This window comes from Engystomops pustulosus, chromosome 5 (genome assembly GCF_040894005.1).
Source record: "Engystomops pustulosus chromosome 5, aEngPut4.maternal, whole genome shotgun sequence".
Taxonomy (NCBI): domain Eukaryota; kingdom Metazoa; phylum Chordata; class Amphibia; order Anura; family Leptodactylidae; genus Engystomops; species Engystomops pustulosus.
Window position 1 is genome coordinate 189582600 of NC_092415.1, and position 121896 is coordinate 189704495.

The 121896-nt window shown below is 42.3% G+C and overlaps 4 protein-coding genes across 7 annotated transcripts; 2 read left to right on the forward strand and 2 right to left on the reverse strand.

The window, feature by feature from the left end:
- Positions 1-17817: 17817 nt before the first annotated feature.
- On the forward strand, positions 17818-25545 carry LOC140134278 (patched domain-containing protein 3-like). The gene is made up of 4 exons (XM_072154861.1): positions 17818-18584; positions 19170-19291; positions 20935-21080; positions 23538-25545. Exons 1-4 carry the CDS (start codon positions 17841-17843, stop codon positions 25370-25372), a joined length of 2847 nt encoding a protein of 948 aa, XP_072010962.1. The 5' UTR covers positions 17818-17840; the 3' UTR covers positions 25373-25545.
- An 8506-nt stretch (positions 25546-34051) lies between these two features.
- YME1L1 (YME1 like 1 ATPase) lies at positions 34052-63721 on the reverse strand. The gene is made up of 19 exons (XM_072154098.1): positions 63560-63721; positions 55388-55519; positions 48241-48409; positions 47736-47828; positions 47532-47641; positions 46366-46516; positions 45960-46043; positions 44761-44843; positions 43798-43888; positions 42637-42789; positions 42107-42239; positions 40894-40956; positions 39780-39892; positions 39523-39678; positions 38067-38218; positions 37807-37933; positions 37482-37555; positions 36453-36539; positions 34052-35701 (listed from the first exon to the last, which is right to left on the reverse strand). The coding sequence occupies exons 1-19, from the start codon at positions 63590-63592 to the stop codon at positions 35558-35560; spliced, it is 2148 nt and encodes a 715-aa protein (XP_072010199.1). The 5' UTR covers positions 63593-63721; the 3' UTR covers positions 34052-35557.
- A 2643-nt stretch (positions 63722-66364) lies between these two features.
- On the forward strand, positions 66365-88081 carry MASTL (microtubule associated serine/threonine kinase like). Its single transcript, XM_072154099.1, has 12 exons — positions 66365-66657; positions 70646-70783; positions 71690-71829; positions 74152-74240; positions 74848-74954; positions 75606-75747; positions 76857-77029; positions 77704-78900; positions 84780-84906; positions 86798-86911; positions 87014-87115; positions 87780-88081. Exons 1-12 carry the CDS (start codon positions 66469-66471, stop codon positions 87935-87937), a joined length of 2676 nt encoding a protein of 891 aa, XP_072010200.1. The 5' UTR covers positions 66365-66468; the 3' UTR covers positions 87938-88081.
- A 1722-nt stretch (positions 88082-89803) lies between these two features.
- On the reverse strand, positions 89804-121665 carry ACBD5 (acyl-CoA binding domain containing 5). Of its 4 annotated transcripts, none has more exons than XM_072154102.1 (14): positions 121528-121665; positions 116177-116299; positions 113886-114006; positions 112474-112546; positions 110160-110274; positions 110030-110062; positions 104594-104749; positions 104012-104224; positions 95779-95876; positions 94372-94546; positions 93145-93344; positions 92014-92061; positions 91163-91272; positions 89804-90226 (listed from the first exon to the last, which is right to left on the reverse strand). In XM_072154102.1, the coding sequence occupies exons 2-14, from the start codon at positions 116250-116252 to the stop codon at positions 90214-90216; spliced, it is 1431 nt and encodes a 476-aa protein (XP_072010203.1). In that variant the 5' UTR covers positions 116253-116299; positions 121528-121665; the 3' UTR covers positions 89804-90213. The 4 variants fall into 4 exon arrangements, with proteins under 4 accessions (XP_072010203.1, XP_072010201.1, XP_072010202.1 ...); XM_072154100.1 differs by having other exon boundaries at positions 95779-95879; XM_072154101.1 differs by lacking the exon at positions 121528-121665 and adding an exon at positions 121307-121513 and having other exon boundaries at positions 95779-95879.
- Between the last annotated feature and the right edge of the window lie 231 nt (positions 121666-121896).

Here is a 121896-nt window from a genome sequence, read left to right on the forward strand (position 1 = left end):
TTTATATGTGCATTTATATATACCTGTGTGAGGGCTTATTTTTTGCATAACATATTTTACTTCTCATTTATTATTCCATGTCGTGTACTGGGAAGCTGGATTTTAATACTTTCGCTGTGCGCTCCAAATCATTTGTGTCCTTTATTCTTTGGTTCGGTCCTATCGCAGTGATACCAGATTTGTAGGTTTTGTTGTGTTTTAATGCTTTTTCTATAATTAAAACAGTGTACGAAAAAGAAAATAGTTTCGCCATCTTGTGACGCTAATAACTTTAGTGCACGGAGCTGGGGAGATTTGGGTTTTTTTGCTTAATGAGCCGTTGTTTTCATTGCTACCATTTTGAGGTCTGCGTAACCTTTTGATAACTTTTTATTACTCTTTTATGTGATGTAAAATGGTGTAAAAGAGGCGTTTCAGTGTGTATAGGACTGCTGGAATCTGAGCTCAGACAGTCCTGTGTAAATTGATTCTAAACTAAACCGTCAGTTTTCTGGTTAAATAGCCGTACTGGCACTTTGCGGTAAGTAATAAGGTTTTGGGTTGCAGTTTGGGCACTCGGTCTCTAAAAGGTTCGCCATCACTGGTCTAGAGTATATAAAGCCCTATTAAACAATCATGAGACACTCCCAGCTAAAGGAGGATTCGACGAATGGAAAAAAGTAATCCCTGATCTAACCACGGAAGCATGGGTAGATGCACTAAAAATGAATTTAAAAAACACAAGAAATTTGTCTCACATTATCACCCAAATATTTATTTTCCATAAAGCTCACTATACCCCAAAAAGAGTGAATAGATTTAGGAACACAAGAGTTGAAAAATGTCCAAAATGCAATTTGGTGGATGCAGATCTAATACACATGTTGTGGCGATGTCCTAAACTTCACTTATATTGGCATCATGTATTGGAAAGATCAGCATCGCTATTTAGCTGCATAATTCCAGATGAGGAGGCGGTGTGCATCTTGGGTTCTAAAATTGGAGTGATAGGGTCCCCTGGTAGTGTGCTTTATGTGATGAAGGGTATGCTATTGGCAAGAAAATTAATCCTATTCAACTGGAAGAAAAACAATACCCCAAGCGTGCAAGATTGGGAAGAGAGAATGGATGTTTTATTGCATGCAGAGCAGCTGGAAAAAATCGGTAAAGGTATGGAAGTGGAAAAATTAAGGGCAAAGTGGTTTACAAGAGCTCACATGAATTAAAAGCAATTAATAAAAAAAAAAATACCTGGATGATATTTGGGAGCATTGAACAATTTTTACTTGTTGCAGACATTTAAAGAAATAGATACAAGAGGTCGTCCATCACCAAGGGTGGGGAGAGGAGGGAATATATAGATAATTAAAATGGAAACTGTAAATTGTTATATATTTATTAATGTAAGCAAGAACTGTTGATAATCATTCTCATTTTTAAATTGTTGTACTTTTTGCATATTGAAAATAAAAAAAAAATAAAAAAAACAGGACCAAATTCACCAAATCTTCCTGCAGACCCAGGCAATTTAAGAGATGCTGCAATCAGCGCGCTTTTAAATCGACACTTCATTGGGTATTTGGAACTGCGGTAAAAGTGAGAACGTGTTGATAGAACTGCAGTATCTTTGTAGGTCATCCTACTGGACCCTACATTCCTATTGTATAGAGAGACCCTGGTGAGAAGCTACAACGATAGTCTGAATGTGCCCTCCTTCTTGCAACTGTATTAGTGGCCTCAAGGTGGTACGACTGATAGATGTTAAAGAGCAGGTAGCTCTTAAGGTACTGCTTAAAATGCAATCATGGCACTTTGTGGTAAATAAGTGGATTTTGGTTATAGTTTGGGCACTTGGTCTCTTAAAGGTTCGCCATCACTGAAATATATGAATGGCAAACATAATATTGTGCGAATGTCAGCAAATGCTTTGCTCACATGACTGCTGGTCATGTGACTGCCGCACAGACGCTACCTCCGATTTGTTAATGGGACGCTCAGGAACACATGCGCCTGGTAATACCAGGCTATTATCATCATCTTATATACTTGTTTTTTTTGACTATACTCATTGGTTGCTGCTGGTATATAGTACCTTAGCCCTTAAACACTACACATTCACCTTGATAAAGGCAGGGGCACTGAAACGTGGGAAGAGACTGCTCTTGCTGATAAATATGGGTATGCATTGACTTCTTGTATCCGGCACTGGACACTTTATCACCTGGAGAGCAGACCTGAGGAGGCCTGCCTCTTCTGTCGGGCTGTGTTTTGGTGTGGGTGAGTTCGCTCCCAGATGGACTTAAGATCTTGCACCACTTCTTCCACAGCGGGCACATCAGAAGGCATGACAAGAGGGAGAGGCAGGTGTGGATGTTGTCCATACACAATAAAGAAGGAAGCAGCACCGGCAGATTAAGAGTCCAGAGAGTTATCTGAGAATTCCACCCAAGGTAAAGGGGTAGACCAAAAGGCACAAAGTGGAACATCTTGTAGAACCGGTCTGTTAACCACAAGATGACGATATTACCAGTGATAAAGTCCACGTGAGTCCACATGCAACTGGGTATCGGTAATGGCAGAGGAGACCAGCTGGTTTGAGACTAGATGGCTTGTTATGGGCACAGGAAGTCCTTTACCAGATCTGGCCCCCAGTAGAAATGGGAAATGAGTGTGACAGAGCATTGCATCCCAGGGTGCCCAGCCACACGTGAGCAATGTCCCCAAGTCAGTATTCTCTTCCGAAGAGCGGGTCGGACATAGGTCTTGCCAGGAGTAAGCTGCCGCAGATCCACAGGAGCAGCAACAACCAGGCACTCAGGTGGAACAATAAGTCGAGGAGCAAGATCTTCACCAATGACATCTGATGCATGAGAGAGGGCATTGGCCTTAACATTCTTCTCTGCAGGATGGAAATGTATCAGGAAATTGAGTTGGGAAAAGCCTGTCATGGATTGAGACGCTGAGCATTCTGGAGCTACAGGAGATCAATAAAGATACTGACTGGATGACGAGCTCCCTTCAGAAGATAATGCCACTCTTCAATGGCAAATTTTATGGCCAAAAGCTCCCGATTACCAATAAAAGCTTCTCTGCGGCTGCAAAGGTCTTAGAGAAGAAGCCGCATGTGAGGGTTTGACCTTTGGGCCCTTTCTGGGTAAGTACGGCTCCAGCTCCAACCGAAGAGGCATCAACCTCGAGCAGAAATGTTTTCTCAGTATCAGGCTGGGTGAGAACAGGAGCAGAGGTAAAGGCAGACTTCAGCTTGGACAAAGCTTCTTCAGCCGCCAAAGCTTTTTCTTTGTCAGTGCCACAATGGGAGACATGAGGGAGAAGAAATGTGGAATGAACTGCCGGCAGTAATTAACAAAGTCCAGGAATCTTTGGATAGCACGAAGTACTGCTGGGCGAGGCCACTGAAGTACCCCAGACAACTTAGCAGGATCCATCTGTAGTCCCTTGTCAGAGATAATGGGGCAGATTTATCAAGTGTCTGAAAGTCAGAATATTTCCAGTTGCCCATGACAACCAATCACAGCTCAGCTTTCATCTTACCAGTGCTCATGAATATTTTAAAGGGGAGCTGTGATTGGTTGCCATGGGCAACTAGAAATATTCTGACTTTCAGACAGCTTGATAAATCTGCCCCATTGTATTCGAGGAACAGTAGACTCTTAGGCTGGAACTGGCACTTCTCGAGTTTGGCATGTAGACGAGTAGCCCTTAGGTGTCTGTGAACTTGTCGCACGTGGACCTGATGAGACTCTAGGTCTGAAGAGAACACTAGGATATTGTCCAAGTAGACAACGACACAAGTGTAAAGCAAGTCTCTAATGATGTCGTTGACAAATTCTTGAAATACTGCAGGCGCATTGCACAGTCCAAAGGGCATGACCAGATACTCAAAGTGGCCATCCCAAGTGTTAGGCGGTCTTCCAATCATCACCCTCAGAGATACGGATAAGATTCTGTGCACCCCAAAGGTCCAATTTAGTGAAGATCTTGGCGGTCAAAGAGTTCCATGATCAGGTGTTGCGGGTACCAGTTGTTCAATGTGACTTTAATAAGACAGCATATTCTATGCAGGGGAGGAGAGAACCGTCTTTCGTGGCCAAAAAGAAGAAACCAGCACCGGCAGGAGAAGTAGACTTGCAAATTCTCCTTGATGTAAGCCAACATGGCTGCAGTTTCTGGCACGAAGAGTGGGTAAACGCAGCCCCGCGGGAGTGATGTGCCCAGAAGTAGCTCTATAGGGCAATCGTAGGGACGATGCGAAGGGAGGATCTCTGCTTGCTTCTCCGAGAAGACATGAGCATAGTCCATATAGGCAGTGGGAAGACCCACCAGAGGCTTGGATGACAATCAGGAGACTGGGTGGAGAGGCGTAAGGCACTGAGACTGACACCCGAAACCCTAGCGAAGAACTTCCCTAGTTTGCCAGTTGCGAACAGGTGTGTGTTGCTGCAACAATGGCAGGCCCACTAATACAGAGGAAGTGGAATGGGGAAGCACAAAGAAGGACAGTTTCTCTTTACATAATCCCCCAATTTGCAGGCAGAGGGGCTTGGTGCACTGGATCGCTGAGGATCTGCCCACTGATGGAAGGGATAACCAGCGGCTTCTCAAGACAGACCACAGGAAGGTTATGCTGGGTGATCAAGCCGGAACCAAGAAAGGCAAAGGCTTGAAACTGGCTATGTGTCCTAGAGCTGAGTAGAACAGGTATGTTTAAGCGTGGGGAAGCTTTTCTCTCACCTTGGGACGCTTCTCCCAAGAACCCTAGGTGCGTGCGTTTCCCGGACAAGTTTGGAGAAAGTTTTCCGGGCTGGCACAATAGATGCAGAGGTTCTCCTGTCTTCGTCTGGAGCGCTTCTGGGGTGTTAGACGGGTTTTATCCACCTGCATGGTTTCCTCGGTAACAGACACAGAGGAAGGCAGAGAGGCTCAGAATGGTTCAGCATGGAGAAAAAAAAGCTGCTTGAATCAATATGTTGGAGCTTTGCAATATGTTGTGTTGCAGTTTGGGCACTGCCCTAGGTCTTGTATAGGTCACTAGCAACCAATTATTTCACAGGAATAGTATTCTTTTAAAATTTAGGATCGAGAAAATTTTCCTGGAACATTGTCATGTCAGATTATACTCCAATGACACAAACAAGATCCTTTATTGATCTCGAAACAACTATTCAATCTATTGATCATCATATGACCAGAGCCCACCATCAGGGTTCAGGCCTATTTATATCATAGGTCTTCTGCCGTGGGAACCCATTTCAAGTCAATGATATGAGCCAGAATCCACTTTGGCTCTATTCCCATGAACCAATGTTACGCCTTGGCCCTGCTGGAGAGGTGGAAAGTAAGTACAGGAAAATATAGAGCATGCTCAATCGTTTTTATGTCGAAGGTATGGTATGGTGGGCAACACGTCCATTCATATGGATGACTGTATTGCCCATTGAATTGAATGTGGCTAAAAATGGTACGGCACAGCACAAAAACTTCTGTTTGTGTGCACGGGGGCTTATATTGTTCTTCCATGAACCTGAATGACTCAACAACAATGCCTATTAAAGCATAAGTTGTCCCGAGGGAGTACAGAAAGTCCATGTAGTAAAGCTATATCCCTGATACAGGAGGCCAGCACAATAGCAGGATTATTTTTAATTATGATTACAGAAGTGGGCGTCTAATCTTTTTAGAACATATAAAAGTTACATTTTAATGGATGATAGACGTCCAATATTGCATAGAATAGATTATTGTTGAATACTAACTGAAACCTGTGACACGTCTTCATTTTATGGCCTTTTATGTTGACACTCTATCGTGTCTCTGGGAGAGGCACAGTTATTACAAACAGAGAACATCCTTGGATTAACTATATACTGGGCAATTTTTTTCTGGGCAACTGAATTATTATATGCTGCATACAATTAACCACTTCATTCCGAAGCCTCTGTGACCAAGCCTTTTCATATTAAGAGCTCTTTTTCTATGGCAATGTTGTTGTTCGTGGGGTTGTTTTTTTTGGGGGTTGGACAGATCAAAGTGATTTATTTTTGGGTACAAAGAACTTACTTATAAAATGTTATTAATTCTTCCTAAGAGCAGAAAAAAACAACGGGCCCTAAGGCAAAACACAACTAGACATGACAACCACCACAAAGCAAGCACCCCTTTAAATGTGGCAAAATGTTTAATCACATGCACCACAAAGGAGAGGGGGGAGGAAACGGGAAGAGGTTAGAAGGGTTTGAATGGGGGAGAGAGAACCACGTCCCTTACTGCAAGTAGGCATGGTATTCCAGAGATTGTTGAAACGCAATCCAATGGAACTACGTTTTTTGGAATTTTTCCTGATGACCCAGAAAAGAAATCGAAAGATCTTCCATTATCATCATCTCATTAACTTTACCCCGCCAAAGAGCCACCATCGGGCTGCGGATTTGTTCCAAAGCAGTGGTATCCAATCACAGGCCGTGTTAATCAAATGTTACGTGATGGACCATCCAGACAGTCTTGGGTGTCTATGTCGGTTTTGATGTCCCCGATTTGATGGGCTACAACATGATGTCATCAATTACATCACTGCGCCGCCACATCAGAGGGAAGAGACCTGGCCATCTCCCAATAACTTCTATTTGCTGACAGATGACATTGCTTTTTCTGAAACACAAAATTGGCAACAAAATTTCAAGTAGTTGTAACGTCCACTTATAGAGAAACCATCTTGGCCAATAAAAAATTTGCACATATCTTCTTGTCACCTCTAGCTTGAGGACACATAGAGAAAGCTTGTAGCGGAATATCAGATGCTGACATTTTGCGACAAATAGTGATCATAGAGACCTTTTGGCAAGGGTTTAATAATAACATTACCAATTCTTAACTGGGTAATGGCCTTGGAAGAACCATATCACCATATACTTAAAAAAATTGCATTTTAAAATGATATAATTTGGAAATGTGACCATATTTTTTTCTTCAGAGAGGAACTAACATTGCCCCCTTCACTATTTATCACCGTGCTACAACAGGGGTATAGTCCAGAAGCACATGGCTCCATGTCCCAGTAGTGGTTGTAAGCTGTAACTACAACCAGTTGTCACGGGTGCTCCCGCGATCCCTGTCTCGGATCGCGGGTGCATCCGTGCCTCTCCAGGGTCCGGTGGCCAGCTTCACTCACCTTCCCCGGCTCCAGCGGCGTCCTCCACAGTCTCCTAGGGCGCACGCCGGCTCACTAAGACTTAAAGGGCCAGCGCGCCATTAATTGGCGCTGGCCATTTCACTAATTCTATATATGCCTGCCTCTTCCTGCAAGCCCTTGCCAGATCTTTGTGCCTCACAGCCTGAGAGAAAGCTTTTCTGCGATTTGTCTACGATTCCTGTGTTTCCTGCGTTCCTGTGTTTCTTGCGTTCCTGTGTCTCCTGCGTTCCTGAGCCCCTCCGTGTTCCAGTGTTACCTGAGTCCCTCCGTGTTCCAGTGTTACCTGATCTCCGTGTTCCCGTGTACCAGTGTTCCTCCGTGCTGCTGTCCTGTGTGCTGTGTTCCCATACCCTTCTGCTTGGACCTCCTGTTGCTGACCCCGGATTGTACCCTGACGTTGCTTCTCTGCCGCCTGCCCTGACCTTGTGTCTAGACTTCGACCACGAGATTGTCTGCCGTCTCTGTACTTCGACCTTGGCCACCACTGCAGACAAGTCACGCCTGAGGAACGACCTGGTGGTACCACGCCGCAGCTTGTCTAACCCGCCTTGCGGCAGGCTCTGGTGAAAACTCCGGTCCCAGGTAGTGGCTTGTGTCATCGTCTGCAGTGGTCCAGAGGATCCACACCCGCTAGCCTGACACCAGTGCTCCCATTTCGTTACTACAAGGACATTGAGCTAATCTCGGCAGCTCTACATCCCAATGCTATCCTGCAGGGCAATGCAGGAAATGGGTATCAGCTCCCGCAAACAACTATTTGAAGAATGGACCATCAATATATATTTTTAAGGCAAAATTGTCATTATTCATTGAATTCTGCCTTAAATTATATTGACAATACAAGAAGATCCAGTCACAGATCAATAATATATTTGAGCTTACGTATTGTTTAACTGCCATCAAATATGGAAAAAAAACCTGGATAAAAAAAGTCTGGATGAATATTCAACATTTTTTTCAAGTACAAACTACCAATAAAATGTCTGCAATGTACGAAACACTGATAGACTTAATGGCTTTAGAAATTACTTTATGACCAGTAAATTTCCCCTGAATTACAACTAACTTAAAATTACTTGAAAACTGTTGGGTAATCATATCTGATTGTACGTAGATTGATTATTGTCCTACAGCGTCTGTTTAAATTTTATGGCTTTTTTTTACGTCCACGCCCTATCATATCTGATCTGTTCAGGGCTACTAGGAAAAATTACACCGCACACAGGATTGGTAAATACTATATATACTCAAGCATAAGCCTAGTTTTCAAACTCGGCTTATACTCAAGTAAAAAAATATATATCAAAACTCACCTTTCCAACTTCCCTCGCTGATGGTTATATACTGGGGCAGGGGGCTGGCTATATACTGGGGGATATGGACTGGCAGGCTATATACTGGGGGGCAGGTGCTGGCTATATACTATTGGTCAGGGTCCGGCAGGCTATACACTGGGGAGGCCAATGCATTTCCCACCCTCGGCTTATACTCGAGTCAATAGATTTCCCCAGGTTTTTGTGGTAAAATTAAGGGCCTTGGCTTATACTTGGTTCGGCTTATACTCGAGTATATACGGTAGTTTGTGTTTTTTTTTCCTGGTCCATTGGATTATTAGCAATCATTACATTTATATGAAATCTGACTATTTATTTCTTGTGGATTTCTCACTTGCATTTGCCCTTTAGACTCATACTAAATATTATATTAAATATTATACAAGAAAAAAATTCTAAAGTGTCCAAGCTGTGAATTGAGTATGTTGCTCTTACTATAATAATGCAAAACTAGTCCAGATATAACCCCTTGCCGCAATGTCCCATTTATTATTTATATTTCAGTCCCCCCCCCCCCCTTGTTTCAAAAGCCATAACTTTTTCATTTTTCCATCTAGTGAGATGTATGAGGGCTTGTTTTCTACATAACAAATTTGTATTTCCTAGTGACAGTATTTTATATTCCTTTCCGTGTACTGGGAAGCTGGAAAAAATTTCAAAAGAGGTAACAAACACCGCCACATACATTGTTATGCAGAAAACAAGCCCCTATAAAGATCTGTACACGGAAATATATAAAAGTTATGGAATTTTAAAAGTGGGAAGTGAATAAAGAAAACACAAAAAAACGAGAAAGGGCTGTCTCCTTGAAGGAAACCTACCATCAGAAATCTACCTATTAAAGGAAACCGACCGCAAAAACCTATTAATAATCATTATTTCTTTCTTTTTTTTTTTTCTAGGTGATCCCGGCATGTCAAGATTAGCAACGGACAGCGCCAGGATCAAGGTGAAGAGGAGCGGAGGTGAATATTAATAGGTTTTTTATGTTTTTTAGGTGGTTGGTTTTCTTTTAGGTAGATCTGATGGTTGGTGGCTAGTAACATGCTAAACTTTAATCTAGTTCTATCCAATCCTAAAATACTTTCTAAACTACACCTAATCTGCGGTTAATAACTTTCATTCTCTGGTATACGAATCTGTGCAAGGAGTGCTGTTTTGCAGGATGAGCTGATGATTTTTTTGCTATCATATTGGGGACCTATTGTTCACTTTTTATTCAATGTTTATGTATTGCAAAATTGCGTAAAAGTGGAGATTCGGACATTTGGACGTTATTTTCTATAATGGAGTTCACTGTCGTTTTTATATTTTCCTAAAATGGACATTTAGAGATGCAAGGATTTATAACATATGTATGCATATTTATTGCTTTTTATTTGCGTTTTAGGGAAAGGAGGTGATTTAAATTGATCCCTTCAAGTCTGAGCGATGGGCTGCAACTGTATTGCTGTGTATGATGAAGTTACTTTTCATCTATATCAGTTTACCAGAGACAGATCCTGGAAAATGAAACTTTCAATATGCCCGAGCCACTGACAGCTTTGCCCGAAACAGGTAAACTGCTAACACCAGTGATCGATGCCGATCGTGGGTGACTGCAATTACGGGTGATGCTAAAAACATTTAATATATGTGAAGAGGGCTCAGCTCAGTATCCCTCCTCATATATCCCTATGACGTTCTATTCTGTCACATGTTGTTAAGGAGGGCGGCTCAGTGGTTAGCATTACAGCCTTGCAGCGCTGGGGTACTGGGTTCAAGTGCCATCCAGGTCAATTTCTGCAAAGAGTTTGTATGTTCTCTCCTGGTGTCCTCCGACACACCAAAACATACTTGTAGGTTGATTAGATTGTGAGCCCCATGGGGACAGAGACCTATGGGCGCTACATAAATAAAGGAATTATTATTATAAAATTTAGAGCACAGAAAATGAGTCCTTTCTGCTCAGTTTTTGGTATTCAAATGGTCTTCCAGGTGTCACATCCCATCCACCTCATATTAAAGGGCACCTACCACCACAAATCTACCTATAAAGGTAGATTGGGTGGTAGGTGGATCATTGGGACGTGAGGATAGCCCTTTTAAGGGCTAATCCTCACGTCCCTGCACTTTTTTGATAACTTTTATTAGATATTTATTCAAATTTACTTATGCGGCTACTGGGGCGTGGAGTAGCCGCATATGAGATTACACGGGGCGGCTACTCCACGCCCCGGTAGCCACTTTACCCCTCCTACTCACCCATCTTCGGCACGCAGCTCCGCGTAGCTGCGCGCCCTCGTCCGGCGATCCTGCCGTCTGCGCGGTCACTGCTCCGAAACAGGCGCGGGCCTGCTCTTCTGCGCATGCGCAGACGGCAGGATCGCCGGACGAGGGCGCGCAGCTACGCGGAGCTGCGCGCCGAAGATGGGTGAGTAGGAGGGGTAAAGTGGCTACCGGGGCGTGGAGTAGCCGCCTCATGTAATCTCATATGCGGCTACTCCACGCCCCGGTAGCCGCATAAGTAAATTTGAATATATATCTAATAAAAGTTATCAAAAAAGTGCAGGGACGTGAGGATTAGCCCTTAAAAGGGCTATCCTCACGTCCCATTGATCCACCTACCACCCAATCTACCTTTATAGGTAGATTTGTGGTGGTAGGTTCCCTTTAATGATCTATCCTGTAGAAAGGTTATTATTTTAACTTACTGCAACTGTATTTTAAGGTTTGACGTTTTGCAGCACCAAGTCAAGTGTAAGGGGAGACTAAAAGCCTAAATTTACAGAATATCCCATAACAAATTTAGCTAAAATGGGGGGGAAAGCATGGCTAAGATACATAGATGTCTGCTATGGGCCCCGGCCTTTCCTAGTCACACCCCCGGTTACTAGGATGTCAATAAATCTGAGTTATTACATTATGGGTCATAATTTTTATTGCTCACACTGACTAGTTATCAATTTTATGTTATGACTTTACAGTTTCTCAAGAACTGAGTTGTTACGTTGTTGGAAGATAATGGCAAAATATGACATAGAGGGAGACGGGTCGCTCATTAGACCAGTGCAGAGGAGAACTAGTCCAGTCTTGTGCTGCGCCAGAAGTCGGGAAACTGACTAAAAATGGACTAAAGCCCTAAATAAATATTCAAGTATTCTGGCATTAACAGATTGATATCTCTCTACCATAGACTCTATGTAGAGACCTCTCTAATGCCTTCAGTGAGCTTGAAAAGCAGGAGGTGAGGGACCTCTGCTGGTTCCTACCCATTCCTATTGTCCTATCTTCAGATTTTTAACACAGAAACATGAATAACATAGAAGGTCCAGCTAAAAATTAGAAACACTTTGTGCAGATAGATTCTCAATTTTCCTCACATGGTCTGTACACCTATATACAGCGTCATTGCTCTTGCTTAATTTCAGAGTGTCTGATATGGTTTTAAATATTAGGCCCAGTTCACACTGCCTACAGACTTCTGTCGCTAAAACAGTGATCAGTGATCAGTCCTGTATCAGTGGCGCTGAGCGATTCAGCCATATGTCATCCATCTGCAAACTGCACTGTAGCTTAGAGGGCGAGGGATAGAGATGAGCGGATCCAATCATCCTGTTTGACCCCTGCTGAACAGCCAATCCGGCAAATTAATACCCCTTGCTACTAGCCATGGCTGGAATTGGCCAAGGGGAGCCAATCTGGCAATATGTCAGGGTTGCACAGGGTGTATCCAAACCCTGAACCGAATGGGAGGTTCGGATCTGCTCATCTCTAGTCAGGGTCGGGAAGTAAGAGTTCTCCTTATGGAAACTGCCAAGTAAGGCCACCATGTAGGTGTGTGGAGTCTTATAGCCATGTATGCTCCACTAGTGGGATCACTGGGAAAATATGCTAAGTTTTCCAGGATGGGATAAGGAAAACCACGCCTCTTTTAGCATTCTTATAAGGGGGCATCTCTAGTCAGGGACACATATATAAATAGAGACTTATGGCTAGTTAGTAGGAGAATAAGGTGGAGATTTCAGGGCATTTCAGGCTAAAACTTGCAGTTTATTGGGTTGTTTTCCTCTGCATTATCATTGTTCCCCACCTGCCAGCCTCAGAGCGGCCCAGAACAGCAGCAGGGGAGAGGAGAGTTGTTGTAGGGGATCTGTGAGTATCTGGTGTTTATCATGTTTTTATTAAGCAGCAACAAGGAAAGGAGGAGTTGAAAGATCACAATATGAGGGGGAGCTGCTTGGGGCCCACAATATGATGGGGAGCTGCTGAATGGACCACAATATAAGGGGGGGACTGCTGGGGGCCACAATATGAGGGGGAGTTGCTAGGTGACCACAATATGAGGGGAGCTTCTGGGGGGCCACAATATGATGGGGAGCTGCTGGGGGGCCACAATATATGGGGAGCTTCTGGTGGGCAAAAATATGAGGGGAGCTTCTGGGGGGCCACAATATGGTGGGGAGCTGCTGGGGGGCCACAATATGAGAGGGACCTGCTGGCAGGGCATGGTATAAGGGAAAGCTGCTGGTGGGCATAATATTAACAGGAACTAGTTGGGGATAATATGAGGGGGGACTACTGGGAGGCATAATATGAGGGGGGGGGCACAATGAGAGATGAAGTAGAGCTGGGGGCACAATATAAGGTGTGCCAGAATATGAGGGGGAGCTGACGGTAGCTTTTAGGGGAAAAGTAATACCAGCTAGGTAATCAGAGCAGCTGAGCGCCAGCCATCACCTCTCTAAAGGAAGCAGAAATGTACTAAATTTGGACCCAAACGAAACACAGGGGCTAATTTCTTAAGACTACCACCTTGTGCACTGGTCTTAATAAAAATATTTAAAAAGTCAAGATTTTCATTGTGTGCAAACTAAATTATAACTTTTTTCAATGTCTTGTACATTATGATGATTAACACGTGAACATGATAATTAATCTCCATTATGACAGAATACGACCAAGACGTGACAGTGTAACACCACCATACCATGGCTGGATAGCGCTACCGCCACATTGTGCACTGTCCACGATTCCGTAGAAGATGTCAATAAACCTTCTGAAATCTGGTTTATTGTAGTAATAACCCTACATTATACTGCTCATATGTAATCAATGGTATTTTATCACTTTATGGTTATTTTCTCTTGAACAGTGCTGTTGTCTTAACCCTTTAATGCTGTAGCCCATTTTTACTTCTCTTTCATTTTTGTAAAACATTAGTTACCATCATTTCAACCCACTATGGTATTTGATCCTTAGGGGATTTGATGATCCAATATTGTAGAATACGACTATAAACGTGTTTTGATGCCTTAGAGGTTCTACCAAAGCAACCGAACGCTGCCCCTTGATGGGCGAGAGGTGCCGATTCCGCCACAACTCTCACACTGCCATTTAAAGGGGTTTTCCCACAAATCAAAATTTGGCCTTATCCAATGGAAAGGGCTTAACTTGCTGATCGGTGGGGGTCTGATGGGGTCACAGTTACCTCAGTCAGACTCCTCGTCGCTCCTGGAGAGTAATGGAGCAGATGACAATTCATGACCATTCTGCACCATTCTGTTAAACAGGTTTCATCTTCAACATTAAATTCATGTCATCAGTTCATGTCTTTCACCCGTTAAATAAGAAACTGCACCTAAAACCAACTGATTATGATGCAGTTTTTACTCTAGGGAAGGGATAAAATGTATATACAATAAGGCAATGGGGGGGCAATGTGTATATAACACACAGACAGAGAATACGCTGTATATGAAGTAATCTATTGGGGGGCACGGTATGTACAATACTCTATTGGAAGGCACTATAAAAGAATTGATTGGATGTATATATTATATTTATTATACAAGGTATACTCACTGCTGGTATATATTTATGTGTTCATTATATTCAGTGCTGGTATGTTGTGGTATGTTCACTGCTTGTATGTATTTTTTATATTGACTGAATTGGGAATGATCCAATAGCAGTTGACTGACTCTTTCAGTTAGAGGTCCCTGAATCAGCCTTTTCTAAAACCTCAAAAAGAATCCAAGTATAAAGGGCAGGAACAATAATGCAATTTTCAATTAATATGTTTTTTGTTTTTTTTTTATAATCGCATTATTGACACATGAATATCCTCACTATCCTCACCTCCCTTACATCCACCTACCACCCGTTCTACCTTTATAGGTAGAATCGGGTGGTAGGTTCCCTTTAAAGAGTTTATAGACATGGGCGCCTTCATGCAATTTTGATTCAAACTGAAGCATTTTATAACAAAATACCTAAAATTTGACATTGATGGCAAAAAATGTTCTCCAAACAGAAAATATTTACCTTCACATCTCCTAAATGTCATAGATGGACATTTGTAGAGTTCACAAATGTCTTTTATTGATATGTTCACATAAATATATCATCATAATATCACTAAAACTGTAATAACTAGATATCTGCTTTTCAGCTACAAATTTTAAGACAGTCACATCCTGCAAAATATAGCAATAAAATAGATTCAAAAGTAAAGGCGCCATAAAACCTATAGAATTTTGAAAGCAGACAACCAGACGATGCATTTGGCAATTAACAAAATTTCCTCTAAAAAATTTACAAATCCAGAATATCTATATAAAGAAAATATACTTTCCTAAAACAGTAAGATGTGAGGAGATCAGACAGACCCCACATGTTTATTCACCAAAATATGCAGCAAAGGCACGTTAAATACACAGAGGCACCAGGCAATTTTTGCAGAAAATTGCACTGAGCGTCACACAGATCTATCACTGTCTGCTCCCTTACATAATGGTAACCCAAATAAATAACTAAATATCTAAACCAAGCAAATGAGATAATAAAAGTCACGTCTAGATGTGCGCCAATGTATTATCCGCACAATAAGGATAACCCTCTGTGAACCTTCACTAAATAAAAGAGAGAAAGTTTGTTCTTAGATAGTTTTGCATAGAGAAGGGTTAAAAACATGAATATTAGTTGATATTATCCCTTCTCAAAATGTAGTAACATATAAAGTGATTATTTCCATTATCTGTGAGGTGCAGCAGCTCCTGTGTGCAGCAAATGCTCCCTGCAGCCTGATGGCTAAGAATCTGGAGGAGGGGGACACTTCAGGGGGCTGTATCTCTGGCTCTGTGACACATAGAACCTCACTTTTTTTTTCCTCTGAAAGAAGAGAGTCTCCTCTTTTATATGTATCTAAATTTTTTCTAATTGTCAGGAAAACGGAGATATTAACTGTTAAACTGCCGTTGGGAGTGATTTTTATATATAAAAATGGCACCTGATATTCTCACTTTAAACCTGAATATCTCTGGATCCATAGCACCTAGAAACAAAATTCAAGATTCATTTGAAAGAAGAGATTCTCCCCTTTCCCCAATTGCCTACCCATAGCGCCGGCCCTCCATTTAACTATAACCATCCTGGTCGAGTGGTGAAGGGCGAGTAATACAATTAAAATAAAAGTAGCAACTAGGATTAGGCAACACTGTACTCAGCCGTCTTACACCTGTAAATTGAAAAATCCCCCTTGTCAACCATATGCAGGGGGATACAGGTCGGGCGCCCGTCCCTCAGTCACAGTTATATTGTACCAAGTTATTAGAACCATAGTACACTCATTAAAAAGGGTAAGAGACTCTCTGAGACTACGGATATTAAATAGGGTATCTGGGGAAGAGCACCAGGAGCCCCACACTCTCCGCAAATTATCAGGGCAGCCGCGGTGTTTGTACACTATAGTCTCATCTGATAGAATCAAATTAACTAATTTCTTCCACTGAGAGACAGTAGGGGAGTGATCAGCCATCCAACGTATAGCAATGGCCTTATGGGCCAGAAACAGAGCTTCCTTCAGAAAAATAGTTTCATAATGGGACCAGTCATCCTCCCTGGCAATTCCCAATAGGCATAGGGCCAGCGAGGCAAGAATCAGTTTGTTCAGGATATCAGACAGCAGAGAAAGTACTTCTCCCCAGAATCCTGCTATGTAATCTCAAGCCCATATTAGCTCGGTCCACCTGACATCTAGAGTTCGGCAGTGTATGCATACGGAACAATCTGACCGGAGTTATATAGCATTGATGGATGATAAACAACTGAATCCATTTATTATTGTCTGTCGGTGATATTGAGGTGTGAGACTTCTGGGCCGCCCCCAGTCCCCATCAGATAGTGAGGGAATGAGAGCCTCCCAACAAGCTCTGACTGGGAGAATGGGCCCATCCAACAGCTCAGAAAGGAGATGGGTATAGATAACGAACACCAGACCCCTAGGACCCTGAGAGCACAGAACCCCAATAAGAGGGAAAGAAGAGAAAAGTGGCTCTACCAGAGGCAACTGAGCTAGAAAGGTGTGCCGTAGCTGCAGGCAACAATAGACTTCCCTATCTGGAATGTCACAAGAGGATCTTATTTTCTCTACAGAGAGAGCCTTTTCATCCTCCCCAAGAACTTGAGAAATGTTCACTAGGCCCTTGGCAGTCCCTTACTTACCATTTTAGAAAGTTACTGCAAATAGGTGAGCAGGACATAAATTGTGAGATGTGGACCTGAGATGGGGTAAAGAGCCAAACCTCTTTCATGGGTTGGTTTGACCACCTTTGCCCTATTCACTACTGTTGAGGTCCATAAAGAGGCTCAGACACATAGAATACAGATCACTAATGTACCCCTGGTGCTTATTCTCCGCTGTCCACAGAGAATCAGAATATATTATATAATAGAGTTTATACAGTTATCCTGGGTATTTATCGTGCTTTATTTTAACCCACAAAACAGAAATCTCCGCAAAAGTGTGTACGATTTAAAAAAATAAAATAAAATATATATATATGAATAAAAGGCGGAATTTTGGTATAGTTTATATGTTCCAGATATTCCAATATTAAAAATATTCCATAATTAAAAAAAAAAAAATCTTCTCATAGAAAGTATTCCAAATTTAGCTAATACATCCTCTTCGAAAATTGTAATTGGTTTTAATTGAATCTAAAAATCTACCAAATAAAATAAAAGCTCTCGGTAATTGACAAGAACACATGCTAAGAGATAGTGACATACTTAGATATATTTGCATTGGGTAGGTGGTAAATTGGAAGCTTTCCCGCGGTCATTTGTATCAAACCACAACATGAAAGTAAACATGGAAATGTCAAAAATAATGAATAATTCTGGTTATTAATTTTGCTGTACCATCTGGCTCATTATCTATCATTAGGAGAGGTGTTTTGGGGGGTAGTCAAAGAAGACTATAAATTGGAGCCATGTTAATGTTGGTACTGTATTACCTTGAGGGACTGAAGAACATTGCCAGTCCCTAAACTCTTGCCATGTGCACAGACCAACAGAACATGAGTGGGTGCTATGCAGACTGCTTGGAAAGGCCACTGTCTAGGGGGTTTCGTACTCTGGGTAAACTTATTGCCCGGAATCCTTGGTGTTTTGTTATTATTCCAATTATTCTGTCAGTTGGGTTTGGAGTTGGGTTTTGTTTCCTGGAACGAAGAGAATTCAACAAGTTGGAGGAGCTTTTCACTCCAGAAGGGGGTATAGCAAAGGGTCAGAAGGATTTTATGAAAAAACATTTCCCAATAAATGACTCTGGTCAGTTCTCAGTACAGCGACTGTATACGACGGGCATATTTGCTTCCCTCATCATCGTAAGCACATCCCAGAACATCCTCAATGGAAGCAACTTTGAGGAACTTCGAAGGTTGGATGAGACAGTGAAAAACCTGACCTCAAAGTCTCATCAAAGATTCAGTCAACTATGTGCCCAAGTGGATGGACCCTCCTGCCTCCCGGCTAACCCTTTACTCAACACCATAACCAATAGCACAGAGGATATCCTACTAACATACCCCTTGCTATACAATGGGGAGTATGTTGGACTGTACATTGGAGGTGTGACCCTTGGTCCTGGTCGGCACGTGCTGAAAGCCCAAGCACTCCGGTTCTTATATTTCCTGAAAGATGATAATGAAAAAATCCAAAATTTCAGCTTGGAATGGCTGGAGAACTTCATGGACGATCTTCCACAAGAGATTGAAAAATTACATCTAAAATCATTGAAGGTAAGTCAAGGTATTGTGGTATTAAGTCAAGGAATTAAAAATGATATCAGATGTGGTAAACTACTCCTTTATAATGGTGGGATGTGTACATGGCTTTCTAAAGAAATATGTCCCATATTTCCATATCACACCCATGTAGGTTTATTTTTATAGTCCTAAACAACCCCTTTTAAGAGACCTCTACCACCAGGATGAAGGATTGTAAACCAAGCACACTAACATACTGGTGTGTGCTCTCTATGGCCAGATCAGCTCTTCTCTTATGGCTTTGTTTTTACAAAAAAAAAAGAAGCTTTTATAATGATGCAAATGAGCCTCAGGGGCTCCAGGCTCTATAGGTGTTAATGAAGCCTGGATCTCATTTGCATAATTTTGAAAGCCTTTAAAAAAAAACAAAAAACAGGGCATAAGAAGCTAGGAGAAGAGCAGATCCTGCCAGAGGGGACACACACCAGTATGTCAGTGTGCTTGGTTTACAATCCTTTATCCTGGTGGTAGATGTGCTTTAAGGTTTTCTGTAAATTATAAATAGAAAATATAAATGATTGCAAATGATAAAATATATCCTCTATCCACCACATGCAGGTTTATCACTGGACATCTATATCCCTACAAAAGGAATATGATGAAAGCCCAAGACGGGCCATCCCTTTGTTCTCCATCACCTATGCTGTGACCATATTGTTCTCGATCCTTTCTTGTGTCAGGTAAGTATCTTCCAGAGACACTCTGGCTATTACTGGTATTGTAGTAGTATAGCATCATTTTCTTTTTTACAGAAGTTTTTTTTCTGTACTTTTTCTTAGTACTGGAGTTTGTATGAAGTAAGTCTGATACAATTTATGTTAAAGAGGATTTAAAGTGCCATTTACATGTAGCAGAGCAAATCCCTGTGAATTGTAGGATATACAGTGAATACCGGAATCATTACCCTGACCCTTTTTATACAAATAAACCCTTTTCTAGTGAAAATGTTTTTTTTTGTTTGTTTTTTTTAACTTTCCATCTTCCAAACTCCATAACTTTTTTATTTCTTTGTTCACAGACCTGTAGGAAAATATAAGACCCAAATAGCACCATTTAAGGGATCCTGTCACCAGATTTTACCCCACTAAATTACCAAACCTCTCAGTTAGGGGAGGAAATGTCCTTTCTAGAATTCCCATTTACCTGTTTACCTATAACAAATCAAGGCAAATATGACTCTTCTCACCCCATTTTCACATAACGAAGAATAACACTTTGTGCACTTTTCGAAAAGTTTGTTTTACGCTGCAGCATTTACGGAATTAGTCAAATATTTTTTTATTTTAATTATTTTTTACGCATTTTCAGACAGTGGGATGCCTAAAATATATCCTTTGTATATTTCGATTTATTGTATATTATATTTTTATGTATTGCTATCTGTGTTCTAAGAAATAATCTGAATATTTACGCTTTATTTTTCAAAAACTTTTACAAAAAGTTTCTCTTTTTTGAATAAGGTTTTTTGATTGTTTTTTTTTTAATGAGGATCTATAAGGGAAATTGTTTTTAGCTTATACGGCACGCAAGGCAAAATACATAAGAAAAAGAAGGTGCAAATAGCATTTAACCCTTTGAGGACCAGGAAATTTTAGGTTTTTATTTGCACTTCCATTTTTCAATGCCCATCTTTAAAAATCCATAACTTTTTTTTTTCCGTTTTTAGAGCCGTATGAGGACTTGTTTTCTGCCTCACAAATTGTACTTCCTAGTGACGGCATTTTCTATTCCATGCCGGTTACTGGGAAGCTGGAAAAAAAACACATTTGAGACTTTTTCTTGTGGACACAGTTTTTACAGTTTTCACAAATGACCCCTTTTCTTTATTCTTTGTGTCGGGATGATTGCAGGAATATTTATATGGGTTTTTTAGAATTTATATTGGTTTTTATAATTTAAAAAAAAAATTTGAACCATTTGTACAAAAAAATGTCTTCATTTTATCATATACTGATGCCAATAACTTTTTCCTACCTGTCATCTGGCTTTACAGGCTGTTACATTGTCTCACTGCCCAAGTGTTGATGAAGCAGGGGGAAGGGTAACACAGTGTAACAGCCTGTAAGGCCAGATCACCCCCCAGGTCCATTAACATAAGTCTAAAAGTTGATATTAGAAGGAAGGAGGCAATGGATAACAAATATAAGGAGATTACCACAGTCACGATGCCTGGGTCTATGAGTAATGTCCCTGGTTTATCAGGATGGATTTTGGTGGTAGATTTCCTTTAAACAATGGTCAACTAATGATGATATTGAAACAAGCATAAAAAAAAATCACAAATATAAATATATATATATTTTTTGCTTTTGTTTTACTTTAGTCTGGACAATGTAAGAAATAAAATCTGGTTGACTACACTTGGTGTGATATCACCTGGATTAGCCATATTGACCAGCTTCGGGTTACTTTTGCTATGTGGAGTACCATTTTCAAGAACAGTAGCAAATGCACCTTTTCTTATTCTTGGTAAGAAAATTGTTTGTATTTGTACAAATCTATGTTTACAGCAAAATATTTGAAAGGGATTGTCCACAGGGATATAACTACAGGGGTTGCAGCCATAGCAGGGCTATGGGACCCACAGTGTCAGGGGGCCCCGGCATCCCGCCTGACTCAAGAATGGAGGATGTGCACCATAATATATACTTAACATAAATGTGATGTATATATGCTGTATCTGTGATGTGTATATGCTGTATGGTGTTTATGGTGTCTGTGTATATTGTATGTGAGTATATATGCTGTATGTTTGTATATGGCACTGTATGTGTGTGTGTATATGCTCTATATGTGTTGCGCATTAGTGTATACATGTTTGATTGTAACTTGCATGTGTTTGTATACAAATATATATATTTTATAACAGGAAAGGAGGGGCCCCGTAAAGAAGCCTGCTATGGGCCCTTCCTCTCCTAGTTAAAGGGGTATTCTCGTCTGGGCACTCACATTCAGTTTCACTAATCTGCCATATATAAACATTTCTTCAATTGGATGTTATTAAAAAAAATGTTCCTGTGTGAAGATAATTTCTCATAAATGTAGTGATTTGGTCCCTTAGAAACCAAATGGCTTCCTCGGATACGACCACGTCACACTCTGGCAGAGGTGGCCAGACTTACGCTATAGAGTGCTGCCGGACCACCAGGATTCAGCGTTCGTTACCACAGGACGGCTGTGGGACATGCAGTTACTCCCGGACATTTTATATACAAAACCTTTTTGTTTATTTGTGCAATCCCTCCAGCAGAGGTGGCCGTATCCGAGGAAGCCATCTCGTTTCTAAGGGACCAAATCACTACATTTATGAGAAATTATCTTCACACAGGAACATTTTTTTTAATAACATCTAATTGAAGAAATGTTTATATATGGCAGATTTATCAAACTGAATGTGAATGCCCAGATGAGAATACCCCTTTAAGCCACTGATTGTCCAATTTTTAAAAATGTTCTCTTTATTAATAGTGGCAAGCGGCCTCTTTCCGGCAGCCTCACTTACCTAGCCGCGCTCCAGCGACAGTCTCCTCTCTTCAGTGTGTGCGTTCCCAGCTCCTAGGGCGCGCGTGCGCCGGCCATCTGAAATTTGAAGGGGCAGGGCACCACTTATCTTTGTACTTCTATGCCTAAGAGAAACTGTATTCCAAGCCCCTTGTGGTTATCCTTATTTCCCGTTGGAACCGTGATTACATTCCTCACTCCGATCCCGTGCTGCATGTCCTGACCTACCGCTACGTCCCCCAACTCTGATCCTGTGCTGCCTGTCTTGACCTCCTGCAAGTCCCCGACCACCCTGTGGTTGGGGACAGGCAGGAGGCAGGCACCGTGGACTACTCCTTGGCCGCCACTGTGGAAAAAGTCGGCACCTGTGGAACGACCTGGTGGTACCACACCGTTGCAAGTCCACTTAGACTCCGGTCCAAGTTGTCGGCTTACGTCATCGTCCGTGGTGGTGCAGCAGAGGTTCTTTACTCCTCTACAGTTTCCAGTGGGGGGAAGAAAAAAGACAGATAGGTGGGGAAAGAAGCATTTTAGCAAAGTTTCCAATAATTGCTTTGCACATTGGTTTGTGCAAAAGTCGTAAAGAATTTGATAACCAAATGAGCTTCATAAGGATTTATACTAATGACAAATTATAAAACTTTTTGGACACCATGCAGAGCTGGGAAATAATTACTTTTATATCAGCACCTGGTCCCATAGTTCGCTTTTTACATGTCTACTTTTCAGACACCCCATCTATGGACAATAAACATAAATATGCATTGTAGTTTCTTTGTAAGTTCATAAAATGTTATTGTATAATTTGCTGAGGGAAATTATAAGGATCTAGTAATACCCTAATTTGTTCAGCCCAAGACTTCTCAAAATGATCCCAAATAATCTTAATTAGTATCTAAAGTCAAAGGGAATTTATCACAGGCTGACGCTTCCTATCGGCTTGGTTCTCCCCTGCCCCTTTGGTCCTTTCGGATATATCTTGATAGCCTCGTCATACATCAGATGCTCAGACGCTCAACCCCACTTCTGGCAATTCTATGCCAGGTCCATCCTGGTTTAGAATTGAGCTATAACGTGTAACCTGTGCCAGGAACTAGCTATAGCTTGTGCGCAGGCACAGGACAGGAACACCCTGTACTGGCCCACTCTGCAACTTGGGACAGCCTCCTTTATGCCTCTCCCGCCCACTTGGTTCTGTAAGTGGGGAAATAGTTATAATTCCTGGCCGTTTGCCAGGAATTATAACTTTATCAAGGCTTCAATGCCAGTACAAGCCTTGATAAATGGCTTGTAAATGGCGTGTATAAACCTTTGGATATTGAAGGTATGACATATATTTATTAGATACACAATACAAGTTTTCTTGTTTTGGTTAATAATGGATTAAATAATGCAGAAGTTGCTTTCAATTCTTTCTTGTCATAGGAGTCGGGATGGACAACATGTTCATCATCATCTCCTGCTGGCAGCAAACGAAGGTGACCAGTACACTTGAAGAACGTATGGCGGACACCTACCAAGAGGCAGCGGTTTCCATTACCATCACTACTCTCACTGATGTCCTCGCGTTCTACATTGGTATAATGAACCACTACCCCTCCGTGCAGTCATTCTGCATCTACACTGGAACTGCCCTGGTCTTCTGCTATATCTACTGCATAACTTTCTTTGGAGCGATATTGGCTTTGAATGGGATACATGAAAATAATAAGAGACATTGGTTAATTTGTATGAAAGTGAATGACAAAAAGGATGATAGAAGGAGTGTCTTGTATAATATCTGTTGCGTTGGTGGCTCATACGACCCAAAACGGGAGACTGAAACTGAACATCCAATTACGGTATTCTTTTATAAATATTATGGCCCATTTCTTACAAAACCATTGACAAAGGTGCTAGTGTTACTCATGTATCTGGGATATTTATCTGCCAGCATTTACGGATGTTTTCACATACAAGATGGAATTGATATTCGAGATTTGACTGATGCCAATTCCCCATTGACCAAATTTTATGATGCAGAAGCTTTATATTTTTCTAAGTATGGTCCAACAATAATGGTGGTTGTGACTAATGATGCAAATTACTGGGATATACAGACTAGGGAGATCATTGAGGCTTGTATCCAGGAGTTAGAGAAGAACCATCATATAGCCAAGGAATACACAGTGTCTTGGTTGAGGACGTTCGAGAGAATAGCTAGGGAGGAAAATCTGAACATAACCACTAGGGAGAATTTCATGAAACACTTAAATCGAATCTATGTAAATTTTCCAGAATTTAGACAGGACATCAAAACTGATGGCCATGCCATTAAGACATCCAGGTTCTTCATCCAGGCTGTTAATATAGTCACCGTGGATGATGGTAAAAGTATGCTATCCCACTTACGTGATGTCACGGACAATTGCAATGTTGAAGTATTTGTCTATCACCCCTTGTTCATTTACTTGGACCAGTATGTTATGATCATCCAAAACACAATCCAAAATATCTTAGTGGCCACAGTGGTCATGGTGGTCATATCAGTCCTGTTCATACCAGACCCATTGTGCTCCTTGTGGGTGGCTTTTGTAATTGCATCAGTTATAGTTGGTGTGACCGGCTTCATGTTCTTCTGGAAAGTCAACCTGGATTCTATCTCCATGATAAATCTTGTGATCTGTATTGGGTTTTCAGTAGACTTTTCAGCTCATATCATATATGCGAGTGTCTCTAACCGGAAGCTGAATGCAAATGAGAGAGTGATTGATGCCCTACATGTCCTGGGCTACCCTATTGTTCAAGGGGCTCTTTCGACAATTTTAGGAATTGCTGCACTTTCTGCAGCACAAAGCTACATATTTAGAAGCTTTTTCAAGATCATGTTCCTGGTCATGACATTCGGGGCACTTCATGGGTTGTTGTTTATTCCTGTGTTTTTGATGACAGTAGGAGCGTGTAGAAAAACAGGGAATGGCAAAGTAGATCTTAAACATAAGGAAACAGAAGATACAGATAAGAATCCAAAAGATTTGTCACCTGCCGTTATTTACAAAGTTCATCCTTTAGCGTCAGATATCCAAATGAGAAGACCAGAGATGAGTTTGCCAGGATATGCCATTTCGACATCCAATGTGAAGGACTACAGTAGTCTCGATGGGAATTGCTACTGTATGAATTGGCAGGGAAGTTTTTACTCTGTTCTTCATCCAGATGTCAAACCAAAATGTGATGATAATGCAAACAAATTTGTAGAATATAGAAGGAGAATGCTTTAAGTTTACCTGGAACCTGGATACAACGAGGACTGCAAATAAGGCTTAAAAAACCCAAAAGCAAATCTGATGCATCCAACTTGCATTATGTTGAGTTCAGTTCCGAGTGTTCGGGCCGGACATGCCAGTGAGCACACTATGCAAGTTGGTTGCATCAGACTTGCTTGTTGGTTTTTGGTCTAAGAGTCATTGAGGGATACCAAAATGTACACAGTAGCTTCTTAAGCCAAAAACTACACAAATTTGTACAATTGTGTTAATGTTTTCTAAGATTTGGGTACGAACATAGTTCATAGCTGGCATTAGTTTGGTTAGATTTTATGGCTGGCTTGATGGCCCCACCCGATGGTGCACCATACACTATAATCCCATCGCAAATAGTAGGAGACATTGGCGTAAATTATCCAAATAAAATGCTTAATGTTCAAAGAGGAAACAAAGGACTTATTTTGAATCACACTACATAACAGTAAAAAAAAGGAACTAACCTAAATTTCTAAATCAAAAGTAGAAGTTCATTCTTTCTCCACTTAGCAGGCTCTTTTCCAACTCCCCATATACACACAGATATTGAACTCTTGTATTTAGTGCTTTATTCAGACGGGTCTGTTTTCCCACGGGCAGCACATTAATGTGTCTCAGAGAGAGTGAGATCTGGAGCATTAAAGGTGTTTTCCTAGAAAACAAGTTGCTGATCGGTGGGGGTCTCAGTGATGAGACCCCCCACAGATCACGAGAATTTTTCGGACCCCTCGTCGTTCCCTGAGATGAGCGGAGAAGATGCCCGCACATGTCCATTCTGCTCCATTCATCTCTATAGAGCTGACGCAGATTGAAGTCTGCTCCGTTCATCTCGAGGAGCGAAGAGGGGTCAGATGCAGGTACCCGTACCCCACATTCTCGTAATCTGTGGGGGTCTCATCACTGAGACCCCCACCGGATCAGCAAGTTAGCCCCCATGCTTTGGATCTGGCCTACTTTGTTTGGTGGGAAAAGCCCTTTAAAGATTATCTCAACTTCCTTTGTGCAGTGCATGGTAAAAGCTTGTCTCCACTCATCTGCTCAGAGATGACTCAGAATTAGAATAATTTTGTTTTTATTTAAATGTTGAAATGGCCAATGATTTGATGTCACTTTTTATGTCTATTGTGTATTCTATGGAATTAAATCTGTGATAATGTCACTGTTATGTTTGCCAGGGTTAAAAATGGTAGAAATAAACATGTTATATTGGCAACTGGTCTCCATTGCTATTCACTTTTTCTCCTGACCTAAAATATTCCCTAGTTTATCATCCCAAACAGCCCCCTATGGATTTATTAGATACAGCCCCATCACCCCCCATGGATTCTTTATGTACAGCCGGCCCTGTCAGCAAGTAATACACATATTAACCTTTACTTTCATACTGTGAATAATGTATTAATATTCCAGGATTGTATCTGGACTTTTCACACTGGGGATAACTTAAGTGTGAGATCTCACAGCACATCACCTCTTCTCTGCTGTGTGTCTCTGCTTTAGCTGGCTTCCGGTTAGATATTAAGTGGAGGGGCTGGGGAGCAGTTTGAATGCAGAGATCAAAGACCCCGACAGTGTGAGGACACTCCCCCAGTTCTCAAAGTCCAGCTACAATCCTGGAATATAAATCAATCTTTAGTTTTCTCCCTGTTGTTACCAGGGCAGCACTCCAATCCTGCAGGGGTGATGCCTTAGTTGTATACAGCGTGTGATCAATGGGGTCAGTCGTTGATATGTATACAGAGGCATAATCACACATATAATTTAGGATACTGTATATATGTATATAGGGATTAGGAATTGGTCCTGGTGCTGTATTTCTGTATGAAGCTCGGTTCTAGTACTGTACTTATGTATTGAAATCTATACTGGTGCTGTATTTATGTACTAAGCTTTGTGCTGGTGAAGTATATATGTACTTTTATATTCTTTTATAAATATTCTTGACAGGCACAATATTATAATTTGAAGGACACCGTACATTTTAATTAAAGGGAGGACACTGTATATGTAAGAATACACAGTGCCGGATACACTATAATCCATACATAAATGCATGTCTCATTTTTATTTCTAAAATTGGGTTGCATTGTATATATTTTAATCACCCAGGGGGGGATGGATTTTGTGAGATTCACCCTGTACAACAGTTTACCTAAAAACTGCCCAACCCCCCCCCACCTTTGTAAAATTATTATGCAACCACTGAATGATTTTAAAGGGCATCTACCACCAGGATGAACGTCAGTATGCAAATATGCCTGAGGGGCTCCAGGCTCCATAGGTGTTAATGGAGCTTGGAGCCCTTCAGGCTCATTTGCATACAGTCTTTCATCTTTGTGGTAGATTTAAGGGTGTCCACCGTCCATTACCATAGAATTCAAAGGAGAAAGTCTGTGATGTGCTGATTAGTTGAAGATCAGGAATATGGATGATTATGGGTGATGACATTTATTCAGCAGACGGTGATAACACACTGTATAATTAATGATCAATAACTCCTCATTAATTTCTTCTATGTCACCTCTACCATTTAATAAGTAAAAGATTTATAAAATAATTTGCTCATGACAAATACAATTATTATTTTTTTTTTATCCATCAAAGATTTTTGTTAAAATAAACAACTGAGCCGTGAAATGCGCTGAGCGGAAGATGGGAAAGTCAACAGGTTAATGATGGCGACAGATTTATGTAGTGTGATAATAGATTACCGTCATCATAAAACTTTACACACCGTGATAAGAGGTTTCATTTCACATCATGATGTCATCAACATTTATTACAAATGAAAAAAAAAAAAATTCTAATTTACCACATACCATATATACACGAGTATAAGCCGACCCGAGTATAAGCCGAGGATGGGAAATGTATAGGTCAAGTTCTCCCCAGTAGTATATAGCCAGCTCCCTGTTGTATACAGCCTGCCAGCCCCCTGTAGTATATAGCCTGCCACCCCGCTGAGGTATATAACTGGTCCCCTGTAGTATATAGCCTGCCAGCCCCCTGTAGTATATAGCCTGCCAACCCCCGCCCCCAATATAATGCCTGTACAAAAAAATCAGACAGTGTACTCACCTTCTGACGCCCCATCGGCAGATCCTCTTCTATTCAGCGATGATGGTTTTTCAGCTGTGAGATTTACAACGTCGCATCCCCACAACGTTGTAAGGACGCATCGGGGGGATTCCGATGTAACCCAATGTTTGCTTATACAGTGGGGTACATCACCTAGCAACCCCACTAGGGAAAGGGCAGGACTCTCTAAGCAGACATTTCACGATCCCTCTAGCGAGAGGAGATGCTGTACTGACAATGTGCTTAGATTTTCAGGGTACAGGGTTTATCTACACTTTTATTTAGCTTCTAAACATTCTACTAGTATCTGACACATAGAAGGAGGAGATGAGACAGATCAGAGATGAGATCCATTAGATGCCTATTACGCACAATGTCAGCTTTCCTACATCTCTGATATTCCACAACACACTAGATCTCCTGTATCTTCCTGCTGTGCCTCCCCAGATAAAGAACTTATCCGTCTGTAGCTTGTAGTTCTCCTCATGCTGCTGCCAGCAGAACTCAGATTCAGTATATCAGTGAGTGAGCTCCGTCCTGGACTGCAGGCTACAGTGCAGGGAGCAGAGACAGAGAGACAAGCTCAGTGATGGCTGACAACCTTAAAGTCACAGGGTCGTGTCTAGGGGCAACTAAAATTGTGTACAGCAGGACTGAAAGAGACAGGTTGAACTTATATCTGTGAAATGCTGTATTTTTGTTAATAAAAGTGACTTAGAGAATGTATTATTTTGTTATCCTTAGTACATATAAGAAACTTGTCTTAGTGGGAGGAATACCCCTTTAAGAATCAGGCACTCAAATTGTCACAATCCATTTGTATGGGGCAGCAAGAATCCATGTTGCAGCCAAATGGAAGCTTCTTGGTAGCGCAAGTCATAGCCAGGGTCAATAAGATGACAACCTTTGAAAAGATTTTAGCAATAAAAATGAGAAAATGGAGGCCTTTCACAAAACATGGCAACCAAGAATTGACTACCTACACACCAACCTTTTGTGCTTGGTGTGTCAAAATTCGCCAAAAAACCGAGCATAACTTGGGTGCTGTGTCACCTTTAGAAAAAAAACTAATTTTGTAATAACATGTCCAGCAGCAGCCTCCCTTTACTACTAAAATACCCCTAGCCGCCTCCCTTTACTACTAAAATACCCCTAGCCGCCTCCCTTTACTACTAAAATACCCCTAGCCGCCTCCCTTTACTACTAAAATACCCCTAGCCGCCTCCCTTTACTACTAAAATACCCCTAGCCGCCTCCCTTTACTACTAAAATACCCCTAGCGGCCTCCCTTTACTACTAAAATACCCCTAGCGGCCTCCCTTTACTACTAAAATACCCCTAGCGGCCTCCCTTTACTACTAAAATACCCCTAGCGGCCTCCCTTTACTACTAAAATACCCCTAGCGGCCTCCCTTTACTACTAAAATACCCCTAGCGGCCTCCCTTTACTACTAAAATACCCCTAGCGGCCTCCCTTTACTACTAAAATACCCCTAGCGGCCTCCCTTTACTACTAAAATACCCCTAGCGGCCTCCCTTTACTACTAAAATACCCCTAGCGGCCTCCCTTTACTACTAAAATACCCCTAGCGGCCTCCCTTTACTACTAAAATACCCCTAGCGGCCTCCCTTTACTACTAAAATACCCCTAGCGGCCTCCCTTTACTACTAAAATACCCCTAGCGGCCTCCCTTTACTACTAAAATACCCCTAGCGGCCTCCTTTTACTACTAAAATACCCCTAGCCGCCTCCCTTTACTACTAAAATACCCCTAGCACCCTCCCTTTACTACTAAAATACCCCTAGCACCCTCCCTTTACTACTAAAATACCCCTAGCCGCCTGCCTTTAAATATAATATAATAAACTTATATACTTACCCAGTGATGTCTTCTTCCCTGTAGCTTTACTGGCAGGTCCTTTTGCCCCTTAATATTAGCAAACTATACCTCATGTATGTATCTGATCAAGGGAAGTCACAACAGCCTCCATGGACTTCTACTCCTCCCCATTCTACACAGAGATTTCATGAGATCATACGCAAGCATAGGGTACAGTTTTCAAATGTTGGGGGAGGGAGGGGGTAAAAGGACCTTAGATAATCTCATGTGATGAGGGTGATCTTAAGAGCTGAATGCTGAGAAGACATGGGGAGGACCTGCTAATTCATCAGGAAGGCTGCACCCCCTGCTTACTTAGCATGCATTCAGGGTGAGTCGATTACAAAGTTGATTTTATGGGGATGTTAGAGAAACCATTTTTTTTTTAAATGGCATATAGTGAATAAGGTTCTAAGGGAACCTGTTACTAGCTGCATTTGAGAAATATGGTAACCGTTATGAAATTAGAAAAAAATACATCCAAACAATTAAAATAAATGGAGTGGCAAAATCTACAGTTTGGTACATGCGGAGAAAGAAAGCGCTGGAGAAGTCATCAATGCAAAAAGACCTGGATGCGCACAGCGATTGATGAATAAGAATAATTTCCATGATGAAGGGAAAGCCTTTCACAACAGTGAATCACATTCTCCAGGATGTAGACAACGGGGCTCATTTACTAAGGGCCCCGCGGACCGTACTTTCATCGGACATCCCGACGATTTCCGTTTTGCGCCGCTGGGATGCACACGCAATCGTGCCGGGAGGGGTGGGTCATCAGACGTTCGGCCAAAACGCAGGATTTAAGTTTCAAATTGTGTCGCAACCCATGCACTTACATGCACCGGGAAGAAGGTGAACTCCAGTGGACCTGAGCGGGGAAGAGACACATGCAGGATATCCTGCGCATGATCTTCATGAATCACAGCAGAGTTCATCCTCGTTGGACAGTCCTGATCTGGGGGTCGCGCAGGGACCGGGTAAGTAAATGTGCCACAATGTATACATTTAGACTGCATGAAAGTGAATCCAGAGGGTTCCTAGAACAGCACAAGCCCATCATAAGCCTCAAGATGATAAAGGCTAGGATTGGCTAATAAAGATCTGAAAGTTGAAAGTCTGAACTTCAACGGCATCCGATTTGTTTTGTTCAAAATTCATTGTGGGAATGTACAGAACCAAAACTAGAAAAAAAGTCACAAATTTATGAGCAACCAATTCTTATCCTTTTCTTCAGCAGCAGGAAAAGAAAAATATGAAAACTAAAAAAGCTTAGTTCTATTAAAAAAAAACAAAAAAAAAAAAAAACACATACTGTGGCTGTAGAAATACGTTAGTCACAGAAATTCAAGGCAGAAAAAAGAGGGATGGGGGGGGGGGGGTAATGTACGGACTTGAATAGTGTAAGAGACAGGTGAGTGCCCACCGCCAACTCGACACCCGACCATTCTCATGGCCACTTCCTGCTCTGATACATTGTGTTCTATGCAAAGAACCCCGGATAACATTTAGATGAAGAATAGATGAGAAAAGTCCCAAATTTGCCACAAACGTCCCAAATTTTTAGCAACAATAATGGAAAGTTCAGCCTGCCCCAAAAGGGGTGGGGTCTGAAAGGAATTTAAAGGGGTTGTAACAACTTCGATAGACCTTCCCCCTCCTGTGGATAGGGAATATCCAATTGCTAATCAAGAGAAGGTACCCCCCCCCCCCAATTCACAAGAATAGGGGACCCATTCTCACTAATTGAATACTACGGGAGTGCCAGAAATCTCTGAGCGGAGCATCTGGTATCTCTGGTGCTTCCATTCACTATGAGAGTTTCAGATAAGACGTGTTTGACAATTTCTGATACTCCCTTTGTATTAAAATGGAGCGTCCTTTGAATTACTGGGGGTTCGTTTTTATAACAGTCCCCAACTACCCAGATTGGATTGTTATTCCTTACCCTGTGGATGCAAGATATCAAAGTTAGTACAAAACTTTACTTACCTTAAAGAAAATCTACCATTTGCTTTTATGCATTATGAACCAAACATACCTTGAGTATGCTGTAGCTACACTCATGCAGATCTTCTATTATAAAATGACACCAATGAGGCTTTGGCGCTACCCTCACCCCAATTGTGCACTGCTCCAGCCTTGTCCTGCCCAGTTGAAGCCTAGAACGCTGTATTTACTATGCTGTCCCTGACAGGCAGAAGTAATCAATTGCTGCACCATCCCCCCAGCTGCTGTGTATGAGTCACTCAGCTCAGGATGATTTGTCCTGTCTGGCTAGTTCAGGCAGCTCTTTTATGTACAGCACCCAGCTTTCCCAAGGTCCTGAATTTTAATAGTTTTTTTGAGCAAAATCAGTTGGTTCAGGAATTAAAGATCTGTTTCAGCATTCTCAAGGTATGTTTGGATCACAATTCATAAAAACAAAATGGTAGATTTCCTTTAACCCCTTCCCGACGAGCCCTCTTAGCCGGTAAGGCTTTGCTGCATATTGCAGCAAAGGCATACCGGTAACATCCGCGATCGGTGCTAGCATGGGTGCCGCCATCTTGCCGCAGATCGTCGCTCCCCGATGACGTCACGGGGAGCGGCGATCCGTCGCCATGGTAGCCTCGGGTGTTCCAAATACCCGAGGCTACTTCGTTTTAACCAATTCATTACAATGTGCTAATTGCACATTGTAATGCATGGGCAGTAAAATACACATATACTGCCATATTGCAGTATGGCAGTATATGGTAGGATCGATCAGACAACCTAGGGTTAAAGTACCCTAGGGAGTCTGAAAAATAGTAAAAGTAAAAAAAAAAGTTTAAAAAAATAAATTATAATAAAAAACCCTAAAAATTCAAATCACCCCCCATTCCCTAGAACCGATATAAATAAACAGTAAAAATCATAAACACATTAGGTATCGCCGCGTCCGAAAATGTCCATTCTATCAAAATATAATACCGTTTTTTCACTGCGTTTAACCCCGTAACGGAAAATAGCGTCCAAAGTCAAAAATGGCATTTTTTTGCCATTTTGAAAAATATTTTTTTAAAAAAGTGATCAAAAGGTCGTACAGTCCCAAAAATTATAGCAATGAAAACGGCATCAAAATTCGCAAAAAAATGACACCACCCACAGCTCCGTACACCAAAGTATGAAAAAGTTATTGGTGCCAGAAGATGGCAAAATCCAAGAAAAAAATTTTGTACAGGAGGTTTTAATTTTTTTTAAATGTAAGAAAAAAATTATAAAACCTATACAAATTTGGTATCCACGTGATCGTACCGACCCAAAGAATAAAGTAGACATGTCATTTGGGGCGCTCAATGAAAGACGTAATATCCAAGCCCACAAGAAAACATTGCAAATGAGTTTTTTCACCATTTTCACTGCATTTGGATTTTTTTTCCCGCTTCCCAGTACACTCCATGGAATATTAAATACAGTCACTACGAAGTGCAATTTGTTACGCAGAAAATAAGCCCTCCCACCGCTCTGTACATGGAAAAATAAAAAAAGTTATAGATTTTTGAAGGTGGTGAGTGAAAAATGGAAGTGAAAAAACTAAAAAAGGCCAAGTCGTTAAGGGGTTAAAATTGCCCAAAACAAAGTTGGTACATGTGCATTAAAAAAATCACCCTTTATTTATAACATAATATTTTCAAATATTTCTAAAATGTGAAAAAAAAAAAAAAAAAGACACAACTTTGAACATAAGAACTCAGATTTATTTACATTTTAAATAGGCTTCTTACACCTCAATTTACACAGGTAGGAATATATGTTACATTCCACTTCTGACAGAGTAGTAAGCAGACATCCAGGAGATCCGCCTTACATCAGGGTCACGGGCAGCAGCCGTACGAGAGCACCGCATACAGTAATAACCACACAAGAAATATATCATAGCCCTAAAATGTCACCAGCACTCATGATAAAATGCAACCGCGCCACTTCTCACATTGTTACCTAAAATAGTTTCATGCTCTGAGCTGTATGTACAGTGGAGCATTGGCAGGAAGTCAAAGGGGGGAAACCTCCCTTTTTTTTTTTACTTGTTTTTTTGGGGGGGAAGGAACAGAAATCAGACAGCGCCGTTTCCTTTTTAGTGGCAGAGCAGAGAAATTGCAAATGAGATTTCCAAATAGAAACTAATCTGCAGAACGTGGTCAATATTAACAGTCCTTAACTCAAAGATTCTCAAGAGCCACACACAGAAAGGGCCCATATGTAGGTCACGTAAAGGAAAGCCTTCAATCAATGTGACTTTTCAAAAAAAAAAGGACTATTTTATTATCAAATAATCCATTTCCAACTGAACACAAGTGGATACGATTGTCATCAAGGTCGTATTGTCTCCAGACGCAATTTTTACGGCGGGTCTATCATTAATGGGTTATTCCGGCTTCTGTAAATAATAGAGGTTACTCATTTCGGACAATCCCTGGATCCTTTGAAGAAAGGTTGGTAAAATTTTCTACGTCTGGGACCCCAAGAGATCAGATCAGCTGTGAGCAAACATGAATTTTAGTGTTCTATTCCCCTGCAGCGCCCCTACAGGAGAAACTGTGCTTTACACGGCATCTACTTAAATTCACATAATGCAGGACAACACAGGTCCTCCGGGGCGAGAGGCATTCTCTGGATCCTGAACAGATAAATCGCTGAATTCCTTATCAGTGTATTAAAAACATGAGTTCTGATCTAGTTGATCTTTGTATAATTAAGGTAAAAAAATTAACACAATATTAAATTATCCAGACCCATGTCACCTGGTACATTCACCTTGAGGATCTCTCGGCCGCTCTTCTGGTTTGAGACCTTCAAGTCCTTGCAGGTTATAAGCAGTGCAGCCGGTGAATAGTACAATACACATATATCAGCAGCAGCGACTCAAGCACCAAGAGGCTATGACATGTGAACGGTGGAAGGACCTGTACAGAGGTGAGAAATGGCGCCAGATACTGCATGACATATATACACATGAGGTCCCATCCACTTCTGCCGGACACCCACCTCTATATTCAATGTGCTGCCTATTTCAATAAAAGGTGAAACTGCATACGCAAGAGAAAAAAAAATTGATTTTTTTTTATATATTCAGCAAATATTTTGGCATTTCTTAAATAAAAAGTAGTATGTAAATATAAAGGAAGAATTATGCAGAGACGATAAAACAAGGAGGCGCTCACAGTCCGTCACACTAGAGATATCATCTGGCGTCCAGTTTCTTGCCCTCCAATACCATCTGAATTTCTTTGGCGTCCAACGTTTCGTACATCAGTAAAGCCTCGGCCAGACTTTTGTGCTCCTTTGCGTGTGTTTTCAGAATGTTTTTTGCTCGTTCATAAGAATCCTGAAACAATATAAATAAGAGTTTTTTTTTTTTTTTTAAATTATACATCTTTATTCAGTCTTCTTATAAAAATACATTTATAAAAAAAAAAACTTTCCACAAAATAAATAAGGGTTAGTAACGCTTTAAGGCTACATTCACACGATGTGTGCCCGCCGTACCGTAGCACAGGGGGCCCACGGCAGCGCACAGGAGAGGAGGAGGGGGTAAGCGCCACCCACCCCCACCCTTCACCATAGCGATGTATGGTGCACGGCGCCGTATTCCGGGGAAAGATGGGACATGTCCCATCTCTCTCCCAGCTACGGAACATTACGGTGCCGCACGTGTGCTGCATTGTACTGCTCCCGTACGACTCGGTGTTCCCATTGCTGTCTATGGGGGCATACATACGCCGTATATACATCGGCCCTATATACGTCCCCCATACGGCTGTGTGAATGTAGCCTAAGATGGACAAGGCACAGTTGAGCAGTAGCAATTCAATGTACATTATCTGAATTGACTAAATTCTTTCACATACTCACTACAAGAGAAAGAAGAAGAAAAAAGCCACAGAGAAGCTGTTATTCTTAATGAAGTATATTACAAAGTTTACTATGCTTTCCTCATATCTCAAATGAATAAAATAATAACTTCCAAGGTTTAGTTATATAAGGATAAACCTATTTAGTAGCAGTACAATCCATGAACAGTCGAAGCCAATGACTATCCTGGATACACTTTGACGCCATAACAAGCACAATCTCACCTTTAACAGCGTTCGGACTTCTTGCTCAATGGCAGCTTGCGTTTCCGGACTCAGTTTCCCAGTGTCTGAATAAGTCATTACCCCCAACTGCAATACATTAGACATCATGATAAATGTATAAATATGTATGAATGCATAAAGTCTACATTTTTAAATGTACAAGGCCTGTATAGAAAAGTGATGGTGTAATGTTGCCTTTACCCTTAGGTGGCGCTGCAGGACAAATGACTGCTCACTGCAAGTTTCCTCCTCATACTACAGATATTAGTTGGGGCATCCATCGGTTTTAATTGGAAATTGCCATAATGTTGTGAACCTAGACTAGACCATGTAATAACACGCCAGATATATAATCCAGCATTAGCCACAGTCATAAATCTGGTACATTTTAAACGACATCTGCTACCAGGATAAGGGATCCCTGGTTTAAAAAATAAATATACAAAAGATTTTATAATTATGCAAATGAGGTTTTAATGGAGCCCAGAGTCCCTCAGGCTCATTTGCATAATTTGAAATGCATTGTATTCTTAAAGAAAACCGGATCTTGCCAGAGAGGGCACACACCAGTAGTATGTCAGCGTGCTTGGTTTACAATCCTTCATCCTGGTGGTAGATTTCCTTTAAAATTATTTAGTCAATGTTTGCAAATTCTGGTTTTGTTAATCTACAGAATGTTCTGTAATGTTGGAAATATCACCACAGGATCAAAAGATACAATCTGGTCTGTTACCATGGAAAATATTTGCAAAGATGCAAAACATTAGATTATTATTTATTGCAGAATTTTTTTTCATTGTATATATTGTATATGCCCAAATAGTGATTTTGCTTGGCAACATATGAATAGACAGCTTGAACGTCCCAAACAGCTCTGCTCCATCCCTTTCACCATAACAATGGAAGTATTGGAGACCATTCAATTAGTTACTCCTTATAAGTCTACTAGCAGGAGAATTTCATGTATGGCAAATACTTTGCTTTCCTTTTGTGTTTACTTATGTATTTACAAAAGATGTAGTTCTGTACCTTGTCACTCATTCCGAATCTTGTCACCATCAGCTTTGCTATCTTTGTTGCACTGTCAAAGTCACTAGAAGCACCTATGGACAAAAGCAGTGATATCAGGTTTGTACAACTGGGGGTGGTGTCATAGCTAGACTTAAAGGGACGCTCCAGTTACAGCCGATTCATTGGATTATACCTTGTGCAGAGCCTGAAGGGAGGAGCAGGACTCCGGGTTCTAGGAATACAATGACAATGAGTCCTGCTCCTCCCCCCCAGGTCCCTGCACCATGTATTATTCAATGAATTAGCTGTGACTGGCGTCCCTTTGACTTCCATAGGAAATTACCTGTAGTTATGTTTTCTGGCCCGAAAATGATTTCCTCAGCTACTCTGCCTCCCATGCTCACGTCCATCTGTGCGAGGAGCTGGGATCTGGTCTCACTCCATCGATCGTTCTCCGGCAACAGAGAGACCTGAAGAAAAAACAAAGTAAAAGTATAATAAACACTTACATGCACATATATATTAGATATTGAGGACAGTGACACAGTGATGTCACAGGAGCCGACTGATCACTTTCCGAGCTGCATATTGTGCAGGACTTACATGACCGAGCGTTGGCCCCCGGGGCATGATGGTGGCTTTGTTAATAGGCATGGCGTCTTTGGTGAAATAGGCAATGATAGCATGCCCTGACTCGTGGTAGGCAGTAATAGTTTTATTCTTATCATCTATTTCCACACTCCTCCTTTCAGGCCCTTCAAAAATAAAAAAGAAAAACACAGATGGTTATGAGACATCTGAAACACAATAGGATTGATCAATTATTGGTTAAAAAGACAAAAAAAAAAATAAAAATCTTACTTTGGTTAATAAAAATCTTATATACCACAGTATGCAAGACCTGCATCAAAATTCTATTTATGGATTCACGATGAGCCTACAAATACTGTGTACATGCTCTTCATGTGACTTGTGATTCTAATTTTCTTGCAGCATTTAAAGGGGTCGCGCAATTTCAGAAAATAAATAAATGTTAATTGTTTGTGTAGTGAGAAGTTGCACAATTTTCCAACATGGTTTCTGTATCAATTCCTCACAATTTTCTAGATCTCTGCTTGCTGTCATTCTATAGGAAGCTTCATTGTTTACTTCCTTGGAATTAAAACCGGTCCCTGGTCATGTGATGTCACACATGTGCACAGCTCGTTATATAACCGGTAATGTGATGTCACGCATGTGCACAGCTCGTTCCATCCCTGGTCATGTGATGTCACACAGGTGCACAGCTTGTTAAATCCTCGGTCATGTGATGGCACACAGGTGCCTAGCTCGTCCTATCCCTGGTCAGGTGATGTCACACAAGTGCACGTCTCGTTAAATGTCCCTGGTCATGTGAGATAACACAGGTGCACAGCTGGTTATATAACCGGTCATGTGATGTCACCCATGTGCACAGCTCGTTCCATCCCTGGTCATGTGATGTCACACAGGTGCACGACTCGTTATATCCCGGTCATGTGATGTCACACGGGTGCACAACTCGTTATATCCCGGTCATGTGATGTCACACGGGTGCACATCTTGTTAGTATAAAATATATTCATCAGTTATGTGTTGTAACGAACCGTGCAGTTGCCTGACCTTGAAGAGTACATATAAAAGTTTCTTAAAAATGACAGCAAGCAGAGATCTAGAAAACCACAAGGAATTCATACAGAAAGTATATTGGAAAATTGTATAACTTTTCATTATACAAACAATATTAACTATTTGCTGAAATGGGAACACCCCTTTATGTTGCATTCTTGGCCAAGCTGCTCACTGCTCCCCTCTCCATAGACTTCTATGTACTGACACATCAGTAAGCTTCTGTCAGTAGAAAGCAGGAAGGATGAGTAAGAAAGTGAGAAATTAAGTAAGTGAAAGGGGAAACATGTACTTGACTACGATAATATATATTGCAGAGTTCAGTGGGGATTGTGTGTGAGCAGGGATTACACCACTGGACGTTCATATATAAAGGTACAAAAAGTAATGCAAGTAAAAGCGCACTACACACCCATGAGTATCTTATCCTTGGCGAACTCCAGCTCCCTCATGGTAACCATCTCTTTCCCATCCACAGCAGCTTTCAGCGCCGCCTGGTTCACAAGATTCTCCAGCTCCGCTCCAGAAAATCCCACGGTGCCCCGAGCAATGATTTCAGCATCCACCGCTAGGACCGCAAGAGAACAGTTATATGATGACAATTTTACTTGTAAAGGTTTATTACTTCAAGTGTATGGAAAAGCTCATGAACCTGACGGGAGAACTTACAGTGGTCATACTTGATTTTGCTGAGATACCATTTCAGGATTTCTGTGCGTCCCTTTACGTCAGGCCGGGGGACGGTCACCTGCATGTCAAAACGACCGGGACGTATTAAGGCACTACACAAAAAGAGATAAACAGGGACAATTGTAAAAAGAGGAGAGAAAGCACTTGTATGAACGCTTATCATCGAGTCATAATGCTGGTAAACATAGTATAACTAATGGCAAGTATGCAGACCCCCAAATAGATCTTTAGAATGAGCATTTAACATGCAGTTTTAGGCAGGTTTTTATGATCATTTTAGCAGGATCAGGGAAATAAACTTCCCTCTTCTAGAAACCGCACCACTCCTGTGCACAGGTTATACACGGTATTGCAGCTCAGCCTCATTCACTTCAACAACAGTACAGGCAGTCCTCAGGTTACATACAAGATAGGTTCTGTAGGTTTGTTCTTAAGTTGAATTTGTATGTAAGTCGAAACTGTATATTTTATCATTGTAATCCCAGCCAGAACTTTTTTGGTCTCTGTGACAACTGGATTTTAAAATTGTTGGATTGTTATAAGAATCAATATTAAGCATAAAGCTTCATTACAGACACCTGTGATAACTGTTACAGCTGATTGTAGCCTAGGAATAAAGTGCAGTAAATTACCAATATCCAGAGGTCCGTCTGTAACTAGGGGTCGTATGTAAGTCGAGTGTTGCAATACTACATGGACAACCCATGGACCCGGTGCAATGTAATTTTCGGAAAAGAACAAGCATAATATACTAATCCTAAACACCTTTTAAAAGCTACATAACCCAAAACACAATATATGATAAGGGAACAGTGCTTAAACAGGACACAAACCTCCATATTAAAAAGACATGTGTGAATCAAGGTAAGAACATTGCCAAGTAATTTTCCACTGTCCTCAAAGAGAATGGACAGAGAGATCATGGAGCCTCCACCAAAGAGGTGAAATGCGGTAACAGGAGGTGATGGGGTCACTGTGCTCAAATCATCACATTTACTCCGATTTTAAGAATAAATCAGGGTGGCAGCATTCAGGACACACAACATAACTAACCAGCATTACAACCCGCCATTACTAAGGACGCAGCACGTACTTATCCAGGGCTTCCGGAAAGTTTGTTGCACCAATGATTATGACTCCTTCATTGGGTTTAAAGCTGAAAACAAAAGACAAAAAGGATCATCACTAAAGAATTAACGTCATCAGACAAACACTGGTAAGTTCTGAGGAAAGAAAGGGTCATCTATGTTCTCTATGTAAGCGCCCAATATATCCTTGTGTATAGACATAAAGAGATCTTTGAGTACGGATCAGTAGATAACTTTGCCCTTCCTCCTGGCTACTCCATGTGTTCCTCCTTGTGTATAGGGAGGACATGTCAATCAAGACATGATGCCCAAATAGACTCCTACTCATAGGAACTAAAGTTGTGGTTTCATTTGTGCCAAGAAGCAGTCCTTCACATCACTTGTGAGCCGGAAGGGCTCATTACCAGAGCCCCTCCTTGCTGTAGATTCACAGGTTGTTACACTGTGCAGGAGCACTTACCCCCTCCCCTTCCACTGTGCAAGATTACAGCAGGCACAGGAAGGGGAGACAGAGTAACAGACTGTGAATCTAATGTACAATAGGGCTCTGGAAACACCCCCACTGCTATTCTGATTCATTAGCATAAATTTTAAAAGTAGATTTTTAGAAGAAATTAGGCCATGGATAACAAATACAAGATAGATAGATCCAGGCACCGTGACTGTAGTTATGAGAAGTGCACTTAGTTTACCATGATGGATTTTGATAAAAGATTTCCTATAGGGTGTTCCTTAATAAGGATATCCCAAGGCTGATCGTTTTATATTATTTATAGATAACGTTTGGAGGTCCCAATTACTGGGCCATGTGAATATAGTCATTGCTAGTCTTTGTGTACAAGTCTCTTTCCTGCTTTGTCCATACATAAGACAGGATGGCCTGTCATTTTTACATCTTATGACCGGTCAAAGTAAATGGTTATAAATTATAGGTTCTATACTTTAAAGATTGTTGCAGTATTAGTCTAGATGCCACATTGTACATCCACATGTTGTGTTGTAGTCAAGTAGCTGCTGAAGAATACCCCTTTAAAATAGGATGCCAGAAAACTAAATCTATCCATACATTTTAGGCTCAACAGGGCAGCATGAATCTCTGTATGGATGTACACGAAGCATTATATGAAGGAATTTTTTTTCTTTTTCTAACAAATAATCAATGAACACTTATAATGCAGTAAACTGCTATTTTACCTATTCTTATACTCAGACACCTACCCGTCCATTTCTGCAAGGAGCTGGTTGATGGTCTGTCTGGAGTACGGGTGCATAGGGGATTCGATTCTTTTACCACCTACGGAATCCAACTCATCGATGAATATGACACATGGTGCGTTTGCCTTGGCTTCCCCTTTAAAGAAGGAAAGAAAGTGAACGTCAAATCAATAACAGAGCTGTAAATGGCAAATAAGCAAAGAACGTAATTTAGTTTTTTTGCCAGTGTGTAGAGACTACACAGAGATGAGGTTTAATGGAAACATTTCCTCCTGTTCTCTGTGTGTTCATCCACTCATGGTTCCGACTCCTAATAAAAATTAAAATCACCCAGATGAAATCTGCTCCTAAAAGCACCAATTACAATGTAACAATATACTGACAGCTCTTTGGGAGCAGGACCCTCACTCATAATATTCATATGACTGTTATTACTCTGTTAGGTCTTATTTGTTTGTATATGATCTGTACAGCGCTGCGTAATATGAATGCACTATAGAAATAAAAATGGATTATTATAACAATGCACGTACTGAATAGATTTCTAATGCGACTTGCTCCGACGCCGACAAACATCTCATCAAATTCAGAACCAGAAGCGTAATAAAAGGGAACGTCCGCTTCCCCCGCCACAGCTCGGGCCAGGAGAGTCTTCCCAGTTCCAGGTGGACCAACCAGAAGAATGCCTATAAGAGAAGGGGAAACATTTAAACAATAAGGCTAGATTTACACTGCTAAAACACACAGCTTTACAACAGAGGGTTACAATGTATCATACTGCATCCTCTGAGTGGGATACGTCATCCTGTCCCCTTCCCCCGGAAAGCAGAAGGAGTGAACATAACGCCCAGGCCAAAAGCCAAACTTATCTCTCAAGATGTATTAAGTGATGTATTCAGAATTATATAAGAAGTAGGAGAGAGAATGAGCCGGTTATAAAATTCAGGAGACAGATGTCGTATTTAGCATATAGAGGCCTTTCAAATTCATGGGTCGTTTAGAATCTCTGCTTTCGGTCACTTAATTTCATTAAAGGAATTGATTTTTTTATTTTTTTATTTTTACCTCCTGCAATGAGCCTCAGGTTTTTATGTGATCACCACCAAAGATGGATATATAAATGACATCCACTAGACTGTGTCTCACGATGCATATATATCTATCGTGAGACACACCGTCTAGTGCAGTGATGGCGAACCTTTCAGAGACCGAGTGCCCAAATTACAACCAAGACCCACTTATTTATTGCAAAGTGCCAACACAGAAATTGAATTTGTGATTTATACTCTCTGTCACAGCTTTCATTGATACCAGCACCTGAGGGCACCAATACAGTAGTAAATAGAAGAAATTTGGATGATCATTGTAGCTTCCCTTAGGGTCCTGTAAACAGGAAGAATTGTCAGGGCCAGAACAGGAGCTACAATGATAATCCAGATCTGTCCACACCTTCCCACTCCTACAGTGGTCCCAAGTAGCTCTGTCACTTTAAAATAGCTCTGTGCACAGCAAGTCCTGGGCTGTCTGAGACTGCAGAAAGATACCTGAAGTCATCTCTGGTGATGGCCTGAGTGCCCACAGAAAGGGCTCCGAGTGCCACCTCTGGCACCAGTGCCATAGGTTCGCCACCACTGGTCTAGTGGATGTCATTTATAAAACCGAAAATGCTTCCCATTCATAAAACATTTACCTACCTTTGGGAAGTTTTCCTCCCAAGACTGTAAATTTCTGTGGATTTTTCAAGAACTCCACCACTTCTTGAAGCTCTTGTTTCGCTTCTTCAACCTGTGAACCCCCAAGTCAATAAAATGATGTCAGTCTAGAATCAGATTCACGATTTCTGAATACATATGAAAGAATCTAATTCTCCTGAGAATGGCGTAATACTAGCTATACAACTAGCAAAAGGATCCCCCAGAACGTGGGTGAGAAATGCATAAAAGCAAGAATTTCTCATACTGCTTGGCAATGGGCAACAAATTATAATCTTTACTGCCCGGTCACTGGTAATATGGGGGTTTTGTGTAAAGCCAGCTTAGTCACAAATATCAGCAAAAACACATACTTGTTTGAAGACTGGGGGTCCTATAGAAACTTCAAGAACATGGGGTTGTCCCAAGTATTTATGTTACTTCCCACCAGCAGGAAAGGGGACAACTAAATGAGTGCAACTCCTGGATCCCCCCCTATATTCACAACAGGAGCCCAAGCAATACAAGCTTACCACTCCATTCAACTGTATGGGAATGACGGAACTAGCTGAGCACAGCACTTGTGTATCTCCAACCACTCCCTCATGCAGTGAGTAGGGCGGGATACCTGTTTCTTGTAAATGGTAGGGTGCCAGAAGTAGGACCATCACCGATCAGCTATGTATATAGTTAGTATAACTTATATACCTTGGAACAACCCCCAAGTAGCAGAAGCACAGGAACAGCTGTAGGATTCCTCTGAAGGCAAGACCGATCATTACCCTGGGATTATCTCATGGATTAGATATAACCAATGATATAACCATATAATAGTTATTTGACCAGTGGATATAGTCACTGAAAACATCACAGCACAGAGGGGAACCAGATGTCTTGTCCCAACGTTACATTCACAAGGGTCCAGAAATCTAACACAAAGTTCATTGTTTTTTTTTCAGTACTCACCCCCTTTACATGTTCAAAGGTGACATTTTTCATCTGAATTGGATCTACAGCTGCATCGAGGCCAGATGTCGCTCTAAAACGAACTATAAAAAATAATAATAATAAAATTTATAAATTGAGTTTATAAACAAGTTTTCCTTTTAATCTGCAAAGAAATATACAAAAATATTCTATGAAAAACAGAATATCAATGTCACAGGGAATATGACAAATCCACTAATATGACAAATGCTACATTCACATCTCGTTTTATGGATACGTTCAGCATATATGTCAGTAAAACTTCCTGCGTATCCACTGAACATATCCAAAGACATTTACCGACAGACGAGCGCCTGCTTTTTGCCTCCATCTCCACAATATATGTCAGACCCTGGAAGAAGCATAGGATGGAAAGGAGGGCTACAATGCGGTGTGAATGCAGCATACCCCAGTGCCATCCAGCAGGCAGGTTATGTGGTCTTAGCCTATAATCACAAAGCAATGGTTGGTTTGTGAATCACAGACTGAGCCCCGTGCGGAGGAGGGAACTACAAGCATCAGTGATAGTGATATATGGTGCAAGGAGTTCCTGCTTCTCTAATTAACAGCAGCAACGCTGTAATAGTAATTACAGTTCGGCTCTGCAGTTATACGGGGACTCCTTACATCATATAGCACTATAGTGCTCGTATTTCCATCCTCAGACCACGAAATACGGCCAGTGGTCGTATATACCGTATATACTCGTGTATAAGGCGAGTGCTGAAAAACCTCACTTCAGCTTGTACATGAGTCAATAAAAAAAAACAAAAAACACTTATATACTCACCCTCCGGCGGCTCCCGATGTCGGCGCAGCTCCTCTTCTGTCTTCTGTAACAGCCGGCAGGGTGCGGCCATGTTATCTCCCAACCGGTGCATACTATGACGTCAGCAGAGGCCGCGTCTTATACTCGAGTATATACAGTATTATTTAATATTATATTTATTAATATTTAACAAGTGTTAGTATTCTCCTTGAACCAAGAGACTGGACAGGTGACTCTATAAGATCTGACATAGACAAGGGGGATGGGAACTCCTAGTTGTCACAATTCCGCAGAGAAGAATAGTGAAATGGTACAAGACAGAGGTCTAAGATTAGGTGCAACTACAAACAATGTAAACTGAAATTTAGACAAAACAGGTTTAAAACAGAAGCAAAACCCTGCGCCTTACCGGACAGGAACGGAGTCTTAGATAAGCCGTAGATGCCAAGTAACAACACAGCCAATAAGATGTAGCGAGTTCTTTTCAGAGATTCTAAGAAGAGAAAAATATTAACAAATATATTGATTTGAGGATTCTTGCTGTATGTATCTTGGGGATAACAAATAGCTCAGAAAACCTAGACAGCCTATACTCCCCAAAACCAGTCTGGGTCCACTCTGCACCTAACACAGCGAGAATTGGCCAGGAATTTCTATACATTAAAGGAGGCAGGTCACCCTTACAACCACAGGCCGAGCAAACAAGGAGGTGATAGATTATTTGATATTAAGGGCCAGAGTGACCAAGCAGGACCCAGAAGTAGCAAAAAAATAAATAAAAAAAATAATGATAATAATTCTGCCTGTGACTTTACCAGTGGTCCTCTGAGTGAGCGCTTGGGCTTTCAGGAACCCTTCAGCAAATCCTGTCTTAAAAGCGTCTTGGTGTCCTTCAGGAACGTTTTTATTTTTAACAATCTTGTCCAAGTTTTCTACATCTGGAACACGATCTCTCATCAAGAAACCCTAAAAGAAGATCAGATGAAGTTTATAATCTGTCATTTCTAACACAAGAAAGCACAGAGGAGAAGTGTCTGATTGTTATCTACCATCAAAATCCATGGATAGACCAGGGACATTACTCATAGATCCAGGCACTGGGACTGTGGCGATCTTCTTATAGCTGTTATCCATGGCCTTCTGCCTTCAAAAATTAATTACAAATATGCTAATGAGACTGAAGGGCACTAGGGGGTGGTGTTAACAAAGTCCCTCCATCTTGCAAATTCAAGGCTGTTACACTATCACAACCTACCCCTCAGCACTAACCCCCTGCCTGCTGTAATGTTATCGCAGCACATGAAGTTTCATCATACAGTGGAGGGAGAAGTGTTCCTGCACAGTGTAACAGTCTGTGAGGCTGCAGCACAGAGGGGTTCTGGCAATTACCTACCCAGTGCCCTTCTGGCTCATTAGCATAATTTTATAGGTAGATTTTAGAAGGAAGGAGGCCATGGATAGCAAATATAAGAAGATTACCACAGCCTGGGTCTACGAGTAAGTGTCCCCGGTTTATCAGGATCGATTTTGACTGTAGATTTCTTTCAAACCTTTCGTGTCCAAGGGTCATTGGGCCTTGAATGTCCTGGTCATATTTTGCAGTCCTGTTCTACTTTTGATATTAACTACACATTTTTTTTTGTTTATAGCATAAGCAGACAAATTCACTCATTTGCATAATTTTTAAGCCTTAAAAAAAAAAAAACACCTCAAACAGGGCATAAGAAGCTAAAAGAAGATGAGATCCTGCCAGAGGGGGCACACACCAGCATGTAAGTGTTCTTGGTTTACATCCTGGTGGCACCCAACTGTATACTGGTCACCCTTGGCAGTACACCCTCAGAGCCTAGTGGTAAATACAGTCCTCGCTATCTGCAATTAGGATGTATATAGCTATATGCCAGTCGTGTAAGCAATAAAAAAAAAAAAAAAAAACAGCTGTCAAAGTCTATTGTGTTCTCACCATCATTCCATTACATACCTTCATGAATGAAGGGGCGGTATTCTCTGCTGCTGCAATCCGCTCGGAAGTGGACTGAAGTCGCCGTTCTCTTGTTTTCAAAGTCTTGAATCCCCGAGACTGTATGTAACCTAAGAAAGTTTTCAAGGAAGTCAGAATCATGGCAGTAAGTATCACATGACCCCCTAGTAGTGGGTGATCATCTCATCTTACAGGTGGTCTTACCTGGCCAGTGCTGGAGATCTGTGCTGACTTGTTTCAGTGGACTGGGCTGCTGGATGGAGACTGGCCGCAAGGACCTGAACGTACTGGGATATCCTGGAAAGGAGAAGGTGGGGTTAAATCAAATGTACAATTTCATCTTTATGGTGGATAAAGAGATGTAATTTTTTTACCTCTAAAGAGGCGTTCGCTACTTTTTTTCTGATTAATTTCACAAACAAATTTGAACACCGCCATTTTAACGTTGCCCACTCAACTTTTTGAAAGTGGGCGAGGAACAGATTCAAAAGTGACTTCTTAAAAAGTCACAGAATTTGTTAAAGTCAATTTTTTACGTCTTGGATGACATAAAAATGCAGTAACAGAAGTGTGAAGACTCAAAGATTCACTAAACATCATGATTCAAGTGCAAGTCATGGAGACTACAACAAAGTTGACTTTTTAAAAAAAAAAAATCCCTGATGATGAATCTGCCCCTTATTATTTTTGGAGTCCAGGCAGCACTCACCATTTTTGTTTTCAAAGAAAGACTCTGCAGACACATATGACGTGTGCCAGGAGGAGGACGAGGTTTTCTTCTTGTCGGAGAAGAAGCCGGGAAGAATCCTGTTCACAAGTGAATCAAGGTCTGTGGTTCTCAGCTCGGACAAGCCCAGGTCCCTGAGATTTAAAAGGGGCTGAAACACAAAAAAAAACAAGACATTTTTATTTATCAGAATGAGAGATGCCAGTTGATCACTAATATATCTGTGTATATAAAAGAATAACAAAAATATCACAAAAAAATGAGGAGTAAATGACACTCCCTCTATTTTTAAGATAAATCTCCAATAAGATGTTAAGGGGGTATAAAAAGGGACAATTTTACTGGATTTTGCCCCCATTAAACTACCAGCCCCTTCAGTTAGGGGATGAAAGGTTCTTTCTAGAATTCTCTCTTTATTTACCTGTTTACCTATAAAAAATCTCCTTCAAAGTCATGGGAACATTCTTTTGGTGCCATATTAAAGCATAATCTCCAGATTGCATCAAACGTGTGGTTCTGTGATCTACAGAACTAAAAGCAGACAGTTAAGGAAATAGGTAGGAACCAGATCTTTATCTTTAAAGGGAACCTGTCACCAGGGACCTCACTTTCACTAAAGACAGGTTGCAGGAGCCCATCACAGCTGCACTGCAAATATGTCTTTTTGCATTCTCTAAGCATTTGCATTACAATATAATTGTGTGTTATAACTTACCTTGCACCCTGACAGACTCCGCGGTGTAGTCCCAGGGCTTGGGCTTTGGTTTGGATGCATTTCACAAAACAAGATGTGACTTGTCTGTGCTGCAGACTCCTTAGCTCTCAGCCCCCACCCTTGTGCTCCTGTACAGCTCCTCCCTCCCCTACTGATGGTGCAGCAGGTATAAAGGTATCCAGGCACTTCAGAGAACAATCGAGTAGAACAGTGGCATATTAAAATGATAGTATTGCCTTTTAAATTTGCAGAATTCTTGCTGGTGCACACTGGATTTTAGAAAAAGCATCCTCTATTTTTATGAGCTCTGTGAAGGAGCAGGAGGTAGGAGCCAACAGGAGCACAAAGGTGGGGGGCGGAGAGCTGAGGAGTCTGAAGCAGAGACAAGTCACATCTTGTTTTGTGAAATGCATCCAAACCAAAGCCCAACCCCTGGGATTACACAGCAAATTCTGTAAAATTCTAAAAAAAAATTATATTGTAATGCAAATGCTTAGAGAAAGCAAAAATGGGAATTATTCTCACCGTTAATTCGGTTTCCATTAGTCCACCATGACGGCCCACCTGGAGGTTGACCCCTTGACCTCTGTAGGGACAGGAAGCAGAGAGGTTAAATTCCCCCCCCTTGCACTCACATACCAGTGTCTTCCAAATAATAACACCGGCAGTGGATGCAACCCCTTTATTGCATGTTAATTTCACATACACTATATACAGTAATATATCATTATAGCATAACAATATATATATACATATATTTCTAGGGGTGGGAAAAAATACATGGGCCGTCATGGTGGACTAATGGAAACCGAATTAACGGTGAGAATAATTCCCATTTTCCATATCGTCCCCCATGACGGCCCACCTGGAGATTTATCAAATAATTCCTTAGGGAGGGACTACAGTTTGCAAGACTTTTCTACCAAAGGCTAATTCTTTGGTATTCTGGATATTCAGTCTGTAATGTTTGGCAAAGGTCAATTGGTTCGACCAGGTGGCAGCCCTGCATATTTCCTCGATGGAAGCGCCCCTCTTTTCTGCCCATGTGGTAGCCATAGCTCTGGTTGAATGGGCTCTGACTCGCTCAGGAATAGTCAGATTCTGGGATTCATATGCTCCTTTGATGATCAGCTGAATCCATCTGGCTATAGAGGCTTTAGATGCTTTCTTCCCTTTGTTCTTGTTGCCGAACTGAAGGAGAATATTGGAATCTTGGCGCCATGATTCCGTGTTTTTTATATAATGCAGCAAGATTCTTCTGACATCCAAGGAATGCCAAGTAGCTTCTTTTGGAGATTTTGGATCCTGAAAAAACGATGGAAGGAAAATTTCTTGATTTCGATGAAACTCTGAAGAAACTTTAGGAACAAAGGTTTTATCAAGCCTTAAAGTAACTCTATCCTCAGAGATTCTCAAGTATGGCTCTCTAATCGACAATGCCTGAATCTCCCCTAACCTTCTAGCGGATGTTATAGCTATTAGGAAGGTCAATTTTTGGGTCAAGTCCTTTATGTTAGCATCTTCCATAGGCTCGAATGGTGGCCCAGTAAGGTAATTCAGAACTAAAGAAAGGTCCCATGATGGGATTTTCTGTATATAATTTGGTCTCAGTCTGGATGTGGCTTTTACAAACCTGCTGATCCATCTGTTATCGGCCAAGGGATGATCAAAGAAAGCGCTTAGAGCTGAAATCTGGACTTTGAGGGTACTGGTCTTCAACCCTTTGTCAAATCCGGACTGCAGGAAGTCTAGGATCTGAGAAATATTCGGAGATGTTTGGTTAGGTTGACTTGAACCACAAAATGACATAAACTTTTTCCATATTTTATTATAAATAGCAAAGGTGACTGGTTTACGACTTGCTTTCATGGTGGTTATTACCTTGTCTGAAAGACCTCTGGACTTTAGTAATGACCTTTCAGGATCCAGGCCGAGAGACTGAGAGACCGTGGGTTTGGGTGATAGATGGGACCTTGGGACAGGAGATCTTCTCTGACAGGCAGAATTATCGGTTCCGCTAGAGCCATTTCTTTTAGGGCTGGGAACCAGTTCTTTTTCGGCCAGTATGGCACTATTAGGATTACAGTGGCCTTGTCCGCCCGAATCTTTTGTATGACTCTGGAAATCAGTGGAATAGGAGGAAAAGCATACATAAGAGGAGCGTCCCAAACCTGATTGAATGCGTCCATCTGAAGGCCTGACCCGGTGCTGTCCAGCGAGTAGAAATTTCCTACTCTGGAATTGGTCTTGGTAGCAAATAAATCTATCGTCGGATGACCCCAAACCTTGGTTATCTCTTGGAATACATTGTCGTTCAGACACCACTCGTTTTGATCTAGGTGATTCCGGCTTAAGAAATCCGCCACCTTGTTGTTTTCTCCTCTTAGATGGATCGCTTTCAACGAGAGGATATATTTTTCTGCCCAGCAAAAAATCTTTTCCGATAACTCCAGGAGATCTTTGCTCCTTGTGCCCCCTTGGTGCTTCAAGTAAGCCACTGTTGTTATATTGTCTGAGTAGACTTTCACATGATGTCCTTTGAGTTCTGAGGCACTGTTTTTCAAGGTCTCCCATACCGCTCTTAGTTCTCGGTAATTTGAGGACCGATTTTGAATGGAGACAGTCCACCGACCCTGAAGAAGTTTGTCTCCTAGATTTGCACCCCAACCTGACCGACTGGCATCTGTTTGGATTACTTTGATTGGCCATGGATGCCAAGGTATTCCTTTCATTAAATGTGACATGTCTGTCCACCAATTCAGGAACATTTTGACTCTTGGAGGTAGTTGGATACTCTGGTCTAGATGGTGGGAGTTCTTGTCCCAAACCTCTAAAATCCAGCACTGGAATCTTCGAGTATGACTTTGACTCCATTGAACAGATTGTATGCAAGCCGTCATCTGCCCCAACATTCTCATGGCTTCTCTTATTGTGCAACAGTCTTGTTGTTGGAAGTGGTGTATCTTCTGAATGAGTCTGTCCCTTTTTTCGGGAGGAAGAAATGACATCTGTAAGGATGTGTTTAGAAGTGTGCCTAGGAATATTGTGTTTTTGCTGGGTGTCAGTTTTGATTTCTCCCAGTTTATGCACCAGCCTAGTTGTTGCAGGGTAGTAATCGTCAGATTCCTGTGCTGTATAAGTTCCCGTTCTGTCTGACCAATTATCAGTAGGTCGTCCAGGTATGGAATCACCACCACTTTCTTGGATCTCAAAAATGCCACTACTTCTATCATGATTTTTGAAAAGGTCCTTGGGGCGGACGAGATCCCGAACGGGAGAGCTTTGTACTGAAAACAAGCTGTGTTTCCCTTCGGAGTGACTACTGCAAATCTGAGGAATTTCTGAGATGGTGGATAGATCGGCACATGGTAGTATGCGTCTTTTAGGTCGATGGTACATAAGAACGCATTTGGCGGAATTAATGGGGTGGCTGAGCATATAGTTTCCATCTTGAATCTCCTGTAAAGAATATGCTTGTTCAGATTTTTGAGATTGAAGATTAGACGGAATGTTCCATTTGGCTTTGTTATGAGGAATAAAGGAGAATAATGACCTTTCCCTTGTGATTGTTTGGGTACTGGAGATATCACATCCATGGTCTTTAGCTTCAGGACCTCCTGCCATAAGCTGGAGGTTAGTGATTGCGACGGCTGTTTTGTTACTATGAAGTTGTTGGGAGGAAGAGAAGTCAGTTCTAACTTGTACCCGTCTAGTAGAATCCCTAAGACCCATGGGTTTGAGGTTATTTGGGTCCAATGGTGACGGAAATGGAGCAGTCTTCCTCCCACTCTGGCGTCATTGCTTTCTAAAGTTAGATGATGAGTTACTGGAGCTGAGTAGGAATCCTCTTCCACCTTTGGAATAACTCCATCTACCTTGTTTGCCTTTACCTCTGTATGGAAACTTCTTCTCCTTTGGGTCACGAAAGGATTGTTTCCTTTGACCTGTTCTTGTTTCAGGAAACCCTTTTTTACGATCCGCCGCTCTCTCCAGAATGGCGTCTAATTCTGCCCCAAATACATATTCACCCTGGAAGGGAAGACTACATAGTTTGGCTTTTGATCTGCAATCACCACTCCACTGTCTTAACCAAATGGCACGTCTTACTGAATTTGACAAGGCACTTTCTTTTGCGCTGAACCTTACTCCCTCTGCCGAGGCATCCGCAATAAAGGCTGTAGCAGACTTTAACATAGGAATAGTATCCAGCAGCATTTCTCTTGAGGTGCCAGTTTTTATGTGGTTCTCTAATTCAGATAGCCAGAAAAAGAGAGTACGGGAAACAGAAGTCGTAGCTATATTCACCTTTAAATTAAGCATGGCGGCTTCCCATGCTTTTTTCAATAAACTATCAGCTTTTCTATCCATCGGGTCTCTAAGCTGAATGGCGTCTTCAAATGGAAGATCAGTCTTCTTTGTGATTTTAGTCACCTGGACATCTACTTTGGGTGTAGCATTCCAGTTCTTTACTTCCTCTTCATCAAATATCAGACGATTTTTGAAATCTTTAGAGACAGAAATTCTATTTTCAGGCTCTCTCCATTCCTCCAATATCAATTCCTTAAGTGTATTGTTTATTGGAAACACTCTTTTCTTTTTCGCTTTAAGTATGCCAAATAGTTCATCCTGTACAGATTTTGCCTCCTCAATGTCTTCAATTTTTAACGTATCTCTGACCGCTTTAAGCAATGCATCAAGATTTTCTGATGCGAATAGGTATTTCGACTCCATTTTGGTAGCCGCTATAGATTGAGAAACATCCATATCTAAGGAAAAAGATGTACTAGCTTCCTCTGATTCAGCTTCAGACTCAGAATAGGACTCCATCACCCTGGGCCTTTTAGGTGGTACTATCTGGGGAATAATGGAAGCCACAGAAGCCGCCACAGATGTCTGGACTTCTCCCTTAATGAATGATCTCATCTCTTCCATAAAGGAGTATTTCTCTTCTTTGAGTAGACTGTCTAAACATTCTTTGCATACAGGTTTCTTGTAGTTACTTAAGAGCTTATTGAAACACATATTGCATCTGCGTGATTGTGCCTTCTTTTTCTCTAGCTCTTTTGTTTTCTCCTTCTCTTTAGATTCCTACCAAAAAGAAGGAGAACAAAACCAGATTTTGTAGACAGGCTACATGTAATGTGGAATTAAGAAATCCCAAACATACTAGACACCCCGAAACCACTCACAGGAGTTATAGGCGGGGGGTCTGATACAATGATGTCCATTGCTGAGGACTCGGAGCTGCCAATTGTAATCTATGCATAAACATAACAAACGTTAGAATGTGCAATTACATAGCCGCAATATCATATAGATATATATGTGCTCACAATGGCTGACCTTAATAGCGTATATAAACGTGAAGGCTCAGCTAGAAATCCAGGCACCAGCTCTATATTCTAAAAAGACAATGTTTCTCCATTAGTTTTACTGAAAGAAAGCATACTCAATTCTTAAGGTAATGTACCTGTTCCACGTAGCGTGCACGGCTGATGGCGACAGAAGTATAGACCTCAGATCAACGTGAGAGCCCGCTTGATATTTCAAACATACTCACGCCGGCTTCTCGTGTCCGCGATACGTCACTTCCGGTGCGACACACTTTGGCCGGAAGTCGCCATCTTGGAACACCCGGAAGTGTTCCATTTTCCCTGCACGCGCCCGGGTGATGTTGGCTTCGCGGAGCCGTCAACAGAGCCGGTCGAAGGTCCCCTTCCAGGCAGGGGAAGGATGCGCTATGCACCGCTCGCGGCCCGGGACCAGGTAGGATGTAGGGACATGTCCCGCACCTATACTCCCCCCTGACTGTCCCCCTGGAGGAGACGGGGAGAGTTCTCTCCACTCCCTGCCCTGTGTAGGGACAGGAAGACACTGGTATGTGAGTGCAAGGGGGGGGAATTTAACCTCTCTGCTTCCTGTCCCTACAGAGGTCAAGGGGTCAACCTCCAGGTGGGCCGTCATGGGGGACGATATGGAAAAGACAGATGTGCAATGCAGCTGTAATGGGCTTCTGTAACTTGTTTTTAGTGAAAATTAGGTCCCTGATGACAGGTTGCCTTCAAATAGGTAAACAGGTGAGCTTTCAGCTAGAAGAGGGAATTCTAGAAAGGACATTACATACCCTACCAGGGGGCGCTGGGCCGGCTAATTACCCAGATCTGTAGAGGTTCTGCTCTCTGATAGAACATCTGTAGCTAATCACTGGCCTCAGTGTTCTTAAAACTAACCTGCTGAGGCCAGTGATCATCTGCAACAGGTGTATAGGTATCCAGGCACTTCAGAGAACAATCGAGTAGAACAATGGCATATTAAAATGAGAGTATTGTCTTTTTTACTTGAAGAATTCTTTCTTCAGCTTTTGGCAACTTGAAGCTAAATGTTTAAGTAATGATGGGTTAAAGAAAAACCTACCTCAGCGCTATAGGTTTCATGGTCAGTGGTCGCTTCTCGCTGCAGAACCTGAAAGGAGGAGGAGCTGGGGAAATATGCTGCAGTTTTGGGAGAGTGGAAGGCAGTGATGAGGTGGCTTAGTGGTACTGTAACCTAAGGAGGAGAAAGACACGGAGATATTAGAGAGGGTCCAATACAGAATGGTAACATCTATACACTGTGCATGTGCTTAATAGGATTGTCCCATCACATAAAGTTATAGAAGTACATCAGACAGGACACTGGCTCTGACCAGAAGCCTTGAAAAGCGGATCTCCCTTGAAGATCGGGTATGAAAAAAATCCAACATGGCTCATCTGTTTGAAAAATAAACATAAGACTATAGTGATCCTGACACAGTCAATAGGTTGGAAGACTCATGAATGGGGATCTTAAAGGGGTTGTCTGCTTTCAACAAATAATCGATATAGTTTCCCAATATACTTTCTGTATAAATTCCTTGAGGTTTTCTAGATCTCTGCTGTCATTCTTCAGAAAGCTTTATTGCTTACTTCCTGTGGATAAATGCCGGGCCCCTGGTCATGTGATGTCACACAGGTGCACGGCTCATTATATATCCCTGGTCAAGTGATGTCACACAGGTGCACGGGTCGTTATATCACAAATCTGATTACTCCCTGCAATATAATGAGCTGTGTGTCTGTGTGACTTCACATGACCAGGTATATAACAAGCTGTGCACCTGTATGACATCACATGATCAGGCATCGGTGTTTGGCAAAGGAGCTAAACAATGAAGCTTCCTATATAATGACCGAGTAAGTAGAGTACTAGAAAACAAAGAAGAAAATCCTACAGAAAGTACATTAGAAAATTGCATAACTTTTCATTACACATACAGTGTCAGCTATTTGCTGAAAGTGGACAGCCCCTTTAAGAAAACACATCAATGAATGGATAATGAATTGATTATACACGCAAGTATTTCACTATGCAAAATAATAGATACCATGTGTGCTTAAAGGAGACCTACCATGTGATTTGATGCAGTATGAAGCAAACATACCTTGAGACTGCTGTAGCTACACGGATGCAGGGTCAGATCTTGGTTAATCCCTGAGCTAAGTGGTTTTGCTGATGAAACAATTATACCATTATGATAATGAGGCTCTGTCACTTCTATGGCTCTTTCAGCACTTCTCCTAGCACATAAGTTATTCACTGCAGGAGAGGATGACTTAATCCCTGGGTTGTGCCTGAAGGCAGAATAATCAATTGCTGCACCATCCCCCAGCTTCTGCTTATGAGTGATTCAGCTCAGGTTGATTATTCATGTCTTGACTAAGCTCCGTGTGTAATATGTTTATGTAGGCAGCCAGCCTCACCCAGCTTTCCCAAGGTCCTGAATGTTATAATTGTTTTTTCAGCAAAATAACTCAGCTCAGGGATTAACCAAGATATGACCCTGCATCGGTGTAGCTGCAGCATTCTCATAGTATGTTTGCTTCATAATGCACCAAATCAAATGGTAGGTTTCCTTTAAAATACCTTTCACTATAACAGGGTTCACTATGGATTCTGCATGAAGGCTTATAACACAACCTCGAATATAAATGTGAGCTTAGCCTTAGACCATCACGTGGGCGTTTGTTACACAAGATAACTGAACTCTGACACAGAAATAGAGCAGGGAAACGCATGTAACACAAGAGGCGGCTGAGGTCAGAGTGACACTGCGCTGTCACATCATCCCTACAGACACCACATACAGAAACCTCACTTTCTACAATAGAGATTAGCAGAGTCCACATACACAGGACATTACTACAAACCTGCGCCACAATCCAATACAGACAGTCCGGACATACACAACCACTAGAAACCGGAAATCCTCAAATCAGAATGTCAAATCTAATTCTAAGCTGAATCCGTTTATGGGAAAGCTGGGTGTCAAGCAGAACGGTCATCAATAAGATGTCCGCAGAGATTGGAGATCTGTGTAATCATATATTGTTTAAGCTGTTAGTAGCAGGACTGTGGGGATAAAAAATGGATGCACGTTCTAAAATTGTAGCTTCCCCCAGTATCCTCACACTGCTGTGCTGGGAGATCTGTGCATTGAGCTGCTTTCTAGGTGACAGATTTGAATTATTGAACTACAAGTCTGGTATGGCTTTTACTCAGAGCAGAGGGGAGGGACTGTGGAGCAGCTCAATTCAGAGATCTTACATCAAAGCAGTGTGAGGACTTGTCCAAGTCCAGCTACAATCCTAGAATATAAATCCACTTTTAAAAGCACTGCCGCGGCTAACAGCACAGCAATATCTCCACTGATGCTACAAAACATAGTCATAACATGTTGTGGCCAATGTCCCAATGAACTGTAGAGATCACTATGATGTAACTATAGGATAAACAATACATTTTTTTACCAGTACACACAAAGAATGGGCCCTAACTGATAGACACACTCTGGGTCCAAATCAGTCACCACCATTTATTGTGGCACCTTTCAAAATTCAGTTTAATTTTAAGGGAATCTGTCATCAGCAATTGGCAATATTCTGGTATTGGGTTATTAAGCCAAACTGCAGAACACCTTCTAGTTTATGTTTCTTTCATGATCCAGTGTGGTGACATCACGCAGAAAAGTCAAGGAGGCGGAGAGTTTAACATTGAAGTCAAGGAGGGGAGCTCTGAGCGCCTCCTCCTCTGCGATTGACATCATGTATTGGACTTCAGGAGATCTGATTAGTAATATCTCTGGATGCAGGACCATCAACTGCAGTGAAAGAGCTTTCTGAGGAAGAGAGAGCTTGACTTCAGTAAAGTTAAAATCTCCGCCTTATTGACTTTATACAACCAATTTAACTCTCTCACTTCAAAGTAGATTCTGGATGATGTCACCACACTGGGTCACACAAGAAACACGATTCGGAAGGTGTGAATCTTCTTGACAGCATATTGGTAGTGGTTTATTAGGTGATTTTCTGGTGACAGGTTCCCTTTAAGAATAGCAAACAATTGGTTATAGCTCAGCAAAAAAATACCAGTTTAAGGAATATTCTGGTGAAGAAACTTCCTGTGAATAAGGAACTCCTTACTTGTACAAAGCGCAGAATTATGTCTACAAATCTGTTCCTGGTCTTACGTTTTGGAAAGTTTTTTTTCTGCTTCAATAATTGAGAATTTAAACAGATTCCTGGTGAGGTCAATAGGGTGCAGCGACTCCACAGTAAATACATCTTGCACCCACAGTCCGTCAGTAATGCCAAGAATGTCTCCAAAGTGACAAGCAAATAATGTGACCTGACTATAGGGATCGGCCCCTTTTGTGGGGCTCCTCATTTCTTATGGTCTTTTCCAGTTACCGGAGGATTTTGTTTTTCATTAATGGATAAGAGAAGGACAAAAGATGCGGCACTCACCCAAAAGATCTTCTTTATTAAGTGTCAATCATAGGACAGGGAGGCACAAGGCATTACCGTTGGTGACGGACTGTTTTGCTCACTCCTGTGCTTCGCCTAGAAGATTTTTTGGGAGAGTTCCGCATCTTTTGTCCTTCTCTAATCCATTGGTGTGCCTGTTTTCCTGGCTGAGCACCACCTGGATATGTGTGTAGGTGCCCTTGCCATCATCTATTATATACAAGTCTGGCAGTGCTGACATTTTCTTAGGACCGATGCACGCACCATCCTTGAACTTTTCTTATTCTCATTTGTTTTTTATTAGTTTCCTTTATCGGAACGAGCATCTCCACCCTCCAAGATTCAAAAACTTTTGTTTTTCTGAAGACATAATGATTAGTATTTTTTTTTTCCCCGATAGTGGGGGAAAAAAAAAAAAAAAACGCACTGTAAGTGGAATGGAAATGGCAGACAAAAACGAATTGATTACTAGTTTCTGGATTGTGGATTCCATTAGCGATACCAAATCCGGTTTCGCGATTTTTTCCGGTTTGCGCTGAATTGCCACAGGTTTTTGGCGCACACGATCGGATTGTGTCGCATCGGCGCCGGCTTCAGGATTTGAAACTTAAAAAACTATAAGCTCTAAAAACAAAAATAATAATTTAAGGATTTTTTTTGGGAGGGGAAGGGTTCTGATGACATGAGAGCTTATTTTTTGAGGTGTGTGCTGTGATTTTAATAGTAAGCACTAAGGAGTTAATAATTATCTTTTCCGGCAAAAAGAATCTTTATTTTTACGCCATTCTTTTAAACTAAATCCACTATCAAGAGTCTATTTAGTAGATCCTGACGGATGTTTCCCCAAATCTAACTAATCCCTAATTACCTTTTATCATTTTAGAAAGCCTAATCTATATGTTTTTATACTTTAATTTTCATGCAAATTATCTGTAGAGGGTCTTCAAAGGTGCATTGGCTCCCGAAACCACCAGGGGATTTAGAGCTTCTGCGCCTGTACAAAGCTCCCATCTGGCCAGCGAATAACCAGAAGCCACTGCACCTGTGTTGGCCGTGCCACTTTGTACACAGGCAGCATGGACATACTTGGTGGGTTGGGGGTTTTTGTCCGGTTTTTCCAATTATCTTAATTAAAAAACGGACAAAAATGGATGCGTTTTAAAAAAAGAACTGAAACGGACTGAAAACGCATGCTTAAAAACGGACTAAAAACGGGTTCAAAACGCCACATGTGCCACCACCCCTACTCTCCGATACTAACGAGCGGCGCACCTGTGTCAACATGGTCAGATTTCTGTCCACTGGAAGTAACATAGAAGATTTCTACAGAATGACAGCAAGCAGAGATCTAGAAAACCGGGAGGAATTGATACGGAGAGTATATTGGAAAATTGTATAACTTTTTAATCAGGAAAAACAATAACATTAATTTGCTGAAATGGGAAAACCCCTTTAAGCTTTAGAAAATGATAAAAGGTGCAAAGGGATTCCCTAGATTTGGTGGTCGTTTTCCTTTAAATATAATATTGAACACTTTCCTTGAATATGGAATCCCACTCCAAACACATCATGCATGTCACCAAGACTGTGCATTATACATGTCTTGGAAAATATTTTATTGCGAGACAGAAAATGCTTTAACTATTTAAGATCACAGATCTACGGTAGAAATTATCTGGAGAATGTGAGGTGGAATCTGAGCAACTTCTCCGATATTTATCTCTACTTCTTTAGATTGGGGCTCTGGACTTAGGTCGAATCGTGACTGAGTAATGTCTGTAAATGTACATGTAGCAGACACATGACTGCAGGGCACTGCCACAAGATGCTCACATCAAATCTGCTGAATTTATTGATTAGTTTACGTAAATAACCAATTTTGAGCAGGAGGTTAAAAGACCATAAATAATGTGTTCCCTTTTCTATTATTTTCAAGACCAATGTGAGTGACCAATCCTGCAGACATCCAGTAGTTATGACCTTACACAACTAATGCTGCTCACGGATGACAGTCTGATACTATTGTATCCAGTCTCACAATTTCTGAACTTGCTACATTTTAATTTTAGAAAGTTTTAGAAACAAAGCCAAAAACAAAACGACCTCTAATACAGTGATGGCTAACCTATGGCACTGGTGCCAGAGGTGGCACTCGGAGCCCTTTCTGTGGGCACCCAGGCCATCACCAGAGATGACTCCAGGAATCTTCCTGCAGTCCCAGACAGCCCAGGACTTGCTGTGCACAGAGCTATTATAAAGTGACAGCTCAACCTGGGACTATTTTCTGCTTTATTGGTGTCCTCAGGTGCTGGTATCAATGAAAACTGTGACAGAGAAGGGAGTATAAATCACAAATTACATTTCCATGTTGGCACTTTGCGATAAATAAGCGGGTCTTTGTTGTAGTTTGGGCACTCGGCCTCTAAAAGGTTTGCCATCACTGCTCTAATAGGTTCCCACCTGCTTTTATTACCATTCTATTACTAGGAGTATAAGGCTTTCTTCTTAGAAGTATTTCATGAGGGTTTAAGGGTCTTTTTTTTAATTATTCCTTCGTCCACTCCTCAGGGGTTTCCCATTGCAACTGGAAATCTACTTTAGGCACCAAAGCCTCCAAATAACTGATGCGCACAGAAGCTCCAGCACCGGAGGATGAAGTCCGAGACAAATAGATATGGGGGCAAGTACAGTACAACGTCTCCTAGATAAAACAACGCCTCATGCAGACAGAATGTACGCCTGCTGAAATAGAACAGAGCACACACTAAAATAAAAATTTAATGTGAAGGAAATGCATCATCAACATGGAGCATGATAAAACCAAAGGAATAGCAATTCAAAGGGTGACAGGTTCTCTTTAAGTACGGAAAACGGGGTGTAACAATATGTTATATAAGGCAACATTCACATGAACGTATGGGGGACGTGCGGTACCGTACCGCTCCATACACTGGGAACAGATAAGACATGTCCTAACTTTCCCAGTGTGCAGGTCCCTATGCTGTGCATTTCTATGGAGAGGGGAGGGGTCATCCGTCCTCTCCATCGTGGCACACGAGCGGGCATACGGTCTAAATGCAGCCTAAACAGACGTCATTTAACACTATATACTGCTAGGAGTTATTTATTTGTATTGCTGAAAATTTCATTCTCAGGCTACATTCACACTGCCGTTGCCCGCCGTCCCGTAGCACGACGGGCGCAAGAGCTGCTCACCCCCGCCCCTCTCCATAGGAATATATGGTGCATGGCACCGTATTCTGGAGAAAGATAGGACATCTTTCTACGGGGTACGGAGCGGCACCATACCGCTCTCGTTGGGCGCCATGAGGCCATTGCAATGTATGGGGAATGTATATCGGCCGTATACAAGTCCCCCATACGTTCGTGTGAATGTAGTCTTACACGTGCATACCACCATGGGCTGGAGAGGAGTCGGCCCCTCTCTCTAAAGAGTACACCAGCGCGTGGCCACACGCTCGGAAAAAGCTAGAGCATTCTCTATCTTTTTGCGGTGTATCTCGCGGATCTCTGCCACACAAGTGTGGCACCGTACCACCGCCAGGCCCCCATTGCCCTCTATGGGGACGTATAGGCGGCCGCAATTTGTGGCCGATTTATGTCCCCCCAGACAGGCGTGTGAATGAGACCTTACCCTTCTGGAGAAAATGTTAGCGTGACCTCAGGTTACCAAATTTACGGTGACTGGATCTACGAGTAGGTGTCCCTGGTTCATCATGATAGATTTTAATGGGAGAATTCCTTAAAGTATTCAGAATCTCAGCGCTAGAGACAGAAACCACAGCTCAAAAGTCACAGCTGTAGATTTTGGTTTACTCCTTTGCATCAGAAATCAACAGGCCACAAGAAAAGTTTGGGTTCTCCTCTCCATATATTGGAGAGGATACTAGAAGTCTCTAGTACAGGGCAGTCGCCAATCCCAGGCTCCCACAAGTCTGACCCCACTGCAATCAGACATTTATCAACAATATTGGCTGACGAAAAAAATCAAAAACAGAAAACTTAGCAGATGGCTCCAAAAATAAAAGATTCATAAAACTTCCTGTAATGCCGCTCACCAAACAAAAATTGCCTTTAACAATAATAACAGTCCACACTTCATTGGAAACCTATTCATACAAAAGATTTAAAGAAAAAAAAAATAAATAAAATAAAATGTAACAGAAATTAAACTAAGAAAAATAAAACACCTTTACCTGTAGACCAACTAAAATCAGATAAATGACCTAATATTGGAGCACTGAAGTGTTGTACAATAAAATGTGACATTTATAGAAATTTTAAAAAAAAAATAGTAAAAAAAAAACCCCCTTTGAATAAAATTACACTAATAATTTACTTGCTCACAAACTGCACTAAAACGTCGTTTATTTGCGAATTTCCTTCAAGCAAAAAGACCAATAACATTTCCTCAGAAGTTTCGAGAACTTTTAATGGGTTTATGTAACTTTTATCTACTGCGACCTCTGACCCTCCCCGTGACGGAGCTACAACCCGCATCACGTCCCGCCCGCAGCATGCTGGGAGTTGTAGTCTCCAGGTAGAGGAGTAGTAGGTGAGTTATATAAGGATGAGCTATCAGCAGGAGCCGGCGCCTCACACCTGCCGTCACTGTTATGGTCACATCTGTCACCGGTGAGACTACAAGTCTCAGCATGACCTATGACGCCGCCACAACACTGCTACGTCACTGTCATCAGACGGCAACTACGAGAACATGGCGCCACGGCGTGACGTCACTCACCTGCGGCTGCACCGTGCTGCTGAGCGAGAACATGGTGTCCGCACACCCGGGAGTAACAGCCCGGCTCACTGGCTCTCCGGCAACTTGTCTCCAACCCGGCGTGATGTAACAAAGGTGACCCGGATAACCCGACAAGCAGGAACTTCCGGGTCACTTACATCACTTCCGGATCTAGGGATAAAGCTATGGTTGTTATGGTGATAAGTGTTCTAAGTACTAGATAAAAAATAAAGCTTTAAAAAAAAAAAAAGTCCCTGCCCCTGATGTTTCCTACTTCTACCTCCTTGTATTGTCTAAGTTCTTAGTGTAGTGCTGATATGTTCCCATGGGAGGGATTAGTTTTTTTTAGTTTTGTTGTAAGCTGCTGTAAAGAAGGGGTTTATGTCACTATTTCCATAAAATTGTTACTCTAAACCTTTACTTCTCACGGCTGAGTTCAGATAAGATGTCTAAAAGGGCTCGTCCACTTTCAGCAAATAATTGATATTGTTTGAGTGATAAAAAAACATACAATTTTCCAATATACTTTCAATATGTATATGTATCAATTCCTTGTGGTTTTCTAGATAAAAAAGGTGGATAAAAAAAGGGTCCCTGGTCATGTGATGTCACACAGGTGCACGGCTCGTTAGAGCCCTGGTCATGTGATGTCACACAGGTGCGCGGCTCGTTAGAGCCCTGGTCATGTGATGTCACACAGGTGCACGGCTCATTACAGCCCTGGTCATGTGATGTCACACAGCTCTGATATAATCTCTGTGATATAATGAGCCGTGCACCTGTGCAACATCACATGACCAGGGCTATAACGAGCCATGCACCTGTGCAACATCACATGACCAGGGATATAATGAGCCGTGCACCTGTGTGGCTACACATGACCATGAATATATAATGAGCTCTGCACCTGTCTGATATCAGATGACCTGGGATATGACAAGCCATGCACCTGTGTGACATCACATGACCTGGGATATAAGGAGCCGGCCTCCTTTGTGACATCACATGACCATGGAAATAATGAGCCGTGCACCTGTGTGACATCAGATGACCTGGGATATAATGAGCTGTGCTCCTGTGCAACATCATATGATCAGGGATATAACGAGCCATGCTCCTGTGCGACATCACATGATCAGGGATATAACGAGCAGTGCAACTGTGTGACATCACATGACCAGGGATATAGCAGCTGTGCACCTGTGAGACATCACATGACCAGGGATTGGTCTTTATCTACTGGTAGGAAACAATGAAGCTTCCTATAGAATGACAGCAAGCAGGGATCTAGAAAATAATGAGGAATTGCTACAGAAAGTATATTGGAAAAATTTAGAACTTTCATTACACAAACAATATCAATTATTGGATGAAAGTGGACAACCCCTTTAAAGCAGTTGTATGAGATATATTTTCCAAAAGGGGTCTACAACTTCCAAATTTACCCACAAATAAATATAGAAATGTGTAAAGGATTTTGTAGGCTTTAGAGAACTAATCAATCAAAATTAGCCCCACGGTGCCCCAGTGACAGGACCATGGCTGATAATGCGCTTGCTTTCTTTCTGTTCATCCCAGAAAACATATGCCGTGTTTACGTCCCCCATACACGGCAATGGGCTCCCGACGTCCTTTGGGAGCGGTACGGTGCACACGTTCGTGTGAATATAGCCTTAGTCAGTGAAAGACTGACATCACCCTATACCCTGATTGCACCCCCCTGATCAGACTCTGATATGATCTGCAACTTTATCTTTGCAATGTGGTAAATAAAAAAATACTCATGTATGTGAATGTATGTGGAAAAGACTCATGACTCTGATCTATCTTTTATTATTGCAATTGGTCAGTGAAAAATGCATTGCACTTGCATGTGTTTCAGAGTGCAATATGTTGCTGATGTGTCTCCATAGAATTGTACGGAAAGTAGCACATGCTGAGATAAAAGCGTTTGTGTGTATATGTTAAAAAATGCAAGTGTAAAAAAAGCCACTGAATACTATTGGTCAGAATGCAATGTAAGGCTACATTCACACTACCGTATGGGGGGCGTATATACGGCAGACGTATATACGGCCGATATACGTCCCCCATAGATGGCAATGGGCGCACACGTGCGGCACCGTACCGCTCCGTATCCGGGAAAAATATAGGACCTGTCCTATCTTTACCCGTAATACGGCGCCGTGCGCCATGTATCCCTATGGAGAGGGGCGGGCGTGAGGTGCGCTCACCTCTTCCTCCTCTCCCCGTGCACTGCCGTTGCCCGCTATGGTACGGTACGGGCGGGCAACGGCAGTGTAAATGTAGCCTTAGTTCTGCATGTCAAAAACACGTGCAGAACACGCATGTTTAAAACGTATGTGCGATAGGGGCTTGGGCTGTTCTTTTCCTCAGTTGTGAGGCTATGTAGGAATATTTCCCACTGTAGCGTTACACCAGAGGGTATGTCCCATGTTGACATGTTCTAATGTTATGGAATTGGATAATTGGGAATTAGGGAACAAAATATATTACTATTAAGAAATAGTTACATAAGTAATATTATTACAAAGGGCCATTATACTACGGAGAAGCCATTCTGAGAAGCAGATTAATTCTTGTATATTTGTGACAATCAGTTTTGGGGCAAGTAGGAACTTGTCCAAATTTTCGAAAACAAACATGTGGGCTCCTGCCCTCACTAAACATGGCCGTCACCGTCTGGTTTATTGGCAGGCAGAGGCGTGGTTAAAATAAACTCTCTACAGTGATTGGTCACTATCCCACTCTCCGTCATCCCTGCCAGAATGCTGCAGTATTATTGGTGGGGGGGACCTTGTGACGTCACTCAGAGGCGTATCTTGCGTTTAAACTGCAGCGGCGCCGCCGAGGTTTTGTGGACATAGAGAACTAAGTGAGTGAATAACATGGGGGTGTTGGGAACCCCGAAGACGGCGGATAAGGAAGACATGTCCCTGTGCGGGGAGAAGAAGTTCACGGTACCGCAGCCGCCGTCCATCGAGGACTTCGCTATAGTGAAGCCGATCAGCCGCGGGGCCTTTGGGAAGGTCTATCTGGCTCGTAGGAAGAATAACAGCAAGCTGTATGCCGTGAAGGTGAGACGGTCACCGAGCTAGCATCACATCTGCTCCGCACCAGGGCATGCTGGGACTTGTAGTGTATGGTGCCCGGTTGGGAGGCTTACCATTTGTCTCTCCAGAACTACAACTCCCAGCATGCCCGAATAGCTAGTTTATGATTTAATGTGGAACTACAACTCCCAACATGCACTGACAGCTAATTTATGAGTTAATGCAGAACTAAAACACATAGCATGCTTGGTCAACCCCTTACACGTCAGGGGCATGCTGAGAGTTGTAGTGCATTATTCCTTATGGGAGGCTTACGATTAGCCCTCCATAACTATTAACTACAACTCCCAGCATTCCTGGACATCCGGCTCATGAGTAAATGCAAAACTACAACTCCCAGCATGCGTGAGCAGCCCCTTACGCTTCAGGGCATGCTGGGAATTGTAGTTTTGCCACAGTTTTATCTCCACTGATCTTTCTGTAATTTATTTTATCACCATTTTTTTCTATATTGAGGTGATGTGACATCTAGGACACTTCTAGTTAATTATAAACTCCCTCTTTCCAGTGAGACTTTCCAGGAGGATGATGTTGGGGGATCATGATGTCCAGCAATTTAATATAATTTAAGGGACCCTGGTAGTTCATGTTCATTATAATCGGGCTCCTCTATCAGACCAAACGCTACACGGATTCCTCCAGTCTGTGCCAGTCACTGCACTGGCTGCCTGTCTCCTTCCAAATACAGCTTAAGGGCACATTCACATGGCCGTCTGCGGGGACGTACATGCGGCCGCATGTACGTCCCCATAGACGGCAATAGCGGCGCCACACATGTGGGGCACCGATCCGGCCCGCACACCGCAAAAAGAAAGAGCATGCTCTATCTTTTGGCGTGTGTGCGGCGTGCGCCGCTATTCTCTATGGAGGGAGGGGGGGCCGCCTCCTCCTCCTCTCCAGCACACGGCGGTATGCCCGCCGTGCGGGCATACCGCTGTGTGAATGTACCCTAAGTTAATAACCCTCATCCACAAAGCTCTGCATAATGCTGCACCAACTTATCTCTCATCTCTATAAGACTAATACCCAACGACCAAAGTTTAAAATGTTCTCATAAAACCCATTCATTTAGGCAAGTGTATCACACTAGCTAACTGCATGCAACTATAACTCCTTATTAACCAATTCTGGGTACTCCCCCTGTCTGTTATCCGGAAAATGCTTCTCTGCAGCCTCCCACACTATGGACTTTGTATATAAGATGGTGGTTGATCGATGATTCAAGCAGCGGCATTTTTATTTATTAAATTATTTTTATTCCATCCCCTTATAAAAATGTCTGAACTATTATACAAGCTCTTATACCTTTTGTGTCATCCTCATAGACTGTAAGCTCTTGTGTCCCCCCTCATCCTCATAGACTGTAAGCTCTTGTGTCACCCCCTCATCCTCATAGACTGTAAGCTCTTGTGTCACCCCCTCATCCTCATAGACTGTAAGCTCTTGTGTCACCCCCTCATCCTCATAGACTGTAAGCTCTTGTGTCACCCCCTCATCCTCATAGAATGTAAGCTCTTGTGTCACCCCCTCATCCTCATAGACTGTAAGCTCTTGTGTCACCCCCTCATCCTCATAGACTGTAAGCTCTTGTGTCACCTCCTCATCCTCATAGACTGTAAGCTCTTGTGTCACCTCCTCATCCTCATAGACTGTAAGCTCTTGTGTCACCTCCTCATCCTCATAGACTGTAAGCTCTTGTGTCCCCCCCCTCATCCTCATAGAATGTAAGCTCTTGTGTCACCTCCTCATCCTCATAGACTGTAAGCTCTTGTGTCACCCTTTCATCCTCATAGAATGTAAGCTCTTGTGTCACCCTTTCATCCTCATAGAATGTAAGCTCTTGTGTCACCCCCTCATCCTCATAGACTGTAAGCTCTTGTGTCACCCCCTCATCCTCATAGACTGTAAGCTCTTGTGTCACCCCCTCATCCTCATTGACTGTAAGCTCTTGTGTCACTCCCTCATCCTCATAGACTGTAAGCTCGTGTGTCATCCCCTCATCCTCATAGACTGTAAGCTCTTGTGTCACCTCCTCATCCTCATAGACTGTAAGCTCTTGTGTCACCTCCTCATCCTCATAGACTGTAAGCTCTTGTGTCACCCCCTCATCCTCATAGACTGTAAGCTCTTGTGTCACCCCCTCATCCTCATAGACTGTAAGCTCTTGTGTCACCCCCTCATCCTCATAGAATGTAAGCTCTTGTGTCACCCCCTCATCCTCATAGACTGTAAGCTCTTGTGTCACCCCCTCATCCTCATAGAATGTAAGCTCTTGTGTCACCCCCTCATCCTCATAGAATGTAAGCTCTTGTGTCACCCCCTCATCCTCATAGAATGTAAGCTCTTGTGTCACCCCCTCATCCTCATAGAATGTAAGCTCTTGTGTCACTCCCTCATCCTCATAGACTGTAAGCTCTTGTGTCACCCCCTCATCCTCATAGACTGTAAGCTCTTGTGTCACCCCATCATCCTCATAGACTGTAAGCTCTTGTGAGCAGGGCCCTCACTCATATTGTTCCATATGACTATTACAGGTGGTTCCCTACGTAAGGACACCCGACTTACAGACAACCCATAGTTACATACAGACCTCTCTGCCCCCTGTGATCTCTGGATGTTACTATAGTCCCAGGCTGCAAAGATCAGCTGTAAGGTGTCTGTAATGAATCTTTATTGATAATCCTTGGTCCCATTACTGCAAAAAAATGTTTAAACTCCAATTGTCACTGGGGCAAAAAATTTTTTTGTCTAGAACTACAATTATAAATTTTACAGTTTCGACTTGCATACAAATTCAACTTAAGAACAAACCTCCGGACCCTATCTTGTATGTAACCCGGGGACTGCCTGTACTCTGTAATGTCTTATTTTATGTATTTGTATCTTCCCCAGAATCTGTAAAGTGCTACAGAATATGATGGCGTTATGTAAATAAAGATTGTCTGTAGCACAGCGCTGTACAGATTATGGGAGACATATACTAATAAAATAAGACATTGCAGCGTAAAAACATCGTCTTTGGGGGGGGGGGGGGCTTTGAAAAAAGATAAAGCTGTACTTGCCTATCCTGGTGACCCTGCTGTTCCGCCATGATGCTCATATCTTGTGTATACAGGCTAATTTCACAACACCGTCTCATAAATGTCTATTGTTCTTTAGTCTTCTGAGGAGCAGGCAGTCTACATGTCTTTGTCTATTGGGGGAGGAAGTAGACAAAGTTATCTTGTGTATACTGGAGGGGTATTATACGGCGTAGATAATCTCGTATTTACTGACTCTCTGTACACAGTTTCTAAGGTCTCCTATCTTTGTTGTCTACAGAAATTTAACTTGGTCAGAAATTCAGTTCATATGTGAGAATTGTCATATTTACACCTGAGATGAGTCAAGTTTAGAGGCTGCAGCGGGTGGGTCGCTTGAGACGTCCCTATCTTTTGGATCTGTAGTACAGTACTTCGAAACTTGCTGCTGGTATCATATTAATGATAAGAATCTCATCTTTCAGATCACTTGTGGTTCTGAAAATGGGAGATGCAAAAAAACAAAAATTTTGAGCTGCAGATCTAGTTCCCATTTCCAACTATGCCCCAAATTTATCAAAAGTGAGGCAAACTGCACTAAGTGCGGTGCAGGGTGCGGTAGATTATCAAATTATTGTACGTTCTTTTTACTGCAAAGTCAGACAGAAAACTGTCACAGACAGAATAATAGATCTGTGCCTTTATCTTCAACGACCTGTATCTTTGGTTCTGCCTGATGTGATCTGAAAAATTCCTATCTTTAATATGGCACCAGAAGCATGGCTCTAGGTGCTATAGAGCTAAAAATAGAGGCATCTGTATTGACCCTCACTCTGTAGCCTTTTAACAAATTCCAGTCATTAGTCACATTTAAAGGGCCGGCTGCCGTTATAATACAGTGTCTATTAAGCAATGTCTTCTCTCTCTTCTAGGTGGTGAAGAAGGCGGATATGATTAATAAGAACATGGTGCATCAGGTCCAAGCGGAAAGAGACGCCCTAGCACTAAGTAAAAGCCCCTTTATTGTACATTTATACTACTCTCTGCAGTCAGCCAACAATATCTACCTGGTAAGTGTCTGATATATGCGCCTCCTCATATTCATCAGCAAAACAGCTATCCCTCCCAACCACCTCATAGACATGCACTCTCGGCTATGAATTAAACTATGAAACTAACTAAAAATAAATGAGGCGGGCTGCAAAAAAAAAATTCAACTAGTACTTGCCTTGTCCGGTGCTCCCATATGTTGTGTTTGCTTAAAGGGGCACGGAAGCACCGCTCTCGCAGCTTCTGGCCGACCCGAATACTGTCCCAGTGCTGTATCAGGTTCTGGGACATGGTGACAGGTGGCCAGACGGAAGCTACTAGAGTGGAGCATGGTGTAGGACACCGGGAGCACTAGATGAGGTAAGTATTAGTTACATTTTTATGCAGGCCACCTCCTCTATTTGTAGTTGGTCTCGGACAACCCCTTTAATGCTGCATGATTGATTTAAAGGAAATCTACCATCAAAATCGTGGATGATGAACCAGGGACATTACTCATAGATCCAGGCACCGTGACTGTGGTAATCTTCTTATATTTGTTATCCATGGTCTCCTTCCTTCTAATATTCAACTTTTACAATTATGCTAATGAGGCAGACAGGCTCTGAGAAGGGTGTTAAGAGCCCTTCCATTCTGTAGCTACACAGGCTCACCCCAGCATAGAAAGGAAAGGAGGAAGTGCTCCTGCACAGTGTAACAGCCTGTGACACTACAGCATGGAGGGGGTCTGGTAACACTCGCTTAGTCTTTCAGGCTCATTGGCATAATTTTAATAGTTGATTTTCGAAGGATGGAGGCCATGGATAACAAATATAAGAAGATTAGCATAGTCATTGTACTAGGATCTAGGAGTAAGTGATATCCTTTAAGCGGTGGAGCCTGCGGAATTGTACATTATATACTAACGATAATATGTTGCTTGTCAGGTCATGGAATATCTGATTGGTGGAGATGTGAAGTCCCTCCTACACATTTACGGTTACTTTGATGAGGATATGGCGGTTAAGTACATCTCTGAGGTTGCCCTCGCACTCGACTACCTACACAGACATGGAATAATTCACAGGTAAAGACCACGACCATAAACGCAGCAGCACCCCGATCGCCTGATGCCTCGGCAAAAAACTCCCCAAGATGGGAATAAATAACAGGACAACATTACATGTATTATTTTATGTTGCTGTCTGGGGCATCCCCTGTAGCTCCTGTTCTTCCTGTGTCCTAATTTGCAGGAGCTAGAGCGGTAGGCAGCATCCTACGGCTTAACCCCTTAACGACTTGGCCTTTTTTAGTTTTTTCACTTCCATTTTTCACTCCCCACCTTCAAAAATCTATAACTTTTTTATTTTTCCACATAAAGAGCTCTGTTATGGCTTATTTTCTGCGTAACAAATTGCACTTCGTAGTGACGGTATTTAATATTCCATGGCGCGTACTGGGAAGCGGGAAAAAAATTCCAAATGCAGTGAAAATGGTGAAAAAACACATTTGCGACGTTTTCTTGTGGGCTTGGATTTTACAGCTTTCACTGTACGCCCCAAATGACATGTCTACTTTATTCTTTGGGTTGCTACGATCACGTGGATACCACATTTGTACAGGTTTTCATACATTCAAAAAAATTAAAACCTCCTGTACAAAAATTTTTTTTTTGATTTTGCCATCTTCTGGCGCTAATAACTTTTTCATACTTTGGTGTACGGAGCTGTGGGTGGTGTCATTTTTTGCGACTTTTGATGGCGTTTTCATTGCTATCATTGTTAGGACTGTGCTACCTTTTGATCACTTTTTATTAATTTTTTTTATATTTTCCAAAATGGCAAAAAAATTTCATTTTTGACTTTGGACGCTATTTTCCGTTACGGGGTTAAACTCAGTGAAAAACCGTTATTATATTTTGATAGATCGGACATTTTCGGACGCGGTGATACCTAATGTGTTTATGATTTTTACTGTTTATTAATATCAGTTCTAGGGAAAGGGGGGTGATTTGAATTTTTAGGTTTTTTTAATATCATTTTTTTTTTTTAAACTTTTTTTTTACTTTAACTATTTTTGAAGCCTCTGGCAGCATTGCCGGCGGTGAAAGCACCCGCGATCGGTGCTAGCACCGATCGCGGGTGTTACCGGTAAGCCTTTGCTGCAATATGCAGCAAAGACTTACTGGCTATGGAGAGGGCTCGGCCCGCGAGCCCTCTCCATGCACAGGGACCCGGCGCGCGCCGTACTAGTATGGCGCGCGTCGGGAAGGGGTTAAACACGTAGCGGGAGTGAGTCTGCAACTGTTCCGCATGACCAGGAACCATTCGCTTGTTTCTGATGCTGTAATGAAAAGATTGACTTCTTCGCCATGATTCGTAGCAATACGTGACCTGTCATTTATTTGTCTTCGATGAAAAATCTCCAAGGGAAAGGCGTTTCTGGTTCTGCTTATTATTATTTTTTAATGCAGCGTGTGTACGGGATTGCCATCAATCTCCTACACTACAATGCTGCCTTCTTTTTAAGCAAATTCTGTGCAGATAATCTGCCCTATGCAGATACTAATAAAAGGGGTTGGTCGCTCTCTTATAGAAGTTGTCCATATGCCTTTACTGCCTGAATAATAATCCCTGAATGTTTGAGTGATTCGGCAGTCCTGCTAATTTACTTTAGTGCTGTCTGCAAACTCTCTGTGGATCTTTGTTTACATGTTTGAGCTCACATGAATAGGAGGAGCTGCTGCAGCAGATTATAGGGCACATTTACTAAAAACAGTGCAATTTGCCTGTGTAGTGTGCAGGGGGCGCCAGATTCTGGATTTCTTGCCACAAGAAGCTCCCTGCACTGCCTCGACGGAGTGCACCAGTTTTTTTTTTCGTGCACCTTTAACATGTGGCGTGCGACACATTTCTGCCTGACTTTGCATGTTTAATCTGGCGCATGGTACCCTGAGTACCACTGCGGCCCCTAATTTGTGTCCTATGATGCCTAGTGCAGCCGTGACACAAAAGGGTTGTGTGTGACACATATGTGTTTCAGACACTTCTGTGCAAGCAGTTTGCAAATAAAAGAACATCCAACAGAAAACTAGCAAACGTGTCTGTCTGTGAAACGGTAATTGAGATAAAGAGGCACAGTGGGTGACGCCATGAGGATGGGCTGGAGCAACGAGAGAGGGAGTTCTGTATATGCAGAGGGCAGCATGGGGAGAACAGGGAAAAGCTGGAGCTCTCAAAGGAGGCAAAGACACAGGTGCATATATATATATATGAGAGACTTATTGAAAAGTGGCCAACCCCTTTAGTGTCAGTCAGATTATTCTGTGCGTCTTTCATGTACACGTTTTACAATTCTGTTCCAAGTTAATCTGTAATTCCACATTCTTTTTCTTCTTCATTTCTCGCAGGGACCTTAAACCAGACAATATGCTGATCTCCAACGAGGGCCACATAAAGCTGACAGACTTTGGACTCTCCAAAGTAGCTCTCAAGAGAGGTAGGTGATGGGGAGTGTTCACATTTGTACGGTCTCCCACTAATCTACACTGTAAAGAATCCAATGCACGTGCTGTAGATAGAACCCCGTTCTGATGTATGCGATCCACTAGAAAACATTTTGGGGCACATTTACTTACCCGTCCAGAGGAGGTCATGAAGTACGGAGTGTCCGACTGCTATGCACTCCGGCGTGATTCACTAAGATCGTGCGACCGATTTCCTGCATCTGACACTTCCCCGCTCAGGTCTGATGGAGTTCACCTTCTTCTTCCTGGTGCATGTAAGGGCATTGTCTTGCGTCACAATTTGAAAGTTAAATCCCGCGTTCAGTCGGATCATCCGATGGCTCGCCCCTCGATCTCTGACACATGAAAGCCAGCGCAGCTGCGCCAAAATCCGATTGCGTGCGACACAATCCCCCAGTTAAGTACCTGTCACAGCCGTGCAAATCCCGAAAACTTCGAAAATCCAACGAAAGTGCGATCTGCGGGCCCTTCGTAAATAAGCCCCTTTATATATTATTTTTTTTACAGGAGAAGTAGGGGATGTTTTTGGGGTTGTAATTTCATTAATACGGCACTGAATTTATTTCTTTTTCTTCTAAGAGATTAATATGATTGATATCCTTACAACACCTTCAATGGCCAAACCCAAGCGGGATTACTTCCGCACTCCAGGACAAGTCCTATCCCTTATAAGCTCTTTGGGATTTGTAAGTATTTACGAAAATGAAGTTTCCTTTTAAAAACTCTTTCCACCTTTGCCACAGTTTTTTTTTTTTTTTTTTTACTTTTTTATTGAAAAATAACGCAAATTTGCAAAAAAAAGTCCTGGCGTATTTGTTGAATGTTTTCATAGCGCTATACTGGTAAAAGTCTGACTAGTATATGTAAACTCAGGATGGAAATGCCCAGCAAGCTGTGTCTTTCCCTCCTGCTAAGTAAAATATGGAGCCTTTTGGGGGGGTGGGGGGGACACTAATGCAAAGTATTGCATCCAGCCCATGGCCTCTGCTGTGTGCATGGTCGGGGAGGTCCCCATTGATGTCACTGTCCATATAAGTACAGTGACCTAACCGGGGTAAATTCCCTGAACCTCGTCAGTAGAGGCCGAGGGATGGATGCAATACTTTGCATCCGGCCTCCCATAGGCTCCAATCACATATACTTAGGATTTATTGGCAGTCTTACTATGGAGACACATAAGAACTATAAGAGTAAAATGTATTTATTTTTAATGAAGACTATCCATAAACAGGTCCCCTGTGTACCTTGATTCAGTGGGTTTTTTTCCTCTTAATCTGCCTTCTGGTTTGCTGGTTGTGTAAATTTTTTGTGTAATTTTTTTGTTTCCTGTATAATAGAATTCTCCTGTCCGGAGTAAGGTGCAGGGATCTAGCTCCTCGATGACCCCAGTACTCAATGAGTCCAACCAGGGCAACTCTACTCCTTTTTTAATGAGGAGTAAAGAACATTCGGTAAAAGCCAGCAAGCTCCTTATTTCATGTAAGTGATTGGAATATCGGCGTAACAAGGTTGTATGTTACCGCTGATGGTTTGAACGACTTGTAAAAATTTAGCACAGGGAACGTAGGTTGAATTCCTGCTGATTAGTTTTTAACTTGGTAACTGCAAAAGGGGTGTGGCTTAGTCGGGGGTGTGGTCTAAGATTTTTTTTGTCTTCCTGCAGCCAGTTGTCTTACAGCCTATAATAGGAGAGGGACACTGATATCTAAATATACAAACCAAAAGAAATTAGGAGACTAATCTAGGAAGTGCTGGAAAATTGTATTTTTATATTATTATTATAATACTAATTACAATACATTCATATTTTTAAAATTTTCTTTGTTTATTGTTCCTTTGTTTGCAGCTTTAGTAATTGGCGTTACATAAGTTTTATGCAGTGTAAATCTGCTTACGATGTGATTGCTAGTTGGTCTCGTCTTCCTGGGACGTTCTGTGTGTGGCATAGTCTATAGAGACCATATTAATCTGCAGAGCGCAGTTAAAGGGATACTCCAGCAACCCTTTAGAATAGGTGATCAATATTTTGATTGGTGGGGTCTCACAACTTGCATTCTCACAGATGAGCTATTTGTAAACACTGTATGGAGCCGACAAGCATATTAATTCCTTACCAAGCACAGCACCGTACCTAGTATTGTGGCTATGACAGGTAGTGCACATCATACCCATTCACTTGAATAGGACTGATATCCAACCTGGCCGTGTAGTTGATGGGTGAGATATTACAGACCTGGTAAGACCTGATACCCACCTTAAAACAAGTCATCTGTCAGGGCTCCAGTTGTCATATATCAACTGATCTGTTCTTAGTCACTAATCCTGGAGGACCCCTTTAACTTTAGGGTTGAGTGATGAGTAAAAATAGTTTTACTTAAAGGACATCTACCACCAGGATGAAGGATTGTAAACCAAGCACACTGACTAACTGGTGTGTGCTCCCTCTGGCAGGATCCACTTTTAAAACTATGCAAATGAGCCTGAGGGTCTCTGATCCCCAAAGATGTTAATGGAGCTTGGAGCCTCTTGGGTTCATTTGCATAATTTATTAAATATAAATCACTACTCACTGCCTTTTCCTTTATCAGGTCCAGAAGTACACACGTCCAGTCCCAGTATGCCAGTAAAATGTCTGACACCCAACCTGCTGAAGTCTAGGGCACGGCTGGGGACGTCCAGTACCAGTAGTCAGTCGCGAATATGCATATCCAGTATGGAGTCTGAATATTGCAGCAGTCCGAAATGGGAAAATGGAAACCAGGTGTGGATTATGCTTTATTGTCTAATGTCCGGTACAGCACTTACACAATCTGTGGACCAGCTTGTTCTAATTATTTAAAAGGAAAAATTTAGGTGACTCCAATTAAAAATTCCCCTTGGTCACACATTAGCAACACACCCACACATAGCTCTGCTACATCCATTCGCTCAGATGCACAGCTCTGCTACATCCCAAGTCCCAGCTACAACTTCTTCTCTGTGCCCATCCTCTGGCAGCACGAGAGAGCTTAAAGACCTTGCAGCAATGCAGAAACCATGTGGTCCCGTTCATCTGACATCGGATGTCACATATGGGGAATTCTAGAAAGGATTTTTCATACCCTACCTCTGGGGCTGGAATAAAATCTGGTGAATTTTTAATTAATGAATGAAAGAAATTTGAAGTCCTGATGTCAACATTTTTAGGAATTGTCATGAAAATAATTCAGCCCAAAATTACCATATATACTCGAGTATAAGCCTGGCTTTTTAGTACAAAAAAATGCGCTGAAACCCCAAACTCGGCTTATACTCGAGTAAAAAAAAATATAGGTTTTACCAGGTTTTTGTGGTAAAATTAGGGGCCTCGGCTTATACTTGGGTCGGCTTATACTCGAGTATATACATAATAATCAGCACTGTAGTAACCTTTGATTTTTTTTCTTCTCCTCCTAGGATTTAGAAGGTCCCCCTTACCTAAGCTCCAGTCGTTTAAAGAATAGCATGTCCGACAAGTCGCTAAGCAAACTCCAGCTAGGAAAAGTTTCCAAGTGCATGAAGGATCTGGAGTCGCACATCTCCCCTATTGTTAATCGTGGAAATGGCAAGAAATCGAACATTCAGAATGAAACTGACCTTGAAGACACCCCCATCGCTGGTCTGAACGCGAAAGGCTTCATAAGGAAATGTCTTTATGATCCCAACGCTCATGAAGAAAAGGAGAACTTGGATGCAAATGGACGATTGAAGGTATTACCCAGATCTCCAGAGTCTCCTCCTTGGCTGGCAAGTTCCTCTTTGGATCCCTTGAAGTTTAATGAAGATGATGAAAATTCTGATCGAGCTGGAATCAAAAGAAGTTTTTCACTTGTTGAGACAAGTCCTGAGGAAAATGTCATGGAAAAGAAAAACAATTCCCAGTATAAACGAGCCTGCAAACTCTCCGAGATGAAGGTCAACCCAAGTACAGGTCTAACCATGGTGATTGAATCGCTGTTTCTTGGTGACCTCCATAAAAACATCGAGAAGGACGAGAAACTGGAAAATGCTTTTGTCCCTCCTCCTCCGATGACCCCGGAGAAACTCTGCTCAGGAAATCCAGTTGCCAAGAACTTGTTGTGTGAGCTAGATGAGAATTGTGAGCAGGAGGAGATCACTAGTGACTCCTCCAAACCAGGGAAGACCAAGACTTGGGAACAAAGTCCTAACGGAGACTCAGAGCCGTCCCCTAACATGTCTATCACAGAGCCACCCTTAGAGAAGGAACTGTCTGAGGTGGACAAGAGCATGAAGGAGCTGTCTTTTGAGTCAGAGAGTGACCTCAATGCCAGCTCCTCCTCGGAGGAAGGAGGAACGGCAGCATCGGAAAACGACAAACGGGAGAAGAGCATGTGTATGAGTCGGGGCTTACCGGAACTAACCAATGATTCTTTGGCGTCTCCAGCAACAACCAGAATATTGAATAAATCTAAGAGGAGAACTGTGGTGGCCTTCAGGAGCTACAATAGTCCTATAAATGCGTCGACCCTCTCCGAACGTTCTCGGATAAGTATCGGATCAATGGATAAAATACACTTCTCTTTGGGATGTACAGGATCTTACCCTTTAGCTGTCACCCCTGCACAGAAGGATAGAACTTACAAGAACTTTCAGGTATTTCTTCCGGGGCTTCACTTGTTGTGTAAGACCAGTCCTTAGAGAACGTTCAGCTCTTAAGTGAGTTGAAAAAAGCGGAGTTTTGTGTGTGTTAAGAGTGAATCTGTTGTTTGGGTGATTGTGGACTGAGTATATAGGTAATAGCACTTTTCTTAGTGTCACAATTTAAATAGATTTTTTTTTCCTTTCTTTGCCTGGTCTGCTAATTGGGAGGAGGGATTAGTGTTCACACCTGATAAATTAAGGTCTAGCAACTCACTTTTGAGCTCGCTCAGTTTTGGCTTGTGATTCTAAGTGGCTAGTGAACTTAAGTGAGTTGAAAAAAGCGGAGTTTGAAAAAGAGAAGTCCACAGAACTGTAAGTAACCTACATTTTATATCTCTTGATTTATATACTCATCACAGTTTTGTTACTAGGATATGGCTAGCAAGATTGGTGGTATGCTCCAGTGCACACTCTGCCGCATGTATACACTGCTGGAGCAAGAGTTCGAGGGTGAATACCACTGTGACAGATGTGCCCATATTTTTCTACTGGAAGCTCGTGTTAGAGATCTGGAGGAAGATATTGCACGGCTGCGAGCAATTGACAATCTTGAGAGGAGTATGCTGCTCACTGAGCAAGCAATAAGCGGGGTAGAAGTGGAGGGTGGAGAGGAAAGCCAGCAGGGCCAGGTGGGTAGCTGGGTTACTGTAACTAGAGGGGGTAGGAAGGGGTCAAAGAAAAGGAAGGCCAACTCTGACTCTGAACATCCAAGCAAAATTGCAAAATTGTGCAATGATGTAAGGACGTCAGTGTCAGAAATGGCAGCCCTAGCGGATCCTGCCCTCCCTCACAGCCGGGGGAGCAGACCAGCTAGTAGTAGGGTGGATGGGAGTGCAGGTAAGCCAAGGCAGCTAGTGGTTGTAGGGGACTCTATAATCAGGAAGACGGATAGAATAATTTGTCGCCAAGACCGCCTCAACCGAATGGTTTGCTGTCTCCCTGGTGCCAGGGTTCGGCATGTGGTGGAAAGGGTGGATAAATTACTGGGAGGGGCTGGGGATGACCCAGCTGTCGTGGTCCATGTTGGTACCAATGACAGAATAGATGGTAGGTGGAGGAGCCTGAAGAATAATTTTAAAGAACTAGGTTCAAAGCTTAAGGAAAGGACCTCCAAGGTAGTATTCTCCGGAATTCTACCTGTGCCATGCGCTACACAGAGCAGACAGCGGGAGCTCAGGGAGTTAAATGCATGGCTCAGATCCTGGTGTAGAGCAGAGGGATTTGGGTTCCTAGAGCATTGGGCTGACTTTTCACTGGGGTACAAGCTGTTTTCTGCAGATAACTTGCACCTAAGTGGAAGGGGGGCTGCTGTGCTGGGGGAGAAGATCCTGGCAGGGGTGGCGGAGTATTTAAACTAGGCTCGGGGGAGGAGGAAAAGGAAGACACTGAAGGGGTAGACAGGTCAGAGAGGGGGCAGGTTATGTTGGTGGGTGGTGAGGTGGGCGGTGTATGGGGGCCTAAGGCAGTGGATAAGGAGATCCACAAGTTGCAGAACAGTGGTGCGGATATATGTGCCAGTAAAATTACTTTAAATCAGATAAATAACTGTGGAAAATTAAATTGTATGTTCACAAATGCCAGAAGTATCTCAGGCAAAATGGGCGAGCTGGAGGCTCTGATATTAGAGGAACAGTTAGATGTTGTTGGTGTAGCAGAGACATGGCTCGATGCATCGCATGATTGGGTTGTTAATATTCAAGGTTTTACACTCTTTCGGAAAGACAGGGCAAATAGGAGGGGAGGTGGTGTATGTAATAGGAGGGGAGGTGGTGTATGTCTGTATGTCAGAAGAGACTTAAAAGCGAATGTGAATGAGTCAGTGGTCTCGGAAGAGTGTGAGGCTGAAACTTTGTGGGTTGAAATTCAAAGCCAAGAGAGCTTTGAGAAAATTATTTTTGGTGTAATTTATAAACCCCCTAACATCTCTGAGGAAATAGAGGGTCACCTATATAAACAGATGGAGCGGGCTGCACAGGAGGGGACCGTAGTGATAATGGGAGACTTTAACTTTCCAAATATAAATTGGGGTCAGGGCTCGTCTTCATCTGTGAAGGGGAGACATTTTATCAACTTTCTGCAGGATAATTTTATGGTGCAGATTGTAGAAGATCCCACAAGAGGTGACGCATTGTTGGACCTTGTGATTTCTAACAATGAGGAGATTGTCCAAAATGTCAGTATCAGGGAACCCCTTGGGAACAGCGATCATAATATAATTATTTTCCTCTTAAACTTTAAAAAGCAGAAACAGGTGGGAAAATCGAAAACTTTGAATTTTAAGAGGGCTAATTTCCAAAAATTCAGGGCTGCAATACAGGATATAGACTGGGATCAGATACTGTCACATGGTGATACTAATGTTAAATGGGAGAAATTCAAATCTATCCTGGGTTTTTATACTTCTAAATTTATTCCAATAGGTAACAAGTATAGACGGGCTAGATTACACCCCGCGTGGCTTACAGCTACAGTTAAAAGGGCAATTAATGAGAAAAAGAGGGCATTTAAAAAATATAAATCTGACGGGTCACCTGAGGCTTTCAATACTTACAAAAAACTTACCAAAATCTGTAAAAAAGAAATCAAATCAGCCAAAATACAAAATGAAAGACAGGTAGCTAAAGATAGCAAAACAAATCCCAAGAAATTTTTTAGGTATATCAATGCAAAAAAAAATGGGTCACAACAGGTTGGACCCCTTTATTCTGAAAATGGGGCATCGGTGACTGGAGACCAAGAGAAGGCAGAGATACTTAACAGGTTTTTTAGCTCCGTTTATACAATAGAAGAGAGAACTTCTGACTTGGGTGGTGTCAGTGCGGGTAATGCACCCTGTAATATACTAGACTGGCTAAATGTAGACATTATCCAATCTAAGCTCAATAAAATCAATGTGTACAAAGCTCCTGGACCAGATGGGTTACACCCCAGAGTTCTTAAAGAACTCAGTTCTGTTATTGCTGTACCGCTGGCTAAAATCTTCAGGGATTCTGTAATGTCTGGTGTGGTGCCAAGTGACTGGCGCAAGGCAAATGTGGTGCCAATATATAAAAAGGGTTCTAGAACTTCGCCTGGCAATTACAGGCCTGTAAGCTTAACTTCCATTGTGGGGAAAGTATTGGAAGGGTTAGTAAAAGACTACATACTGGAGTGTGTGACATCAAATAGTATAATAAGTGACAGCCAGCATGGGTTTACTAAGAATAGAAGTTGTCAAACTAACCTTATCTGCTTCTATGAAGAGGTGAGCAGGTGCCTGGATGGAGGAGCAGCTGTGGATATTGTGTTCTTGGACTTTGCAAAGGCATTTGACACTGTCCCTCATAGACGCCTGATGGGTAAAATTAGGGCTATTGGTTTGGCAGAAATCATTTGCAACTGGATTGAAAACTGGCTGAAGGATCGTATCCAGAGAGTTGTGGTCAATGATTCCTACTCGGAATGGTCACCAGTTATGAGTGGTGTACCTCAGGGTTCTGTGCTTGGCCCACTACTATTTAATATATTTATTAATGATATAGAGGTAGGAATTAATAGCACTGTGTCTATTTTTGCAGATGACACCAAACTGTGTAGTGTAATACAGTCTATGGAGGATGTTCATAGGCTGCAGGGTGACTTGGACAAACTGAATGTTTGGTCATCCACTTGGCAAATGAGGTTTAATGTGGATAAATGTAAGGTTATGCACCTGGGGGCCAATAATCCAAAGGCAAAATATGTCCTTGGGGGAGTAAATCTGGGAGAGTCCCTTGTTGAGAAGGACCTGGGGGTACTAGTAGATCATAAATTGAATAACAGCATGCAATGTCAATCAGCTGCCTCTAAAGCCAGTAGGATCTTGTCATGTATCAAAAGTGGTCAGGACTCTCGTGATAGGGATGTAATATTACCACTATACAAGGCACTGGTTCGGCCACACCTGGAATATGCTGTCCAGTTCTGGGCACCGGTCCATAAAAAGGATGCCCTGGAGCTGGAGAGGGTTCAACGTAGAGCCACAAAAATGATAAGGGGTATGGAGGGTCTCAGTTATGAGGAAAGATTAAAACAACTAGATTTATTTAGTCTGGAAAAGAGACGACTACGAGGGGACATGATTAATTTATTTAAATATATGAATGGTCCATACAAAAAATATGGTGGTAAGTTGTTTCAGATTAGATCAAATCAAAAGACGAGGGGGCACTGTCTCCGTTTGGAGAAATCAAGGTTTAATCACCAGAGACGACAGGGCTTTTTTACTATGAGAACGGTCAATCTGTGGAATAGCCTGCCTCAGGCGCTGGTCACAGCAGGGACAGCGGATGGCTTCAAGAAGGGTCCAGATGCCTTTTTACACCTAAATAACATTGATGGTTATGTTATATAGGATTGTTTCCCCTAAATCCCTTCCTCATCCAATCCCTTCCCTTCCTTGGTTGAACTTGATGGACAAGTGTCTTTTTTCAACCGTAGAAACTATGAAACACAGATAATTGGATAGAGTTGATGGTGGACCACGGTACTGATTTCGTGGCTCAGTGTGAGTGGTGGTCGTTCCCCAGGGATTTATAGAGGCTGTGCCATACTATCTACTATTTAATTGGTAGATATTAGTTGATACCTCCAGCACCAGACAGCTCTGACCAGATATCCCTTTAATAATTTTCACTGGCCTCAATTTTTATTCAGGGTTTATTTGATAACAATAGAAAATTTTGCTTAGTTTTGCAGAGGAATTTTTGAGGACCTCAGCCCTCTACAGACATACACACCGTAACATTTTAAAATCACCAAATTTTTTACAGCAGCTCTATGGGACTTGGGGAACTTCATGAACTCTGTTTTGGGCTGAAATTTTCACCCCGCGCTTTCCAAAATCCACTTATTAACCACCATATACAGGAGCCATTGTCTGCTGCTGCAGCAGTTGGAAGCTGAGCCGTGATTTGTTGTTTGCCACAGGTCATTAATATGAGCTCTGAGCTGTGATTGGTTACTATAGGTAATGCGTATAAGACGCTTATGTGTGAGGTAAGATGGATAGAGACAGAGATAGAGGGAGATTTACCAGAAATGTCTGAGGTAAAACTGTTCCAATTGCCCATGGAAACCAATCAGAGATAAGCTGTAATTTTATAAACAGCTGTGCAAAAATGAAAGCTGAGCTCTGATTGGTTGTGACGGGCAACTAGAATAGTTCTGCTCTAAGAACCTACTGATATTTCCCCCCCATTTACAAAGTGACAGTCAGAGACAAATGCACAGATGGTCAGAGACAGAGATAGAAATAAAATATTTTTTGTTAACCCATTCTATTTTGTTATAGCGAAGAATAGTTATTTATTTTCCATGGCAACGCTGGGAGCTATAACTAGTTAATAATAAAAACTCCCAAACTGTTAGGTTATCCACAGGATTGGGGAGGATAACAAGGTGATTGAGGATGGTCAGACTGCTTGAACCCCCACTGATTAGGAAAATTGCCGAGCACGGCACTTTGGTTTGTCCGGCCGCTCCCATAGACTGAATCGAGTAATTGGATCTATAATTGGACTTCTGCTCCACCCATTATCGAGCAAGGGATCCCTGTTCTGTAGTTCAAGGGGGCCCCCGTTCTCTTAATCTATTATTTTATTTCTGTAATCTAATCCAAAAAAAACATTTCAAGTAAACTCCAAACTATAGATGTTATGTGTGGTGAGAAGCTGCAGTAAAGTAAATCTCTTAATGCTGTTACCAGAGCTCAGGCAAGATGGCCTCCCCCCAAAATCAAGTCGTCACCCACAGTCAAAATAAAAATAATTCTGTATTAATAAAATATTTTTTTTTCTTGTCTACATTTTCAGGGTCAGGCAGAAACCCCTTACAGGACGCCAAAGAGCGTGCGGCGAGGAGCGGTCCAGCCGGAGAATGAGAAAATCCTTGGGACACCGGACTACCTGGCCCCGGAGCTGCTTCTGGGCAAGTCCCATGGTGAGTCCCTCCGTACTGTAATGGGTTGGTTGTACGTTTGCAGTGATATCTGAAGGCAGGTTGGCAGTTCTGTAACTTTCTTTCCAGTTTGTAAGAAATGTTTTATATTTTCGCTGTAACATGTGTCTTCTTTGTACACAGGATTTCTGGGACCTGGTAAGTTTAGCCTTTGCCGCTTTGGTAGCAGGTAGCTGCTTATACACGGGAAATAACCAAGACAAAGGCTAACAACATTTCTACCTTTTATGTAGCGAATATATCACGTATATTACTAGCGTCTGTATGTTATTCATGGCACACAGCTACTTATTTTGACATGTTAATAAGCGCGTGCGACAAATGAGGGAAAACATTGTAAGAAAAAAAAAAAACTTTTCTGTGATGGTTAAACTAAGACTACATGTCCATGATGTGTGATGTGCTGGCAAGTACATGGCCTGGGGAAGAGGGGTGAGCACTCCTCATCCCTCCCCTCTTCTTAGAAAGTTAAAGGGGTTTTCCCATCTGGGTATTCACATTTAACTTAATTCATTTGCCATATGTAAACATTTCTTCAATTGGATGTTATTAAAAAAAAATATATGTTCTTCTGTGAAGATAATTTCTGATAAATGTGGCCATGTTGTCCCTTAGAAATGAGATGCTTCTTTGGATGCGACCACCCCACACTCTGGCAGTGGTGGTCAGAGATGCGCTATTGAGTCCTGCCTGATCACCAGGATTCAAGGTTCATTACCACAGGACGGCTGTAGGACACGCAGTAACTCTCGGACATTTCATATAAAAAAAACCTTTTGTGTCTTTGTGCAATCACTCCAGCAAAGGTGGTCGTATCCAAGGACATAGTCTTGTTGCTAAGGGACCATATGACTACATTTTATGTAGTCCACACAGATACATTTTTTTTTCTTAATAACATCTACTTGAAGAAATGTATATGGCAGATTAATGAAACTGAATGTGAATACCCAGGTGAGAATACCCCTTTATGCTGCCGCTCAGTGGCGGTGCGGTGAGGCACATTGCCATAGACCTCTATAGGGGTCGTGATATGGTTGTGTGCATGGGGTCTAAAGTTGCTTGGATGCTGTACATACTATGGATCCTTTAAGGGGTTGTTTATTACTTTTACACCTATTTGGTCCCATTAAAAAAAAAAAAAAAATAAATTACCTCAGTCTTTAACTGTGGTCCAGCACGTTGGTGTACAGAGGCTCCGTAGGAGACAGCTCCTTGACACTATTCTCCCGCTACAATCACCTTTCACCACTGAGTGTCTATATACCAACAGAGGCCAACGATGATAGGAGCTGCGCTGGATCCAAGGCGACTACAAGTTGTTTGTTGTTTTTTGTTTCATCAAGAACTTTATTAGAAGCAAAATATCATGACAAACATAGTAATAGAATGAAAACGGGTCTCTCCAGAACATGTAGGTCATCTATGTTTATCCCGGACAACCCCCATAAAAGGCTATTCCAGGCTATACACAAACCTCTGCCAATGTCTGTGACATCACTTCCTGCTGTGTAGCTATTGGCTGTGTAGCTATTATACTTTACAGACTTCCTGTTGATACCTCACGGCCCCATACGTTCGAGTGTCTTGATGCCTCACGGCCCCATACGTTCGAGTGTCTTGATGCCTCACGGCCCCATACGTTTGAGTGTCTTGATGGCACATGGTTAGTACTATACATGCATAAAGTAGCAGTAGACATTTAAGCGTTGCATCGGCTGCGGGGCTCTTTATGCTTTCTCTCCGGCTGCGCCAGAATTTGCTTGGTTTGGCTGCTGGACACGGAAGGGTTTATGGGGCTTGACTCTTCGAACACAAAGCGATCGGGGGATGTTGATGAACCTGGCAACTCAACTTTATTGTTTATCTTTAGGGCCGGCGGTGGACTGGTGGGCCCTTGGCGTCTGCCTCTTCGAGTTTCTGACTGGCATCCCTCCATTTAACGATGAGACTCCAGCTCAGGTCTTCCAAAATATTCTGAAGAGAGGTACGTCTCATAATACCGAATGCTAAAGGTGTGGGGGGGGTGATCCTCCATAAAATGCACCAATATTGGTAATTAAAGGTAATTCATTTTTGGCTTTTGCAGATATTCCTTGGCCAGAAGATGATGAAACGCTCTCTGTGAACTCGCACAATGCTATCGACATTCTCCTCAACCTCGACCACACCAAGAGAGCAGGATTAAAAGGTAAAGGGTTTAATGGTAGAGCTGACGAAGAAATTCTTTTTATTGTCTTTATACACAGCGGACACTAGGATTAAGCAAGACTAAAGGCTAAAATTCATGTCACTAAAATTTGGCTTGGTCCTTTCTTGTGGATGCTATTTCTATGCCTTGTGCAGAGAAATCCATCCGAGAAGTCGCCTGACCCCTCACTAGTCCTTATATGACTTTGCCTAAGGCTGGTTGTACATGAACATGTTCAGCCTGTGGAAACGGACCCATATTTTGGCCCCGTATCCCACCAAGGGACCACGTGGCGCAGGATGGGAGTCTTTGTATCATACAGAAATATGATGCAAGGACTTGCGGTCTGCCAGCCGGTACTGTAAGGCGGTCACAGTATCGTCCTCAAAAGGACCTACTGTCCAAATCAGTAGAAGTTCAGGAGCCTGGAACTCAGATAATAAGTTTCTACGTATTCCTGATATGTAGCCATTTAAAAAGGCAACTACTCCTGCAAAAAACAATGCTTACTCATGATGGCAATAGAAAAAGTCCTAAAGATCGGGTCCTAGTCTGGTTGTGAAGGGGTTATAGAGGATATCCTTGCATGCAGTGATGGCGAGGAGATATGTGACTACACCTATGGAGCATGCGATGTAACTCGCTTGATTTCATCCTTCCGCAGAACTGAAGGTTCATCCTTTCTTCCATGGAATAGATTGGGAAAACCAGCAGAACCAGCCGATGCCTTTTATCCCACAGCCGGACGACGAGACAGACACAACTTACTTTGAAGCCAGAAATAACGCCCAGGATCTGAAAGTGTCTGGATTCAGCCTGTAGGAGGCGCCACTTATGGACCTTCCTTGCACTATTTTTATCCATGAATAGCAGCACTGCCCACATGAATTATTCAGGTTTTTAGCTTAACCGGCTATTATGGGAATTTACATTTTACTGGATGTGTGACGTTCCTAAATGTATATATAAAAAAAGTGGCACTAATGGGGGGGTGGGGGGAGATCTCTGTAAATATTTTGTTGCATTATAACCAGTGTTCTTACTTCTGCACCTTATAAAGGATTCACTTCTCATTTGGACCCTCTGATGGGGGAGGGGGTACTGTACCATGATTTTAATAGGGCAAAGTCATCTGAACATGACACTGTTTTTAAGTGCTGTTTTTCATTACGAAAAACATAACCCCCTTCATATTATAGCCCAGTGTAAACCAAACCCTGCAATCAGCCTGGACCCGGTATTGTAAATCTTAATATAAAATAAAGTAATATAATGTTTGAATGGTCAAATTTTGCTTTTTCATTTGATTCGGGCTCCCTGTGCACGATATGGGGGGAGACTTGTCATTGGACGGCTTATCATAAGAAGCTTAGGCCTCCTGATGAATTCGGGGGAGGGCTGCACCGACGGCCAAAACTGTGCCAGCTGCCAGCCGGTGTCTTTTACATAAACGCCATACAAATATTCAATACAAATGTTCGCATGTTCTAGATAAGATAACATGAGATAAGATGGCAGAAAGATTCCTCCGTCCCCCCCCCCCCCCCCGACATGTTTGTCACGCCCCCGTTTAGCCAGTAATTGCAATCATTTCAGGGCCCTGATATATGCCCCCCATAGTTCTTGTCTGTACACTACTGTTGATTTAATGCCTGGCACACAGCCCTATGTACTCTATGGGCTCATACACATGGCTGTGGTTTCTACGAGCCCACTGTCGGAGCTGCAAATCATAGAGCAGATCCTTTTCTGCCAGTGTTTTCTATGGACCGCACAAATGTTTTTGGACCTACATCAATCCAGGTTGGTAAAAAAGTTGAAGGAAAACTTTTAAGTCATAGATAATTCATTGAATAATACACGGTGCGGGGCCTGAAGGGAGGAGCAGGATTTATTGTCAGTGTATTCCTAGACCCTGGAGTCCTGCTCCTCCCTTCAGGCCCTTACACATGGTATCATTCAATCAATCGGCTGTGACTGGTGGGTTGCTTTAGGGCAGTGATGGCAAACCTTTTAGAGACCTGAGTGCCCAAACTACAACCAAAATCCACTTATTTACCATGAAGTGCCAACATTGCATTTTAAGCAGTAACTTATTGCTACCTGTTCTTCAACTTTCAATCGTATCGGCCCCCTGAGGCAACCAATACAGTTGGAAGAAGGAGGACAAATCCAAGCTATCATTGTAGTTTCTCTAAAGGGTCTTCTCACTTTTCCAGCAGTTCCAAACAGCCAATAAAGTGTCGCTTTAAAATGCCAATGAGAGCAGTATCTCTTAAGTTGCCTGGGACTGCAGGGAGATTAGTGGATTTGGTTCTGTTTGGTGAACTCTGTCCTGTGTGCCCACAGAAAGGGCTCAGAGTGCCGCCTCTGGCACCCGTGCCATAGGTTCGCCTCCACTGCTTTAGGGTGTAGTCACAATTTCAGAAGCCTTTTCACTCTAGGTCTTGCAGTTGACATAAGCAGAAAGGAACCGCCCTCTAAAAGGGAACCGGTCAGGGCAATTTGGAAAAATAAATCGACTACAGGTTCCTTTTTGTTACCACAGTAATGCCGCTGAGGTATGGATAGGGGATAACCATACAATTGGCACTACCATAAAAATCCATCATGATAAACTAGGGATAATTACTCAGAGATCCAGGCCCCTTGACCGTCCCTTTAAGAAAAGCTGCTTGGAGACTCGGACCATTTTATGCATAGATTTTATTACTAAAGTAAATCTTACAGGAGAGAAATTCCAGTTTCACATTATTATCCATCACGGTCTGATTTCCTGTAAGTCACATCCATGATACTCACCTCCCTCCTCGTACCCCTCACACGTGTCTATCTACTACATGCTCTCAATAGGTTTAAAAATAATTTAGTTTTCCATTTGAAATGTGATAAAAGACATTAATACTACTGCCAGCTTAGTATATAATTCTGGTATTCAAGCTTTAGTAAAATTAGTCCTTATTCTGTTATCATTCACGTAGTGCAAGGAATTTACTAAGAGCGAAGAGAAGAGGAACTCCCGGCCGCTGCCATCCTCCATGGGACAATTATAGGGGGCGTCCCGATTAGCTTCCTAAACCAGAGTCTCTTCTGAATGTTCAGGTGGGCTTCCTAAGACAAGGAGAGAAGCTCATTAGTGTACAAAAAGGAAAACTGCACCCCAGATTTACAGACCAAACACAGTACAGCTGAGCTGAACGCAAGCCATCTGCTCAGCTGTACTGGGATCAGACCCGGAGCCAATGCAGGGTCCAGGACCTCTCATATCACACATGGATCTGACTTCTTTTGCAGGTGGGTAAGTAAACTTTCCATTTCAGAAAATAATTGATATTGTTTGATATAAAAATTTTTCCAATATCTTTTCATCGATTCCTCCACAGTTTTCTAGATCTCTGCTTGCTGTCATTCTATAGGAAGCTTCATTGTTTACTTCCTGTGGATAGAAAACTTTCCCAGGACATGTGATGTGACACAGGTGAATGGCTCGTTATATCCCTGGTCATGTAATGTCACACAGGTGAATGGCTCGTTATGTCCCTGGTCATGTGATGTCACACAGGTGCATGGCTCGTTATATCCCTGGTCATGTGATGTCACACAGGTGCACGGCTCATTATATCCCTGGTCATGTGATGTCACACAGGTGCATGGCTCGTTATATCCCTGGTCATGTGATGTCACACAGGTGCACGGCTCATTATATCCCTGGTCATGTGATGTCACACAGGTGCACGGCTCGTTATATCCCTGGTCATGAGATGTCACACAGGTGCACGGCTCGTTATATCCCTGGTCATGAGATGTCACACAGGTGCACGGCTCGTTATATCCCTGGTCATGAGATGTCACACAGGTGCACGGCTCGTTATATCCCTGGTCATGTGATGTCACACAGGTGCACGGCTCGTTATGTCCCTGGTCATGTGATGTCACACAGGCGCATGGCTCGTTATGTCCCTGGTCATGTGATGTCACACAGGCGCACGGCTCATGATATCCCTGGATACGCTCTGTATTATACAGTATTGGACTGGGATCACTTACCTCCGTTTCCTTTGTAGGTATAGATGTATTAACCAATGAGCAATAAATGGCCAGATGACCGCAAAGACCAGCGTGCCTGACGAAATCTCAAAGGGCCACCACGATGGTTTCTGCAAGAAGCAAAGTGATGCGATTACACTTTATGGTAGGTTTCAGAAAGATGTGATGTAACTGGGCCTACAGGCCATTGGAGACTATCACAGCCCATTTAGCTGGCAGTAACTAGTCCAGCAAACAAGATCTACCTCATGTCCTGGACCAATCACAGCCCTGCTACGCTACACGGACATCATTGTGATCTATAATACCTTCCTAATCATCAGGACAGAAGAGGACAGTCCACAACTCACAGCACCATACAAAACTTGGTTTGGCGCAAACAGTTCAACTAAGTCTGGGGTAAATGGTGGAGAGGCGGCACCATACATAGGGAAATCAAAACTCAAATATTTCCACAAAAAAATTCACATTTCACCACCAGAGGGCGAATAAATCTGAAATGAGTCCTGTAACTGACCCCCATAGGTTGCGCTAGATGCAGTACAGGCGGTCCCCTACTTAAAGACTCCCGACTTACAGACGACCCATAGTTACAGACGGAGCCCACTGTGACTTCTGGTGAAGCTCTCTGGATGTTACTATAGTCCCAGACTGCAATGACCAGCTGTAAGGTGTCTGTAATTAAAATTTATTGATAATCCCTGGTTCCATTGCAATTAAAATTTTAAAAATCAAATTGTCACTGGGGCAAAAAAAAAAAAACTTTTTCTGGAGGTACAATTATAAAATATATAAATGTAAAATATACAGTAGACCTGAACACTGAAAAAGAATAAAAAGCTTCATTTTACCTTGTTGGCCGACTGATGAAGGTTAGATTCCAGAATCATTGACCTTGCCTAAAACACAAAAAAACATGAATAAAAACACTGAAAAAACGTTTCAAGTACGAGAAAAATAGTTCACTCTTGCTTCATACTAATGACCTATCCTCAGGAAAAAAAAAGTTGTGGGACTGCTAGGGAGAGGGGAGTATATTTTGGCAACCACCACTTACCTCGTCGAGCGCCAGGTTTTACCTGACTAAACTACTAGTCCCCTCATGTAGGGTATAAAATATCTTTTCTAAAAATTCTCTTTTATGTAAAATCATACCCATTTTTTTAAATTCACCTAAAGTCAGGAAAATATGACTCTTCTCATCCCATTTTTGCATTTTCTGCTGCAGGGGGAGTGTTACTTCAGAAGCCCCTATTTTCAGTTTTATAGCACCTAAAAACATGCAACTGGTGTCATATTAAAGAATCTGATCTTTTAGATCCTATCAGGCTTATGATTCTGTGAGCTACAGAACTGGACACAGGCAGTTTAGAAATAGGCAGGAACTGGATCTTTATCTGCAGCTTCCATTTCCAACTATGTCTTTAGCTTTCTGTATTTCGGGTTCAGTAGCTCACAAAGACATAAGCCTGGTGTGATCTGAAAGATGAGGTTCTTGTAATTAATATGACATAAAGAGCTTGTATCTATGTACTATAGAAGAGAAGATAGGGGCTTCTGAAGGGTCACTCTCCCTGCAACCACTAAACTTGACTTATCTCATGTGAAAATGAGATGAGTCGTATTTTAGGGAAGTATTTTTACTAGGAAACTATGAGATATCACATGAAAGAGGAAATTCTAGGAAGGACATTTCATCCCCTACCTGAGGGGGTTAGTGGGGTGAAACCTGGTGACATGTTCTCTTTAAAGACGACCTTCAAGCATCTTCCATTCTATGTTCCCTTTAATAGGTGCAACAGCAAAGATTTTGGCAAAGTTGCAATGGTTCTCTGCCCCCCCCCCCCCCCATTTCTAAGTAAATTAGTGACATTAACTCCGGTTCTCTACGATCATATGGTCGGTCCAGGACTACAGCAGGCACCCAGGACCACCCATGTGACTATAGAGCACCTACATGTGACTATAGACCAGTCAGTTACCTGAGAAGCAGTGAGGGCCTCCAACGTCTGCAGCCTCTGCAGCACATTCTGCATGTCTTCTTGTAGCCGCATTAGGACCACCGCTATCTGCTCATTAATGCTGCCCTCTGGCCCACGCTCCGATCCCCATCTTTCACCATCGCCACCGCTGCCCATCTGACCGCCACGGGATCCGTCACCCACAGGGTGCATACGATTGGCTGCACAGGAGAACATATGATATAATGCAAGATTAAAATGAGATGTTACTACAGCTGAGCAGGGTCTGCTAGTAGTTAAGGCCCTCAATTTGCCAGATTGGCTGCAAAAAATAAATTATGATAATGAAGCTCTGTCCCTCCTTTGCCTGGGCTCAGTGCTTTTCCTAGCACATTAGTTATGCACTGCTCACAGGATGATGTAATCACTGGGTTGTGGCTGAAAGCAGAATAATCAATTACTGCACCATCCCCCAGCTGCTGTGTATGAGTGATCCAGCTCAGGTTGATTAGTCATGTCTTGCCTAAGCTATACGTGTAATGACAAGCTCTGTGTGTAATGTGTTTATGTAGGCAGCCAGTCTCACCCAGCTTTCCCAAGATCCTGAGTTTTATAATAGTTTTTTCAGCAAAACTACTCAGATCAGGAATTAACCAAATATGATCCTGCATCAGTGTAGCTACAGCATTCTCAAGGTATGTTTGCTTCATAATGCATCAAATTAAATGGTAGGTTTCCTTTAAAGTTTGGTTCCGCCCTTCTCTAGACATTACTCTACTTCTCTACAGGGAGGTTAACGTAAGCGAATCTAGATGACCAACCGTGGTATAGAAATAGTATCTCAGCGTTAAAGGGGTATTTGGAGAGGTTATCAATATCAGATCACTGTCTGCGTAAATGGGGGCGAGCTTTAATACTAAGCACAGCCACTATACAATGTAGGGCATTGTGCTTCATAGAGGCCACAGTGTCCATCCGAATGCCGCAGCCCCTTCACATAGCAGATCATGGGTGTTGGGTTTGAGGCCTAGGTGATCTAGCCGCCGTACAGCTCATAGTGGTCATGAATATGCAGCTCATATTCAATTTGATAATGACCAAGGGTGACCTACAAGTGTGTAGACAAGTCCTCAAATGATCTTGATCTAGCATATCATTTTGTAACAGCTAGTAATAGACTGGGGGTCAGCTATTTTATTCTAGGGTTAGGTCACAGGGCCAGACCCCCAACATACTGCGGTCACACACCTCTTCCTCTTCTAGAAGCAAAGTATTCAGCCTTGTCATTCCCAGACTTTTCCTTCTGTGGGGTTCGTCCAGACGCCTTCCCGTCTTCTCCACCTTCTTTTGCTTCTCCTCCAACCTTCCCGTCGGACAAGGGCTTAGTCCTCAAAACTCGTTCTACCAGCTGACTGTGATCAACCTGCGAATCATAGGGAGTGTATCTTAAATTACTGTGGACAAGTCCATAAGACAGTATCGCTCATTGGCTTTCTCTCATCGATCTGGACTTGAAGGGCAATACACGTCTTCCAATTAGCCAGGTAGAACTTGGTGGAGATCTGATCACTATGACACTGACCTATCTCGATAATGGGAGGTCCTTGTATACCCCAATAAATAGAGCAGCTGGTTGTATATACATGGTCACTCCGATCATTTCTATGGGGCTACAAGTGATGATGGAGTCCCCTACAGCATAGCCAGACGTCTATTGGGGTTGAAGGAAAATCTTGACCTGGTAATATCCCTTGCTAATTTTTAGGGTGCCAATTTTAAGGTACATTTCCAAAAACACCCACATCAATCAACCCAACCCTAACCAATACAATCCTTTCCATGTAATCTAATGGACTTTATAGAAGTGACCCAAGTGATAGCTACACCTCTCGACTTCACTATGAAGATGCTTGGCCGAGTATGCATGTTGATTTCACAGGAGAGAGAGGAGCAAGTCATGCCGTACCCCAATTCTACAATGAGACAATGAGGAAGAGTAAGGAGGGACTCATTAAAATTAACTCATCACTGATCTTACAAAATTTGGCAACTGATGTCTAATGCATATGGATATCTATAGTCAGCAGTGGGTTCCTGCGCCTGCTGGAGCCCAGTATAGCTATACATATGGTATGCACACTGAAACTAAAGGTGGTGCTATAGCTTCTTGCTTTCCTTCCTGAGAACATAGGGGGAGATTTATCAGAAGTGTCTGAGAGCAGAACTGTTCTAGTTGCTCATATCAACCAATCACAGTTCAGCTTTCATTTTCCCATAGCTGTTTATAAAATGAAAGCTGAGCTTTGGTTGGTTCCCATGGGCAACTAGAAGAGTTTTGGTCTTAGACACTACTGATAAGTCTCCCCCCAGGCTCTAGTATATATTTAGGGGGATCAGAAAATAATTTTCCATTTTGGGTGGAGTTATGTGAAACAAAAAAACATCAGAATAAGTTGAAGTTTCCATTTTCCTTCTGGTAATAGGAGAAATAAAAGAGCATTAAGAAGAAAGTGTCTCTTATCTCCTTTCATGGAAACTAAATTCTGAGTGGTATGAGGATCGCTGCCGGTGCCAGATAGTTACTGAACACTGAGCCCATTCTAATGTGTTGTATCAATGCCAGAGGAAATTATCCTGGGAGAAAATCCCACTTACTTCGTCTTGTCCAAACTGCTCCATAGAATCGCAGAATATCTCGGAGTCCGAGTCACTCGTCAAGTGCTGCACTGCAGGAGTATCTTCTGCGCCGTCATCTGCTGGGGGAGACGGGACGTTAAGGGTTAATAGTGACCTCTGGAGATGACTTACAGGGACATGATATGGAGTCGCTGCATCCAATACGAGGTGCATTCTTCCCACATTATACATGGATCACCAAATTCACAATCCCACAGAGTAATAATCGGTGGAGGACCCCTTTAAAGGAAATCTACCATCATAATAAACCCGGGGCATTACTCATAGATCCAGGCACCGTGACTGTGGTCATCTTCTTATATTTGTTATCCATGGCCTCCTTCCTTCTCAAAAGGGCTTTGGGGGTGTTACCAGAGCCCCTCCAGGCCAAAGCTTCACAAGCTGTTACGCTGTCTCCCCTCACTCCCTCAGCACTTTCCAATCCACCTCCCTACTGTAATCTAACACAATGGGAGGGGGATGTGACCCCTGCAGAGTGTAACAGCTTGTGAAGCTACAGCACCGGGGGGGCTCTCTAGTAAAACACCCAGGAGCCATTCTGACTTTAAAAGTTGATTTTAGAAGGAAGCTACACATTGACGACCTATACTGGTAGTCAGAGTACCTATACTCTATACTGGTAGTCAGAGTACCTATACTCTATACTGGTAGTAGGAGTAATAACATTAATGATGTCTCGCTCACCCCCTGACAATCATTACACTGTGCAAATAACAGTATTACCTGCGCCAGGTGTCTTGCATAAGTCGATAGATGGTTGATCTGGGCCAGAAGTCTGCCTCTGATATACTGGAGACCGTACCTGGTGTCTGATTATACTTATTAAAGGACATCTACCACCAGGATGAAAGATTGTAAACCAAGCACTGAGATCCTGGTGTGTGTCCCCTCTGGCAGGATCCGCTCTTATTTTAGCTTCTTATGTCCTTATTATTTAGAATAATAGGCTTTAAAATTAATGCAAATGATGCTGAGGGGCTCCAGACTCCTTAAAACCTATGGCGCCCGAAGCCCCTCAGGCTCATTTGCATAATTTTGATTTTCTTTTTCTATTTGTAAACTGGGTATAAGAAGCTAAAAGAAGAGCAGATCCTGCCAGAGGGGGCACACACCTTCATGTCTGTTTGGTTGGTTTATAATCCTTCATTCTGGTGGTAGATTTCCTTTAAGACGGAGGGGATTAAAGTATTAGTCTGTGCTCTGGGTCCTTGCACAAACAGCAGGTCACAAGATACGTAAAGCACATATAATATGTTATTCGGTGCTCCTGTAATTACTATGTACAAGCCCAGGTCACATAAGGTCACCTGATACTACTCACCGTGTGTATCCACATTTCTAGAACGCCACTACTTAAATGCAATTCCACCCTTAATATTACAGTTTAAAGATAAGAGTCACCAGATTTTTTTCCCCATTAAACTATCAGCCCCCTCAGGTAGGGTACGAAATGCCCTTTCTAGAATTACCTGTTATGTCACATGTTGCCCATTTACCTATTAAAAATCTCCTCCAAAGTCATGAAAATGAGCAGAGAAGAGTCACTTTTTGCCAGAGGCTGCAGAGGGAGTGTCACTTCAGAAGCTCCTATCTTTAGTTCTATAGTACCAAGAAACATTCTGTTGGAATAAAGACTTTTGGATCACATGAGACATTGTGGTTCTGTGATTTGAAAGAACAAGGCAGAAATCTGATCTTTGTCTGCACATCACATTCAGAACTATGGGGCAGATTTACTTACCCGGTCCATTCGCGATCCAGCGGCGCGTTCTCTGCGGAGGATTCGGGTTTTGCCGGGATTCACTAAGACAGTTCCTCGGACGTCCACCAGGTGTCGCTGCTGCGCTGAAGTTCATCGAAATGCACTGAAGTACACCATCCTGTAGTGGGTGCAGGTAAGCGCCTTACAAGCGACACTTTTTTTTTTTTTTTAAATGTGGCGGTTTTTCCGAATCCGTCGGGTTTACGTACGGCCACGCCCCCGATTTCCGTCGTGTGCATGCCAGCGCCGATGCGCCACAATCCGATCGCGTGCGCCAAAATCCTGGGGCAATTCAGGGAAAATCGGCGCAAATCGGAAATTTTCGGATAACCCTTTGGAAAAACGCGATTCAGGCCCTTAGTAAATGACCCCCTATGTGTATAACTGCCTGCATCTCCAGTTCAGCATATAGAACCACAGGCCTGATGTGCTCTTTAAGATGAGATTCTCATCTTTATTATGACACCAAACCATGGTGCTGGGTACTACAGAGTCCAAGATATGGGCACAGTGTAACAGCCTGTTAAGCTACAGCACTGAGGGGTTCAAGTAATGCCTTCCCAAAGCCCTTCCGGCTAATTAGCACATTTTACAAAGTTGATTTTCGAAGATAGGAGGGCATAGACAACAAATATAAGAAGATTACCACAGTCACAGTCATGATGGATTTTAATGGTAGATTTCCTTTAACCCCTTCCCGACATTTGACGTAATAGTACTGCATCGCGGGAGGTGCGTTCCCGCAAAATGCAGTACTATTACGTCAAGCTTCTGGCCCCGGCTCCTGAACGGAGCCGGGGCCAGAAGCTGCGGGTGTCGGCTATATGTTATAGCTGACACCCGCCTCTAACACCCGCGATCGGAGATTTCTCCGATCGCGGGTGTTAACCCCTAACACGCCGCGGTCGCGCTGACCGCGGCGTGTCAGAGGCATTTAAAGTTATTTAAATGGCAATCGGACCCCCCCGCGGCGCTTACCGGGGGGGTCCGCTCCTCCGATCGCAGCCCCGGGACTGCCGGTGCCCGGGGCTGCGCGATCCTCGTCTCGGTGCCGGGTCCCTGCCTCCTGGCAGGACCCGGCTGTAAGACACTGGGCATGCGCAGCATGCTCAGTGTCTTACATTACACAGTGCAATACATGTGTATTGCACTGTGTAACCTGTAAAAAAGCTTGAACAAGTGATCAGAAGATCACTTGTTCAAGCTAAGATGTCATTAACTGTAAAAAAAGGAAAAATAAATAAATAAAGGTTTTTTACAGTAAAAATAAATAATAAAAGAAAGTGAAAGTCCCCCCAAACACCACATTTCCCTTTACACAAGTAATAAAGTATAAAAAACACTAAATCACAAAAAAACCCCACTTATTTGGTATCGCCGCGTCCGTAACAATCTGTACAATAAATCCTAATCATAATTGGACCCGCTCGGTGAACGTGGTAAAAAAAAAAACCAAAAACTTGCCAAAAATTAAAACTTTTTATCAAATTGCTTTACAAAAAATGTTCTAAAAAGTGATCCGAAAAAGTTACAAGCACCAAAATGATACCAATAAAAAGAGCAACTTGTCACGCAAAAAATAAGCTTACAACCAGCTCCGTAAACCAAAAAATACTATAATTATGCCACTATAAAAATGGCAATACTAAAACAAATGCAATTTTTTCTATTCTAGTTTTCCTTCAATAAAATTGGAAAAATGTAAATAAAACTATATAAATGAGGTATCACCGTAATCGTAGTGATCCGTAGAATAAAGATAATATATTATTGTTATGCTACAGTGAACAACCCCCCCAAAAAATGCTAAAAATCCAAAACAAGAATTGATGATTTTATTTTCCTCCACACGTAAAAAGTTAATAAAATTTCTTCAATAAGCTAAAAACCCACTAAAATTAAGGTTTTTTTTACAGTGCATCTCGTCTCGCAAAAAATAAGCCCTTATTTGTCTAAATTGCTTAAAAAATAAATAAAGATTGTATAGCCTATTCCCAACGAGCGTTGTTATAGAACGGTGCGGCGGGTAGTGACTTGCCAACACCGGTCAGGGTAAGACGGCGGCTGTTCACTGATCGGGGTAAGACGGCGGCTGTTCCTGACAGCCATCCATCCTGCCCCATGGACCAGAAGGGTTACGTCCCCCCCACACACCCCCAGTTTATTATCGCTGCTACTGGCTCATCAATTCAGACGAGCCGATAGCAGCGAATTTACTTATGACGTCAGTAACACCGGTCACCATGTCTATAGACACGGTGATCGGGGCAGGGTGGCGGCTGTTCCTGACAGCCACCAATTTTGCCTTGCGGTCCAGAGGGGTTTTGTTGCCCCCCTCTGTCCATGTTAGCCGCTATTTGCTGGTCGATATGGTCCAGCCAAAAGCAGCAATATTCTTCACAATGGGCATCGCTAGGGTGAATAAGAGCAACACTTGGCGATAATTTCCCTACGAAAAACCAAGATATGGTACAAAAGCGCTGGCCATGCACATTGTACAGATTACGCTGTACAACTCTTACAAGCTGTTCCAATGTGCAGGTCCTGCCGTATCATTTCTCTGTTTTCAAGAGGAAGATATTAGGAAACTAATATTGGGACAAGAAGGACGGGGCCCCAGTACCTCTGGTTTAGATGTTCCTGTGTTTTGCCAGGACAGCATTTTCCCGGTGAATTCTGCTGCTTCTAATGGTAGGACTCAATAAAGAGTCTGTTCCAAAAGAGAAGTTAGGATGGACACTACATACTAAGGATGGACACTACATACTAAGGATGGACACTATATACTACTAAGAGACCTGCGACAACTCCAGAGTGACAAAAGTTTAGTTGGTCCCCTGGTATATTCTACCTCCTTATACACTAGACATTCACAATTCACGCCCAACCTATTGTGAATTAATTTCGGTAAAATGAATAATTGTAACAACTGTTATGTCCCGTTGCTCCCTATACCCCTCGATTATTTCATAAGGGGCGCCACATAACGGGCACTGAACTTTCCAGAAATAATTGCAATTTCCATCTTGGACTCCATCGCACATCGTATTTGGAAACCACCTATATGTTCAAAATGCTCATTTCACCACGTGTATTACACTACACCACATATTACACCTTGCTATATTCCCCAAGGGGTGTACATTCAACAATTAGGGTCACTTTTCGGGTTTTCCTCTGTTTTGGTACCACTACGTCTCTCCAAATGTATCCTGACACATGTGAAGGATTTCTTACAAATTTGGCCTCTAAAAGACAAACACCCCTCTTTTCCTCTACTGTGCGCCCATAAAGCATTTTATATGCACATGTGGGGTACTTCTACACTCGGGAGAAATAGTTTTACACCTTTTTTGGGGTTATTTAATATATTATCCCTTGTGGCTTACAAAAATTAGGGGTAAAGTGACATTTATAGGAAAATTTTCACCTTTTTAATGATTCGGGCCTAATTGGATCATTCACCTGTAGGGGCAAATACATATATTGCACATTGCAAAATTCTCTAAGGGGTGTGCATTCAAAGATTAGGGTCACTTTTCGGATTCTTATCTGTTTTATACCACTAGGGTTCTCCAAATGCATGTCAAACATTTCTGTCAAATTTGGCTTCTAAAAGGCAAACATTCCCCTTTCCTTTTACTGTGCGCCCATACAACATTTTATATACACATGTGGGGTACTTCTACACTCGAGAGAAATAGGTTCACACATTTTGAGGGGTTATTACATTTTTTTATCCCTTGTGGCTATATAAAATTAGGAGTAAAATGACCTTTATAAGAAAATGTTCACCTTTTATCTATTTAAGTCCTAATTAAATCAAACACCTTTATGGACAAATACACATATTACACCTTGCTAAATTCTCTAAGGGGTGTGCTTTCCAAAATGGTGATACTTGTTGGGGTTCCCCTCTGTTTTGGTACCACTACGGCTCTCTAAATGCATCCTGACATATGTAAAGGATGTCTGTCAAATTTGGCTTCTAAAAGGCCAACGCCCCTCTTTCCCTTCTGAGCTTCACTGCGTACCCATACAACATTTTATTTGCATGTGTGGGGCAATTTTATACTGGGGAGAAATGCTAGTACACATTTTTTGGGGTTGTTTCATCTTTAATGCCTTATGGGATACAAAAATTAGCCGTAAAAGTGACTTTTTTGGGAAAATGTTCACCTTTTTCCTTTTAGGGACCTAATTGAAGCAAACACCTGTAGGGGTAAATACACATATTACACCTTTCTGAATTCTCCAAAGGGTGAACTTTCCAAAATGGTGACACTTGTTGGGGTTCCCCTCTGTTTTGGTACCACTAGGGCTCTCCAAATGCATCCTGACACATGTAAAGGATGATTGTCAAATCTGGCTTCTAAAAGGCCAAAGCCCCTCTTTCCCTTCTGAGCCCTACTTTGCACCCATACAACACTTTATATGCAAAAGTGGTGCAGTTCTGTGCTTAGGAGAAATAGTTTTACACATTTATGGGGTTGTTTCATCTTTTATCCCTTGTGGCTTACAAAAATTTGGGGTAAAAGTGACTTTTTTGAGAAAATTTTCACCTTTTTTCCCTTTTGGGGCCTAATTGAATCAAACACCTGTTGGGGAAAATACACAAATTACACGTTGCTAAACTCTCCAAGGGGTGTACTTTCCAAAATGGTGTCTCATGTTGGAGCTTTCCTCTGTTTTGGTACCATTATGGCTCTCCAAATGCATCCTGACACATGTAAACTTTTTCAGCCATATTTACCCTGCAAAAACGAAACAACGCTCTTTCCATTCCAAGTGCCCCCCTGTGCCCGTACAGCAGGGTACAGTGACAAAATGGGTATTGGCATGCTCAGGAGGAATTGCCCTCAACATTGTAAAATGCATTTTCCTTTTTAACCCATTGTGAAGGTGCATATTTTAGTGTTCAATGAATCTATAGTAAGATAAAATTACATTTCTCTAATTTCACTTTCATTTATCTTTCACCCTCATGAAACGCTCAAAGGGTTAACAAAATTCCCAAAGGTTGTTTTGAATATTTTGAGGGGTGTAGTTTCTAAAATGGTGTCATTTGTGGGGGGTTTCTGTCATGTGGGCCTTATAAAGTCACTTCTAACTAAATTGACCCTCCAAAAGTAGGTTTTGATGATTTTCGTGAAAATCTGAAAAATTGCACCTAAAGTTATAAGCCTCCTAACATCCAAAATAAAGGAAAAGATGTTTGAAAAATGATGCCAAGTTAAAGCAGACATATGGAAAATGTTAGTTAGCAAGTTATTTTAGTGATATGACCAACTTTCCAAAAAGTAGAAAATTTTGAATTTGGAAAACATTGTTTTTTTCAAAATTTTTGCCAAATTTCCATTTATTTCATAAATAAATACTAAATATATTTATTAAATTTCTCAACCAGCATGAAGTACAATGTGTCACGAAAAAACAATCTCAAAATCAACTGGATATGTTAAAGCGTTCCAAAGTTATAACCACTTAAATAGACACATGTCAGATTTTAAAAAATGGTCCGTGTCAGGAAGGTGAAAAGTGGCTTCAGCGTTAAGGGGTTAAGGAAGGGCATCACCTTTAATAAGCAGTTGCATCATTTACCATATTTTTGGCAGCACATTTTCTGATAACAAGGGGCGATATCAGTCATTGATCATTATTAATCACAAACAGCAGAACTGCGATTACAGCTCTGGAGTGGAATTTACCTTAAAACTCGAGATCAATGCTGTTCAGAGATTAACATTAGCTTTGATATTTTTATTACAGGCGGTCGTTACGTACAAGATAGGGTCCATTGGTTTGTTCTTAAGTTGAATTTGTATGTAGCTCCAGACCAAATTTTTTTTTTTTGCCCCAGTGACAATTGGATTTTCAAAATTTTAGCTGCAATGGGACCAAGGATTATCAATAGAGCTTCATTACAGACACCTTACAGCTGATCATTGCAGTCTGGGACTATAGTAACATCCAGAGACTTCACCAGAGGTCATAGGGCGGGAGAGGGGTCCGTCTGTAACTAGGGGTCGTCTGTAAGTCGGGTGTCCTTAAGTAGGGGACCGCCTGTATGATAAAATGTTGTGATGATATCTATCAGAAGACAGAGAGAACAGTCTTCTCTGATATCAAACTACCTGCAGGCTAAGGTCCATCATGATAACCACGACAAACACAGATAACCAGGGGCTGGTCCTGCAGATACAAAGGGCAATTCTACGTAATCTACAAATATACTTTGGCGCCTGCTGTGATACATATTGTGTTTATTGAAAACAATCCGTCCGCTCGTTCAAAAGCTATAACACTCATATGTTTATATATGAATGAGCTCTTACTGGCCAAAGGGGTGGAACCCTTTTATTTTCCCTGCAGAAAACAAAAAGGTTACCGCCCCTTTGGCTAATAGGACCTTACTAGGGGAGCACTGACCTTTGGGTGTGACCTCCGTGTCTTTTACGATGTCGTCCTGGGCAGTCCTTGGCTCTCCATTCATCTGGCTCGTGGGGTCATTGAGATCAGACTTGTTGGGTACATGATTGGGGATTTCTGGAATGTCAACGTTAGGATTTATATGCAATCCATTAACCAAAGTATCCCCGGGGCACGGCTCCGGAGCGGCATCCACCGTCACCGCCTTATCCTCTGAAATAAACAGAACACAAGATGTCTGTAAGGATCTACTACCAGTGAGTGATATGCTGCATACGAAGGGTTAAAAACACATAGGAGATATAGACAACAACAACTTCTGTCTGATCCAGGGACGTAACTGGAGCACATTAGAGTTCATATGTGTATGTGCCGCACCGTACCGTTCCGTAGCCCGTAGGAAGATAGGACATGTACTATCTCTGGACGGAATACGGGGGGGGCCCTATGTTACTCTATGGAGAGGGGCAGAGTTAGCGGCGCTCTCCCCTCCTCCTCTTCCTGGCGCCGATGTATGCCCGTCCGCATACATTGTGTGAATGTAGCCTAACACAATTCATAATGCACACATCTCCATAATACCTTGTTCACTTAGGTCAGCCTCATCTTCTTCCTCCTCCTCTTCCTCCTCCCGCCGTCCGTTCTCCTCTTCCTCGGATTCAGCTCCACTGTCACTGCTCTCCGCTTTCCCATTCACAGCCTTACAATTAGGGGTGGAGGTCAGGGCAGAGCTGAGGTCTACACAAGGGTAAAGTCAATGATACCACCACGTTATGTCACTTTTCTGATGTACACACATAATTGTTAGGGAATCTGTCAGCAGTTTTGACCGTACAAAACAGCAAACAGTGTTAGGTATTGTCCCTGGAGATCTATGCAACCAGACCTTTGTGTGTGATGTTAGTAGCAGCAGGGCCGTGAAAAATGCATTTATATTTAAGGATTATAAGTGAATTTGGAGAACTCTGGTGCACTGTGCTGTACCCCTGAACAGCCCCACTGCTGTAGCATCTTCTGAACTAAGGGTTCAGTAAATGGATCCCATACACTAGAACATCACAGTACTCCAAGTCCAGCTACAATCCCGGAATATAATAATAATAATAATAATTATTCTTTATTTATATAGCGCACACAGATTACGCAGCGCTGCACAGAACTTGTCAAATCGGTCCATATACGTGCATTTTCCACAGTCCTGCTGCTACTAACAACACACAAAAAGGTATGGTTACACATATCTCCAACGACAAAACCTAACACTGTCTACAGCTTTATATGGTCAAAACTCCTGACAGATTCCCCTTCACGTTAAATCAACAAAAGAAACAGGAAATATAGAAAGATAAGTACAATGGGACTGAGCTGCTATGAAACACCATTACCCATTAAAGGGCATTTACCACCCGGATGAAAGACTGTATGCAAATGAGCCTAAGAGGCTCCAGGCTCCATAGGTGTTCCTATGGTGGTACATTTATGGTGACATTTTGCAAGTTTGCAGTCATTTTGTTCTTCTAGATGTCAACTCTTTACAAGTTACAGATCTCGGCTTGCTGTCAGTGAATGACAATATTACTGTGTACTTCCAGAACAAGCATATCTTTGTCATTAGTACAGTAAAAGGTGATCTTTCTGTGATCATCCTATAGCTAAAATGGATTTGTCGTCGGGCAGAAATTAATGTTGGCGTTTTCCATTCAATGACTGCAAGCGGAATCTTAACAAAATGAAACTACATGGCGTGTTAAAAAATTGCATTTATTTTCCATCACTCAATGTGATATGTGCTATATTTCCTGAATCCAGGGTAGCCGTCACCCGCCCGGTATGTGCCCCTATTCTACCAGTGACCAGACATCTGCCTATAGAGATTAGTTTATCAGAGGGCCCAATAATCTGTACGGGAGGTGCCAGCTGGCCGTCCAAATTGCTTATGTTGGATTTATTTGGCAGATCCTTTATTGTAATTTCCCAGGTTAATAGCACCAGAGGTGCCCAGCTGCCCCCCAGCCCTCCGCACGTGTGCCCAAGCTGATACTGCGTGCCAGCGACGGGCGCAGGTGTTAGATCTGCCAGCCTCATCTAATCTAATGTTTAAATCAACCACAGACAAGAAGCACATTCTGAATGTCATCCATTAATCGGACAGAAAAAAAAAAAATATGCAGTGAATGCTCCAAAGAGGAAAAAACGAATTGATAGTAGGCGACAATGTGGACAAGAGGCTTGAGACACCGCTGTCTAGCGAGTGACCAGTGATAGGAAACTAAGGCCGTGCTCATACATTACGCTATGAAACATGCTAAAAAAAAGCTATTTCTTATCCATAATGGCTTCCTTCCTTCTAAAATCAACTTTTAAAATTATACTTACGAGTCTGAAGTGCTCTGAGGGAGGGTGTTACCAAAGCCTCTCTGTGCTGTAGCTTCACAGGCTGCTAGAAAAGTCTCCCCCAACACCCCTACCCAGATCCACCTACCTCTGCCTGCTGTAATCTCACATAATGGGAGGGAGAAATAACTCCTGCACAGTATAACAGCATGTGCAACTACGGCACAAAGGGGCTCTGGTAACACCCCCCCCCCCCCCCCAAAGCCATTCTGGTTCATTAGCACAATTATACAAGTTGCTCTTAGAAGGAAGGAGGCCGTGGATAACAAATATAAGAAGATTACCACAGTCACGGTGCCTGGATCTATGAGTGAGTGCCCCTGGTTTATCATGATGGATTTTGATGGTAGATTTCCTTTAAAGGGGTCCTCCAGCATAATGATATTGCTGCTCAATGCATAGGAAAGGTCATAAATATTAGATCAGTGTGGGTACAACCCTTGAGACTCCCACCAATCGCTACTTTCACATTGTGATGATCAAGTGATGATCCCACAGCTCATCTGAATGACCCCCAGCAGTCATAAATAATCTGCTGGAATACCCCTTTAAGAAAACTCTTAGTTGCCTGAAGCCCAAGTTCACCTTTGCACCTCTGGCTTTATTAGGATTGTTGTTTAGGGGTGTAGGAGCTTTATAATGAGGTCCAGGATATAAACACAATAAGAGGAAGTTTTCTTATTATTAATTAATCTGCAGAAACAAATCACAGCTAACAATTAAAGGTAATGTAGAGGAAATACCCAGAATGCCTCGCTGTAATGCTATCAAGTGTGATGCATCAGCAGTAGCCGTGATCTTCAAGTGCTTCCTGAGCTTACCGCAACACAGACAGCTATCCTCCCGCTCATCCGCTATCCAGACAATCAATGCAATGATAATTAGCCACATGTATTATCATCTTCCTGTGTAATGCTCTCTAGAGGAGAGGGGGTCTACCTGCTCCAAACCCCCCACTGGCATTGTGTAAAGTGCTTCATAATTTTTCTAGAACAGATCTCCCTAATATTAAAGAAAATTCAGTTGTTATTTTTATGCAGATTATCTCTTAAAGGGACAATGTTATCAGGTTTTATCCCATTAAACTACTGCCCCCCTCAGGTAGGGGATGAAATATCCTTTAGAGAATTCCCTCTTTTAGTTGAAATCTCACCCGTTTACCAATAAAAATCATTATCCAAAGTCATGAAAATGAGCTGAGAAGAGTCATATTTGTCTGGGAAGAGTCAAGTTTATCGGTTGCAGGAGGTTATTTCAGATACCTCTAAATCCATGTTTTTAAATGTCCTATAAAATAGAAGGATCTAATCTTTCAGATCACAATAGGCTTGTGTTTCTCTAGTTACAAAACCGGATATACCGGCAGTTAAAATAAAAAGAAAGTTTGATTTTCATCTTCAGTGGAAAATTGCCAACTATCTCTTTATTGGGTTGCCCAAGTGTTAGAAAAAAATAATAAATCGGTGTCCTGCATCCATTAAAGCCATCCCCTGTTGCGACAATTTCCGGATGGCTGGGCACGCCCATCTATACCCTGTATCAGTGCTGTATAAGGCGCTGGTACAAGGTGACGGGTGGGCTTTCCCGGCCACCCAGAAGTATTTAATAACTGTATTTCCAGATCTGTAACCACAAGCCTGTTGCAATCTGAAAGATGAAATTCTTATCTTTAATATGACACCAAAAGCTACTGGGTATACGATGTGACTCTTACCCTGCACTCCCTAAATTTGACTCATCTCAGACTTTTCTCTGTTTATTGTCACATGTCTCGGAGGAGATTTTTGTAAAAAGGATGAGATTTCACATAAAAGAGGCAATTCTATAAAGAAGAATGTATTCCCTACCTGAGAGGGCTGCCAGTTTAATAGAGTAAAATCTCTTGACAAAGTCCCTTTAAGTGCGCCCTACACCAAAAGGCTCTAACCCTAGTACATTCATTTTCTTCTTTCTACACCTTCTCCTATGATTAAACTGAATTAATGTGTAAAGGAGCATGTTGAGGAAGCCCCACCCATAGTGCACCGGGAGACTCATTTAAATAAAAGGTAAAAACAGAATTAATATAGTGCTAGGAAAAAGCTAAAGTCATGAATAAAAAACTTAAGTGTCCAACACAATTCTATTTTCCTATGTAAGACACATGCACACAAATCCTGAATACATCACACCCTGCTGTAAATAATAACATTTCCCTACTCCTGTACGGCACATGGTGTTAGTCCCTATGAACTTTGATATCCCAAGTCGATTACAAAATAGGAACAAATGTTTTGCTCGGATGTGGCGGATTAACCAAATACAAAAAGGACGTGTCCCTGCCAAGAATCAGCGAGCGAGTCAGAGCGGAAATTTACCCTCAACCCCAGAGAATACTAAAGAAGCAAAAAAGACACATAAATCCTAAAAAAAAAGGTATGAATCAACTTTAGTGTATGTACAGGGCAGGTCATAAGTCACAGGACGCACTTTTACTTTAGGAACCAAAGACAAATGAGAAATCTGATACCCCTGTAAGTAGTAGGAGAGGTGGGGCTATCTATTAGGCCATCTTGAATGCCGCCATATTGGATCAAGGGAAAGTTTTTCCAACGGGAAGGTGACTACATAGAATATCACCGGAATTGTCATTGCAGCAATCAGATGTGTAATATCTCTTAGGGTTCAAAAGTTATCAACATAGAAATGTGCAACAACAACCAGGAACGTGCCCTGTGATGCACAGCTATGTGACTGAACACAGAACTGAAAGGACACCTGTCATCAGGTCTCTGCGACTAGTCCTGTCACCTCTTCCTGTTGGAGCAGCTCACAAGGATCCTATCCCAGCCTTTATCTAGTTATTTCATACATTATTCATTGTAAAATCATCTATTCTTTATCATGTAAATGAGGCTGGTCACATGGTCAGAGGCAGTGATGTCACCCCTGTTACCCCTCCCCTCTCCTCCCCCTGCTCATGTCTGTGTGTAATGTATAGTAAAGCATGGCTAGTGTTTGCTGTATCTGCTGACATGCTGCATCCTGCTAATACACAGAGACACAGACATCAGCTACACATGAATCTGACATGTTCTGCTATAACATGGCTGCCTGGAGCTGCTGTATCTCTCCTATACACACACACAGGCTGCAGGGGGTGTGGCCACCAGCACCAGGAAGCACATCATTATACAGCCTCACATCATTATACAGGCTGTCAGTCATGCACTGGGGGTGTGGCTGTGCCTCCCACTCATGAATAGAGTGGACAGCTTGGATATGCTAATGCTTCATTGGACATTTCACAGGTCATTTGCATACAGCTTTAGGACCTCATTGCTTAGGTTTACAGACATGTAGAGGGACAATGCAGGGATAGAGGCAATGCTCTCTAATGGCAGTTTATGAAAATATATTTAGTTTAGGGGGGTTATTTTGCATGACGGGTTCTCTTTAAGTCTCTGGATCCGATCGTTATGAACTTGCATGAGAACCAATGGAGAATCTCTGAGTTGATAACTTTTGCAGATCTGATACAGGAAATTCACTGAATATACCCACAAGTAAAACGTGCACTTTTTTTGTGAATTTTGAAAACTTGAATTAAATAGAGTAAATATAGAGCATTATTGTCCATCATACCTTCTAAAGACTTAGTAACTCTGTCCAGTCGCACTGGCATGCGGAAGAGGAAAGAGAGCAGAAAGCAGAGATCAGAGGAGAGGGACAAGTAGTAACATATACTATGAGTATACACAGAGGGGCGACCCACCTGCAGCTACACCAGATCCACGGACCAGTTTTTTGTCTTCAACAATTTCATAAAAGGGACCAATGACCTGGAGCAATTCTTCCACTTTCTCCGTCATTGGCATCGTCTCAAGGATCTAGTGTCCAAAGGGCAAGAGGTCAGGGAACAGCACAAGGAATCAAGAATTTATTTTGTTTAGTTTTGTTTTTCCCATTTGTATCCATCAGCGATCATCATGTAGCACTGAAACAACGGCCCGTGTGTCTTATTTGTGACTAGAGAACTGGAGGAGCTGAGCAGATTATACATAGAGTCCTATCTGCTGGCAGCATGTTATAGAGCAGGAGGGGCTGAGCATATTGTACATAGTGTCCTACCTGCAGGCAGCATGTTATAGAGCAGGAGGAGCTGAGCAGATTGTATATAGTGTCCTATCTGCAGGCAGCATGTTATAGATCAAGAGGAGCTGAGCAGATTGTACATAGTGTCCTATCTGCAGGCAGCATGTTATAGAGCAGGAGGAGCTGAGCAGATTGTATATAGTGTCCTATCTGCAGGCAGCATGTTATAGAGCAGGAGGAGCTGAGCAGATTATACATAGTGTCCTATCTGCTGGCAGCATGTTATAGAGCAGGAGGGGCTGAGCAGATTGTATATAGTGTCCTACCTGCAGGCAGCATGTTATAGAGCAGGAGGAGCTGAGCAGATTGTACATAGTGTCCTATCTGCAGGCAGCATGTTATAGAGCAGGAGGGGCTGAGCAGATTGTATATAGTGTCCTACCTGCAGGCAGCATGTTATAGAGCAGGAGGAGCTGAGCAGATTGTACACAGTGTCCTATCTGCAGGCAGCATGTTATAGAGGAGGAGCTTAGAATATTGTACATATTGAGGTTCCATACTGGGACCGCTTAAACCATCAATGCCAGAGAGCCCCCCACCAGCTATACATTTATCAACATACTACTGTGCTCTAGATCTTGTGCTGTGCTCCAGTATTTGGGAGATGGCAGGGGCCTCCTTTTATCCTCATGTGTAGAGAAGACATTACACACCCTAGAAGATAAGTGCTGCCAGGGAAGAGAGGTGTGAGCAGCTTCTGGATGAAATTACCGCAGACTATCTACTTATCTGTAATCAAATCCCGGCCAAACACTTATTATTTTCCTGCAGAAATCTAATGACCCAGATCAGTAGTCTGCACGGAGGATATGCCGGGAATTTCACATTACTACAGCAGGATTTTAAAGGGAACCTGTCGAATATGTGGCGTTTATAAAATTAATTATATTTATTTAAATTCCTGCTCCATCTGTGCTTAGGAGTCCAGAGGGAGGAGCTATTAAGTGATTGAGAGAGATTTCTGTAAGCAAACTGTCAATCACTGAACACCCACTGGACTCCTAGGCACAGTCACCGCAGAAATGTCTTTGGCTACAAGTAACATTTCTAGTTATAACTTAAAGGAACACTCCAGGCACAGCTGATTCATTGAATTATACCTTATGCAGGGTCTGAAGGGAGGAGCATGACTCCAGATTATGACTCCAGATTATGACTCCAGATTATGACTCCAGATTATGACTCCAGATTATGACTCCAGATTATGACTCCAGATTATGACTCCAGATTATGACTCCAGATTATGACTCCAGATTATGACTCCAGATTATGACTCCAGATTATGACTCCAGATTATGACTCCAGATTATGACTCCAGATTATGACTCCAGATTATGACTCCAGATTATGACTCCAGATTATGACTCCAGATTATGACTCCAGACAAGTGGGCAGATTTAGTTACCCGGTCCTGTCGCGATCCAGCGGCGCGTTCTCCATCGAGGATTCGGGTCTTCCGGCGATTCACTAAGGTAGGGCGCTCGATGTCCACCAAGGGTCGCTGCTGCGCTGAAGTCCGTCGGAGTTCACTGAAGTTCACCGTCCTACCCTGGGATGCAGTTAGGCGCGTGTCAAGCGACACTTTTTTTAAAAAATACGCTGGTTTTTCCGAATCCGGCCACGCCCCCCTGGATTTCCTCCGCGTGCATGCCGGCGCCAATGCGCCACAATCCGATCGCATGCGCCAAAAACCCGGGGCAATTCAGGGAAAATCAACGCAAAACGGTAATATTAGGGTAACCCGACGGGAAAACGCGATTCGGGCCCTTAGTAAATGACCCCCAATGAGTCCTGCTCCTTCCTCCAGGCCCTGCACCATGTACTATTCAATGACTTTGACTGTAGGGTTCCTTTAATTCTATATAGTCCATACTTCATGACGCCTTTCCCATGTTATCGGGAAGGATTCCTGTAAATCCTCACTAATTTCTCACCTTTTTCATTTCATCCACATACGCGATCATAGCCTCTTCTTTAGACATGTCGCCCAATGCGTTCCAGGCGTCCCTGGAAAAAAAAAGATGTCCAATTAGATGAATAAAAGGAGATATAATAGAGACATTATAAAGTACAGGGTTTATTGATGACCTATCTATATGTTCGATCTAGAGATAAGAGAATATTTTCTTTGCAATTCATAGATTTTGTACGAATCTGCAGATTTTAAGGCACGGAATTGAATCGGAGTTTTTTTCACCGTTGGATGAACCGATGTTGCTCCACTTGTCCTGGAAATTAGTATATAACCCCCTCTAATCCTCTAAAACAATGATTCTTTTGTTATTTTGTTACATTTTTGCGAATTTTTTCATTAGGGTTGGCAAAGGGTCAGGGTCATATACCAATTTCAAGAACAAATGGAGCAACACGGAACCAAATCTTTTGAAAAATGATGGGAAAATTCAGCAGATCAAATCCTATTTTTTTCAATTACTATAAGACCATGGGGTCCAATGACTGTTCATGGCCGTGCTCCCATTTAGTCCTAATATGGTGCACTGTAAAATCTCCTTCAAGTCATTACTGCACCCCACTTTCTTTGTAATCCCCTGCTTTGACCCCTTTAAACCGGAATCTACCATTTGATTTCATGCATTATGAAACAAACATACCTTGAGAATGCTGTAGCTACACTGATGCAGAAACATATCTTGTTAAATGACAATGTGAACTGACTGGTTTTGCTGAAAAAACAATTATAAAATTATGATAATGAGGCTCTGTTGCTTCTCCTCTTACCCTTCTTATGCACTTCTCCAGGGAACTGTATTCATTGTGCTGTTCCTGACAGGCAGAAGTAATCAAACGCTGCACCATCCCCCAGCTGTTGTGTATGAGTGATCCAGCTCAGGTTGATTACTCTTGTCTGGACAGTTCAGGAAGCTTGTGTAGTGAATCCAACCCAGCTTTCCCAAGGTCCTGAATGTTATAATTGTTTTTTCAGCAGAACCACTCAGCTCAGGGATTTAACAAAATATGTTGCCGGATCAGTGTATCTACAGCATTCTCGAGGTATGTTTGGTTCATAATACATGAAATAAAATGGTAGATTTCCGCTAACTACATATCATCTTTCTAAAGTAAAAAATAATGTTTCCATTCAGTGACAGCATGCAGCGATATTGACAAAATTGAGAAATTGGAAAAAAAATTTTTATTAAAAACCAGAAACTCCTTTAAGAAGCCAGTAAACACACGGTGCCAATCAGCAAGCCACATTTGTAGATAAGCACCAGTACAAAGGTCAAAGGCTACAGCTTCCAGGCCACCAGCAGGCAGACTTTCATCAGTGTAATAGTGGAGTCTACTGTATATTACACAGCATCGCTATGGTATATGGAGTCACCATTTGTATCGGCCAACAGGGTCCCAGAATCCAGGTCTTTGTATATTGCACGGTCCTTGCGTCGCTTGCTTGTAGAAACTGTAGAATTTCAGCATCATGTCATTGGATGGCTGGAAGGATCCTGAAATGAGATATTACATATTCAGGAAGGTGAATCTTCAGGTGTGGATACATTCCACAAGTGGCCACGTACCTGGGACATCACATACCAAAGTAGTGAGACATTATAATACTCCGCAGCCTTGGAGGTGTTGTACTAAGTTTGATTATTATCCAGTGCAGAGAGTTAAATCTGTAGTTAAAGGGATTAACCCATGTTTAAAGGATAGGGGATAACAATCTGAACAGTACGGATCCGAATGCCGAGTCCCCCACTGATCACGAGAACGGGAGTCCCCTTCTCAATAATCGCTGGAGCGACAGGTTGAGTGTGCAATCCATTCAACATTATTGTAGTGTCTGGAATTGCAGAGCACAGCTCTGGGGGACTGCTAATCAATGGGGGTCCCTGAGGTTTAATAACCAGTTATAACACACAGGCAGTCTCCAACTTAAAGGAAATCTACCATCGGAGCATGCGTAGCTCTTTATCTTCATTCTCTTCTTCTTATGTTCCGGGAGCCTGTTATTTCTTTAAAAATAAGGTTTAAAAATATTCAAATGATCCTGAAGGGCTCATCTGAGCCCCACCCCCATGCCTAAATTATGCACTCCCAATCTCTGTTCTTGATCTGCCTATCCCAGGCAGAGAGAGATGTGTCTCTCTGCCTGGGATAGAGCAGACACAGAGCAGAGATGGGGTGTGCCTAATTTAGAGACAGTGGAGTCTGGAGGAGCTCCAATGAAACCCCTAGAGCCCTTCAGGCTTATTTGAATATTTTTAAAACCTTCTTTTTGCAGATATTTTCATAGATATATCCAAAAGCATAAGGCGAACCACTCCAGAACAGAGATAAAGTACTACACATACAAAGGTAAGTAGATTTCCTTTAAAGCAGAACCAGGAATGCAATTTTTTGCTGGTGATTTTTTATGTGGATTTTAAAAATGTCTTTGTCAGCATTTTGAATCATTTCAGTACTTTATATAAGCTTAATTCACATTACCTGACTCCCTGACAGCAGCAGGCGGCGATTCCCCTGGGAAGGAACAGCTGCAGCCTGTGTGTGCCGGTGTCAGTCTCCTCTCCTCTCATCCAGCTCCCTCCCCACTTCCTGTCTTGCACATTGAGCAGGCAGCGGAGAGAGTGGGATGATGTAGAGTAAAAGAATTCATCAGGGAGACACAGGCACTAGTGATGGGAGTTACAGCTCTTCTTAGTGAGCTGGCTCATAAGGCTCCGCTCACCAAGAAGAGGCGGCTCTTCTGGCTTCTGAACGGCTCCCTATTAAATTTATAATAGGGAGCCACATGCCAATGAATCACTGGACACCACACCACTTTTAACCTAATTTTATAGGGTTAAAGAGGGTGTGGTGAGCCATTTAGAGTCAGGGTTTAGTGAGCGCACACAGGCTGCAGCTGCCCTTTCCCTGGACTCACCACACACCGCTGGCCGGGAGCCAGGTAATGTGAACTAAACTTATTAAAAAAAGTAATGAAATTATTCAGATTACTGACAAAGGCATTTTTAAAACCATAGCATTGGGTATGGGAAACTGTCACCAGCTAAAAATGACATCCCTGATGCCAGGTTCATCTTTAGATCATTAGAGACAGACGAATCCTAGTTACAGATGGGGTCCTGGGTTCAAGTCCCAGGGTCAACATCTGCAAACAGTTTATATGTTCTCTCTGTGTTTGCGTGAGTTTCCTCCGGGTCCTCCGGTTTCCTCCCACACTCCAAAACATACTGGTAGGTTGATTAGATTGTGAGCCCCATGGGGACAGGGACCGATCAGACAAACTCTGTGCAGTGCTGCGTAATCTGTGTGCGCTATATAAATAAAGTTATTATTATTATTATTACAGATGGACCTCTCTTTCCCCATTGTGAAGGCCTCTTGATACTGGTAATTTATTGAATTTTAGTCCCAGGCTGCAATGAACAACATAAGAGTTATGAAATGGGTCTGCAATTAAGCTTTATTATTAACCCTTGTTCCCATGACAGCCCAAAATTATGAAAATCCTGCCACAGTGACCAACAAAAAATACTTGCCTGCAGTTACACTTACAGAATATACCATTTCTAACTTACATACAAATTCAAATTAAAAACAACCTACATCCCTTATTCTGTGATATCCTGAATACCTATACACAACATTCACCGTTTTCCTGGTTCTCACCATTTTTGGGCAAACTCTGGATGACGCTCACGGCCGCCTCAAATCTGGTTTGGTGAAGCGGTTTTGTGTCCGCCATGTTGTAGACGACGAGATCGCAAGGACGAGTCCTGAGAGATCAAATTGCTGGAAGACACAAAAAGAAGAATTTACCGTACAATTCTATGGCCACTAGTACAACTTATATATTAAAGGGGGTCATCCACTTTTGGAACATAATTGATATTGTTTGTGTAGTGAAAAGTGATTCAATTTCCCAATGTACCTTCTGTATCAATGCCTCATGGTTTTCTAGATCTCTGCTTGCTGTCCTTCTATAGAAAGCTTCTATGTTTACTTCCCGTGTATAGAAATCTGTCCCTGGTCATGTGATGTCACACAGGTGCACGAGCCGTTATATCATAGAAAGTAATAACAGCCGTGTGATACTAATGACTCCTGCACCTGTGTGACATCACATGACCATGGTCAGATTTCTATCCACTGGAAGTAAAGATAGAAGCTTTCCATAGCAGGACAGCAAGCAGAGATCTAGAAAACCATAAGGAATTGATGCAGAAAGTATATTGAGAAATTTACTCACGTAAACCACGTTAATTATTTGCTGAAAGTGGACAACCCCTTTAAGGATCTGTAATAGGGCACCATCACAAGTCTATAGGGTCCTATTGTACATCCCTGACCTCTAATTTCATGTCATACATAAATTCTACAATGTTACAATGTTACAGATACACAGGAGTATCCCATACAATCATGATCCGTGGATCAGACCTCCGAGAAGAAGATTCTGTGAGATACATTCGCCACCCAAAAAAGTTACATGCAGTAAATATAGACACGGAGAACAGATGGAGACTTTCCTTTACTAAAAATAACCAAGTAATTAGTAGGTTTTCTCCAAGAAACAATTATCACGTCTTGGAGGTGTCACACTAACTTGTAAGACGACTGAATCCACAGCGTGAGGACAGATGTACTGAGCCGCAGACTTATACTGAGACTTATACTTATAGGGGTATATGGGCACTGGGTCAGCGCTCTCCAACCTGTTCAGGATAGGGGATAACAGTTTGAACACTGGGATAATTTGGACCCTGACCCATTGCAAGAACAGGGGTCCCATTCCCCGTAGTTAATAAATCAGCAGGTAAAGCTTATGCCGCTCCATTCAATATCAGGTGATATCAGTTAAAGGGGTGGACCTGGGGCAGCATGGTGGCTTAGTGGTTAGCATTACAGCCTTGCAGCACTGGGGTCCTGGGTTCAAGTCCCAAGATTAACATCTGCAAAGAGTTTGTTTGTTCTCTCAGTGTTTACGTGGGTTTCAAACGAGTCCTCCGGTTTCCTCCCACACTCCATAACATACTGGTAGGTTGATGAGATTTTGAGCCTCTTTGGGGACAGGGACTAGTTTGGCAAGCTCTGTGTGCGCTATATAAATAAAGGAATTATTATTATTATTATTATCCGCACGACAAGGGACTCCCACCAACTATAAGTGGAGCAACTAATACTATGGGAATGTCAGAAATTACATGGCACAACGCTCAACTTTTTTCAGATCTCTCATTCACTGTCTATGATACCTGAGCGCTGTGCCCCGCAATTTCCGCAACTCCCTTACAATACAAAGAAACGGCAGGACATTTGCTCAACCTGCCACTCCACTCATTGGTGAGAACGGGAGCCCCATTCTCTGGATTGCAAGGGGCCCTGTTCTCGTGATTGCAGTCAGACCATCACCATTTAAGTTCTTATCCCCCATCCTGTAGATAAAAAATAACCCCTTTATCTATAGATGTAACTCCCTGTACCTGTGCGCACCTTAGGTTTTCACAAAGTAACTTCACCTTTATGTAGATTGTATCTGATGAATTTACATTCAAACGTGGACATTTTCTTAAGAAACAACTGAGACGTGCAAGAACCTGCTAAAAGTATATATATCCTGACATCATAGTGATGTATGATACAAGGAGTCCCCGCTGTACTTATGATTACTGTTGATCTTACAGGTAAGCAGGGACTCCTCACATCATCGCAGGTTGGTATACAGAGACTCAGCTGTGACGTCAACAACCTGAGGCTTTGGTCTGTATTAAGTTGTAGTGGGTGTGCGCTGTCAATGAAACATGGCTGGATCTCTCTATGGCCATAGTGGCAGTAAATGCGGCGCCGCATTGGACCAGAGGTAACTATTAGTTCTGATTTTTTTTTTTTTTTACAACATCTGGGTCAGGACATAAGGTAATTTACCAATATACACCTAGTAATATTTCTGCTCCGCTTTCTTGATAATGTAAAGTGAAGCCTCCTGTCTGTTACCTCATCAGCCGGAGATTCCTGTCCATAAAATGGCGGCAGATGGAGGGTCATGTGATCTCTAACTGTGCATAAACAACCGCCCTGCCAGGACCTTATGATAGTATTTATGAATATACGATTAAGGTCCTGGCAGGGCGATTGTTCATGGACAGATCGAGATCACATGACCCTCCATCTGCAGTCATTTTATGGTCAGGAATCTCCGGCTGATGAGGTAAAAGACAGGAGGCTTCACTTTACATAAAGAAAGCGGAGCAGAAATATTACTAGATGTATATTGGTAAATTATAAAAACATGAGGTAAAGTGGCCAACCCCTTTAACTACATTGAGGAATTTGGAGACCCACATTATCATCCTGTACTCTCTTATGTTTGCTCAAACTATAGGGCAGGGGCATTATTCTCTTTTTAGAAAGCCCACTGCCAAGAATAGGAGTTTGGTTTTCCAAAATGTAGCTAGTATGTACTAGCTACATTTTGGAAAACTAAACTCCTATTCTTGGCAATTACATGGTAATTACATAGTAATTACATGGCCCAAGTACATTTTACATGAAATGAATTCGTCTTGGGAAAGATGACAAACTGGTGGAGGCCTGGTGTGCATGTGGATGTTTCTTTACCATGTGGTAAAGTAACATCCACATATCATGTAAAATGTACTTGGACCATGTAATTACTACATGGTCCAGGTTTGATGATCACATGTACATGGGTCAGATTCACACAAGACTCCCTGGTCACTACACAGCAACCTGTGATATCCTGTGCGGTCTGACAGCACTCACTCATAGCCAACATTCACCATGTCACAGTATTGGAGCAGACAGGCTAGCCTTTACTCCTCATACACGTGCGTCCATCACCCCATCCCTTACCAGTTGACCTACCTTGGACTACTTTGGTCAGTACCAACCACTACATACCAGACTATCACACTAGCCATGCCACTATGGAGGTCCTCTAATCCAATTGTCTTGCTGTTATGGTCTACCCCCTGTCCAGGTTGGGTCGGATTCTTGCACTTGCTCATTATTCTTGCCTTCCACGCATCAACTTCTAGATCCAACAGTTCTCCTGTGGCCCAGTACATCCCATCCCTTGACAGATGCAATCATGACAAGATCATCAACTGTATTACTTAATCAAAGGGAATCTACCATCAGGGTGAAGGACTGTATGCAAATGAGCCTGTGGCCCCTGAGGCTCATTTGTATACAGTCCTTCATCCTGGTGGTAGATGCCCTTTAACCAATAAATGTTCTGGCTAGAGATGAGCAAACTTGAAGTTCTGGTTCAGCCTCTCGACCCGGACATATTGCCAGATCTTAACAGCCAATACGGCAAATGGATGCCTCTCACAACTCGCCATGGCTAGGATTGGCCAGTGGAATCATAGCCTTGGCTGCTTGATAGGGGCATTCATTTGTCGGGAACAGTTCTCCTGTTGCCTAGTACATCCCATCCCTTGACAGGAGCATTCATAATAAGATAATCGACTATATTACTTACTTAGAGATGAGCAAATTGGATGTCTATGCCCAGAGTTTTGCCAGATTGGTGTCCGAATAGTCAAAATGGCAAATGAACGCCCCAAGCAACTAACCATGGCTATGATTGGCCTGGGGGAGTTCATCTTCCATATTGGCTGTTCAGACACCTATCCGGAAATATGTCTCTAGTTCTGGCTGACCAGTAAATTATAAATATTACACACACTTACATTCCAGGATTGTAGCTGGACTTGAAGCACTGGAGGAGAGTCATCACACTGCTGTGTTCTTTGGTCTCTGCACTAAACTACACAGACACCTTCCCCGCTGATCTGAGTGATTGCTTTAGTGTTCTGGCAGAAGCTTTGCATAGCAAAGAGGTTGGAAGGAAGGGAAAAAAAAATCAAAAGAAGAACCTATATCAGTGTGAGGACTCTTCCAATAAGAGCTTGAAGTCCAGCTACAATCCTGAAATATACATCTATTTTTTAAAAGTCCTACTGCTACTCTCAACACACACGTAGGTGTGTATGAACAGGGTCCAAACAGAGACTAGAATTGTAGTTGTGTTGCTACAGCTCTGCCACTCAGCATCAAGCCCCCAGACGTCACCATCATAATAGTCATTAAAAACATACACGACAAAAGAAATATCATGTAACATTTCATGACTCTGTTTGCTGTCAGTGAATGCAATGTTAGCGGCGTACATCAAATATCAGGTCATCACAGAGGTCTGTCCTGTAACCACCTTAACCATTAATAGGAAGGAAGTCACCATGTCTCCCAACCCTAAGGGTGCACTCACACGTACCGTTTACAAGCACAGTGCTAGGACATGGGGCCTCGGCCCGATCACATATGCATTTCTATAGAAACTTAAGCGATCGGTAACCAAAATCCGGTGTCTTGCATTAAAACAATAAAATCGCATATACAATTGTGCCGAAGGTTTGTAAACACAGCACTACCGGTACGTGTAACCGCACTCTTAGATCAGTAGATGTACACAAGAAGATTTCTATTTCATGACATCAAGCAGAGAGATTGAAAACCAAATATATTATAAAGTTTTAGAACTACAGTAAAAGTAAAATAAACACCTTCAAATACCCAAAGGGAAATACAGAGACAAGTGGGCGGCCACCGGACCTCCAGGAAGGGGAGATCAGGAACCCCAGTATTGGTATCAAGAGGTTCCTTGCATCATTTAACATCAGGGGTACAGAGTAAGAGGTTTATAACATGTAAGTCAGTGGAATTCCCCTTTAAGCACCTGGTTATGGGTGCAGATTGAATTTTTATACTCACAACAGCATCTACAGAGGAGTGACATGAGCCATCACAGGCAGTGACCAGCAGCAGGACCCTGCAGCTTCATACCGTCACATATTGTTACAAAGGTCGGGGTGACGTGCGGCCGGGCACAGGAAACAAAACACACACTAGTAACCATCAGCTACAGCGGCCTATTATGGAGCCCACACAGCAGCTCAGACCGGACTAAGCCTGGACAAGGGAGAAGCCATCACCTGTGAAGACACCTGCAAAGCCCCGAGCCGTCATAGTGTCCCCATCTGTCATAACCCGCCGCAAAGCCTCACGGGAAATGTAGTCCTCAGGGAGATTCGCGAACACAGCAACGCGTGATCAACAAGGACTTTTTTTTTCTTCTTTCAAATAACTTTATTGAGAACGACATTTCCATGACAGCGACCAAATAAAATTGTAAACATTAGGGCGGCCATTTTGTTGTAGTGTGTGGTGTGTGATGATATCAAAGAGAGAAAAAAAGGCACACAGAACATTTTTTTTAACTGCTGTCAGTGACTTATTATTGCCTAGTTCATTGCTATTATAATTATATTGTTTCTTTATATGTTCTATATGGTGGACGTATA

Excerpts from the sequence above, each read along its gene's own strand:
- MASTL (XM_072154099.1), top strand. The coding sequence starts at position 66,469 with ATGGGGGTGTTGGGAACCCCGAAGACGGCGGATAAGGAAGACATGTCC. Across the intron at positions 71,830-74,151 it reads AGACATGGAATAATTCACAG|GGACCTTAAACCAGACAATA; the intron begins GTAAAGACCACG and ends CATTTCTCGCAG. Across the intron at positions 78,901-84,779 it reads GAACTTACAAGAACTTTCAG|GGTCAGGCAGAAACCCCTTA; the intron begins GTATTTCTTCCG and ends CTACATTTTCAG.
- LOC140134278 (XM_072154861.1), top strand. The coding sequence starts at position 17,841 with ATGTGCACAGACCAACAGAACATGAGTGGGTGCTATGCAGACTGCTTG. Across the intron at positions 18,585-19,169 it reads TACATCTAAAATCATTGAAG|GTTTATCACTGGACATCTAT; the intron begins GTAAGTCAAGGT and ends CACCACATGCAG. Across the intron at positions 21,081-23,537 it reads TGCACCTTTTCTTATTCTTG|GAGTCGGGATGGACAACATG; the intron begins GTAAGAAAATTG and ends TTCTTGTCATAG.
- ACBD5 (XM_072154100.1), bottom strand. The coding sequence starts at position 116,252 with ATGGCGGACACAAAACCGCTTCACCAAACCAGATTTGAGGCGGCCGTG. Across the intron at positions 110,275-112,473 it reads ATGTGGATGAAATGAAAAAG|ATCCTTGAGACGATGCCAAT; the intron begins GTGAGAAATTAG and ends TTTGGACACTAG. Across the intron at positions 110,063-110,159 it reads TGGATCTGGTGTAGCTGCAG|TGCGACTGGACAGAGTTACT; the intron begins GTGGGTCGCCCC and ends TCCGCATGCCAG.
- YME1L1 (XM_072154098.1), bottom strand. The coding sequence starts at position 63,592 with ATGTTCTCGCTCAGCAGCACGGTGCAGCCGCAG. Across the intron at positions 42,240-42,636 it reads TCGCATTAGAAATCTATTCA|GGGAAGCCAAGGCAAACGCA; the intron begins GTACGTGCATTG and ends CCTTCTTTAAAG. Across the intron at positions 36,540-37,481 it reads GATTCGGAATGAGTGACAAG|TTGGGGGTAATGACTTATTC; the intron begins GTACAGAACTAC and ends AATGTATTGCAG.